Below are 144,179 nucleotides of genomic sequence, written 5' to 3'. Positions count from 1 at the left end.
TCATGTAGTAGTCAATATAGATTGGAAACCTTGGAATATAACCATACTTTTGTGCCATGCACGTACCTAACTACCAAAGCCGTTGATGACTAGTGCCATGCATCTCCCTCATTAACTGCTACCCTAGGAAGCCTGACAGAAAAGTTGAATGAGATAACAGGGGCAACCACAAATTTCTCTTAATTCTTCCCCAAAGATCCTGAAGTCACCTTCTGGCTAATTATTTTGAAATAGAAATCTGAGGTTTTGTTACTGAAAGTTTTTTGAAAGAAGCTTGCTGCAAAATAAGAGAAAGAAATAGCCTTCTCTCCACCTCAGGATGGAAAACAGAAATAATGAACTTCAAAGAGGATAATGGAAGGAAGCAATTGCTTCCCCTTATGCATTCTTTCCTTCTTCACTGTGTCCTTCACAACATTTCACCCAGCTACCTAATTCATCATCTGACTCTATCACTCCAGAATTTCACCCTTTTATCTCAAATTTAATCTGCCTTATCCATTAGAAATGTTACCTTGCTAACACTCCTTTTTCAGTACAGAAAAAATTTTTGTGTTTATCCCATCAGAGATCACATTCAACCTACTAAAAATCTGCATCTCTTCTGGCTTAGAGAGAGAGAGAATTAAAACCAAAGATCCTTATTTTTAGGATTCTGTTTTTCTCCATATCTTTAAAGAAATGCTTTCCTCCTACTCAACCCTGTAAAGTATTCCTCTACACTTGTTTGGAATTGTGGGCTTATGCAATTGTGCAAATGGCATTTTATTACTACCATGATGCATTTCTCATTAACCTTTCACCTTTGAGAAAAGGTCTTTTTTCCACCTCAAAAACAGTTTAAGTGTTTCAGGTCATAGATTCATAGGTACAATAAAAGGAGTGCCAATAAAAGGAAGTGTCTTTGGAGGTGTTTCAGTGTTGTCATTAATCATCACCTAAGGATTTGATACACCTGCTGGGGGGACAGGAATGTTTCAGGCTGAAAGTCTTGAACACTTCAGTCTGTACATTTAAATATTTAGTGGGAGAGGATTGGCTCATTACAACTCGGTGTTGAACCTGGACTAGATTCACCAGTGGGGTTATGAGCACATCAACTACCCCTATCAACTCCAACCATATCACCCTTTATCCTATACTAATTAGAGTTTTCTTTTGAAAGCATTATACAAAGACAAAGAAATTAAAATCCATGCGTGACACAGGCTAAAGTGCTGATTTGCTGAACAAAAGTGAGCTGGCACATCCATCCCCTCTACTGTTCATATTTATCATGCTATTTAAATTAGCTTACAATCCTACACAAACGCTGCCAAATCAGGTTCCCTGACAGCGGACACACAACTGACACTAAAAATGGTAGCAGGAATGAGCCCTTTATTAATGCCAGGTACAACCTTCTAGACCTTTGTTCTCACATGCATAACACCTGCGTGCCCTTTTACTCTTTTGTGGTTGGTCAATACACATCAGCACTCCTGCTTCTTCTCCTTCAATGCTCCTCACCTGTCTCATACAGCTGCACCCTATTAGGGATGAGGGCCACAGCCCCATTCCTCTTCTCCCACAATCTGTTGTCTCACAGTTCCCCCCCCCTGGAAAAACAGGGAGGGAGAAATCTTCTGCAGGTAATGTGGTTCTGGTCAGTGGGAGACAGCTAAATCCAAAGCTGTCAAAACTAAGGCAAGTTTTATGTCCATCCTCTATAGGCAGCCATTTGTGTGGAGTGTTTGAAGATTGCAATTTTAAGGTCTGGTATTTTAAATTATAATTTGCTTGAGTTTGAACATCTAATGTTTCTGTGTCTCTACTTCATCTCAACCAAACTGTCAGGCTGTTCTAGCCTCCTCAGTGCGTTAATGTTGCCAACATTCTTTAGTGCTTCTTCATAATCCTCTTACCTGTCTGTAAAAAATTGAGGTTTAGGGTATTAATTTAATTTTTAAAATCATCCTTATTTCTCTGAGAATAGGAGGTTACTCCACAAGCCAGCAGTGAAGATGAAAAAGGAAGTAGCGTGTCTGGTTAGAAACAAGTAGTTTGCAGAGTTGCAATACTGTGCCTTGCCAAACTCTGTTCCTAACACCAGAGGGAGCTGAACAAAGGCATAAATTCTGGAAAACCCCTTCCTTGAGAAGCCCTGACTTTGCTGGCCAAATGGGTACCTGAGGATAATACTATCTATACAGATTCAGAACAGAAGAATGTTATTAAAAATATTGCCATAAGGAGACCATCCATTTCCTCTTTTCCTACATCTATTGTTGGGTGGTATTGATTGTCTGTAAATTATATTTATTTCATATACAGTTATATTGTGCCTGATCTTAATTACTGCTTTTACAAAAAGCCATAAGTGTTTCCTTTTGCTTCTTCAACCTTTCATAGTTTTGCTATATGGATATCTTCATAGGTTTAATATCAAAATCTCAACAGAGATCCTGCTGGATGGAGGACTTTCCATTTTTGGCTTCACTTGTGATTACTGGGCTGTAATAACTTTCCTTAAACATTTACCTTTTATTTTCCACTCTGACATTTATGTACATCACACCTCATTTGCTGCCCAGGAGTCCAATTAATTTTAAAAATTACATTTTTTCTGCATTCATCTGTTGCTGATCATTTCTGTGCATATAACAGTGTATGAAACACCACCTCCTTGATTTTAAGCAAGCTAAACCTGCAGTTTTAATAACTGATGTGTATGTTGTGTTTCTGAATGTGAAAATGGTCATCATCTATTTGCATGTGCAATTATCCATTTCGCATATACCATCTGCAGGTGAAGGTTTCAGAGGCCACAGTGGTCATTTCATATGCAAATTAGATGTTGATTACACTTGCACATTTTACACGCAATTGCTCACTTAAGACACCTAAAAATCAAGAGCTAAAATTGCTTTTTACAATAGAAGCAATGCTAAATTTATCAGCCTGATGAAGTTCTAATAGAGATGAAGCAGTGTGAAATCTTGTGTCATAATATCATTATGTTTAACAGTTATACCAAAACTGCTGCTGGACAAGTGAATAATGCAAAACTTCATACCAAATCTGTGGATGGATTAGGGCATTTGAAGATGTAGTAGCTGATAAATGGAAAGCTTTGATGCAAAGTTTGGCTTTGTGAAAGAAGTTGAGCTTCCATTATGAAAAATTCAAAATGAGAACATAAGTCAGTTTTAGGGGAGGGAGATGTAACCTGGTGTCTAGTTGTAGAAGAGCAAATCTCGTGGTGTTAAATCCCTTGCAGAAGGTGTTGATCAACTAGTCTTGAACGTGTGGCTATTAGGCCACTGACATTTCACTGTTCAAACTGCCTATATCTCGAATTTGTCTCTATACCAATGACATTGATGCTAAAATCCATCAGAAATAAAGGTTTTTATCCTCACTCAGAAGAATTACTTAAATTTCTATTCAGAGAAGAATGTCTTCATCAGAACCTGAAAAAGTAGCAACTGTGAAAAGAAAGGCTTAACAGAGATGCCCTTGTGCTTTGCTGAAGGAATGGGTGTTCCTCCTGAATGAACCCAGTGAAAAACTAAAATTCTTTCATAAAAATCCAAGGTGAATTTGGAATTTGTTTGGTTCCATTCATTTGAAACACCCTGATCAAACTGTTATCCCATTTGTGTGAGAATTCTAGTCTTACAGATAAGTCTCTTGTAAAACATTTCATATTGAGCATTTTTATTTCAGTCAATTTATAATACACATTTCAACATCCCCTTTTCCATAATGATAGACACTGACTTTCCAGAACTTCATGACGCTTCTTTTGTTAAAGGACAATATGGTGCACGTTTTTGCTGACACCAAATTTATCCTTGTCAGTGTGTTTTAATTTGTTCTGTGGCAAAAGAAGTGAAATTCTTTCTGTGGTCACAGATAGCCTCTCGGCTACCCAGCAAGCTTCACTAGCACATACATAACCTAAGCAGATGGGTCTCCTGAAAATTGAATTATGTTCCTAAGTTATTGAGTAGTAGTGCTTTTATAGCAGTCTAAGGTCACAAGAGAGACAAGGTTTATAAGGAGAAGCAGTATTTTCTATCAAAATAATTAATGCAATGTTGTAAAAAAGTGATATATTTGGGATTCAGAATGCCTTAAAATAAGCGCTTTTGAATGACTAGGTTTTTTTTAAAAAGAGAAATAAAAAGAAAACTGTAAAAATAATAATAATAATTAAGAAGATTTTTTTTTAAAGAAAACTAAAATAGCTTGTTTATAGTCTGTCCTTCTATATTCTCCCTTACACAGTACTCATTTTTGTGATATATTGGAACTGGGGTTTAGTTTGTCAAGAAATATTACTACAATATAGAGGCATGGAACTAGATTAGTCCAGGTCACCAGGTCCAGTCATCTTTTTGTCAGGAAAACCCTTTTTAAATGTATTCTGCTTAAAACTGATTATGCTCCTTGTTTCCCTTTTCCAGACACAATAGTGTGGTTTAAAAATTGCCCCAAATCTTGGAAATTTGCTCCTTAATTCTACCTCAAACTGATTGATTGGTTATTTGTCTTGTGGCAGCACATCTGAAAAGCTTTTAGCTGTCTCAAGTTTGTGGTGGACCTTCTTATGTACTTGCCCAGAGCAATTATATCTGGTAAGATTTTGCTTACGTGAATAATCCAGATCTTCATATTTGTCTTCTTGGAAAAAATAAATTAATTTCCCTGATTGTCTCACAGCCTGTGTTGACTGTACTTTAACATAACCTTTGTTAAACAAGGGGACCAGAACTAGGTATGCTACTGCTGCCTCTATTGGCATATTACCCATCTGCCCTGAATTGCTGCATCTTTCAACTTTGGTTGTCTTTTTTTTTCCTGACCACACTACATCAATGACTCACAGTCATCTTGTGATTACTAATGCACTCAATATATTATACACTTGTCATGTGTTGTTTGTTCATTCTGTTAATTCTCTGAGTCTTTTCCCAGGAGAAGAAGCATGTCCAGAGATGTGTCAGTCTTTAGTAGCACTTTTTTTTCCCCCCCTTAGCTCTGTGGTGTGTGTCCCTGCGTATTTTTTAATTGCTGTCTTAATTTTTCCATTTGAATGAAAAGGTGAGGACATTGGTGATTGTGGATAGTCCCTGAGCAGCTAAATCCAACATCTCAGACCAACCATACAGATTTTTGTCCTTCACATAGAGAAATTTTGTCCCTAGAGCAAAGTGTTGAAGAAACGGGCTTATAGACCATGGTCTTATCCTGATATTCTGTGATGGCCATTTAGGTAATTTGGCGACAAAATAACTTGTCACCAAAATCTTCAAGATTAGACAGACATCTAGCATGAAATAAATGCTGTTACAGTCCACATGACAGCTATAAGCTGCTCACAGAAATCTTTAATAGTACAGAAAATAATCTGCAGTATTTCATACCACTCATGATGACTTCATACCTTTTACCCCAATGCAACTATACTGCCTTGATACTGTCAAGAGGAGTGAATAACAAAGGAGTGCATACAGTTAAAGGCTTCTGAAACATTCTGACACCATCTGCAGCCTCTTCAGTGAGAGCTGATATATTGGTCATACTTAGAGAGGTAGATCATTGATTTTAGCATGAGTGAGGGATACAGAAAGAGGACTGCGTTATCCAAAGAGAAAAATGGTAGACAGAAGATCCAAATGTCTGAGCTCCTGGAAATTTAGCTAAGAAGGGGGGAAAAAAAGATTAGTTTTACATTTTTTAAAAATCTAAACCTCTCTTTTCAAGGAACATAAAAGCAAGTAAGATTTTCAGGTTACTGTCAATTTTGAGAACATGAACTGTGATATTGGTAAGGAGGATATTTATGCATAGAATTCTTAATATATTTTTATCCAAGGATTTTTAATTTGTTTCTTGGCAGAAAGAAGGGATTCACTCAAAACCTCAAAATAAAATATGCAAAAGAGTAAAAAAATATAATGATATGCAAACCTGAGATGTCATTATTTTAAAAATAGTGAGTGAGAAGAAAAAAAGAGAGCACTTTAAAATGTCTTCATGGGTCTCTTTTAAGTATTGGGTGAATTATGCAGCCTGTTTTCTTGTTTTGTTAATGAAGCATCAGGACTTAAAATATATTTAGTGTTTCATGAATATGCAACTAATTGCTAAATATTTGCAAAGAGATTTGGCAGTGTGAACTTTCCTGAAAACTCACCAACCTGAACACTTAAAAATACTCTGAAACAGCAAGAAGTCAAACACAAGAGCAAATCATCTGCTCTCTTTCCTCCAGGAAATTTCTAGTAGCTTTTGGTTTTTGGTCAGGGAATGCAGAAGAGCAGCCACTGTGGATGAAATCTTGACCTCATTCAAATAATGTCTTGATCAAACTACAGCTGGAGCTGTCCAAAGGTTCCCTAAGTAGGCTGATAGGCTGATAGAACCAAATTGGAGTAATTATAATTATAAGACACAGTTGCTTCTTTTGCAACTATCACCAAAACAGGACCTTTAGTGCACTTGGAGAGTTTGTAAATATTTTTCAGCTCTGTTACACACCAATTTATTTATAAAAGACCAGTCATAAGTAGAACTATACTAACTGCAAAACACTGTAAAATTGAAGCAGTTTTGCAAGACTGAAAATAGAAAAAGAAATCACCTTGGAGCTCTCCCTTTACTTGGAATTATGACTGTAGAATCAAAGAGTAGCTTGAGTTGGATGAAACCTTAAAGATCACCTAGATCCAATTCTACAACCATGGGCAGGGAACCTTCTACTAGAACAGGTTGCTCAGAGCCCCATCCAGCCTGGTTTTCAACATTTCATGGGGCAGAAGCTGGTTCCAAGGAGGGAGCCATGTTGTGGTAGTCCTGTGACCCCCTTGGCATGCTGTTTGCAACCTCAGAGTCACTGGATCTCTACACTTGGTGGTTTACTGACCCCTAACACTAGGTGTAACCCTAACACTAAGGAAAACAATAATCCTAGGTGGAGCAATAAACTAGCCTAGGGCTGAGTCTAGTGCCAAGCAGAAAGGAGTGGAGAGAGCCATGTTGTGGAAGTCCTGTGTTCCCCTTCACATGACTTTTGTACCCACCAATGTGCCTGATGACCTGGGCTTTTTGTCTTCCTGAGCCATTTCCCTGGGCAAAATCCTAAACATGGCGCTTAAAGCCACATGAGATGAAGATGTAGCCAAACAGAAAGGCCTGGAAAGACACGTTTGGGCTGTTCTGCTTTCCCCTTGGCATGCCTTTTTTCACTGTAGAGTCCTTAGATATTTCACCTTTGCTGTTTTCTGAAACCCTACAAACCCTAGGTGTCACCGTAACCCTAGGCAGAACAGTTAAAGCTGCAATGGGTTGAAGCAGGAACCAAGCAGAAGGGTACAGAGGAACCAAGTTGTGGAAGTCTTATGTTCCCCTTGGCATGCCTTTTGTAGCTGCAGATTCAATGCATCTCTGAGGTTCTGGTTTTCTGAACCCTAACCCTAGGGGTAACACTAGCCCTAGTCAGAACATGAAAAGTCTCGGGGGGTAGGCATGGTGCATGCAAAAACTTGTGAAGGGAGCTATGTCCTCTCACTTGTGTGCACCACTTGGAATGACTCTTGTAGCTGCACAGTCATTGGATCCCTGGGCTTTGTGGTTTTCAGAACCCTAACCCTAACCCTAGGCTTAACCGTTACCCTAGGCGTAAGCCTAACACCAGACAGAGAAGATAAAGCTGCATGGGGTTAACTCAGGTGCCAGGAAGAAATGTTGGGAGGGAGCCATGTTGTGGCACTCCTGTACTCTCCTTGGCAATCCTTTTTTCACTATAGTCATTGGATCTCTGGGCTTTGTTGTTTGCTGAACCCTGCCTGACCGTAGGCATAACTCTAAACCTTGGTGTAACCCTAACCTGGGCAGAGCAGTTGAAGCTGTATTGGGCTGAATGTAGTGACAAGAAAAATAGAGGGGAGGGAGCCATGTTGTGGCAGTCCCGTGTGCACCTTACTATGCCTTCTGTAGCAGCAAAGTCATTGGGTCCCTGGGCTTCATGGTATTCTGAACCCTAAACTTAGGCACAACATTAGTTCTAGTTGTAACCTTACTTGTAGGTGGAGCATTAAAAGTTGCATGGGGATAGCAGTGGTGCCAAGCATAACTTGTGGAAGAAGTCATGTTGTGGCACTCCTGTGCTCTCCTTGGCATTCCTTTTTTGTTGCAGAGTCATTGGATCTCTGGGCTTTGTAGTTTGCTGAGTCCTCAGCACAGGTGTGACCCTAACCCTAGGTGTAACCCCAACCCTAGTCAGAGCATTAAAAGTCGCATGGGGGTAGCTGTGATGCAGGGCAAAAAGTTGTTGAGGGAGTGATGTTATCACACTCCTGTGCTCCCCTTAGCATTCCTTTTTTCACTGCAGAGTCATTGGATCTCTGGGATTTGTGGTTTTCTGAACCCTGACTATCTTAGGCATAAACCAAACCCTAGACAGAGCAGTTGCATCTGCATGGGATTGAAGCTGGAGCCAAGAAAACAAGGTATGGAGGGAGCCGTGTTATTGCAGTCCTGTGTTCCGCTTGGAATGCCTTTTCTAGCCACAGAATCATTAGATCTCTGGGCTCTGTGGTTTTCTGAACCCTAACTCTAGGTGTAATCTTAACCAAAGGCAGAGCAGTTAAAGCTGCATTGGTCTGAGTCTAGTGCCAAGCAAATAGTTGTGGAGGGAACCATGTTGTGGCAGCCCTGTGTTCCCCTTGGCATTCCTTTTGTAGCTGCAGTGTGCCTGGTGCTCTGGGCATTGTAGTTTTCCAAACCCTTACCATATTTTTAACCCTACCCCTAGGCCAAGGATTAGAAGCAGCCTTGGGTTGAGGCTGATGCCAAGCAGAAATTTATTTTCTCATTTTCTTTCAGAAATGCTTATATAATTATCTGGTTTAACCAGATAGTTAAACTGCAATCAAATACTTTCTTTAGTTTTTATTTTTAAATCATGACAACTCTATTTCAGTTGTGCTGCTGGTAGCAGAGTTTTAAATAGCGGTCTGAGTCAAATCAGGGTTCAGTGTGACTGCTCTCCTGGAAAGAATCAAGCATAGCTGCATTAGGTGCGCTTCTGCTTCTGAAGTGTTCAGGCTGCCTTTTTATTCCACACTCCTGACTGTAGCTGCTCATGCTGAAATCATAGGCTGAAAATTGCAAGAGCTAAAAGACAGACATTCCTCCCACTTAGTTATGCTGTCTTAAGGGTGGCACCACTGTTTAAGGACAGCTGGAGTGGAGAGCAGTAATCCTATCATCTGTCTCAACCAAATTGCTCTGTGCAGTGCAGCAGGGCTGGAGATGTGATTCCACATAGGTCAGTGGTATTGTTTAAATTATTTGGTTACAATCAGAAAACTGCAAAAATAAACTGCTCAAATGGCTTCAGACTGTGCACTACATATCCAAGACTGGCGTCCACCATTAGAGAAGAGGTAGCATATGAGCCTTCTTTATCTTGTGCTGATGTCAAGTGCTTCATCTTACTTGGGAGATATCAGGGGTTTTCCTCTTGTGGCCAAGGGAAAAAGAAAAAATTGCATGGTTTACTGCAAATCTCTAATTTAATTTCTCTTTTCAGATTTTAAGATTTTCTGGGTTGGCAGGCGTGAAGATATTAGAAGTAAACAAAAATGTTGGAGGCAGCATGTCTAGGCCCAAACCTGTTAAAACATATACCTGTCATTTCCATTGTTCAAAGTAAAAAGGACACACAATTTAAGAAACCAGGCTGAAGTCCCACTCTATCACAGGTACCCGCTCTAGCACAAACCTAACTAACGTTTTCAAGTACATATTAATTAGAGATGAATTCCTAGCAAGTCCAAGGGACTAATGCAAAACCTGCTGAGTGTCACTGTTCACACTTGAACCTGATCTTTGGTAGCCCACTGAGGTTTGCACTGCTAAATTAGAGCAGTTTTTATAGAAAATAGCAAACATATGGTGAAAAATTCAGCATACAGTAATTAATTAAAACTTTGTTTATTCTCAAGTGTACTGTGCTGACTCTACAACTGTCAGTCAGGCTTTTAGTGTGCCTACATTCAAGCAACTACACAATCTATAGTCAAAGAATATTCTTTGATGTATAGAGAAAGCACGTAGAACAAGCTGACTGGAAAAGTTAGAAAATTATGAGGATGGTGTTGTAAGCTGTGGCAGCAGCCTTTTGCAGGTTGTATTTCATCTTATCAGACAAGCATAATTTCTCACAGGAAAAAAATGTATTGCATGCAAATCCTCTTAGAAAATGATAGATGAAAGATAGGTGGTTTCTCTTGCATTCAAAGAGGATTTCAGGTTGTTCCTGTTTCAGTTACTAAAAGTTAGGTTTCTCGACACACAGGAAATCCTGACAGAAGCCAATATTAAAGGCATTCAAGTGAAACTTCTAGTGCTTTCTTCTTCTGAACAGCCAGGGCATATGATTCTTTCTGCATTTTCTGAGACCATTTTAATTGTATTTAGAGCCAGCTCAGGTCTCCTGAATTCAGAAGATCCAGTGGAGGAGAAAATACCAACACTTTTAGACTGAATGAATTATCAGCATAGACCCTGATCCCTTAAAATGTTCAGTGACATTGATTCCTGTTTTAAATCACAGTAAGCTGTGATTGTTCAGTGTAATTGGCCCCAGGTGTCTGACGCACAAGACTGCCCTTTAGTATGAAGTATTTCCATCTTGTTAGCACTGGAGCAATGCTAGAAAGCTGTGTAATTCTGTAACAGCTTGATTCTATGTACAATGGGACAAAGAGAATGCTAAATCTTAGAAACTTGTGGACATTCAGAAGTTCTGGTAGTGCTTTGGAAAAGAATACATTTCAGATTGATAATATTTGCAAGAAGTATCTATTTTCAATCTTCCTTAGGGCAGTCTATCAGCATAAATTCCTGTGACACTAGATTCGTCCAGTTTATCTGCTCATCATCTAGAGGAATCCAGGAAATATTGTGCCTACTGTCCCCAAAACTGTGAATGAGAATGAAATATTAAACCTCTGTTTTTAATGGTGTGATACAAAATGTTTTTCAGATTCTGAAATGTGTAATGTAACTTTAAAATATTCTCATGTATGGATCCATAAGCACTGTAAATATTTCAAGTACAACAAACCACCATAATTTCCTCAGGTTAAGTAAGGTTTATTTGCAATTCTGAGGGCCAGTGGTTGAAGGACAGAGTATCAAAGGATTTACAGTAATTTCACAAATACAAGCTGCCCCGTTTTGACCAAAATTTTGGTGGAAACCTGGAAGTGCGGCTAATACTCCAGGGCGGCTAATTTATTAACAGAATTGTGATATCTGCCCTTACCTGTCCCGAGCCAAAACGGTTTGAGATCCATGGTTTCCTGGTGTTCCAATGATGAACAAATCAGAGAACAGCTTCTTGCCTGCCTGTGGATGACGACTTTACTGAGGGGTGGGGAGTGTTATCAGGGTGAGTTACCTCGGCAGTTTGATAAAAGTGTGTGATATTTCTCTGTACTTTTTAAAGTGTTTTCAGTCTTGTGCGGCTGCGTGGCTGGCTGGCCTCGCACGGAGAGAGAGGGGTGGAGGAGGTACTCAGCTTGCACGGAGAGGGGTGGGGGAGGCGCTCGCCTGCGCGGCTGAGCCGGGTGGCTGTACCAGCACGGAGATGTGGCTCCACTCGGAACTCGGCCGCTTGCCCACACGGCTGAACTGCTGTTTAAAGGCAACGCGGATCCATTGGGAATGCTCGCAAAATGACCACACTATTGTTCGTGTCTTTTTCAGCTTGTAAATAAAGGGTGCTGCCGCAGCTATGGTCTGTGTCTTTTTTCACTTGGAAATAATGTTTCCGAGGTCGGCAATAAGCCAGTAAGCCCCGGCGATCCACGATTGTGTTACTAAATGATGACTTTGTGAAAGTTCACCGCAAACGAAAGTGAGGCTAGTATTTCGGTGCGGCTTTTTTATTGACAAAGACATCAACGTTGCCAACACACCGGAAATGCGGCTTATACTCCATGCGGCTTGTATTCGTGAAATTACTGTACTTGAAAAATAGCATTTGAATGTCTGCAGATTTCCCCAAATAACAGGAATAAGTACAGTCACTTTACCACAGGAATACTCCCTTCTTGTTTTCAGCTATGTCATAAATCTTTCTATGGTACTGGAGCTCATTAATCAGACAAAAACCCCAATAACCTCTATGAGCATAGCCACTCCCCCTTGAATAGCTTAGTTCAGATGTGATCAACAGCAAAAGGAATGGTCTTCCCCTAGAAATGGTGGTGCACTGAAATAATCAATAGAACATCAGGGTGGTATGATGATGGCATGCTTGTAAGATGTTGTTTGTACCAATCACACCTGAGATTTAATTGCATCAATTTAAAGACATGAGGAGTCTCACTGTCACTAAGAATGAAAAATGTGGTAATCACTAGCTGACAGCAGATCCACACCAGATGTCTGCTGTCATAGCACTGCAGCACTCATTGAGGCACGTATTCAGTTGGAAAACCTTCCATTTTTTGTTCTAGTTCACTGTTTCTGATTATGCTCTGCCTTAAAATGTGTTTTGGGGTAAAACAGGTATTACAACAATACATTACAGCTAGACTGTGTTCTCCTTGGGCCAATCTGACCTGTATCTTTAGTATTGCTGCCAGGGTCGTGTGATCTGTTCTCTGAGATTGCTTGGTTTGTGATCCACTGCCCAATGCGCTGTGCTCCACTATGCCATACTGGCAGAGCTCCCACCTGGGATGTGATGCAATGCCTAGGAGTAGTAGTTTTGGAAACTCCTTCTACACCAAAGTCAGGTGTGGCTTCAGACTCTGAACAGTATGATGTATTGCTGCAAGATTTTTTCCAGGTTCCAAGTGTCTCCTGGTGCCTTTCATCAACTTCCTCTTGTCCTTTGACAACAGAGTCTGTATGTTTCACTATAAGGTAAAGCAGCACTTCCATAGGGCACCATCTACACAAAAATTTATTCCTCCTTGCAGTGTGGTATATTTTAGTAGTCAATTACATTGTAGCATTCAGGGACCATTAGGAAAGATGTATGTCCCTCTGATATCTAATTCAATGCTTTGATTTCAGAAAGGTGCCAAAACCCTGCTTCACATGGGGAAATTAAAAGAACTATGACTTACAGGGAAAAACAAAACAAAACCAAAACAACAACAAAAAAGAGTCGATAAAAGAAATTTAGGGGAAACAGAAAACTCAAAAAACAAGCTAAACATGAAAAGGAAATTGTACATTAGGTTTATACACACAGTTTAAGCAGGGAAAACATACATAATGAATTATTTTCTTTCATTAGAGGCATCTTATAAGAATGGCATGTATCAAACAAAGTAAGAAAAATACCAGCAAACATGGCTAAAAGTTAGTGCTAGACAGAGTGAATCAGTGAGGAACAAGAATCCAGAATCATGGGCAAACATTACACTTGGGTCTGAAGTGGAGACCTGAGTCTGCCCTGAAAAATGCAGAGCATTTTGTCAAGCATAAAAAATACATCTTAAAAACGTGCAGATTAATAAGATTTCTGTCTAAGCAGGAATAATTATCTGGCAAGAGCAGGACTCACCTGAGTGAAACACTTAAAACTATTTAATATTATCAATCAAAAAAACCCATAAAAATGACTGCTTCCCAGCAGGTGGCACTGAAGCTAATGAGTTCTAATTCACCTCAGCATCCTTTTCCAATCTTCATAAGAATTGTTAGATTTTCATACTGGAAGGTTTCCTCATACTCTATTTAAAGGTTCCTATTGTAGATCTTAAGGAGACAGAGAACAAAATAGGGACCAACAGAAAAATTTCAAGTATCACAAAATGCTGCCATTAAAAACTGTCTGGCTAAAAAGAAGGAGCCTTTTTCTCTCATAAATACTGGGGAAGAAAATTGTACAACACTACAGAAACTTGGTGCATCATCTTTGCTTCAGAAGTCATAGATCATATTTTACTGCCTAAACCTCTAGTTAGTGCCTTCAATCTGCTTCTCTTGAAAAACTTTGCAATTCAGACTAATATTCACCCGTTATATTTTAAAAATTATAGGCAAAATACTAGCATTGCAGCTGACAAAGCCCCACGAATGTGGTTAGTGTGAGATATATGGTGCAGCACCGTGGAAGCACAGTGTGATAGATGGATGCTGTGCAGGCTTACCAGCCATCCTGATTTGTATTCAGTGATTCTGCCCTCATTCTGAGACTCCCACATTATGCCAGGGATTATGATTGTTCTGAGACTCCTGATCCCTAGGAGAGACATGCAGAAAAATATCTAAAAGTGCTACAGTGAGGCAAAGTTGTAAAGCAACAGCTGGAGGGACCAGACATTGACAACAAAACAGGGAAAAGACAATCCCATAGGCCTTAGAGAGATAATTGAATGACATCATCTGTCCCTAGCATTCCTGATATTCTACCATTCTTTTTTCCTTGTCTATTATTATGTCACTGCAATAATAACTCTGTCTTTAATAATACAGAAAAGATATGTGCTATGACTATTTAAAGTTTTATAAATCATTTTGCCTTCATCATTTGTCTGCTGCATCCTTGAAAGTCTACTAAAGAGTGAAAAATCCTCTTTGCTGACATGATCTGTTGTAAAGAAATCATTTTTTTCCTTTTTGATTGTTTAAATTTTAAAGTATTTGTTTTAAAAAGTAATCTGTATGGCTGTCTCATTATATGAAAATATTTAAATTTTAAAATCAATTTACAAATTACTCTTCTGTACGCTATGCATTAGTTCATTAATAATGGATTTCCATGTGATGCTTCCTTATTGCTTTTTTAATGGAAGAAATTTAGCAAGTTGCTCTCCTAATTGTGTCCTGATTATGTTCCAGTTTTTGCAATAGACTTTCCTAGGATGAACTTAAACACAATTAGCTGTCTTCAATGTCAGTTTCCCTGAAAAATGTATATCTAACTGGTACAGCAGGACTGCTGCTTGTGCATTCACACAAGAAGCTGAAAGCAGCCCAGCAGAAAAATTGTGAATTTGGGAAGCTATGTTTATTAGAAGTGAATGCAGTAGCGTAGCCAAGCATACCTGCAAAGAATAATATTTCAATCACAAAATAGGTCGATGAAAAGCATATTTTTTCAAGGCACTTTGACAGAAACTCAAAGGAGTACAGAATTAATTAAATTAACAGAGAAGCCTAGAATTCATATCTTTGCAAAAATTAGCTAAGGCTTACTTCAAGGAGAATACAGTTGCACAGATATACATATATTCTCACCAAAATTGTTGCTAAAAGTATTAAAATTGTGAATCAGAATTTCTCAAACGCCAGGAAGTGATGTAAATAAGGTTTCCTGTGGAAACCTGTGTCTATATTATTCAGTGTTTTCCTGAAGGAACCTGGCTCATGAGCCTTCTCTCCTCCTTGTAGGATCAAGGAGGGATTCAGATATACAGCACAGTGCAACCTAATGCTTAAAAGGAAAGATTAGGCCATCCCTACAGGAAGTTGTTCTCTTCTGGATGGGTCACATGCAGAGAGGGACAGAGCCATGTAGCTGGCAGCTTGGCAGCAGTTTGTTATATGGAAAGGGAATTCTAGCAGTATGATCAAAGAATTGCTCAGGTTCTGAAGGAGAGTGGTTTTGAACTATACTCAACTCATCTTCTCTTTAACTTATCTTTATTCCCCTCTTGTGTTTCTTCTGTGTCTCCCTTTCCTGCTGCTTGTCTAATCGCCTCCTTTCACTTTTTATTACAGTAATTTCACGAATACAAGCCGCACCAATTTGACCAAAATTTTGGTGGAAACCCGGAAGTGCGGCTAATATTCCGGGGCGGCTAATCTATTAACAAAATTCTAAACGCTGCCAACACGGAAGTGAGAGCCCGCGGCAGCCCCAAGCCAAGCTGGAGCCCAGCCGGCCCCGGCAGAGGTGGGAAAGCCTGGCAGAGGCAGGGCCAGCAGTGTGGGGGGCGGGCGGCAGAGCCTGAGCCAGCAGGGCGGGGCAGGGAGGGCGGCAGAGCCTGAGCCAGCATGGCGGGGGAGCCCGGGAGAACTGGGGCTAGCAGTGCAGGGGAGCATGGCAGAAGCAGGAAGGCCGGCGGGTGGGGCTGCCTGGCAGCGGGGGAAGCCCAGCAGAATCGGGGCCAGCAGCGTGGGGGAGCCCGGCGGTGCGGGGGCCTGCAGTGCCGGCCAGGGCGAGGAAACGTGGCGGCAGTGCAGACGGGAGGGGGCGGCCGGCAAGCCTGGTGGCGGCGGCGGCAGCCCTGCCGGCGGGGCGAGCGAAAGCGGCGCTCGCGAAAGCGGCGCTCGGCGAGTGAAAGCGGCGCTCGCGAAAGCGCCGCTCGGCGAGCGAAAGCGCCGCTCGCGAAAGCGCCGCTCGGCGAGCGAAAGCGCCGCTCGGCGAGCGAAAGCGCCGCTCGCGAAAGCGGCGCTCGCGAAAGCGGCGCGGGGCGGGCGCGGCGCTCGCGAGGTGCGGCGCAGGGCGAGCGAAAGCGGCAGCGGGGCGGTGCTGACGGGAGAGGGGGGCCAGCGAGCCCGGCGGCGGCGGCAGCACCACCCGGCCAGCCCCGCCGAGCCGTGGCGCTGAGCTGGGCCACCCGGCCCCGTCGGCAACCATGAGCGGGCCGAGCCTTCCTGGCCCCGCCCCGAGCCAGTAAACCCCGCTATGCCACGAGCCTGTTACTAATTGGCCAATTTGTGAAAGCTGCGCACGGATTCTCGCGACGAATGAAAGTGCGGCTAATATTCGGGGTGCGGCTTATCTATTGACAAAGACAGCAACATTGTCAAGGCACCGGGGGTGCGGCTTATAATCCGTGCGGCTTGTATTCGTGAAACTACTGTAATCTATCCCATCCCTTCCTACCTTCCTTGTGTCTTGTCAGTTAAACTTCTTTTCTAGAATTTTTCCTCATTAGTCAGAGCTGACTGTAAACATGGGAACTCAGTTGCAGAGTCTGGAGCCACAAAACCCCTGAAAAGGCAGGAGCATCAATAGACACATGAATATTCTTGTAGTCAGGAATAACCTCCTAAATATCTGAATCCCCAGGCTGGAACATGCCTGGACATTTGGGGACACAGGGGCAGGGCTAGAGCTCTGAAGGCAACAAAGAAGCAGAAACAACAGCATCTTCACAGGAGCAAAAAAATGAGCTTTATCACATAATACATAATCAAGTTAATAACACTTCATAAGTTTTACAGTTTATTCAAATTTGGAGAAGTTTTCATAAAATCAGAAACAAAACAAAACAGAAACAAACAAGCAACTCTCATTCTTTTTACCTCAGAAATCAACTTAAAAAAGTCAAGCTCTTGCTCCATAGAACAGAGACCTAATGAGATACCTTTAAGAAGACTTTCAAAATGCGTAAAATAATATTAGTCCTGTCCTCTGAAAATTTCTGGATTATTTCAGCTAAAACTCTCCCAAAGATAGAAACATAAAAACCACCTGACATATAACATGAACACAAATATTTTAAAATTTTGGTTATATTTTCAGCAACTAGAAGGACTCATAGGCTAGAAATTACTGAGAAACTTTTATCATTAGCAGGTGTATTACCTTGTCAATGCTATTGAAGAGGGAAATGACCCATTGCTAAAATATGCAAAAATTGCAAAAAAATCTATCTGTAATATCTACCTGACCTGCAGGTCCTGCAGGAAATTGCCTAATCTGTACCTGCACAAGTAGAAAATAGCATTTTTTGTTAGCTAAGCGGTTTTTAAATATTGATGGATAAAGACCTTTCTGCTGTTGATGGTAAATTGTCTATTACTCTGTTGATTCTCAAGCTCTAGCACAAAAAAAAAAAGTTTTCAATAGGGCTTTGTATGGTCCAAATTACAAAAAATCGCAAATAATAAAATATCAATGTATCTTTAAATAGTGTACAACATTTGCCAACAATTCTTCATTCTTTAATAGGTGTCAGAAGGATGATAATTTTTTTCCGCAGATTTTCTTCATAACAACAAAGCTATTAATATTACTCACTACAAGAAAAATATGCTTTGTTACAACCAAACCACTGGAAGAGCCCAGCATGCAGCAGAGGTTGGTAACACATATTTTATGGGTTTGATGGGCTGTGGTTTCACAGCCCTGATCAATAAACTAATTGAGCTGTGTCAAATTGGTCTTCTGGGCTTTTACTCCTATTAGAAGTAATTCATACTCAATTTTGGAATAAACACATAGAGGAGACAGGCACAGTGATGACTCCTCTGTGAACAGCCTAGATGTACTGCACATCCTCTCTCCATTTTCCCCTCACAGCTCATTCTGTTAGGATAAATACAATTTCTATGACCCTGAAGTTTCTTAAACTTTTACTTGATTGGAAACCCTTTTTAACCCCACAACAGCTTTAAACATGCTGTCCTGCTCTACCAATCTTCATCACATACTTTTCTCATCTGAGTCCTTCACTGCCTTGCTGAGGCAGTGCCACGTTTTTAACTTTCATTTATCAGGCCTTGCAATATCTTAGTCCTGTGTTGTTTTCACTGTATGTTATTTTTGCAATACTATGCATGTGAAATCCAAATATGAGGATCAATAATCTTTGCATTTTGATTAAAAGCTGGGAGGGGAGATAATCAGGTACATGACTTTTATTTATTTATTTACTTATACATTTTTCTGGGGATTTTCAATTGCATTGAGATATCTCTGAACTACATTTCAAAGATTTTACAGGAGTCTCTGCTCCAGGACTACTGAGACCTTTCAGCTTCACTATTGATTTAATAATGTCTCCAGAGCTTTATTTCAAAACAAATTCCAGTAGGCATGTACAGATTGACAACTTCCAGAAGTATTAAAAGTAAATGCAACAATGTCAGGGAAGGAATTCCTTCGTACAGTGCTGTACCTACAGTTAGTTCAGCATCTGTGTGGTCTAACAGATCCTTTTTTATCCCACCTACAGATCCTTCTCATATTGCCACTTAAAAATGCACAGGTAAGTTTCTCTGGAGATTTGCAGTCCTGAGCATAGTAATGATGAGTTTCCTTGAAAATCATGTTTGCCAGAGGGGTCAGGATCTGGGTTTGTACTTCTCTTTCCTCTGGTCTTCTGCTATTTTGCATTAGATGTACACAGAGATATTGTCACACTAAAGAACCTTGTGCAGTAGTGCATCAAAGAGGTATGGGAACATCCTCCTTAAGTAATTACTACTTAAGTAATCAAAATAACATCAAGATGAAACTAAACTTCAAGAAGTGTTCCACTAGCATTTATTCTATTAACAGGAAAAGGTTCTGTTCTTCTGATCACCTAATGTCTTAAAATATGTTAATTTTAATAACAACACTAACCTTTTTATGCTGTCATAATTACAGTAATTTCAGAACTATAAGGCGCACCCTTTTGACTAAAATTTTGGTCTGAACCCGGAAGTGTGCCTTATAATCCGGATGCGCCTTATATATGGACAAAGTTAGGAAATTTGCCAACCTGGAAGTGCGAGCCGCAAGCCAAACCAGGACCCCTGGGAGCTGCAGCCATGCGGGGGGAGCCGGGAACCGCGGGAGCCATGGCTGCCGGGCGGGGGAAGCCAGGACCCAGCGCGGCCACTGGCCGGGGGGATGCCAGGAGCCGCCACAGCTGCCAGGCAGGGGGAGGCAGTGCAGCCGCCGGCCGGGGGGACAGCAGGACGCGGCGCAGCCATACAGTGGGAGCCGGAAGCCGTGAGCCGTGCCAGCCGGCGCCGGGGGCAGGTGGGAGTGCTGGGGCCCATGGCATGGGGAGGGCACCTGGAGCTGTGTTTAAAGGCTACACTGATCTGTGAAAAATGTTTATAAATTAGCACTGCCGGTAATGCATTACTTTGTTGCCCGCGGCGCAGCTCTTCACTGCAAAAAAAAGTGCACCTTATAGTCCGGTGCGCCTTATATAATGTACAAAATTGCGAAATTTGCCAACTCCCCGAGGTACGCCTTATAATCCGGTGCACCTTATAGTCATGAAATTAATGTAACTAATCTGTATGTTCTACTGCCGCAAGTTGTGCAAACCTTGAGTACAATATTGTGATTCTTTTATAGAGATACAGGTATTAAGGAAAGAAATTTTATTTGTGTTTGTGAAAAGTATGAAATGTTGTGACTTTCCTGACAGCAAGAACTGTTCTTCGAATTATTTTCTTTGGGTTTTGTGAGTTTTTTTGAGAAGGAAGATCATCTTTTGCACTTTTCACACTTAAGATATCAACTTTTTAGAAGTTCCTTTTAATGTCAGATGTGGCAGGTAAAACTAATTTCATGACTTCTTTTTTTTATTTCTCAACTGCACATTTTTGGAGAGAGAAATGTAACATTTAGCAAATTCACCCTGACAGTTTTACTGTTCTGCCCACACTTAGTGATTCCTCCACTAAAGAGTTAACTGGAGCTTTTGCCTGACAGTACTACTACCTTTCCTTTCAACAAATAATAACCCTTAATGTGCTTTTAGAAGTGATTTAAACCTGTACTAACTGAAACACTGACTACCTAGGAAGCCTGTCATGGGAAGACCCCTGTGTTATGCTCTGGTAGATGCAAATTTACCATGAACAGAGGATGTTGAGTAAATCAATCAGCTGTCATTACTTCTCTAGAAACATCCCATAATTCTTGCAAAGAACAGATATGTTATCCTGCAATTGACCCAACTGATGGGAAAGAGTTCATAGCACATTTAACACAAAAAAACCTTACACTTGACCATCAAGGCATGTAAGCAGAAGCAAAGAGGATATGGAAACAATTTCCTGAGGAAAAGTTTAAAAGAATAAACTAAACCCTGTGGGTGCCACTCACCCAGATTACTCTGCACGGAGATGATCATGTGGATGGGCTGGCTGTGCTACACTTACTGGGGTGTCAGCATCTTAGTAAGTATTTGCCAACACTTACCAGACTTTTCTCTGAGAACCTGACAGCAGCTGATTAAAATGACAAAAGACCAGCATCTTAAAGTCAAAGTTGCATATAATTGCGAAAGAGGGCATAAGATTTAGAAGTATATTAGCAAAACAAAGAGACCAAATGCATCTTTTTGTGTATGAGCTCAGAGGGCCTATCTGTTCCTCTAGTATGGTGTAGCCTGTTTTTTGACCCTGGACTGGGAGAGCTAGGATGCTTGATGGGGATAGCTAAGATTCAGTTGTGAATGCTTTTTTATCTATTAAAGACTCAATTCATTCAATAGCTAATGCATCAAAGAATTTTAAAATAGTAAAATGCATATAGAATAATTCTTGGAAGAATAAAATAAAATGATGAGGCAAAAAATAGATTGTTACATATTTTGTGTCTAAAAAAAACATGTTTTGTTTTCCTGAAAAACATGGTATTGCAACATTAATTTACATGGCAATGTCTCTCATAAGTTTAGGATTAGGACCAGGCTCCACTCTACAGCTCAATAAATCTATAATGAAAACCATGCAATGCCCAAAGTATTAGTAAAGCCATATTTCTATCCCTTCTACATGCCTTCATTCTTTATTAATGCACAAAAACTTTTCCCCTACCAATTGGTAGAAGACCAATCATGAATAAATCATTCAAATAAGCCTTTTAGCAGAGCTGTATGTTAATGATAATCATCAATATCTGACATTCCCTCAGGAAGAAAGGTAGTATTTAAAGTTATTTGCTTTGGGAAATGTTTGGGCAACAGGCATTCTTGTTGCTTCAAAACGACAGCAGGGAGTCTGAAGCATACTGTTAACACCCTCTTGAGTAGATGTGACTACATTTTCAACCTATTGGAATTCCTGCTGCGTTGCTTTGTATTTAATCACAGCCTTTATTGGCATTTATTCATTGTAACTGTACTTTATTCATTTATTCACTTAGATGTTTATACAAAATTGAATATCTAAAACTGTGGCAACATCTTTTATGATCAACAAATAAAAATTAATCCTGCTTGCATTGCATGTGCACGTCTATTCAACAGATGCCCTGTTATTGTTTGATAGATGCCTGTGCCAGAAAAAGAGCTAGAAGCATATTCTGTTTAGTTTAGAAGTAATTGGTTCTTAAAGGATTTTCAGTTTTCTGTTTATCAGATGCATGAACGTATGTTTATGCATACACTCATTTTATAGTAAGACTGTCATTTGTACTTTCTACAGTAAGAATTCTGATTATTTGCCACAGTCAGAATTCTGATTAAAAGGAAGCATGACAGATCAGAGTCTTCACTGCTAAAGTCACTCCATTTTCATTTTTCATAGATAAAGACTGGGGCCAGTACAGTCTTACTGAGAGTATGGCCAGTGTTTCTCATAATTACATTTTAAAAAGAGTAAGTTCTTAATATTAAATTACTTTTTTTTTTGCGTATTTTTTTTTTTATTTTTTGCTGGGAAATAAAACCAGAAAGGTTTCCAACCTTTGACCACCACCATGCAACTAAATCATAGCACTAAGTGTCACATTCAGTTGTTTCTTGAACACCTGCAAGTACAGTAACTCTGTGCTGCCCATTCCAATGCTTAATCACTCCTTCAGGGAAAAGATTCTTCCTGATGTCCAGCCTGAATCTCCCTTGGTACATCTTGAGGCCATTTCCTCTTCTCCTGTTGCTCTTTGTCGTTGAGAAGAGCTCCACCCCCCTAAGCAGTCAAAATTATATTTGTTCTCAGATGAGGGAGATTTGGTCCACTACTAGCAGGACTAAATATTCCCAAAAGGCATGTCTCACACCAGAAAGCCTTTTGTTCTACAAGCTACTGTCGCAAACTGGGCATTGTAAAGAGAGAACACATTACATCTTCAATAACGAGACCTGTGAATAATTTATCTGCATGTAACTCCAGAGTTTTTTCTCTAACTTCTTTCATCTGGAAAGATGTGTCTGGGAATTGTTTCTAGCACAATTATTTCCTTTTTGTACCTGCAGCACTCTGGGCCCTAATCAGAACTGAGCTGCTACAGGCAGTGTTCATCTGACGTTTTAAATGCTGATCCTAAAAGAGAATTTCTGTGGTGAAAAAAAAAAATTTGAGAATCAAGAACAGGCATATTGGTCAGGCAACTGCTTCTTCAGGCGTTTAATTTTGAAATTGCCTCATGATAATCCCAAAAAGACCCTCCTTTTTGTCAACAAAACCCCTATGGCGCTTAAATGCTTGATTCTTGGCCACAGTGAATAATTCAGTGTCTCTTTTGTGCCTAAAACACAGTGTGACTCACAAGTATCTTTTCCTCAGCTGTGGCATTCTGCTCTAGAGCATATGCTCTAACCACATGGCATAAACCTACAGGAGAAGACACCCCGTCCACTCACAAGTTAACATCCTCACTTTGCACTGACCTTGAGCCAGAAAGACTACACTTGAATTAGTAGACCATGAATTTGAGCATTGGCTTGGAGTAAATATTTAAAGTACTTACAGAAATAATGACACAATCACCAGAGATTAATATTAGTATTTCACATCATGTCCTGCAGATTCATAGCAAAGATGGGATGACAAATGGGGTTTGAAACATCCACCTGCTCTGTGGGTGGTTTAGCCCTTTACACAAACTTCAGGATGTAAACCTGGGAAAGAATTAATGAGTGCACAAAGGTGTGTCTATCCAGATTGGATTTAGGCATCTTTGTATCACAAAGTGGGCTTGAAGCCAAGTTCTTCACTTCAGTAACTCCTCCTAATTACCTCAGAAGTCTTGTGCACTGTGTTTTGTGAATCCTGTTTTGAACTACCCTTCTGGTTGTTAAAGTATTTCTCTAATCATTGTGTGGAAATTGAACTTACCTAACTTGTGGCTGGGGATGCTGATAAGTAGAACTAAAGAGGCAGTTTGCCTCTCTGCTGCATTGAACCAAAATTCCCTGTGTGAGTCCAGGCACAAGAGATTATCATTAAGCAGGGAAAAAATCCTCTTTAAAACAGTATTACTATGCAATAGTTTCAGGCTGATGGAACTATTTCTCATAATTATAAACTACTCAAAGTAATGGTGATAACAAATTAGATGGCAACTAGAAGCGAGATATGGACTCAGGTTTTAGGGCCACTAGAAACCACTGAGGACATCCAGTCAGACCTGCTGCCCAGTGCAGGCCAAATTATTTTATCCAATAGCTCCTGCAATGAACAAACATATTCTTTCCTATGGTGCAAGTTATTGTTCCTACAGTTAGCTGAGCAAGAATGTAGCCCTTAAGAAAACATCCAACACTTAAACATTTCCAGCTTGAATAACCCCCATATTTTGCAATTAAAATATATAGATTTTTTAAGTGTTCATATTGATACTAATTAGAAATTAAAGAAACAAGAAAGGTAGTTTTTAATAATTTTCAATTATTGTTTTATTAATTTTCAATTAATAAAAATTGTGAGTTGCACAGGAGGCTGAGTCCACTATCAGCCAAGGACATATTTCTTTTTTTATTTCCTTTATTCCTCTATGCATCACTGAGACTTTAAAGTAGGTTAATTCTGGGGGTTGAAAGGGTTTTCCTAGTGATTCACAACAATATAACTTTGGACATATTCCAAAACCATGGCAACTAATAGCTATCTTTCCCTATTTTAGTCACACTTTTAGCTAACTCAATGTTTAAAACATGCTCTAAAATACTGACCCAAACAATACACTATAAGGTGAGCCTTTTATGACCAATATTATACTTGCCAATAACTAAGTATTAAAGGTAAGTGACATCTTGAAATTCAATTTATATCCTATAAAAAATAAAGGAAAAAATCTTCACCTCAGTATATGATACATCACTTTGCCAAAAGAAGACACTTATGCTAAAATAAATAAGTAAAGAAAAGAAAATGTTAAGATAATCAGAGTGACCATAAAATGGATCAAAATCATATTGCATATATATATATGCAATACATACAGTAGCTGAATATGAAATAATAATGGAGGGAATTTTATCTTAGCACTTTGCCTCTCAGAAGCTCCAGCACATAGGACTCTATCACGAAGAGAGTCCAGAGACTGTTTCACAGGGGAGTTTGGTCTAGCACACCAATGTGATATGAGGTTACATGTCCAAAGGAGCAAAAATAAGGAAATTGCCAAGGTCATTTGACTCCCTCCTGAAATTTGTTTCAATAAATTGAGAATGAATGGAGTATCAAAAACTTGGAGACGACTTAAGAAAATCTAATTGTACCCAAGAAACTGTTCAGCCCTTTGTTATCAAAGCTCAAGGATAAAATCCCTTATCAATATTCTGAGGTAGGAAGAAGGAAGCTTCTATTGAGTACCTCCTCTGTCACTCCTTCTTCATTCCAGCACAAATAATTTAATACAGAAGAAAAAATAACTGATGCTAGCCACAGAGCCACTTATCTTTGATTACTCCATCCATGGAGAGGTTTAGGGTTTGAACTGCAACAGTTGGAGTCTTGACAAGCAAAACTGCCACCCTCCTCCATCACCATCTTTGGCTTCTGACATGTCATTATTAACAATGGTAGCTCAAAAGCTGTCACTGAGTATGTTTCTGCTAATTTCAAACCAAGCAAAAAGTCCTTTGTATGGCTGTATCCTAAGTAGAGGGATATCCAATCACCTAGTAGAAAATGCAAAGGAAGGAATGTCAAACTTTGGACAAGCTTGAAAAAATTTAAACCAGATGATATTTTCATATAAAAATACCTCCTGATTTGGCTGTCAAACAGAGTAAAGCAGAGCTTAATTGTTCCAGTGTGAAGTAATGCAGTTCTAAGGTGAACCTTCATTTAGTGCATCATTGTTCTGTGGTAAAATGATAATCTTCTGTCAAGTAAAGGGATTTGATTGGTAACAGAAAACAGTACAATGAGCAGAAGATCCAGAGGAGAGCTCACAAAGAACAGTTAATGTTCAATGAATGTGGATAACAGCCTTCTTTCTTTGACCTAAACACCAATTTGCATTTCTGAAAAGTGCCAAAAAGCATTCTTCAACTATCAACAACCAGGAACCCAAGCTATTTTCATTAAGGCTTCATTTGTGATGTGAATGTTTTTTGTTAAAATATGAGGAGAAGCAAGTGTTATTTTCAATCCTCAAAAAACCCCAAGAAATTGCAAAGCTATGCCTCCAGTCCCTCCTGTGAACAGATTTAAGAGATGCCTGCTGAATAGTTGTCCTCAGACTTCCCAGTCTCTACTGAGAGATTGACAACCTCTTCATAAGGACTTGCAATATGTTTATTTCTCAATAATCACTGCCTTCTTCAAATCATGTTTTATTATTCATGCATACCAAAAGATTGCTTTACAGAAGACAACCTTCTACTATTCCTATGAAATACGTAAAATGTACTTCTTAATGTTCCTGTGTGCCTTCTGCAACACCCATTCATTACACAAGAGCAGCAAATGTTGCATATGCTGTATATTGCTACAGTATAAGATGGTTTACAGTCAGTGCCATCAGCTGCAAAGTGTTTGGTCCCCGCTCAAAGGTTTGCTAGGGATTGTGCAATCCTCAGGGATTTTACAGGCTCACCAGATTTGAAATACAGAGACATTTCTCACAGTGCTTTGTGGTGCCTGAGTGGTTTTCTACAGGTTGCATCAATTCACCACACTAATCAACTGATGACAGTAAACAAGACTCATTTAATTACTATTAAAGACCACTTTCTTCTTCTGGATATGAATGAGCAACTGCCAGTGACTTTAAAAAGAGTTACAAATCTGAGCCTAGGATCTAATTCTATGTAGTTTGGTTTTACTCTATTGCTTAGTGGTTTCGCTGCTAGTCCAAGGACCAAGACAATGTTTCCAGGTACCTGTTTATGGCTCCAGGAAAACTACTTTATCAAAACTCTCTACCAGCATCATCACAGCCTTATCCCCTAAAGGCAGATGTTTTCACATACTGGAATAACATCAGCATACTGGAAGGTTGACATCCAAAAAGAAAACTATTACATTCCACATTCAGCTTGGACAAGGCTGAAGAGGGAAGACTGCTGCTGCTGCTCCTCCAAATCAAGGTCTTCACAAGGGCAACACACCAGAACACTGCACATGTTGCTCAGTTTTCCTCTTCTAAAATGTTGCAATGCTGGTGGAGGTCACTATAAACTCTTAAACACTATGGTTGACATGAAAATGTGCAGTCAGAGTCTGTCCACTCTGTGACAAACAGGAAGCCACACAGATGTGCCAGTATGGCTTACACTTTTCCCTGCCAATGGCCCAGCAAAGATATTCCTTCTCTTGGTCTCATGGTCCAGCCTCCATCTGATAATTTATAGCAAAGCTTGGGCCAACATTATCCAATTAACCAAATAGTTCTTTAGAGTCATGAATTTAGGAAAAAAAAAAAAGAAAAAAGGCAATCTAGTTGGTGTGATGTAAATTCCACCTTGTAACTACTGCAGTAGGATTTTCTTTCTTGGAAATTCATAGGAAATCATGCAACATTAGAAACTAAAATGTTGGAGAGCTCATTATAATTTTAAGGTTACCAGCTGTATTTGATTTCATGACTGGTACAACACAAAGAGCTCTGATACTGTATCTTTATCATGATTAGTGTGTCAGGCTCAGGAACACGCATTTTGCTCCTCACCACTGGTAGTAGCCTAATCCTAGCCTAATTGTAGCCTCGCCTCCAAAAGCTAGATTTACCTAATCTAATTTTCAAATTTTATATTCTCAAATGTGATAAATAGTGGTAAAGTACATGCAATATCCCCATGGCTAGTGACAAGTTACAGGTTTTTAATAACTGCAAGGACTCAGGATGAGGTTTTCCTGACTTCCTGTCTGCTCTTGCCTTTGCTGGTGAAAAGGTTTATTCTGGTTTACACACTTGAAACTGCAATTGCCAGGGGACACCACCTAATTTATTTTAGCCTTTCTCAGCTTTGCATAATTTTGTGCTACAGCACCCATTGCTATTATAATGTTGATATATGTCCTGTAAATAACAGATATTAGTCAGAGGTAGCTATTCAAGCAGTTAGTCTGAGTAGAATAAAGCATCTATGGTTCCAGAAAAACAATGTGATATAGGGCAGGAGTGGCCACAGAAAGGTGGCTTCAGGGCTCTGCACAGCTTGCCTGTTCACCCCTTCTGAGCACTGAGGGAATGAAGCTCCTGAAGCTCAGTGAAACTGGTTTCCAGAGCCAAGAGCACAAGTGGTGTCTGGCATATGCAATATACACCATATAGAATGAAATTCAGATGTAATTTGAAATTGCAAGCTGAAGAATAAAGACCTAAGTGTAGATTTCTTGGAAAGCTGTAGTAAGCCTGAATTTATACTTGGTTGAGGAGGAAGAAACTATCAACATTCCTTTTGTCATGGCAAAAGACTTGAGATTCAGAATGTTAAGTAAACTGGCAGTTGACATACAGTGACAGGGGATGGGGGGGGTAGGGGAGAAGAGTTAATGAGTAAAAGAAAACTTAAAAGAATGAATTTTTGTACATTTTCAACCCAAGACATATGGAGACTGATTTATAACAGTGTTGAGTACTCACATCCAAAAGCAAAATATACTTGACCAATGTTGTATACATACAAAGTTCTCTAGCAAACCTAAGTATTGTGACCCTAAGGCTACAAGGGTGATCTTTTAAAATATATTTGGGCACCAAAAATCATGCCTGTAAGGATTTTCTCAGAAGACATGGGAAATTAGATCGTTAACACCCATGAGTCAGGGTTAGCATATCCTTAGGCTAACGATATCCTCAAACTAATTTGCTTACCTACTTATAAGGTTTAAAAAAAAATCTGTGTCCAAGTATGTGAAAATTGGCAACTTGAATTTATATTTTTGACAGGGCTGTCAGAAAAAGAGTGGGAAAGCCACTGAAACATCCTAGCACCTGATCATGGGCAAGTTTACCCCACAGTAGAATGGACAATGCAGAAAAAACACAGCTCAAGCTATAGCTAGTGAGAAAAATCAAGCCTGTGTTGCAGGACAGGATTTGTGTTTTTCTTCTTTTATTTTCTTAAGAACCTGTTAAGTACAACTAAAAACAAATAATGAACAAATGTACTGATATCCTTAAGAAATTCTTCCAAATGTCACACAGTTTTCTCAGCCAGAGTGAGTTCAACACCTTTAGAAACTTATTGCCAGGTTTTCTATCCTGATTCACAACCTACTTTGGTGTATCAAAAGAAGTTTAAAAGACATCTTGATCACAATTCATAAGAACCCAGAGGAAAAGACTGGGCATCCGAGACACTTTAATCTGACAGACAACATCATAAAAAGATTCAGTTTCTGGGTAAGTTGAAGATAGAAAGGTAAAAACTAGGAAGAAGAGACAGATTTTAGGAAGAGTAGCAATTAATCATTGTTGCAGCTTGCCAAGGTAAGTGGCAAATTTGTCATAACTGAGTCTTTAATTCAAAATTGAATAACTTTCCAAAGGATAGGAGGCAAACAATAAATTTTGGTGCTAGATACCAGAAAGGAAAAAAACTTTCTGAGGGAGAATATTTTCTGTCCTGTGATGTGCACACAAGCAGGCTAAGTCCATGGCATCCCTAGGATGCCTTTCATGATAAACAAGAGATGGACACATACCACAGGCTGTACAGCATGCATTCACTGAATTCAGCATGGAGCACTTCTGGCCATGTGGTGTGTCTTTGTTTTTTGTTTTGTTTTGTTTTTTGTCTCCAATAAATTAATTACAGGTAAATATTATGAATCCTTTTTTTAACATTATATTTCTGCACTGTTTCTTAGTATGTATAAACTCAAACACTATCCTAGACTTCTGTTCTATAATAAATTCAATATAAAACTGATCAAAGATGAAGGAAAACTACTGTAGTGTGAAAATTGTTTATATTCAAGAATAAACAATGACATTTCTGGTTTTTGCTTCTGCTGACATTTGCTTGCATTTAGTTTCAATGTCATTATTTCCAAATATATGAAGGTTTTAGATGTTCCAGAGACAATATTCCTTATCGACTGTAATATAAATAAAAATAATATATATTAAAATGGACCTTTTCCCCCCAGCATTAAACATATATTTATATACACATATAGAAGTAAAAGAATGTGAGCCACTAGTTTTGGAAGACTTGTATTATTTTGTATCAACCATGAATTTACATCTGAATTGTATGTTCCTAAAATTCATTGAAGCCTAAAAGATAGTTAGGAAACCTTGACAGAGAACAAGTCACTCTATATGGGACACTCCCTCGGGGATATTTTAGTCAATTAAGAGTGGTGTTAATCGAGATGGTAGCAACTGAAAAAAGGGGAAGAGGAAGTGAGATGGGACTACTGCTTCTTTTACAAGTCTATCACTTCGGTTTGCAAGAGACATTTCCTTTCTCACAGACCTTGCTTCCCTTACATTCCTAGATTATCACAATTGCAGCAGTAATTCTACAAATTAATACTTTTTTTTAATACTCTGACTCATCTTGTGGTTTGAGGTTTAGTAATACCTCCTAGATTTTTGGAACATGTTTCCTCAGGAGAGTGAATTAAGCTGGAATATTGGCATTCAGTGTAACTGATCATGTTTTGAATGCACAAATGGAGTTCTGGAGTTTGTCAATGATCAAAACACATAAAATTACTTTATGGACTTTATTGAAGTGGATCTTTATTGAAGTGGTGAAAAAAATTTAATCACTGTTCTTCAATCTTACAAACTCAAAAAAAGTGGAAGCTTTCTTATAAGTTTCAATTGTTATATGCAAGTAGATTTTGTCCCTATTCTTTCTCTAATGATTCCTAAAGTATACAAGTGATTTATGTACTTAACTGCAACCAATATAAACAATTCAATTTATTGTCCTACTTTCTCTGCAAGTTTCCAAATAATATTTAAACAATAATTCACCATTATCTGTCATGAAAACCTTTGCCCTTCTATATACTTGAAGTGGAGTTTTCCTAAGCTCCAAGTGCTCTTTTTCACTACATCTCCTGCATCTCCTGTGGTCAGCACAAAGGCAGCCTTTCAAACCCTTCTGTGGGTTACTAACTTTGGCTTGTCTACATACTCAAACTTTTCACAGCTGCTTCCCACTCCATTGCATATTCTGTCAACATCAAAGGAATTTGAGGCTTTCCATCTGTCCCAGCCATCTAGCCCAAGTGATTCTAGGATTTGGAACTGATGCATTGTTGTTATTACTAGCTACTAGCTGGAACCATATTGGTGAACCGTGATCCTATTGTCCTACATACTGCAAAATATGAAAACAAATGATGGTTTGTGACCACCATTGTGACCTTACAGTCCTTCCAGACAAATGAGAGAAGCCAGGAATCTAAGAGAACAGTGTAAAAAAAAAAAAAAAGAGTCAGGTCTATAATTAATCTTTAACAGTTGTAACTGATACTGAAGAAAAACACTCTGAGAGAATAGAGGATTAACCCTCACGTGGGCAGGAAGACTTTTAAAGTTTAATATGTCCCTTCAAGGGCACTGTAAAATGAGTTACTGTGGAGTTAAGTGTTTGTACTTCTCTCTGTTAGTTTGGTCACACAGATACAGATCAGCCTGTTCTTATGGAAAATGTCCCTGTCCACCACAGGGAGGGCTGCAACTGATCTGTAAGGTCCCTCCCAGCTCAAACCATTTTCTAATTGACTTTATGTTCCACATAGAAAACATGTCCATTTTTCTAACGGTAGGCTCTGCCCAGCCAGACTGGGCTCTCACATGAAAAGGCTGCATTTCTATTTCCCTCAGTGTTAGTAGCAAAAATTGCCAGACCAGCTGGGTCCTTATTTTCTTCTAATAGTGCACTCAATAACAGTTTCTATATTCTGCTGCCAGTTCCAACTTGAAATTCAGCTATGCCTACATTGCAGACTTCGGTGGGCATAGCCCTGTGATCCACTGATATGAAAATGTCTTACAGAAGCTCCTGCTATAAGCATGCTTGCATTTAAAATAGAAAAGTGAAACAAAACAACCCACAAAAACCCAGAGCTTTTTTTTAGCTGCTTAGATTGTTTAATTCAAAGGTAATCAAGTAAAGTATGCAACACATAACTTTCACAAGAGAAGCTGCATCCTTTTTATAAAGATTTACTGCTATGGCACACCACTGTAGGAATAATTTCAAATCATTCCTAGCAAAGACATGGCCCTGAGCGCACAATTCTGTTGATGATACACAGAACAGACAGAGCATGCAGCCCAGTTGTATTGACTTGGTAGCACTGGATAATTTTCAAAGAAAGTGGTAGATTCTTTGTTTCCAAAACCACCAGTTTTAAGGCTGAACTAATACAGAAACAAATCTGTTGAAGTTTTTGTGCTCTCTTTTTCCTGTATTAAGCTTCCTTTTAGTGTACCACTACTGAAATATATATATATATGAAGCATCAACAATATAATACTGGTGCACAAGATAAGAGTCAAGGCAGGAAAGAGGCAGGAGAAATCTATAATTAGATTTTTCTCAGTGCATCCATCTTCATTTATCCAAGAGGCCAAAGTCATTATTATTTACTCAAGAATCTCCTTGGAGAGCAGAACTGTAAAGATTTACTGCATTTTATGAGAATCTGTAAGTATATCGAAGTTCCTTATTTCAATTATTTGTCCCTTTTACACTTGATTAAAATGGGAAGAAAGTTGTACCAGTGTCTATATGTTTGGTTACAGATTATATCTTCCCTCTCCTAAGTTGCTCCTGTAATAGAAAAGGAGTAACTGTATTTCATTCCTTCTCTCACACTTCTTTCACCAGGTGATATAAGCTTGCTTGTAAAGTTCTTTGTGTTTGGTAAGAGAAGACGACCCACTTTGTTAAGAAATTCGTGACAGAAAGTCTTAACTAGAATAACTGTAGTTTTCACAGGCATCCTTTGAGCTCAGTGGAGTTTGAGGTTTAGTTGCAGCATGGTTCCTTTAAAGATAGTGGTACCCCAGACCAGTCTGGATTCAAGAATTAAGTCCTTGATTTGTCTTGGCCTGTTAGAGCAAAACACTTTTTCAGGATCAGTCCTATGAGTCATAGTGAAAAAACATTTAATTTTAAATTTTAAATCTGATTATCCTGTATAATGTGAAATTGCTGCTTAGCAAACAGCTTTACTTCACAAAAGTGGAACTATGCACATACACATGAAAAAACCTAACCCAAACCCAAACCCCAAAGCTTCACAACAGATTACTTATTCTTACTTAATCTTTGTGTATCCTTGATAAAACATAGGGAAACAAATTTTCTGTGAATTACAGAAAGCTTTAATATACCTTTTTATCTACATTTCCATATAGAAAATATTTTAATAAGTGATTTATTTTATTTTCTCTAAAATAAAGACTGACAGTATAAAAGTGCCTAAAAAGAGAGACTTAAACCACTCAGATATCATGGTGTGTTGCAAGAGCATACAGTTCTTTCTCAGATTCAAATATTAACAATTTTTTTGTGTTATTTGTTTAACTTAATCAAACCCAAGGCCTCAGCCTAGGTTCATTTCTCACTGTTCAACACAGTTCTTGTCCCAGTCTAGAATCCTATGCCTTGTCCACAACTTTGCAAACTGCATCAAGTCCTGTGCTTATCAAGGTCATTAAGGCTGATTGCACAGCTCCAGGTACTGGTGTTAGACAATCCAGCTGCAGAAACAGGGCCAAGTCTAAGGCTAGCCATAACTAATGAATGTCAAGAACAGCAAGCCAAAGGATGATAGATTTTTAAATGATTCACTGAGCCCCCAAGCCAACAATCAATTACAAATAGTTAAATGCACACGGGACTCCCACAAGCATTGGTTTCTGGGTCCTTTAAAATGTGTGGACAAAAAGAGGAGTCCTATCCTTGCAAACACTGGTGGGACTAACTTTATGGAATCAACACCAGTGGAAGAGCACACATTTATGTATAGTATGTAAGAACTTAAGTAAGCTCTTAAATATAAATATTCAAATCATGTTAGATAAAAGATAAATCTTTTTGATTTTTACATGATTTTGATAAATATCTACTTTTGGAATTGGGGAACTGATTGAGAATGGAATTGTTTCATTTTTTTTATTTTTGTAATATTGTTCTGTTTCTTTTGACCCTGACAGTACTGTGCTTTTTTACTTTTAAAATATCCATTAATATCCACATTTTCCATTATGTGGATAAAACCTATTACTGTGCTCTCAGAAAATATTTTGGAACCTTCAGAGAGACGACAGCATAAGCGTATTTCCAATGTAAGGTGGCAAGCTCAGCAGCCAGTGTTTGCAAAGGCAATTTATGTAGCAACAGTATAATCACAAAGGGCTCACATTTTATCTACAATGAGAAAAAAAAAATTTATTGCAATTTCAAAGGTTTTATAGAAGAGATGAAACCTTGTATCTATGAATAAACCAGTTCACTACAATGACTTTGAAATGTAAAGGTTAATATTTGTATTCTTCACAAGCAAAATTCTGCTATAATTTAAAAAACAGCTAAATCCTTGTACATAAATATTAATCCTTGCACAAATACAAAAGGAGCATGCAAGAATCTCAAACAAAACCTGTTATTTCCTGAAGAACTGACCAATTTTCAACAAAATAATTTTGGTGAAAAAAAAATACGAGCTTGCTTTAATGCAAACCAAATTTGTAGTCAAAGATAGGAGAGCTAAAGCCATTCATCTGAGGAAAGGCAGGACCTCAACGGTTCATTTCCTATACTGAATCTCAGTGAAAAAATGTTTACACTCAGTCTCTCATTTCTCAGTAATTACTCTAACTACCAGGCTACTATTACATTGTCCCTACTGAAGTAATTCATCAGCAACTAGAGAATAAGTGAGAGACAAAAAAAAAATTAACTATATTAAAAACTACATGAAATATACTAAACTCCTATATTAACTCTGTTAAAAAATATAAGCCAATTTGTTGCTTATGCTAGATAAGATGATGTCATTCTCAGTACAGAGCTCAAATCTTTCCCACTGCCCAATTTCCTTTTTCTGAATACCTTCATTTCTCTTGATAGGCTAGATCCTGTGCTGGAGAAGTCAAAGGGGCGGGGGGAGGGACAAACACAGGCAAAATAGAAAAAAATCTGCAAGTTAAAGGGGTGCCTAGACCTAATCCCGGGACTGAGACCAGAGAAGAAAAAAACACTGAAGAATTAATTTGTTCAGTTTCTTCGCAGGCAGCAATGGTTCAAAATGAAACATTAAGTTCTTCTCCTACCGACTTTAGTGATGCCCCAAACTGGACCTGTAATTTCCCTCCCCCTTCTTTTTGTACTTGGTAGCTTGGTTGAGCCTACAGCGACACAAGACATCCTCTAGCCAGGGTCTGTAACCTGCGTTCTGGTACATATTTTTTGCCAACAGCTGCAGGGAAACAGAGAGAGGTCCCTGACCTTCTCTGAATAATCTTACGAAAAAGACACATATTTTACTACCTTTTCCTGTTCCCTGGGAGTAATTTTTCTTGCTCCGAAGGAGTTCTCACTGGAGAGCTGCACTCCAAAATACCTTCATGCCAACAGCAAGCTTACAGTGGTTTGAACCAATTCCCATCATGGTTATAGAAATATTAATATTGTCTGCAGTGAATTTTGGGTCAGGCCTCTCTTTCTGAATAAACCTGCTAGAAGACCAGACCTACACTCTGAGTGACTCTAGCCCTTACAGCAAATCAGCAGTTTGTGGAGCTACGTGGAAATCCACCCAATCTCTCTCTTTCCTGGCTTCACAAGTGGGAGCTGTTGATACCTGCACGGCTCCTGGTGCAAGGCAGAGCAGAAGAGCACAGTAAGTTAATCCGCAAGCCATTCAGAAACGTCTAGGACAGAGACAGTGACACCAGGGAATCATATGTCTGCACTGAACATCTAGTAAATTGTTTACTTGGAGGGTTGATGAGAAACGTGCAAATGAACCTCTGAAGGAACTACTTGTCAGGTAAGGATACTGATGTGCTCTGATAAAAAGCAGTATGTTCTCATCATTGCAGTATCTTTTCCCCAAACGCACTTGCAGCAGTTTATCAACATTATATAATGCAGGGAGAGTTCAGGGTAAGGATAAAGTGTTGATAGCCAGCTTTTGGTGTGCTTGTTTATTTGACTCACTTGATTCATAGGTCTCCTCTTTACACAATGTACTTTGAGCTGTTTTTTCCTTTATTTTTAATGATCAGTATTACTCCTGATCCTAAATAAACATCCAAGAAATCCTTTAGGTTTCGGGACCAGGCTTGAAAGACTGCTTTTTAAGAACTAATCCAGTGTGTGGTTTGTTTCTCATACAGTCAATGCTTAATGTATTCTGTGTTTTCCTCTTGTTTACCCCCTTTTTTCCCTGCCACATATCTGGTTTTTTTCCTCCTGCCGTGTAAGGGGGGAAAAGAAAAAACCAAACAAAAAAAACCAAAAAGAAAAAAAAAAGAAAATAAAAGAAAGGGGAAAAAAAAGGCAGAAGAAAGGAAGAGCAGAATAGGAAAGCTCTAGCAGTGCTTTTTCTTTAGGGGCTGTGGGGGAAGTGAGGGAGTGGGGCTGGGAACCTCCTGCCCTTCAGAGGGGCAGGTCGCCCTTCTCGGGAGCAGGGATGGGGGATAGAGGGAAAGAGGAATCGTGTGAATGCCCCGCGGGGTTAGCCGGGGGAGAGCTGCCGTGGCCCCGGGGAGCTCCGGGGACACCCTGCGGTGGAGAGCGCGGGGAGGGACCACGGGGGGACGGAGGGGCTGAGGAATGGCGGGATGGATGGATGGATGGATGGATGAGAGATGAAGGATAACGGGTGGAGGGATGGAGGGGTGAGGGACGGATGGATGGGAGGATGCAGGATGCAGGGATGAGGAGGGAGAAGGGGTAGAAGAATGAGAAAATAAAGGCTGAGGGACGGAGGGATGGAAGCGCCGAAGGACAGAGGGTTGCCAGAGAGAGCGCCCGAGCTTCCCAGCTGCTCCCCCCGCGCTGCGCGCCCCCGCGCCGCTCCCGGTCCCCCCCTCCCCGCTCCGCCGCTGCGCGTGCCCGCGCCCGGGGCTGACTCTCCCTCGCATCCTCCTCCGGCGGCGGCGACGGCGGCAGCGCCGGGGATGGGCAGCGAGAGCGCGCCCAGGAGCAGCCCGGGCCCCGCCGCTCGCCCCTGCTCCCGCGCCCGCTGCTGCTCCTGCCCCGCAGCCCCCCTCGCTCCGGGCAGCGCCGCCGCCGCGCCATCCGCAGCCCCCTCCTCGGACGGGTGAGTCACCGGGCCCTGCGCCTTCGCCCCGAAAGGCACCTGCCCTGCATCGCCCCCGCTCCCGCTCCCGCGCCTCCCATCCCGGAGCGGCCCCGGGGATGAGCGCTGGGGACCGGGGGGGCCCCGGGGAGGCTCCGCACTCCGTCTCTGCCCCCGCCCCGGGGGGACCGAGGGTCCCGGCCCGCACTCGCAGCCCCGCCCGGGCGGGAGGTCCAGGGGCAGCAGGGATGTCCCCGGGCTCCTCCGGGATGCGAGCAGAGGGGCTCCCGCCCTGCTGCCCTCCCCGGGCAGCGCTGCCCTTTCCCACGGGGATCTCGCAGCACCGTGCACGGACACCCCGACAGCGCCGCTCCCAGCCGGGGCCAGCACACCCCTGAGCCCCTTCTGCCGCACCCCCGGGCGCACGGGCAGGGGGCAGCGCCCTAACTTTTGCAAGGGACCATTTGGAGGCTGGGAGACAGGACCCAGCCCAGCAGAATTGGTGGCACCCCCGGAGGGTCCCGGTCCTCTCCCGGAGCCGCCAAGCGCGGCCCTTTCCCGCGGGGTCGGGGGCGGCTTCGGGCGCGCTCAGCGCTCAGATGGACTTTCCTAACACTCCCTCCACCAACATCATGAAATAAATAAAGTGCCGGGAGGGAAGGGTGGGCTAGAAGTCTGTGCTTGCTCTGCTCTCGCCGCCCAGAGCCGCGAGTGCAAACGACGGGATGCTGTCTCTGAAAAGGGTTTTCTGGTTTTTATGTGTCATGATGCACACGGCTGGTGGTAGCTAGTATAGTAACTATCTGTATCCCAATAGTTCCCTGTCGAAGGGTTGTTATGGCAGCCGCGCTCCCCGCTTCTTTTCTTTTTCTTTTTTTTTTTTTTTTTTGTCTCTGGCACAGGGTAATGTTAACGACCTGGAAATTGCCTTAATTAAAAAGCGGGGGGCGGGAAGCAGCCTCTTGCCTCTTTGCCAAATAGACAACAAGTAGAAAAATAAGATTCGCACTCAGTCTTCACTCCCTTCCCCAGAAGCTGGTGCTGTGATAATGCTAATGACTGGAGGAGATCGGGGGAAATGTCTTTTCCTCCACACCTAATTCCTGCTTTTTGCTAAATTTTGTTGAATTTTTTCCTTGGTTGTGGCTTGTGCTTCTTATGTGTTTCACTGATACTTTTTCCTAGTGTTGTTTCTTGCTTCCAGAGGATTCCTCAGTCCTGTGTTGCACTGGGTAAAAGGGTTCAAGTGGTCTTGCATGCAAGTAAAGCACATAATTTGCAAAATCTTGTAATTCCGTAGATTTTGCTTTTCTGTCACAGGATGATAGTTTTCTCCATGTAATGTAGAGAGGAATCTCTATGAGACTCATCTGAATGGTTTCAGCACATCTTACCTGCCACAGCTGGTGGCAGTCTGAAACAATATAATTTAAAGGTTATTGTGGAAGTTATTTTCTTTATCACCTTTAATGGTCAGTCTATTCTCAGTCAAAACACATATATAGTTCTAAGGGAATCACTCTGATTCTGATTTCAGTTTAGTCAGTTTTTGGAACACAGTGTTCAAAGCCTGAAACCATTGAAGGGGATGAATGTTAAAAACACGTGAAATTGGTAGCAGGCTATACTACTTGGACATTTTTACTCTGCACTTTTGTAGACACCGTTTTTTGCCTTTGACCAGAGTTTGCTTGGGTAGAGACTGAGCAGTAAATGATAAGGACAGAGGATTTTGTCCTGGTAGCTCCTTCATTTTTATTTCCACCAGAATATTTGAAGACTGATATTGATATTGCAGAATGAAATGTTATTGAATTGTGATATCTTGTTTCCAACTGTACATTTTGAAATGTTTGACTTCTCAGTAGGGAAGCAACACAAACATGTCAACGTTTATTTAAGGATGAAAAAATGTTGTCCCAGGGTGATTCATGTGTAGAAACAGGCTAGATTCAGGTTAAATAAGTGAACTAAAATAATATAGTGTAAGTGATCCGTAACTAATTTTCACTGCTTATAACAAAAACAGGCACTCTTAGCTTTGAGTTGGAATTTAGAGATGCAGGAGGAGAGATGAAGAACAGCAAAATGAATATCTTTAATGACAGATGAAACTCATGAATAAAGATCAGATATTTCTGAGGGAATGCAAGCACATTTCTCAGTATAACTTTGGTCATGATTCTGATCCCAGCTAAATCAGTATGAGATTCTCCCCAGGCACTGCTGTGAGCAGAATCAAAGACAGCCCTGCTAGCCATTTTTGAGGAATGGGGACATGAAAAGATAATTAGTATTTTTCCCCATTATCATAGCTGGAAGGGTTTATTTTGTATCTCATACAGAATATTCCACACTTTACCCTCCTAAGCAGTAGTCAGGCCTACAATTCTTACCTGTCCAGACAGCTAAGCTGAGATAATTCTTGTGAGAAAGAATAATACATGTTTCACTAGGGGCAGCTTTATGGTGACCAAATAATAGTCATGCTTACTGGAAAAAGGTTTGATTTTGAATGATATTTTGATATCTGATACCGCTAAAATTTCATATTAGGGAGTGCAAATAACATATTTCTTAAAATGGCATTATTTACTGTAAGGTTCTGGTGCGAAAGGACTAGATTAATCAAGATGGAGGGTAGATGTTTCTATCTTTGGTGATTAAAAATATCCTTAGTGATTTAAAAATAACTTTAAGTCGTAATGAAGAAAAGACAAATTTGGACACTCTGAAGAGGGTTACAAATAAAGTTATTTGATATAAATGAACCAACAAACTGCACTCATTTAACACCAGACAGAGTTAAAATGGAACAATAGAGAAAGCTGGCAAAAACTAGTCATCATGGGAAAAAGCACAGTATAAATCCTGAAAGACTTGCAAAAATTGCCCAAGAGATTTCAGTGTTAACTGTTTAACTCCCTTATGGGAGTCAAATGGAAAAAACCCCATTGACTTCAGTAAACATTAACAGTGTGAGTGTATGCTAACAGAAGAGATGGAAATTCAACCAAGTACCATAAGAATTCAGAGTGATAGTTTCTGAAATCAGATTAGAAATGTATAGGCTTTCTTCAGTTAGAAGGAAGTCCTGATTTCACTGAAAATTAATTGAAAGGTTGCTATCTATTTTTTAGGGCCAAAATGTCAACCTGAGAATAATGTTTCAAGTGACTTTTGAAAGCGTGGCACTTTATAGTTAATCTGGTTTTAATTTGTGTGATATTCTATTAAAATGATGTTATGTTTGCCAAGCTCAAGTTATTAACTATTATTAGTAACCATTTTCCCTTTCTTTGTATATTTTTTAAGTGTCAGTTTTTCAGAGACGGCAAGAAATACCAAACAGTCTTCTTGCAAGACTGCACTCATAAGCTGAATAATTCAAAGCGTGTACTGTCATAGTGCAATCAAATTTTTAATATGATGCTGTCAAAGTCATAAAAAAAGAAAATCAAATGTGACATCATAGAAGACAACGTATACAGCTGACATGACATGCGAACGTTTTAATTTCCCCACGTTATATTTAGTGGTTAATGAAGATAGACTTTTCTTTCTTTCCTTTGAGGAAACTCTTAATACAACATATTAAATGTTCAGAAAAAAAACTATTTTCATAAAAACATATGCAAGTTTTGTGAAGATAAGTCCTGAATATGAAGGCGATGCAATCATTTAAGAGATAATGTAAAGCCTTCACTGGGAAACAGAACTGAAATAATTTGTGGTTGATGAGAAAAAATTACTGTCAGACAAATTTTCTAGAATATGGTAGGTAATATCTCAGCAAAGGACATTTTATTAACTGTTCCTAACTGGAGAAAAACCTCTGTCTAAATAAAGAGACGAAGTCACCCTTGCCCTCAAAAAATACAGTAATTTCTTTCTGCAGAAAGAAGCATTTTTATGCTGTTTTTCTTCCTAAATTAAGTATATTTAATGTCAATGAAAAGTGCAAAGTACCAGATTAGCAGAAGTGAAAAATGAAAATGTTTTCACCCAGCCTTAGAGGAGCACAGGAAGCAACAGTGTGGTGAGGTGACCCCAGAATGATCATCCGTTTCAGCCTGGTTTGACTTTAGCTTCTTGACATGGAGAAAATGTTTGCTCACTGAGGTCTTCCAGGTGGCTAAGGACCAATTTGCTCCAAGTATCAGTGTACTGAGGAAATTTGTCAGGAATGAGATTTTAGTTAATAACCTCAGCCCCTGTCTTCCTTAAAGAAACCAGCCCTGGTTGTGACTCCTGGGGACCTGACTGGATCCTGCAAGGAGCTCAGCACCAGTGCTTTCAGAAGTGCCAAGTGCCTGCTCAGGATCCTCCAAGAAATGCAGTGAAATACCAGTTCATTTCACACAGGCCACAAACCAGCTTTCAAATCTCAATGATTTTCCGTCACTACTACATGTTGGCTGTATTTGAATCAGTGAACTAGAGGTGAAAGGCTCCAAAAATGTGATTACCAGTCCCCTGAGACATTTAGCTTTTCAAGGATAGCTCACTGAAAATACTTACTTGTATTTCAGAAACTGGGGTAGAGAGAAATGAATTTAAAACACACAAATATTTTTATTTTGTTCTAAAAAAGGCTTTCACCAATTGTTTTGTTTCATTTTGTAGAGACATTGTAAATGTTAGATATTTGATTCTAGAATACATTTATAATCTGTGAGCAAACAGCCTCATAGATTTGTATTTCTTTGCCACATAATGCTACATTTTTGATCTGACAGTAGAAAATTATTTAGCCATACACTCCCATATCTGACACAATTGAAACAATCTTATACTAATGTTTGGAGTGTTGGGTTTTCCCCCCATATCTGCTGCTAAATGATCAAATAAATACATAAACTTAAAAACAAATGTAGACTAAACAGCTGCTATTTAGCATGGATTTTTATGGAAAATGCCTTATTTTGTCTGATTTAAACCTAGTATTCTTTTGGGGAAAAAAATCAGCTTATAACTATTGTAATAATTTTATGCTACAGTCCAATGCTACTATGTAAATAATGCTACTGAATTAAGGAAAGCCACCAACACTGAAAATGAATATTTAATTAATAATCCATCTGTTCAAAGGTCTCTTATCTTTTCTGCAGATGTCTTCTTCCTCTTAGTTTATCCAGGACAGCTACTACAGGAATTTCAAACTGACAAAGTGTGTTAGAGTGAAATTGCATGAAAGCCTGTTTTCCCATTCTAGTGTTAGAATAGAGGTGAGAGGCAGGGATCCATAAGGTCTAAATTTTGAAGGTCATGATGATATACAACATATGCTTCCTTCAAAATTATTTTTCTCATTGAGGCAATGAGTATGAGCTTTTTAAAATATGGAATATTGGGGGGTGGGGGGGTGCACAATTTGTATTTGTCAAGAGTCTTTGTTTTTAAAATTGAGCAGCATTAACTCCCTGTGTGTTCAAAGACTTTCTTCAAATGAGTCACCACATCTTGTGAAGTCAGGTACCAGCAGCAGTACCCAGAGCAGATTACTAACCAAGGACAGATGGACGCAGGTGGCAAGGAGATCGTGCCAGACACCACAGGGTGAAGCAGGCTCACAAAGCAATAAAACCAGTTTTCTCTGTTTATCAGCACAACATTTCAAATGTCTCCTTTTGAAATAAAAGACACAGATTTAGAAGTCCTCCAAAAACAGATTCTTCACTAAAACGTTTTGGATAGAACAAAAGTTATTGTATATGTATTGTAATAAACATACGAGCATATCAGAAACAATTTAAATATTTCTTTTTTGAGGGTTTTCTTTCAAACTAAAACCAGCAAAATTATTTCAAATTTGGGAAGCAAAATGACTGGAACTCTTATTCTGACAGGATAGGATTTCAGTAAAGATTCTTCCATGGCTTAAACTAGAGAAGGAACACCTTCTTTAAAATTTATGTTGTGGTGAATGAAGGCATCAATCCTAAAATTATTTGTGTAGATGCAGAGCACAGGGAGTATATGCATTCCAATAAATTAACTGATCATGTATATCAAGTTACTCATGTGACAAGTGCTTTGTATTTATCAGGATTGAGTCCTTGCTGTTTGGCAAAGCGGTGAAAGTCTTGTCTTAGAGGGAGAGGGTAGAACTTTTGGTTGAAATTGATCTGGAATTCTCCATCAAGATTATTTTTCAATGGAAATAGTTCATGCTTTGAAATTAGAATTGGCATTGGTGTGGGTCAGTATTAGAAGACCACTAATTTAACTTGAAAAACAGAAAAACTTGAAGTTTTGCAGTTTAGAATTTGTAATGGGAATTTTTTTACAGCCACTACTAAGTATTGCATTTAAATGGAATGAGAGGACACCCAGCTACACTTAGAAAGCAATCAAATAACTGCTTATTTGTTATGTTTGGAATAAAATGTATCAGCCAAGGCTACCAACCTAGGCTATACTGATTTTATGATTTATTTAAGATGACAATAGAAGATTTTCACAAACTAGCTGCTTAAGACTGTTATTCAGCAGTTCTAAATATCCGCAGTTTAAAGGCCAATGTTTAAGCATAATGAAGTAAGATTGCTCTGACACAAATGCTAATTAGTTTCTTGCAACTACCCGACTTAAAAAAGAGTTCTTAAGCAACCTCATTTAGATGAATGGAGAAAGAAAATGCAGTAGTATCCAACAAATGGCTTTGGGGAACATAACAAGCTTGCTAATTCTAGAACTTGCAATAATTAGGAGATTTTTCCAGTGAGAATATTTGCCACAAACAGCATTCACCTCAACCAGCTCCACTGACACAACTGATGTCCTACATTCAGTATTAGGACTGGTATTAGAGGTGGAAGGTAGGAGCTCAGGGAAGGGATTGAACTTCACTGCTTGGATGGTATCCATGGCTTCCCTACAGATGCTTACCAGCCACCCTTTCTGGGCAGCATGCCTGGTGAGCAAAGGACCAGCTGCATCCCCAGCAGAGCTTCCTGGGAAGCACAGACACAATTTCCAATTATTTGACCTCATGAGCCCCAATAGTGTGCATAGAATCCTGACCTACTGGACCTCCAGCACTGGCCTGCATGCCCACCTGCAGCAAGCTGACAATATTTGAGATTCAAACTAAAGAATATTTAGGGAGAAAGCGACGAGAAATTTTAAAATGACGTTTAAAATATTTTGGCAGTTAAAATGTATATAGCTAAAAGTGTGTTTCCTTAAGGTCCCATTGAGATGAAAAGTCTTCTTTCCACAGACATCCTAGGAAAGGCAATTGCAAATAGATGAATCTGTATGTTAAAAGCTATCATAACAACAAAAAAAAACTCCAACAAAAAACCCAAATGAAACAAAACAAAACCCCAATAGCTTAATCTGGTTTACAGATATTTCCAGACAATAGACGTTTAAGACTTGCAAGGCAAGTGGTACCAATATTCAATGAGAAGAAACTCCAATCTTCTTGTACGGGAGTGAAACACAGCAGCACTGCTATGAAACTCAATGCTGAGAATTTTTATACAATAGATAAAATTTCATGAGCTTGAAAATAATTTAATTTCATTCAATCAATGAAGTAAGTAGGAAGATGGCTGCTATGTGTGTGTACATGCAAACTACAGTATGAATGAATCAACTCAATTCAATAAAATGACAGAAGTAGAGTCTGTTATGCTATCAACGAAGCGCTCAGCCATTTGAAAACATGATTTCATTTATGGAAATTTTATAGTTTAACCAGTTCTCCAAAAGAACAAAAACATAAATTGAGTGTTTTAGAAGTGGACCTTTTTTCAGTCACTAATTCTGCTTTAGGACAACTCAGTGGTAGATAAATTTAAAAGATTGATTATTTTAAAATCAAACAAATTTGTTACTTCTTTGTAATGCAAAAGACACAGAAGTGGAAAGGTATTTCAGATGAGAAACCTTACAAATATACGTCTTTCAAAACAATTTTTCCTTGAAATTTGCAAAATTTCAAGATTTGTTTTGTTTGTTTGTTTTTGTTTAAAAATACAATTATTCCTAGAATAAAAAAATTATGCAGCTGTGTATCTACAGGAATTATATCATATCCTACTAGTTATTACTGGAAAAACCTGCAGCTTTCTATGTTAAAGTGTATAACAACAGTAGTTTAATCTGATGAACAGAATCACTCTGTCTTAAGCATATTATTAGCTTGTGTACATATAATTATATATGTGTGTGTATACACATATATATGTGCAGTAATTTCACGATTATAAGCCGCACCTGATTATAAGCCACACTGCTGTTCGCAGCGAGGACCCGCGTGCAACAAAGTTGCCAATTAGTAATAGAATTGCAGGATCGCGGGGTTCACTGGCTCGGCTCGGGGCCGGGCAGGCTCGGCCTGCTCAGGGCTGCCAATGGGGCCAGGTGGCCCAGCTCAGTGCTGCCACTCGGCAGGGCCGCTCAGGGCGGTGGTGACTGGCAGGGGTGGAGTACGCCCACTCCCGCACCTGCGGCGGGAGGGAGGCACGGAGCTCCCCGCCTCCCCATCCCGCCCTGCCAGCATGGAGCCCCTGCCTCACCCCCACACTGCTGGCATAGAGTCCACCTCCACCCGCCGCACAACAGAGTAATCAATTTGTAACAATCACGCAATCCCGGGTTTTACTGGTAGGTGCTCGGCTCGACACCTCGGCTTGCACTTCCAGGTTGGGAAATTTCAGAACTTTTTTCATATATTGGCTGCTCCTGAGTGTAAGCCGCATTTCCGGTTGGGATCAAAATTTTAGTCAAAATGGTGTGGCTTATAATCGTGAAATTACTGTACGTATATATAATATACTGTACATACACTTATAAAGGAATGTGCATATATACAAAAGTATATATATGTATATACACACAAATATATACTTCTGTTCTCCCTGGTCTGTAATAGCAGCTGATCTCCTCAGGCACCCTATCTGGTTAAAATCCTCCTCCCTGAAACTCAGCAATTTTGGGTTTTTTTTCCCAATAGAGCAATGCGCTGGGGTGGATTTATGAAGTGATTTTTTTTCCTTGAGCTGTTTTGAATTGGCTTCATTTGTAATTCTTTTTGCTCACATTACTATGCAGATATTTATTCCTTTCACTGAGTTGTTATAGAACAAGCAATTTTGATGCTTCTGCCCTGTTTTTGTAAATACATAATGCTGTGTAATGATTATGGATTATCTATGGTTTTCAGGTAAGTAGAAAAAAATAACTCCAGAATTATCCCTCCCTGGAAGTCAGAGAAGCACAGCTACAAATGGAAGCCAAGGCTCTAAATTCCCAATCCTCAACTCCAGCCATGCCTCCTCGTACAGGACAAAATTAGTTTAGCACAGATTTTCCCCAAAACAATTTTGATGCTATGAAGGGGAAGTAATATGCAATAATCATAGGCTATTTGACCAGCAATGAGTAAAGGCTGGTGTAGACTTGAGAAGATAGTCTCTGATCAGTCTAGATAGCTACCTACTGGTATGTATATATTTGAATGTATACAAAATGATCTATATATGTACATATGGTAGGTATATTTTCTAAGCTTTCTACAAATCATTGCTTCAAAAGAATGTTTTCCTCCTGATTCATTACCACCTGTTTTCCTTTCTAGTTTGTTCCCTCTTAGTCATTACTTAACATTTCCTTCACTTCTGTGAAACTTTTTTCCTGCATTTTGTTCATCATGTTTGTTCTATTGCAGTTCCTAGTTTCCAGCTTGTCCTTTGTATCATTTCTCCAATTATTTCTCCTTACTTAATTATGGAAAACTTTTTTATTTGCCCTATGGAGAAAAAAAAATGGGGGAAATTTGAAGCTTTCACTAACAATTATCTGTGATGAACGAGTGCAAAATCCACACAAAGACTTACAGCTCTGTAAAGGTTTCTAGGCAGCAGAAAATGTGACTTGGATGTTTTTGTCAGTATTAGCAACCAATTCAGCAGAATAGGAGCAGAGCAGTAGATCAAAACATCTGATGTGGAGGTCCTTATATTTAAGTATGATCAATATGCTTTACCACAGACTAGATCCAGTTTGTTGTCTCAGATAAAATGCTACTACCCTGAAACTAGTTTGAGGCTATTTGGAGGACTAATCAGTTCATTAGTTCCTTCTGTCCCCACTGCAGGTTACAGTACATTTGGTACAGACTATCAGCAGAGCTTCCAGCTTACTTTGCTTCAAGAGAAATGTAGTCCAAGGCTGCTTCCAAAGCTAAGCAAAGTGTGGCAATTGGGATTCAGTGCAAACACCGCGTGTCCCAGTCAAGTGGCACTCTCCTAGGTTCCCAACAGCAAACTCCACCACCTTTTTCTGAAATTGCACATTCCTAAGTCAGTTCTTAGCCTTAAAATTTTTATTTGCTTCTGTCCCCAGAAGAACCCTGAGTCTTCTGAAGAGTGAACAAGTCTGAGAATTGTAAATATTTCATTGTTCTGGCTCATGGACCAAGTACTGCAATCAGTTACTTATTCCTTGGGCAGCTGTGTCAGGCACTAGGCTAAAGAGGCATTCATCACTACTGTGTGGACAAATAAATACTTATTTCCTTCATTCTGATCATGATTCCTGCAGGTGTGGCCAACATTTTATCTCAGTACAGAATCTGGGAGTTGTAGGTTGCTGTACCTCAACTACAGAAGGGAATCACCTGAACTGAGCTCAGACTGTCAATATTTTGGGTAAAAAATCTAATCACAATATCATTAGAAGAACACCAACACAGCTCTTATCCTTTTATTTTAAAAAAGCTTGATTCCATTTCTTTTCCCCCTCCCTTCAGTTTCTAGAATTAAGTTTACTTTGCTAACAAAATCTGAACCTGAACAGATAGATGTATCTCTTTTTAATTTTATACAGGGTGCTTAACTTCTGTCTGGGTAAAATTTTAAGCAGACTTTATGATTAACACTCTTCTCTGTGCCGAAGTTCCTTTTCAGTGCCATGACATTACATAGCTCTCTGGGTTTCCCACTACCCAGTCTATACTGCTTACCTTCCTGAGGGGTGCCTAGACACCTCATAAACACTAAAATATGGATGTTTCAGCCAACATGGGGACAAGACACCAGAAGTGATGTAGTGAATTGCTCTGCTCTTAGCACCCTAGCACTTTTTTGGATGCAGCCATCAAGCATTGCAATGTCTAGCTGACAGGTGCTTGGTTCATAAGGACTTTCTCTAGCCTGAGTTAGGCTTCCTGCACAAAGCACAGGAGATAGATGGCTAAGAGGGGCAATGAGAAAAATCATCAAGCAGAAGGAAGAATAGCTTCAAGAAAATATGGTGGGACAGTAATACACATACAACCTACAATTTTAAGGTATTTCCTTTCAGCAATGGGGAAGTCTCTACTGTCCCTTGAAAATAAACATGTAAGATCAATCTGCCTTTTCTCCAAAATTATTAGAACATGCTGCTAATTAATGCCGAAATATCCAGTAATTAGAGCACTTACCACTGAGGTGGATGACCTTTTAAACACATAAACACACTCTTGAGCTGAGAAAAAAATTCACTCATAGGCACTTTCAGGTCAGAAATGTGCCCTAGCTACTCACTGAATGGTTATTTTGGGATGAAGTTAGTGACTTTCTCCCCTTGAAACCTTGCCAATTTAGATAATTGATTAAATAGCGAATGGAGCAGGAACTTAAACCTGACCTCCTTTCTTCACAAAGAGCAGACTAACACTGGTCTGTGGAGTGAATTGCTTGCTATTTGGCTGAATAAATATTTAAAAACAAACTGAATAGTTCCAAGAGGGGAAAATTAAAAAGTTGTCTTGTCAAATAACAAATACTTTCTGGTTAATGGGAACCTCCTGGGAGGCAGGCAATCTTAAATTTTATACTCTCTGTAGATCAGATTAAGTGGGTTTGTCTGTTTCCCGAGAGGGAATTTAATTTTCTGCAGTTTCACAAAGTCTTAAGTCTTGCTTCTCTCTTTGTTGTTGTTGTTTTTGGGTTTTTTTGAATTTTGTTTTGGGGGGTTTTTTTCTGTTTTCCTACCGTGCATGTGGCATCTGCTCTGGCAAGCATTTTCTCAGAAAACATAGTGGTTCTGTCTGTGGGGTGAGACTCTGAGACCGCTACCCCTTGAAAACAAGTCTGAGGTCCAAGAACCTTGGCAGGGGCTTGAGGGAGATCATGAATGAGCACCATGAGCTTGGACTGTGCTGCAGTTGTCTGGAGGCTGGAAAGTCTTGGTGGTGTCTGAATGCTCAACTTGATATTGTGCAAAATGGCAACTGAATCCCTTGATAGAGTTGGTAGTCCATTTTAGGGCATTAAAAAGCAACACTTGGAAAAACAGGAAAGTAAAAATAATGGAAATATTTCATAAATGTAACATTTTAGAGCAAGATCTTGGTATCCAGTTTGGGGAACTAAAAATCTCCTTTCACATAGGAGATGCAGTGTAGTGAGCTTTCCCTCATTACCTCATCACTTTCTCTCCATGTATTGTCAGGATGTATCTAAGTGGCAAAAGCATAAAATAAGTTAATATTCAAAGGAGGAGAAAAATGTTTTAGTTCAGGGAGTTAGGCTTCAGGTAAAAGTTAATATCACTTTCATAAATAGTCAGTTTTGACAGGCAATTTACTCAAAAAAATATTTACCAGTTCTTTACTAGTTGCTCTTCCTATGGAAGACTTTTAAGTCTTCATGGGTCCTGTGTCCTTGAAAGCATCTCTGGATTAACTCATTAGTTCAACTTAATCTAGCATAGCTTTTCCATTTCATTTTACATAGATTTTGGTAGCACTAAAACTAGCACTAAAAATTTTTTTAATGTCCTTAAAAATATAGTTTATTCGAGTTCTACTAGGAATTCATACTTCCTAATACTCCTTGAATAATTTTCAAGTCATAGCTATAAACACATAAATATAACAGAGACAGAGTTTTCCAGAGAAAACTCTAATGTTTGTGGTAGGTCTTAGCTGATATGGAAAATGGAAGAAAACAAACCCTTGACATTTATTAGTCTCTATTTAGAGTGAAAACTTTATGAAGCAGGATTAAGCTGAAAAGAGCATTAGAATTTCCCAAATATTTATTTTGTCAATATCTTCAAGAATATCTGCAATCTGTTGGTGGTAAGCAGGCTGGTGGTAAGCTGCCTTCACCTGTTAACCTTTTACAATTTCCTCTAACCCAAAGCAATGTGTTTTCACACAAAGAAAAAAAAAAGAAAGTTCTAACAGATTGGGAAATGTTATTTTTCTGATTATAATGTTCAGCTTCCTTGTTACATATGTAATTCCTTTTGGATGAGCACCCTGCTATTCTTGAATAGATCAATTTTTACTTGCTTTGTTCCTGGACTTACAGTCCAGTGACCAGGATATATCTATTCCACATTATAGTAATCTTTCAAATTGTTCTTGGGTTTATGTCTCTCTGTGAGTTCTGCAAAGTCTATCTTTTCTTTCTGAAGAACAGATATGCCAGAATGATCATTGTTTCCCGCTAGAGTCAAATCCTCAGCTATGGATTGGGTGTACAATAATAAGTGTGGGAAAGCCAACTTTAAATATTTGCATTTCGAAATCCCTCCATTTTTATTACAGTCAATGAGTGAAGATAGAGGTGTACCTCTAACAGTTAAGTACTTAATTAGTTTGAAAGACAGTCTAACCTTCCATGTGAAGCCACCTAAATTTTAGTTTTAAATATTTTAATCCCCATATTTTTTCTCCTTTTTCTCACTAGTCGTCTGCACCTTTCTCTCTCATCTTCTGTACCTTCCCATCTTTTCTAGCAGTTTTTTTTATCACTCAGGGTCATGATCTTATTTGTAATATTGTATATAATTGACCTAAAGTTGTGAGCTTGGAGAGGTTCAAAATGCACTCATGAGTGGTTTTCCCTCAGGTAACTTTAGCCATCAAGAAGTCAGCTAACCTTCAAGAGTTGTTCTGTAGTAAGGAGAGGGAAAGCCATCCCAAGAGGGCAATTCACTGCACTTTCTGGACCTGTCTCTTAGAATCTCTCCCTCTATAAAGGAGAGAGTCTATATAGCACTACAGAGGGGCTTCAGTGAGTACCACAGAGAATATGTACCATGGAGACTTCTTTTTAAAATATGATGGCATTATTTAAGACCATACATCATATTTCTATGAGACTCTAGGTTGCCATTGTGATGGATGTGGGGTTTTTGTAGAGAGCAGGAAAAGAGCCACATGAGCTTGCTGTGCTACCCCTGCAGTTGGGAAAGCAGAGGACTGTAACACACAGATATTTGAGCTGCCAGCACAGAAGCCATTGTGGAGCAGCACAGCTGTGTTCATGCAGCACTACGCACTGTGTAAAGAAACACTGCTGAAACCAGCCTAATTCAGTGGCAGAACACAAAAATTCATATGAAATTTTTTAACAGCAGACTAGAAAAGCCCACATATTTAGCAAGTTTCTTCCAGATTACCACATTCTTTCTGTTTCTAACTTGATTTTGGACAGACCACCACAACCTTCAGAAGCATCTTAGAGACATCTCATACAAGCCATTTGCTGCTACAGAGTACATGTTCTCTTGAGAAGCAATGCAATCATTCCTTCACACTCCAGGTTCTACGTGTATGCACATCTCTATTAAAGAACATGTTAAGCAGGAAAAAAGTGAGAACATCATGCTATTCAGTTCCAGAGGAGTAATTCAACTTAACTAAATGATAGAAAAGTCCTTTTGTTATTTTTTGTTAATGAATTCAAGCTGAATGCTAGTAGACAAGTGCATGTCATTAATTACTCCTAATTAATCCACAACTTAAATCTTGTAATAAATACTCACAGTGCCCTTCCAAATAAGATTTTCTGAAGCTTTTCATTACAAAAAAAAGTACTAAAATACTTCTTTTAGTACTGCAAGACTGTGGAGGATAAAACTGCAATTTTTCTGAAAGCCTGAGAAGCAAGTCTGGCTTTCTGTACAGTTATTATCATTTTACCAGCTGATAGATGTCATTGAAGTTAGACCCTGTAGTATTAGTGCTACATAGGGTTTTGCAGGAGCAGGTATTTTGACTGGATAGAATCAAATTTGTGTTTGCTGAGAAAAATGTCTTTACATTGGAATAGAGACTGGTTTCCATTTCAGCTTACTACTCTTTGTCACAAGTATAACTGTGCTGTTTCACCTAAAAGTGCTTCTAGGTTGGGAGATAGCAATCTGTGTGTAAGGAAATCCTAAACCAATAAACACAGGGCTCAGCTAATTTTATGACTGTCATTCTCAGCAGACATGAGCTGGGAGCTGACCTGCTCTGAGGGAATTGCTGAGAACTCTCAGGGCAGCATGAGCACTTGAACTTGCTCTACTTCCCTAAGCTGCCTTTGCACCATGAGAAAAGCAGGGAGACAGCAGGTTTGAGATCCAGCTCTGAGCAGAAAGTTGACTTCAATTCTTTCACATACACATTTTGTTTCTTATCGGACTTCTGATTTAAAAGTAACAAGGCACACAAAATAAGGGAACTAAAACTGGTTTTATAGCAGCAATATCTTTACATTAACTCTATTCCTAAAAATTCACTGTGTTGTTTTCCTGCCACTCATGGGCACATGAGAGGGCTGGTGATACCTAATCTCATTAGTCTGTGAAATATGCTATGATTTTTTTTTCCTCTTAATGCTCCAACTTAGAAAATTATAGCATTGCATGAAACTCTCAAATACCATTAGAGAGGAGAAAAAAGAAAAAGAGAAAAAGCTAGAAGTATACACACACCAATAGTATACTTTTTATGCAAAATCTTTTCCAGCTGCTAAGCATATTATTGTTCTGAGTTCTGTTAGCAAACAGATAACTATTTAAAGTATTTAGGTTACACTTGATATTTTAGACTGAAACAAATTATGAGCATGTATTAATGTGAGAAATGGAACTTCTCAGAGAAGTTGTAACTTTCTGGCGACAGGATGAGGGTAGGTAGAAGTTAATCAAGGTAATCATATCTGTAACCAGAAGATGATAAAGCATGATGTATTTTCAAATCCTTACTTTCTAGATATCATGAACGTAGATAATATCTTCAAAAGGCATCCCATAAAAAAAAAAACAAAAAACAAAAAACAAAAAACCCCAACAAATGGAACAAAAAAAAAAGTAGAGTGTATTTTAAAAGCATTCATGTGTCTTTTTTATTTACATAAATTTAGGGCACATCTCACAGCCTCATATAGTATAAGCTAACATTTTTGAGGTCTTTTTTCAGTTCTACAAAAAAATGCTGAGGTAATTCAGGTGGACCCTGGACAGTGATAATGAATTTGAGTGAGTCCACTGAAGTTCGAGAAAACTACTTCAATAATGAGATGGAATTTTTGTCTTCTTTGCACGTACTCTTTATGCAATTTAACAAATTTTTTAGTTATTTTATTTTTCTTGACCCTTTTCAGAACTATGAAATTGTGCAGAAATAAAGGCAATTTTTTGGCTTATAGAAGTTTTACTTGTAATAAAAAAAGACAGCAGGAATAAAATCAGTCCACTTCTACACAGAATAGTTTTCATAGGCAACCTGTTAAGAAATTATCTTTTTGATATATAATTTGAACTATCTGAACCTTAGTGAATCCTGATTCAAATCTATCTCCCATGCTTGGATGATCACATACTTAAGCAGGTAGTACTATTGACATCAGTGTGCCTACTCACCAGTAGGAATTTAAATCAGGGTGAGCAATCAGCGTGGAAATATCTAGTACCATGATTGTAATCTTTCACAAAGTAGCAGTCCCCTGGACTGTTTATGTTGCTTCATAACTGAAGATAAACCTTATACTTGAACCTTTGGTTAGTCTGTGTGGGTTTTCGGTTATGAGGTAGGACGTGGGGAATTGGTGATGATGACTCATTATGATTTGATGCCATGAGCTGCAGCTTTCCCAGAGCAGCTGCTTTTTTTGATAAACGTAGTGCTCTGCACTAGGCCTTTGATTTTCTGCGTATTTTGCTTGCTCATTAGGTCTTGCTCTTTATGTATTACTGCTTCATTCATCTCACCTATTCTACTGTATGTTCCAATATGGTCAAGTGTTTTCATCTGGGTTTTCTATTTCTCTCTAGAAGAAATTACTGAAGGTTTTATAAGCGTGAGTGAATGCAGGTTTAAACTATACCTCAAAAAAACAGTGGGAGAAAGGTGTGACTGTAACAGAAATAGCTGGGTGGGGGGCAGAATACTAGGGATGCAGACTTTCCTACTGCAGTTTTGAGAGCTAAATCAGTTTGACGAAGAGCTAAAGGTCTGCTGCACCAGGGGCACCTGCCACTTCTTGGAAACTGTTCCTCTGACTATCACTTTCCCTTGGAAAATACTCAGGTTCTTGGCTGTGTGCTGGCAACATTCATGCTGAACCCCGCATATGAACAGAGAAGGCATTGTTTAATATCTTCTGTATCTGATGCTTATCCACTTTCATGGGAGAGGTTCTTGTTTGAGTTTTGCCAGAGAAAAAAGGTAGTAGTAATTCTATCACTCACACTTCATGTTTACTAAGTAATTTATTTTATCATTAACCACAAAAGATCGTATCTGAATTTAGCTTTACCTATTTTTAATGTTTCAGGAACTGGTAACTCCATAAACACTTGGATTTTTTTCATGTAGTATCAACATTGTTCTGTAACAGATTAAATATATTATCTACTTTATAATTTTAGAAATTAATGCATTTTCCTATTTTCCTTGGTAAAACTCACAAACAATTATAATTTTCATTTTGAATTTTAATCCCAGACTAGATTCTACACCATGGCATTCTAGAGAATTATAACATCAATGATTTAATGGCCATATGAAATACATAGCATTTTGTTTCTAAAATTTTCAGGTTTTGGTTTGCTTTATTTTATCAAATTTTAGGTCACAGTGTGTTTGATTTTGGTTTGTTTTGGTTTTTTTTTCTTACAGTCTTATTAAAATGGGGTCAAAATTAACAGACTTTGTTCTTCTTTTTCTTCATGGCAAATGAACTTTGGAAATGGAAACCCTCCTTTCAGTTCATTTAATGTGATATTGTAACTGCTTTGTAGATCAACAGTGTATCCTCTACATGACTTAGGGATCACAGGCCTCTTGTCCTATGCAGATAAATACTGCTTTCTACATAGATTTCACTCTTTTACTTTTGGCAAAAGACTGGGAAAGTCCTTGGAGAATTCTGAGCTTTGGGTTAGCACCCTCAAGAGCCAGTTCTTATGTCATTGGATAAATTTGAGAAGATTAATACTGAAGCACAGACTTCAGAGATTACTCAGTTTGGATATTTTGGAAAGTTTTATCCTCTGGGTTGTTAGTTGAGGTTTGCAATTAAAGTAATTTTGCTAAAATACTGACCTGTAGTATTAAAGGAAATGTTATTTTACTTCATGTTCTTCCTGTTGTTTCAGATTAGTAGTTTTCCATTCAGGGAGCATCACAAATACCTAGGACAAGTATCAGGCCTCCAGGAGCACCTTCACAGCATCACTGCCACTGCTCTGTATGCCCCAGTTGTCCTGTGCAAGGTCAGAACATCACAGATGCGAAGGAGCATCCAGAGAAAACACCAGTCCATGGTACTCTGAGGGTTTGCTCCTCCCTGCTGGAAATGCTGGAGTGCAGCAGCCAGCACAGCTCCCTGGGTACCCTCCAGGCTTGTCTACAAACTCTCATCAGCTGGGGAACTGTCACAGGGAACTTACTGCAGGGATAAAGGGAAACATTTTAACCTCACAGTCCTTCACTAACGCCGTGGAAAGGCTTCCAAAATAGTCTTGTAAGATCTGGAAAAACAGATCTTCACAGAGACCACAGAACAAACACTGTTTTCAAAGGAAATTAAAGGAGCTCTGTAACACCTGTCCTCCGAGAAATCCTGAACACACACACTTTTCACACCTGCTGAATAAAATTGTTTTCAAAACACTTTTCTATTTAAGGAAGTGTATTTTTTCCCCAAATAAAAGAAACCTATCCCAAAATATTCCACCATTGACATTTTTCATACTTGTTTAAAAGGGTGTTTAAAAGACCTCAGGTGTTGCATTCAATATAATTTGATTTCTGTCTATTGTGGCGACTGTAGTGCTATCAGTCCATTCTCCAGAACTTGCCAGTTCTTCAAAAAAGCAATAAATTTCAGTCATCAGAAATGAAATTTATTTTTATTACTGTGTCAAGATGAGTAAACTGGATTTAAAAAATAGGTTTTCTTTAAATAGACTCGTAGTGATGCTAAATGAAATTGAATTATGCTGATTATACATATATTTATTTTAAATAATGTGAAACTGCATGCATATCATTAGATCTTTAATGTTAATTTTAGAAAATTGCTTTAGTATGGTCAGCATAATCTATTTTTTTATCAGCACTTCAAATTTATTTTGGTTTTGATTCTTACTATCTTTTTACAGCAACAATCTCTTTTTTATTTAAGAAAGTCATTAAATGCAGTTCAGCATATATTTTTGGAGGCAGTATGAAAAGCTCTTGCTGTGATATGAAATGGGAGACAACTTTCTGGATGAAATTATTGCACTAATGATTAAGAATCTATTTTTTATTCCACATTTAGAACTTTATAATCTATACAAATAGCATCACTAAAAAAAAAAAAACCAAAATAGTTTCTTAACAAGTTCCTTTGGAGTGGAGAAAACTTATTCTGCTGTTCACACAGGCTGTTTTCCCAAAAACATTTAGACTCCATTGATTGATGCAGAAGAAGAGTAAATAGAGTTTCAAAGTTTAAAAGAATTAACATTTTCTAACTCTTTATCTGGGATTTTGGGGAGCAAATATGTGTTAGCTTGGCTTTTTTTCAAGACACAGAATTTGTAGTGAATATAAACAGGTTTAGGATGTGACTTTTCAGATCTCTGTAGTTAACCCTGGACTCCTCAAATTTTGTTCTAGTTGAATGATTATGAACATGCCTGCATTGCCATTTCCTCAAGGAGAGAGCATTTCCTTGTGAACTCAGCCTCATGAAGTTTTGGGTTGGTTTATGTGTTTTTTAACCAAAGTGAGAGATACTTTGCTAATGAATGATAACTTTATGTCCAAGAGGATTTGTCTCTTTATGATTAAAGATTTTTATCTTTATAAAGAAATTACAGTGAACCTATCACTCAGAGCGTGTGATTTAATGATCTTCCCATTGTAGGTGTAGGGAATAAAGTTTTTTTAAAGGCTAGAAATAATGGCAGCATGTAGCAAAGGGAAAATGTTCATCCAGAGAGGGTCTTATACGAAATAGTTAAAGAACATAAAAATTAAATTAAACCATTTTATGCTGAGCAAAGACAGAGAAGAAAAAAGAAATGTTGAAGATTGCAACAACCACTGCAGATAAATTGTTGGAAACACAATAGCTGCATTACAAAATTATTTCTCGATGTGTTTCCAGTTAAAGAAATAGAAATTACCTTTAAAATTAGCATCAAAGGGAAGCATATCTGTAAAAATTAAAGATTTTAATATAAATTCCAGGGGACCAGTGATTTACTGAGACAAGTGCAAAATGCATGGTTCATGCAGCCTGATTTTTGAATTATTAAGACACAAATTTTCCCCAAATTCCATCCAAAGCCTCCTTATGAGGGTAGTCACATATTAAGTACTTGAAGAGACTAAGCTGGACTTTGCTAAAAATTAAAAAAAAATACTAGTGTGACTGGCAACCAAAGAGGTCATGTCCAAATCTGTGACGTTTATGGCATACCACCCAGGCTGCCTCATTCTACAAGGAAAATCACATTCCCTTTGCCCTTCCCACTTCTGGAAATGGGATCATAGCCTGCATGATAATCCTATTTCCCCCTGCCCCAAGACATGAATGAGATGACACTTATTTCAAATATTACAAAATGAACACTTGCTAGCTGCCTTGCTTTGTATGTACAGTAATTTCACGATTATAAGCCCCACCATTTTGACTAAAATTTTGGTCTGAGCCCAAAGTGCGGCTTATAATCAGGTGCGGCTTATATATGGACAAAGAATGAAAAGTTGCTTTTTTAGTTTGGAGGACAGGTGTCTGCTGAGAAAGGCAGGAACTTCTCTTTGAAATGGAGAATGTAAACCCCCTCCCTCCAAATTATTATCATTTTGAAATCAAGGGGCTTTCAGGCAAAAATATGGGAATTAGGAATAACAGTTCTTTACTAGGGAAATTAAAATAGAAATACAGTACTACAAAGAAACAAACTCCAAACCCTGACAAAGTCAGAGTACAACCTGACACCCCGTCAGGCAGGGTGTTGGTAGCAGTCCCATTAAATGGTGGCTGCATCCTCCTGCAGTGACAGATGTGATTCAGTTGAAGTAGTGCTCCTGTACAAGGTGCAGTTTCCCTCCGGAGGTCCAGTGGTGATGTGGAGAAATCCGGTTTTCCTCTGGAGTCCAGTGGAGAAAGGTGCTCCCTTAGTGTCCCAAACCCTCTGTTTTTATCTTGGTAAGAAATGTTGGGCTCTTCCCCCTGGCTGGAGCAACTTCCAATGGGATGCAGTAATTTTATCAGTCCCACAGTGGGACTCAATGGGCCATTAGCAGAAAATGACTCGCTGGAGGAAGGATGGGTTATGAAAAGATAAAGAACAATGCCCCGCCTGGTTTCAATGGATGGCCCATTAGCAGAATATCTGCCGTTGAGATAAGGATCACTGCCCCCACCCTCAACAGATGGTGATAGAATAGATACCTTTTATCACACTCTGTATTGTAACGTGGGGCTTATAATCAGGTGTGGCTTATGTATGGACAAAGAATGAAAAGTTGCTGGCACCCGAAAGTGCAGTTTATACTCAGTACGGCTTATAATCGTGAAATTACTGTACTCCTTATTTCAAAGGAAAATTTTTAGTTTTATGCTAAAAAATGGTTTGTTCATCTTTAAGAAAACATGGAAGTTGGCACTATCAGGAGATAGGACTACATATAATTTCCGCTTAGATACCCCCTTTTTCATGTCTGTAGGTATGGACTACTGCCAGTTTAAAATGAAGTCTGTTCTCCTGCCATGCAGAGTTTGATTGGGGACCTGCAGTGTATGGGGGCCAGTCATGGGCCTCAAAAGGCCTTTCAAATTCAAAATTTTGGAATCCCAACAATTTTCATTGCTCCAGAAAATTTAATAAATATTTTCTCTTCAAATATATTTAAAGAAATCTGCTTATGCTCTGGTTTAGGGATTATCATCTTCAGGCAGCAGGTATAGTGAAAGCTGTAATTCTTGTGTCCTGCTCATGAGCATGAAGAAAATATTACAGTGGCTGTAAGAAAAAAGCAGAACCAGAGGGAAATGTCCAAACAATGGATTATATTTGACCCTGTGAGTTTTTATCCTTGAGCTCCTTGCAACAGCACATAACTCTATATGACTAAAGGTGTCCAAAATTAATGAATAATAAAAACAATTTCCACTAGCTCTATTTAAAGCCAGATATGACAGGTGGAGAATTGTTTCTTTTAAATCCTAAATGAGCAGCCAAATTAGCTCGAGGTTGGAGCCGTATTTGGGTACTGAATTAAGCAAAATAGTGATTTCTAACTTTTAAATTATTAGCAAAGACACAGATTTCCATCCTCGTTTGAGTCTTGCTGGCCTTCTTACTATCAGAACAGTCCACATAATGTCTCTTCTGCAGTTATGATATTTTCAGTCTTCCTTGTTCTGTATGTTTTGTTGATGACATAATCTTAAAAACGGGAAATATCACATCATCTCTCTGGAAGCACCTTTTTTATTGTTTGATATTCAGCTTCATTGTCTCCTACCTTTAAAGGATCAATGCTGCAGCCTGTAACTGCTCTTTCAGCTTGGGGAATGCTGCTGTTACAGAATTCAGTTCTGTTCTGTTTTGCTGCCCTTAGCTGTCGCTAGGTAAAGCTTTTCCCATTCCTGAGAAGCGCAGAGCCTCCTGTGAATAGTTCCCTTATAAAAGCGCCCTTTGTCTAAGGTCTTCTCACTCAGCAGAATCAGCAGTATAATAAAAAAATCAGTTTAAGTTTTAGCAGGAAATGCTTGACTTTTTTAACAAGAGAGGAGCACTCAATGTTGAAGCAGTTGCGAAAGAAAATGTCTTTTCATGACCACTGGAATTAGAGGGCAAGGACAGTGAGGGAGAGAGCAAAGGGTGGGAAGCTGGCTTCCTTCCAAAAGGAGAAAAAAGCTACATTTAAGGACATAATTGAATGATTTGGCATTACTTTCAAGAAGTAATGCAGTATAGCCTTTTTAAATGAATAAAACCTAAGTGTATAATAATCCTATGTGAAAAATGCATAAATGTTTGAAGCATCAGTGGATGAAGAATGCATGTAAAATATTTACAAATATTTTAGATGAAGAAAACAAGCAACACAATTGCCATCTGAGTTTAAAACTACATGGCCAATTATCTTCAATGAAGTAGCATTAGGAAAAAGAAATGAGGAAACTTTTAAAAAATTAACATCTTGTCAGCACACTGACTTTACTGCTTGCTTAATAGAAAAGTCTGTTATCAGTTTTATTTCCTTTGAGGATAGCGAAGAAGCTATTACAGTGTAAAATCCCTCATGCCTGTGAGAAAAGAGCTGAAAATAGATTGAAAAATATGGGGGGGAAAGCAGGCATAATCAAAACTGGTTACTCTGCAGGAACATTTCATTTTTTTATATCCTAGCTAATGATACATGTTGCACATTTTTCTGTTTACCTAAAGAAGATTCTTATGGTATTTTATGTAAGAAAGGAAAGAAACTGAATTATAGGTGGTTTGAAGAGAACACCAATAATTGCTGCATAAGGCATACTTAAACAAAGATATTCGGACCCAATAAAAAGGGACATTCTGATAAATGCTAATAATGTCTAATTAACCCAGAATCATACTTGAATCTGTGACATCCCACAAAGGCTAAATATTGTTTTGTGTGCCTAGAAACATGTGTGGGAGGCAAGAAAAATAAGAGCTGTTCATCTCAGAGGCACAGTGAAACTTGTCAATAGCAACCTTGCAAAGGGCACAACTTTCATCGTCTTTGTATCCAATGGCTGCATAATGTAGGATGATTAATTTAAGGCATGTCTCCTGGGGACAGGGGTTTGTGCTTACAATAGGTAGAAGTGACTGTCAAGTGACTGGCAATATTTATCTTGTTCTAAGACATGGTTTTTCTTTCCTTTTTCATGAGCAGACCTGGCATAGCTGTGTGCTCCCAAATACTGGAAGCCTGTGTGATGGCCAGATTTGAAAACAAGATCAAAACACATTTCAAGGGGTGGTCAGCACCAAAATGGGAATTTGTGTCTATGTTGCCCAGGAGGCAGAGATGTCTCTGCTACTGATTAGGGCTTTTTGCGGCAAGAATAAGACTGGAGAGTTGAAGGGTTATTTAGCAGGGGAATGATAAGGGGAAGGATTTGGGATGTCAAGGCACATATACCAAGAACACCAAACTCATTGTTCCCAGTTAAGCCTTCTCACTTCATCCTCCAGGGCTTTCTATGTGAGGAAGTCAAACATAACAGCTGGCTTAATATCGATTTTTGTATTATTGTCTTGGCTACCTCCTTTGGCTGCTGTCTCCATCTCTTGTATTATAATGTGTTTTCACTGCAAAGTTCACAATACAGCAGGAAATAAAGCACAGAGGAATGTATGGCATAAAAATTGATTGAAGAGATATTGGCAATGAAAAATTCAACTAGTCAAACTAGCATAAATACAAGAATAAGCAGGGAAAATTAGCCAGAGAGTTGATATCTATCTTATCCACTGCTAATTGAATAAAAACCTTATGTTGATTGAAGTGGCCCAGAAGCCACCACAATCCCTCACGGAAGTTCCACTTTGGTTGCTCTTTTCCAAAGAATAAAGTATGAAAATACCACAAATTATTTCCACATTTTAACTTTTAATATTGCTTCGCAAGTGCTCATGAGTTTCAAGCTAACACATGGTGGCGTTCTGCTTGAGTCTCTTATAGCACTATGGCAGCGCACTCTTTTGGTTACCAAGTGCAGGATGAGCTGAATGCATCATCTTTGACCCAAACTACAATAGCACTGTTTCTCTGAGAAAATGGAAACATTGCTGTATGTAATAGAATTACGGAATTGTGTAGGTTGGGAAACCTGTAGGATCATCAGGTCCTAAATCATGTCCCTAAATTCCACATTTGCATGTCTTTCAAATACCTCCGGAGGCTGACTCTGCCATTTCCCCAGGAAACCTGTTCTAATGCATAACAACCCTCTCCATTAGTAAACTTTTCATGATACCCTAAGTTTCTCCTGGCACAACATGCTGGCTGGACCTGATCCCCTGGTCACCCCCAAATGCCACGTGATGGCACTGAAAATCATCTTTTTGTGAAGAGAAGCTCCTCAAATAAACCAACAAAAATACATAGTCAGCCTAAAACATTCAAACAGACCAGAGAAACCTTTTTAACAAGCAAATATCTACTCCAAAATGCCTTAAAATTTTCTTTTTCATACTTTATATAAGTCATCCCCAATTCACTTGAAATGGAAGCAATCACATCTTGTACAGAATATTACAAAATATATTTCCATCCGTAAAGATGTCTGTACTACATTGCCAAACTTTTGGTGAGCACATATTTTTAGGTTAATAAATTACAGTCTTGTTTTATTAGAGCATAAAGATAAACAAAAACTAACACAAAAATGGCATCTTCATTACTTAGTTTTCAGCATCTTCTCCAGCAGAATGTTCCCAAAGATCCTGTTTTGCTACTGCAAGGACAGTGAGCAAGCATGGTAGCTTCCATGTATTTGAATCACTTAAGACTTCACTTTTAGAAGAGCCTGAATTCCATGTTAGATATGTGACAAAAGGAAAGGTATGTACTCTTCAAAACCTAGAGCAGCTATTGTTTCAGATAGAATAAAAAAACCTAACACTTCCCAACAATCTTATTCTCATTCCTTTTGCAAGATGAATTTTATAACAGATTCATCCGCACTGCTTGCCTAATAATAGCAATTGTCTGTGTAATTGGGAGCATAAAAAGAGGTGGGTAAGCCTTTGAGGAAAGCCAGCTAAGCATGCAAATACTGCTTGTAATTGGTACATAAATTTAGATGGTCTAGTTGCATATGCATTTCCTACTTAATGGCAATATTTAGAAACTTGATACTTGTTCTGGTCCCCAGCTTCCCAGGCTCTAATCAATGATCCTTCAATGCATTTGATTTTGCATAGCTTTGACATGACCCTACACCCAGAACTGGTTGTTAGAAATGATACACATTTCAGCCATCTGCCTTTTGCACAAAAATAATAACGAAAAAGCAGGAACAATATGTATGTATGGAATGATACTTGGCAGATAAGTCACTGAATTCTCTTGTGTTGTTTCAAATTTAGATTTGAGCTGCTCAGATTGAGTTTTGTCTGAGCTGTCTTCTGCACAAAGTGGCTTTGAGAATATACTTGACCACTTACCATTATTCTTTTTCAAAATACAAGTTCAAGGTTATTTCCTTCCATATTTTCCTTCACCCTTAGCGGAAAACAAGCCTAAGTGGTTCACATATTCAAGTTTATTCAGTATTCTATTTTCATCAATAAAATATATTTCATTAGTCTCCATTAAACTCATCACCATCTTCCAAAACCAGCTAATTTTTATTCTGATGCTAACTTCACTTTGCTCTCACTTTCTAGAATCCCATATCCTTCCATTCCATCCTTCCATTTACTAAATTGATTAATTATTCTCTGTCCTTTCTATCTGTCTCTTCCCTGCTCTTTCATATTTCTTCTGATTTCTCAGAGCATCTTCATACTGACTTCCTATTTCTGTCAACACTATTTCCATTTTATCCAGGTCATTGAACTCTGGTAAGTCCCAAACCAGAAATTATAGTGAATCCTAGAACACTGATGTCTAGTAACATCCTCACAAGGTGAAAGATGGTGGCAGTGACTGCAGTGGGTGCATGGGTAAAGCACTTTCTGTAGAATTTTCCAAGGAAAAGCAATAATTTGGTGAAGTTGAACCCAAATAAAGATACATCTGTCTGTTAGCTAGCAATCGAAAATTGTGTTCACAACTTTTTTTATTGAAACCAAAGCCCATACATATGATAGGAGTTTTGTAGGAAAAAAAACTAAATTGGGATGCAATAAATATGTGTGGTCACAGTGCTGATGACCACCCTTATAAGTAGCAGCAGTTACATATTTAGTCCCCATTGTTATAATTCTTGACAGTGATTGTCCCATTCAGTTTGTGTGCGGGCTTTAAATTGAGACAATATCAGGTGATGAGTAGATGTTCCACTAATATCCCAATTAGGTACATTGTCTTCACATGCCATCATGAGTATAATTGTATGCATGAATACTGGCATTGACATTAAATTGTGTGAAAACTAGATAGCTTAGAAAAATAAGAGACTGCCTGTTGTTTAATTTTACTACTTTTCACAACTATTGTCATTCTAGGAGTTTGGACTCTCCCTGGGTTCACAAGAGTTTGTTTATGGGGTTTTTTTGTAGCATACTGTGGCTTATACATTCTATGTGGTTTCCACTTGATTAAAAAAATACTTACATGTTACTCAATTGTGGCATAGATTTTAATTTTCTGAATAAAAAAGTACAGTAATTTCACGACTATAAGGCGCACCCTTTTGACTAAAATTTTCCCTGGAACCCAGAAGTGCGCCTTATAGTCCGGTGCGCCTTATCTGATGGACAAAGTTCAAAAAAATTGCCTACCCGGAAGTGTGAGCTGCGAGCCGCGGGGGGAGCCGGCAGGGCCATGGCTGCCAGGTGGAGGTGGGGCGGAGCAGGGGCGGGCACGCCCCGGCCCTGTGGAGGCGGAGCCGCCCCTCCAGAGGCACGCCCCAGCCCCGTGCAGGCGGAGCCGCCCCTCCAGAGGCACCCCCCGGCCCCGTGCAGGCGGAGCCGCCCCTCCAGAGGCACCCCCCGGCCCCGTGCAGGCGGAGCCACCCCTACACAGGCACGCTCCGGCCCCGTGGAGTCGGAGCCGTCCCTCCAGAGGCACCCCCCAGCCCCGTGCAAGCGGGACGGCCCCTCTAGAGGCACCCCCCGGCCCCGTGCAAGCGGGACGGCCCGTCCAGAGGCACCCCCCGGGCCCCATGCAGGCAGAGCCGCCCCTCCACAGGCACCCCCCGGCCCCGTGCAGGCGGGACGGCCCCTCTAGAAGCACCCCCCGGCCCCGTGGAGTCGGAGCCGTCCCTCCAGAGGCACGCCCGGGCCCTGTGCAGGCGGAGCCGCCCCTCCAGAGGCACGCCCCGGCCCCGTGCAGGCGGAGCCGCCCCTACACAGGCACGCCCCGGCCCCGTGCAGGCGGAGCCGTCCCTCCAGAGGCACGCCCGGGCCCCGTGCAGGCGGAGCCGTCCCTCCAGAGGCACGCCCCGGCCCCGTGCAAGCGGGACGGCCCGTCCAGAGGCACCCCCCGGGCCCCGTGCAGGCGGAGCCGCCCCTCCACAGGCACCCACCGGCCCCGTGCAGGCAGCACGGAGGGGCGGCGGCCATAGCCCGGCCCCGGAGAGGCAGCACGGAGGGGCGGCGGCCATAGCCCGGCCCCAGAGAGGCAGCACGGAGGGGTGGCGGCCATGCCCCGGCCCCGCCGGATGCAGGCGGGCCTGGGGCCCCGCGGCACCGCCCCTGCCAGGTACAGGCGGGCCCGGGGGCCAATGACTGCCGGATTGAGGCGGGGCCTCGGCCAGCAACCGCGCGGAGGGAGCTGGGGGCGGAGCCTCGCTGCAAAAAAAAAGTGCGCCCTATAGTCCGGTGCGCCTTATCTGATCTACAAAGTTGCGAATTTTGCCAACTCCCGGCGGGTGCGCCTTATAGTCCGGTGCGCCTTATGGTCGTGAAATTACTGTAAATCTATAATGGCTTTTAGAAAGACAGAATCTCATTTTAATATTGAGAAATGTGTACGAGAAAGGAAGAAGGCACATATACAGAACTAGTAAGACAACTCTTTATTCATAAATTTAATAACAAAACACAAAATATATTATCATTAACAATATTTGACTGAGTTCTTGCAGGGGCTTTTATGTAACAAGAGGTCATGAGTCAGGTCCAAGGTTACAACCCAGTTCTCAGCTGTACTGAGAAGAAACATGGAATTTCAATTAACAGAGAAGTTTTTTAATGATTGAATTACAGTAATTTCACAACTATAAAGCGCACTTTTTTTTTGCAGTGAGGCTCCACGTGCAGCAAAGTAACTAATTAGTAACAGAATCGCACGATGGCGGGTTTACTGGCAAGTGCTCAATTTGAAAACATTTTTCACAGATTGGTGTAGCCTTTAAACGCAGCCCCAGGCGCCCTCCCCTGCTCGTGGCTTGCACGTCCAGGTTGGCTTGGGGCAGCACAGGGCTCCCATGGCACTGGGGCTGCTGTGGCTCGGGGCGGCCGTGGCTCCCACTTCTGGGTTGGCTCGGGGTGGCCACGGCTCCTGTGGCACGGGGCTCCGGCAGCATGGGGCTTCTGCGGCACTGGGGCAGCCCCGTGCCGTGGCACCCCTGGTGCCGCAGAAGCCCCGTGCCACCCTGGTGCTGCAGGAGCCCCATGCCATCCCAAACCACGGCAGCCCCATGCCACGGCACCCCTGGCACCGCGGGAGCCCCGTGCCACAGGAGCCACTCCCACTTTCGGATTGGCAAATTTCTGAATTTTGTCCGTATATAAGGTGCACCGGATTATAAGGTGCACTTCCAGGTTTGGACCAAAATTTTAGTCAAAAGGGTGCGCCTTATAGTCATGAAATTACTGCAAGTATATGATAGCTTCTTAGAGGAATTTAAATTACCAGTGGCCGTCAACTTTCAGTTTAAGCAATTTTTTATTTCCCATTTTTACTGTGATATATTTGTAAAACTTCACCACATGCCCTCTTATTCTCATCTTTATTAGGACTCTTAACTTTTGCTAAAAACTTAATAACCTCCTTCAGATCATCATAGTAGGGTTTTTTACATAATTTTTCTGAATTAATAAATTTGACCTAAATGGGAGGAATGAAAACTTCTGTTTATGAAAACTTAAAAGGGGAAATTTTACTTCCTGAGACAGAATTATTTTGTGATAGAAATGGGGAAAAAATTATTAATTGATTTTTAAACTGGGACAAATATGATAGCAAATTTCCTGATGAAAGAATCTAACCCAAAGATAATAGACAAACGTGTGAGATTTAGATGGTGTCAGATGTCATATAGACATTACAGAAGATGCAAGCACAGGAAGATATTGAAGGTGCGTGTTATAAAACACCCCCCAGTGCAGATAGATTTTTCTGGGATTATTCCTCTGAGACTCATGTTCTTACAACTCGTATAAATCAGTTGAGAAACAGGAGAAAACTGAAACAAACTTGTTTTCATTCCTTCAGCTGAGAATGCAGTTAAGTATAGATGAAAATCAGAGAAGAGGATAACCAGATAAGGAGAACAGCAGTATAATTCCAAATTTTTTTTTTTTTTGGAAGGTAGAACAGTTTTGACTTTTCCTCTTACATATTTTCCCATGTAGCCACTTTTTCATTTGCTCTTTGGCAGCGAATTCTGTAGCACTGAAGTTTTCAACACCTCTATTCAATCATAGTGCCCACAGCAACATTATTTAATTAAACCATGGGACCCATCTGCTATACTCTAGGAAATTATAGGTCCTTCACTGTCATCATTTGATTAACTTGTAACTTACTGATGAGATGAGAAAAACTTCAGCCTTAGAGAAAAACATTTGCCAACATAAAAATGTATTTCACAGTATAAGAAGGCATGCAAAGAAATCTTAATTTGCCTTTATATATCTCATTGATTATATTTTTTTTTCTGTAGCATAGTATAACACGCAAAGCTTTATTTTTATGTCCTTTCAGAAGAGCAGGTGTTTCAAATATAGTTTTGACAAATTATAATAAATATCTATTAAAATATAAAGGGAGAGCAGAGAAGAAAAAAATTTTAATCTCTTTGAGTAGTCATAATTTTTTTCTGAAAAATAGTTGTAAAAACCTGATTGATCCATTGCCTTCTCCTTTGTGTTTTAAAGATAATTGCAAGTTACAAAAAGAAAAATTTTCAAAAAACAAAACTAAAACCATGAGAAGCTATTTACCATCTGAAAAAGAAGAAAAATAAGAGCAGTATGTATTGACAAACACCAATCCACACATTGCTGCATGTAGGTAGTCTTTTCGCTGAATTTGCTACCATCTGCTGAAACCTTTTGTTTTCAGTTTCACTAATATGCAAATATTGAGCCTTATGGCCATTCCAGATGTTTTAGCCTGGGCGCATGGTCCTGATTGCTGTAAAGCTCATCTCCAGAAGTTATGCCATAGCTTCAGGACTCTTTATGATACTGACTGTTAGCAGGAAAGACATTGTTATTGCTGGGAGAAACATGATATGCTCTGAAGTATAAAATACACAATAATGGCAGTAATACAGCTTAAGTATAAAAATACCATAAAGCATGAAGTAAGAATTTTATGATGAATTTTTACAATTTATATAGTACAAATAAAATAAAGATAAAGCTGAAATCAATATCTCTTTTATATTTCCTTTTTACAAATTTGCTTGCAGCTCACTATAGATATCATTAATTATTAAAAAATTTTACATTGTATTGAAAGCTTAGCAAAGTTACTCTTTCAACAATTTTATGCAATATATCAAAATGAGCCAGACAACAAACCTCTTCTTTTCTTTTCTACCTATTTTTTGTTTCACCAGCAATCTGATTTTCCTGTTGGGGCTGGTATGCAGCTAATCCTTGTCTTTTCCCTATTCTGAAGCTTCCTGTACAAGCAAGCATTACTCCCAAAACACAGAAACCCCTTTTGCTAAAAGTCAGTCCTGGTCACCCTTGCAGGTCACAGCAATAGTATGTGGCAGCAGAAACCATCTTAGCAGTAGTAGCCTAGCGAGCTGCGGGGAATTTCAAACTCTTCCAGCAGACAAACAACTGCTGTAGTTTAGAGAGGATCATTTCCAGTCTCACCAGCTACTGAATTGGATTCTAAGTTGCAGTGGTTTTTTGTGACCAGGACCCAGGGTATCTAAACTGAAGGCCCAGAATGAAAAGAGTGATTGACGATTTTCTTCTACTGGCAAAGAGAAACCTTTCCAAGGACAGTAAATCTTATTAAACAGAAAACAGTGTTTTTGCTGGAGCCAGTCTGAGATTGAGAAATCGACTCGTCCAGGAGGCAAGGTCCAGAACAAGTTGAGTGCCATCCTCCTTTCCAAGTGGAAATTAGGTTTTCTTAACCTTTCCTTCTGCAACATAAACATTTAGACAAACAGTCAGACGAGCATTATATGTTGTAAAACAAAACATTACACAGTAGACACGTCTTCCCCTGGGGAGAGGAATGAAAGAATAAACATGTAACAAGCATTAGTCACATTGCTTAATGCACTACTAGAAAGCACTCAAATATTCATTGTGAGTATGCTATAAAGAGATATATGAAGTATAATAAGTGTGCTATACAACTTGTCAGATAATTTACTGCACTCTGGATCAGCCTGAGTTAGAATAAATTTTGAGAGTTTTTCCATATACGGTTGAGAAAAGCATCAAAATCATGTTAAAAAAATAATTTTTCATTTGTCTTCATAAGTGCAGGTATGAAAAGCATTCTTGATTTTTTTTAAATGTAGTTCTTTAGCAGCACCCATAGTCGATAAATTGTCAAAGGCCATCTAGATTGATAAACTGTGGAGAAATATCCTGAATAAGAGAATACTGTCCTTCTCATCACCATCATCTGACTGTTTCCTAGCAACCTTTCAGTATCATCTCAGTTTATTTCCATTTCCATAGGGACTGAGACAGCAGCAGTTAACTCCAGCATGTAGATACAGCCTAGGAACAGAGAGCAGCCTGTGAAAGTTGAACAGAAAGAAATTGAAGTTACTGCTGTGCTCAGCAGAAAGTTTTTGGAAATACTTGAGGGTCCCTTCTAACTTAGAATATTCTGTGGTTCTGTTATTCTATACATAGGTGAAACTTCCATCTCTGGTTGAAAGTTCGTATTTACAGTCAGTCATTTGCAGTCTATAGTTTATAAGCACTATTTTTTAGAAGAAAATAGATATTTCAGTTGGAAACACAAATTAGTTCTTCACACATATGAACTGGAGAGGGTAAAAAAAAAAAATCCCACTATCCTGAGTTGTCCACACCAAGACAATTGATGGTCTCAGGTATGCAATATTCAAGACAAGTATATTGAAAATTCATCAGCAGTCAGAGGTACACTAACTGTTCTCTGCTGCCAGAATTAAATTTTCAGACGTAACGATAACATTTGTGTTGAAAATAGGAGGTTTGCAACAGATTTGAAATAGAAACTGTTTTCTAAATGTTTTGATTTTGGTGAGGGGGAATTGTTATACATTTTTTTGTCGGCTTATTTTGCTTACATGGAATATTTCTCTGTTTCTCATCATGTCTTACCCCCTGGCATGGGATTTTCAAACTGCATTAGATGGAAGTCAGCTCTGTCACAATTTTTCCTTCATACCAGTCAGTGGTGAAAGGTGAAGCATATCACATCTTAGAAGAGTGAATCCAAACTGTCCTAGTTTTCTACTTTTCCTGTCACTTGCTCATATGTTGTCATCTTGAATAGAATTTAATTTCTAATATGGGTTCCACAGCAGTCATTGCAAGTTGTTCAGTATTTTATTGTCATATTGTGCAGGAACAACTGAGACCATGAGCTGCAGCCAGAACTGGACAGCAGTTGTGGACAGGTCCAAAGTGTGCAGCTAAGTGTGCTTCTCTGAGCATTTCTGCACAATCTGCAGCATGCTGGGAATACAGACCTAGTCTTGACTGCAGAGTTTAGGGATCCACCTCTGTTTCCCAGGTCAGAATTGCAGAATTTTACATGGGATCTCCAACGCCCATTTGATACAGTTCATTTGGCTTTACTGAGTGGTTGAGGAGACCTGGCAGAGTTGCCATTGATGAGAAAGAATCTGGATGTATCATTTAGCTGATACTTTTCACTTCTGAGTGAAAGCTTCTTTTCGCCTCTGAGTTCTATAAGCTGTGTGTTCAGTTGATTACTCAATATTGTAGTGCTAATGGTGCTATAGAGGTGACACAGGAGTTTCTACAGGCTAGGTCTGAACTTTTCTGAAGCTATGGAAAAGAAAGAATAGATCAGTAAGCACACTATCAGCCAGGTAAGATGCACACTTTAATAAGACAATTTGAAAGTGGAGGAGAATGGGAGGAATCAATTCATTATAACATTTGCAGATGCACTATAGGAATTTCAACAGCTATGTGTAATGACTCCTACAGAGTAAATTATTTACTCACTTACAGAGAGTAAATTATGCAAAACCCTGCCAGACAGTATCTAACCTTAGACAGACTTCAGTGGTTCCAGGATTTAATCAAGTCATCTCAAGCACCGCAAAATTAATGCTTCTCTTTGAAAAGCAGCAAATCAAGCTTTAAGTAGGTAAAATGTTATACCTCTCACTTGTGATGCATGGATTGAGGCACAGATTTTAGACTTAAGTTTGCCTTTCCATTAGTTAAATCACTCTTTATCTGTATATGTTATTTATATCAAAGGTGCACTTCTCAGAGCAAGGTTTTGCACAAAACTGTAGGCTAAAGCAAAAAAACTTCGACTTCTCTTGCAACTTGGTCAATTCTGGTTTTATTTCTCTCTTTGGCTTTGCAGTGAACTTTGAACAGCTTCTTGTACTGAATCACCAAATCCTTTAGATGGGAAGGGACCTCTTGAGAACACAGAGTCCAATTCCCTTGCTCAACTTCACTTTCCTTTACCATGGCTGTTATCACTTTTTACCCTCAGCTTCAAGCACTGCATCCATAGCCATCTCTTCTGAGCATTCTTCCATTGTAAAGGTTTATGACTCAGTCACAGGCAGCCATTGACTGCATATAGGATTTAATCCCATTTGGCGCTTTTCCAGAGAGTTAGGAAGGAATGGTGCTGCAACAGGCTGATACCTGCTGTGCTCTGGGCAAAGGCAAGGCAATGTGAACTGCATGGGATGGACAAACCACTGCACTATGGCTTGGTGGGTGTGGAAGGGTTGGAGAGGGTGTGAGGCAAAGGAAGCTCTGGATGCAGAGCTGAAGTCTGGGGGCCAGCAGGAGCTATGGGAATTGCTGTCTTCTGGGTGCCCATCTCGGGGCACAAAAGGTCTGAACTCACTGATAGGGTGATGTGCAGGTCAGCAGCTTCCTCAGGACCAGGGTGCTGGGGGCCAAGGGCAACCATGGAGCTCAGTGCCCACACAGATGAGTGCAGCCCCACAGCACCCCAGGCAGTTGAGACAAGCAGGGTGGTGATGGCAATAGGCCCTCATGACAGATTGATGAGCACCAGACAAAAACTGTGTAACAGTTCAGGGCCAAGGACAAGCCAGGAAATCCAAACAAATTGCTCGGGAACAATGCTGGAAACCCTGCAGCATCTCTGGAGGATGCTTAACTGGGATCCTGGGCTGTGGGTAGGTTTAGGGTCGCTAGGCAAGGACAGTCAGGTCCACAACTCTTTCACAGCCCTGAGAGGTCTCTTTTTACTACTCAGTCTACTTTAGGGTGTGTTGTGAATAAAAAATTATAAGTGACTATTGAAGAGTAAAAAAGTGCTCACTCAAGCTGAAAAAAATTGAGCAATACCATTTCATTTTTGTTAACCAAAATAAATAGCTGAGAAAATGCAAATTATAAGAAAATGGTTTGTACTGGTAAAGTAAGTGATGTCAATGAAACTGCAAGGTGATCTCATTAGCACCAATATTTTTTAGAAAGTTCAAACATATCTCTCTTAAAGTTCACTGGACTTTGCTCTGATACTTTATTCCCTAGGAAACTAAATTATTTGTTGATTTGTTAAGGAGATCATTTGTTAATGATCTAAATGCAAGAACTGAAGTATATGTAACTGAGGTTCAAATGAAGGGACATTAACCCACTCACTACATTTTAGTGCAGAGACTTGAATAGTTCCAAAGATAAAAATAAACTCTTTTTCAGTTGGAGGCTTTCCTTGCCAGAAAGCACATTTTAAGAATGAAAAAAAACTTTCTTGCAATTTTTTAGTGTTAATATCTCATTCCAAAAGAGTAATAAAAATTACTTTTAGAATGACCCAATACTTGCTTACTTAAGATTATAATCTGAGACTGTATTTTAAGTGGTGCTATAGGTATTATGATTCATTATTGTAGCTTTTCCAGCATGTCACATAAGTGCATAAGCACCAAAGGAGTAAAGTGATGGGGAAATTTCAAGGCCAGGGAAAAAAGTGTGAATCAGTATATTTTTTTAGTCTGAGCACTGGGAGAGTTCAGCACATTCTGTCTTTGAGTTACAGTCAAAAAAAGAAATTTATTGTAAATGATATGCCATTAACCTTTGAAAGTAACTTTTCCTTTACAGGAGTTGTATTCTACCAGCTGCTTATTATACTATCAGTTCCTCTGAGTAATTACGATTGTTAAACTGTCTCTTAAAAATTAATTTCTATTGCTAATAATGGGAGCATCCCTGGTCTCCAAAAGAATACAGTAGTTTCACGAATACAAGCCGCACGGATTATAAGCCGCACCCCCGGTGCCTCGACAATGTTGCTGTCTTTGTCAATAGATAAGCCGCACCCCGAATATTAGCCGCACTTTCGTTCGTCGCGAGAATCCGTGCGCAGCTTTCACAAATTGGCCAATTAGTAACAGGATCGCGGCATAGAGGGCTTTACTGGCTCGGGGCGGGGCCAGGAAGGCTCGGCCCGCTCATGGTTGCCGATGGGGCCGGGTGGCCCAGCTCAGCGCCACGGCTCGGCGGGGCTGGCCGGGTGGTGCTGCCGCCGCTGCCGCCGGGCTCGCTGGCCCCCCTCTCCCGTCAGCACCGCCCCGCTGCCGCGTTCGCTCGCCCGGCTGGCAGGGCTGCCGCCGCCGGGCTCGCCGCCTGCCCCGCTGCCGCTTTCGCTCGCCCTGCGCCGCGCCTCGCGAGCGCCGCGCCCGCCCCGCCCCGCTTTCGCGAGCGGCGGCGCTTTCGCGAGCGGCGGCGGCTCGCGGCGGCGCTTTCGCGAGCGGCGGCGAGCGGCGGCGCTTTCGCGAGCGCCGCTTTCACTCGCCCCGCCGGCAGGGCTGCCGCCGCTGCCACCAGGCTCGCCGGCCGCCCCCTCCCGTCTGCACCGCCGCCGCGTTTCCTCGCCCTGGCCGGCACTGCAGGCCCCCGCACCGCCGGGCTCCCCCACGCTGCTGGCCCCGATTATGCTGGGCTTCCCCCGCTGCCAGGCAGCCCCACCCGCCGGCCTTCCTGCTTCTGCCATGCTCCCCTGCACTGCTAGCCCCAGTTCTCCCGGGCTCCCCCGCCATGCTGGCTCAGGCTCTGCCGCCCTCCCTGCCCCGCCCTGCTGGCTCAGGCTCTGCCGCCCGCCCCCACACTGCTGGCCCCGCCTCTGCCAGGCTTTCCCACCTCTGCCGGGGCCGGCCGGGCTCCAGCTTGGCTTGGGGCTGCCGCGGGCTCTCACTTCCGTGTTGGCAGCTTTTAGAATTTTGTTAATAGATTAGCCGCCCCGGAATATTAGCCGCACTTCCGGGTTTCCACCAAAATTTTGGTCAAATTGGTGCGGCTTGTATTCGTGAAATTACTGTAAATTATAAAATATCTATTTGAGCTTTTAAAAATAAAAGTGTTCTCATCTGTTTGACTTCTGCAAGATATAATTAACTGAATTCCTAGTTTGAGCAATTTCCTTTTTTCGTTTCTGCACTGTTTGCAGGTTGGTATCCCTCTAAATTGCTTGTGAGCCCCATAATGATGTCATTCCACAATAATCATTAATTGTGGGCTTAAGTATGCTGTTCTGCATGTATCGTTTGTCTCTGCATTTTCATCTGCAATTCCATAGGTCATACTTTTAAACATCCTATGAGGAAAAAGAAAGAACAAATGTAAGCTCATGGTATGGTGCTATCAAAAGCTTTGCTGTTTCTAACGTGTATTCATGATCCTTCCATCCCCCTCTCTTTTCTGTTTCCCTTTTCAAATCTACCTTTTACTTTGTGTTCTTATGTGTCCTCTTTTTTTCTTTTCTCTTCATATGTGGTTTTCTCTGTTCTTTGTTCATTTTCTTTGTCTGTCTCCAGGGTATCTAGCGGGAATATTTATTAACAATAGAATTAGAATTAGGACTTCCTCAGCTAATTTTGCTATAAGCTTGACAAACATACATGGAAATTCTCTTGTCCATGATCACACAAGTGGTTGTATTTCATTGTATCAGCTCTAGTTGGGGTTTTTAAAGTATCAAGCTCCTGCTTATTTGAGGAAAACCAAATGACAGTTAAATGGAAACTTGGGATTCTGGCAGTTCAGACCCAATTTGAAGAACTTGTGTGTTAAGACAGATTTATTTTTTTCTTCCATTTATGGTGGATTGATTGCATCTTGTAGGTCCTTCCCTTATTTTTAGTAAAGGATAAAACAACTGTGTATTCTGCAGGTTAAAATTGTGTTTGACTGGTCAAAAAATCCTGAGGTCTCAAATCTGGCTATAAGACTCCCATTAGAAGATTTCTTGTGGGTGTCGAGACAGGCACTAAACCAAGATGTTATGCAGAACTTTAAGAAATGTATTTTTTAAAATTAAATAGGATAAACATTCTAAACCATTCAGAATAAGTCAATGATTTAATTTGTAGATATCTAGATATGGAATATTTCCTTTATTTTACTTGTCTTTAACAGACTACTCCCAACATAAATTTTAAACACATGGATTACAAAGCCAGTGTTGGATAATAACATTCTTAATTTTAAAAAACAGTGGTTACACGGTAATTGAAGCAAAAGTGTTGTGATCTTGATGTCCGGGATACACTACAGTATTTTCAGTTTTGAGTGAGCATGGAATTCACAGGAACTGTCCTTAAATAGCTTGTTATCTGCAATACTTTGACCTTAGAAATATTTAAGCCTATCTTAAAGATTATATGAGAGCCTAGAACCTGAACTGCAATCACCCTTCCTTTAAACACTAAATTGTGTTAGTTGATGTGATCACCTTTCAGAAAGTGACCTCACTTCTACTCTCCTCGGTTCTCTACTCAGCTTCTGCAGTTTCAGTACAGTAACAAAGATGATAAAAGCCCAAGTCAGAAGTGACACTTGTACAGAGTAGCCCACTAACACCATCATTTACATTTTAGTGTGTGTAACAGGAGACATTGGGATTGCCGCCCTAAAGAAAAATATTTTGAAGATAAGAATACAAAACTGCAAACCATGTAAACAAACTGAGAATTTTTTGTCATTTTTGCTCAACTTTTTTTCCCTTATCAAGATTATAAATTCCAATGTCCAAAGCAGGGAAACAGGATTCAACAATAAGTATTATAATTTATTTGGAATACATAAAAAACCGTTATTTTCTGCAAAGATATGAAGTGTTTTCCCCAAACTAAAGACCAGTTATAAGGAAAATACATCGTACTTTTTTCCAGCTTAGTTTGCAAGTTGCTAGAAATTCCTTGACATTTCTCCATTTTAGAAGAACCACCCCTAAAAAATTACTTCTTCTGGCCAAACTGACGGGAAATGGAATAGTATCAGAAGGAAAAATTCAAACGGGAGTGATTAGTGAGGTCTTCTGATTTCTGGTGTCATATTTTAAGAAATGGCCATCCTTCTTTATTTGCTCCAGAATGTTTCTGCCTTAGTAGCAGAAGCGAATGTATATTATCTTCTTGGTCATTGTACCCTGTGGCTCAGCACATAATTTACAACTGAAATGCGTGGCTTCTATGTGAGTGTCATTGGTTGTGCACCGTGGCAGCTCAAAGGGCAGTGCCCCGTCACTTTTGTTATCAGCTAGCAGTCAGTCAATATCTGTAGGAAGGCAGTAACATCTTAAAAAGCCACTGTTGACCAGTTAGAGCCTGGACTCCATAGTGGTAAAATGAAATTAAAATAAAGCTCACCCACCTGTTGCATTATTAATGAGAAGTCAGCATGAGCAGAGAAGCATTAAAAGACCCTTAAATGATAAGCAGAAGGTATTGAGAATCTAAGACCAAAATTCCCCAGAAAAGGAGAAGTGGTGTGTGTCTCACTTGCACAAAACCATTAAACAGACAACTCAAGTAGTAAGACTAACAGAGAAATGTGGAGAAAGAAGCAGATTTCAGACAGACACCCTTTGTCACCGTGGGTTTCCTGTATCCTTGAGCATCTCAGCTATTTTAGAGAGTACTGTTACCAACTGCTTCCATGAGCTATCATAACACATATGTATATTAATTGCCAAAGGTGTTAAATAAATCTTTCTGCATCTTGGCTTTCTTACACATGACAGCCTACACAGAATGCATTTTTGCTTTGTTATAGCCTGCTATACTTCAAGTGAAATAATATACTGGATTTGTGCCATTGACTTACACCCCGTGCATCCTACTTATGCCAGTAGATTTATGTGTTGCTGTCAGTAGGGACAGACCATAATCATATATTTCCCCCTTCTATTTTAGTGGAGAAAAATTAATGTATCTGATTAAAATATCTTCACAGACTGCCAGGGACAGCAGTATCAGTACGAGAGAGATTCTCATTGTGTTTGAAAATTACCTGAGGGGTTTCAGATGGTCTTTTAATTAATTTATAATAACTTCTGAGTATAAATGACAATACAAAATCAAATCATCGAAACAAAATGCCTGAATGACATTTGAATTTTATTCAGTAATTCAACAGGCCTACTGAATTGGGATTGCCTCATCATATGGCAAAGATTCAAGAAATTTCCAACATAGAATAAATGACCAGGATGGCACTTTGCACATTAAACTACTCAAGACATTTATCTATTAGAACATATGTATTACTACAGGTCTAATTCTAAAGAATGTGTTCTTGGACTTGTTTCATCATCACCTGTACATTTGAATGATGCTCAAATTACCGTCTTAATACATTTGCTGGTAGGTCTTTACATCCATTTTGGATATTCTGAAGGTGTCTTCACAGTGATACCAATATAATTATACACTTAAAGCAAATAGCGAAAATGTTACATGTGCAAATTTATTTTAAAATTAGATTTCTGGCAAGTACATGAGAATGGATTCAGAGTATGTTAAAATATCTGAAAATAATTGCCACTAAGTTTAATCAGTTATGCAAAATGTGAAGTCAATCCAAGGTCACCTTAAAAAGGAAAAGAACTATTTCTGCAGCCATTACACAGAAGCAGATGGCATGACTGGGAGGTTAAAAACAAGAAAGGACAGAGTTGTGTAAATTTGTTAATGTATGCAACTAGAATAATATAAATGAAAGATTCACTGATTATTTACACATTCACTAATTTTATAACTGATGAAGAATTGAATGGAAATAAAAAGCTTAAGACACATACAATATTTTCTATTCGTATGAATTAAAGGTCCAGATATTTTCTTTAAAAAATTTTATATTGTTAACAGACTTCTCCTGCTCTTCAGGTTCCCCTACTCATTTCAGAGTGTAAAGAAGATCAGGCAGGCTACATGTCTGCTCCTGCCAGCTCCTGCCAGCCTCTCTACAGAGATCTTCCAGGTTATCTCTATTTTATGTCCCTTTATCCTACATTTTAATAGAGATAGGAAAATAGCAATCTAATTATTAGGCATGTATAATTTATTCTAGTCTACCCAGATTACCCTTCAGACTATCAGTCCCCCTTGTGTTCTTCCCATCATCTCACATCTGTACTCCAGATGATAACTTTACATATCTTTAAACTATTATTGACTGCTGCTGCTTAAGACACTTGTCTTTCATGGTACCAAAGGCTGTTGCATTTGTAATTTAGCTTCTATTGTACTAGTTACTGACTAGGGGATAGTTGTAAGCAACTAAAAGCCAAATGCTCGTCAGAGATATCTAACAGAGTACTGGACCTGAAGTCAAGTACTTCTTTGGAAGCAAGCATAGCCATACTAGACAAACAGGCACTGCTTGAATAAAGCATGACCAGCAGAACCATGGTTCTTAACTATTTCTTCCCACTATAATCAGATGTAGGAGGACAATTTCCAAGGAAGACTCTATAATAAACATGAAGTCCAGTGTTTATGGAAAGCAGGACAACATTCTCCTTCTGGATCTCACATCCCCAAGCATAAACAGGGACTTAGAGTAACCTTCTGCTCTTTGAGATAAGTAGAATTGGCATAAATACAGCTCAGTAACTAGTTGGAATGTCTCTGCATGGTTAGTGTGTGTGTGTGTGAATGTGTGTGTGAAGTACAAAAATATCTATATACCATAGGCAGGAATTTACAGAGAATGGCTTCTTCAGGGGAAAAGACTTGGTCACTACTAGAGGGGCGAGATTAAAGAAGTAGCTTGTCATTTAAGAGTCCTGTGCTATAATTAGCATTATGACTCCATTTATTAGCACCATTTACATTCCCTGATAGGATAATACTCCTGTTTAACACTGGCACCTTAAAAACCGGGCAAGAAAGGCTCCTTCCATAGCAGTTTAGGCACCCTGTGGGGCACTTAGCTATTATGAAGAGTTAAAATCATAGGATCAAGGATGGAAGAGTCCTCAGAACATTTCTCGTCCAACTCACTCTTTCCCAGGGCTTTACCCAGCTGGACCTGGGAAACCTGCAAGGATGGAGACAGCACAACCTCTCCACACAACCTATTCCACTCTTTCCATTTCTATCTAGCCTGAACATTTTGTGTTTCAGGCTATGCCCGCTGTCTCTCACCTTTCCATTGTTCACAACTGTGAGGGCCAGCTCCATTTTCTCAATGACCATGAGTAGCTAACAGTGGGTTGCTGTTCAGTCTCCCCAAAGCTGCCTCTTCTCCTGCTGAGCTCCCTCAACCTCTCCTCAGAGGACAAGTGCTCCAGCTCACTGAGCATCTTAGTTACCCTTGCTGTGCTGTCTCCAAGTTACTGCTGCCTTTCCTGGACTTCAGGGGTTGAGGGATGAGAACTGCCTCCTCCAGGTCACAAACAGAAGTGTTGAGGAGAAGAGGTCCCCATTTTGAACCTGTGATAATCACTTGCTGCTAGCATTCCTGTAGAGTATGACCAGCTAAATGCCAGCCCCTCAGTCTAACCCTCCAGTCATCTTTCTATCCTTAAATTTCTCACTCAGTCATATAATGTTCTTACTTGCATACAATAACATTGTGACAGCCAGTCAAAAGCCTTGCTAAAACCCGTGCTAATGGCATCCACTGCTCTATCCTTGCCCACAGATCCTTTCACTTTATCGTAGAAGGCAGTAAGGTCAGCCACATGGTTTACCACCTGCTTCCAAGGACTAGAAGTGTAAACTGCCCGCATTAGATGCTTCAATATAGCAAAAATAACATTAAAAACACCCTAAAATTAGTCTTTCACAGTTCTAGGAATTTTTTATTTATGATGTCCGTTGTAAACACAGAACTGTTTCCAGCACCAACAGTTTGATCACTGCCTGTGAGTTCTTACAGCAAATTAAAGAGGTTTCCAGTGGCAAAATCATGGCATTGCTGTCAAAAAAGAAGGGTTTCTGACAGACAGGATGGTAATTGCAATATCAGGTATCCTGCTGTTTTAGACTGGCTACTCATTGCAGCTGAACTTGGCAGATTTAACTTTGGCACAAAAGCTGATTAGTCATGGTCAGATGTTTTTGTCAAGTTTGCCATTTAATCTCCCATTAAAACAATTGATAAATCTTCCACTGCCTTTTGTGGATCCAGTTTGTCTCATTTGGTTTTGAGATGCTGGAGAAGAGCTGCTTATACTGGGAATTGGGCTGTTCTGAAAGAAGAGAGAAAAATTTGCTTAGAAAAAGAATGTTCAGAATCTAGAAACTAATTTCCAAACCTAGAATACTTCATTGGTCCTAGTGAAATAGGACCTCTACAATACATTTGAGGAACATGAAAGAACAGAAAATTAGCCAGTGCATTTATCTGAAGAGTTCCTAAGAATATTTCAAGCTCAGACCTAATTTGTAGCGCTTAATAATAAAAAAACCCAACAACAACCCCAAAAACAGACAAACCTCACTGTTAAATTTAAAGTGTCTCCGAAATAAAAAATATATATTTTGCGTTTCTAGCAATGTTTCATACAGATATTACCAGTGCAGTAGGTACTATGGTCAAGAAAATATTATGTATTTTGGCACTTCTTTTTTCTCAGATTGGCAAGGAAGCCCCTTCAGACTATATGACTTTAATATAGTTTATTTTCTTTGTATCCAGCCACCTCTAAGTGCTGCCCCATTTACCAGTCTGCAGGGGCTGTTTCCTATTAAGGCATCTAATTGCAAGATCCACCATCACCTTCATAAGATTGTTTGATATTCTTTTAAATCATTTGTTCATATACAGCTAAGTGGTTAGTAAGACTCAAAAGCTTGTATTGTCTCTATGTATGAACAGTTTCTAGTTCCCAGTTTCAAGTAGTAGTCTGTAAATCCAGCTTCCAGCTGTTACTCAGAATGAATCATGGGACTCAAAGCCCTCCTCAGAGGCAAATACTCAAGAAGGCAATCTATTCACGGGGAGGATGTAAAGAGACTGACCTATAGCATAATAATAACCTAGGAGTTAGCAGTAGGAGAGGGCTAATGGATGGCATGTTATTTATAGCTACAACAAAACTCACTGCCTACAGTTTATAGATAGGCACATTCAGAGCAGAAATATGAGACATGTTTCTACCAGTGAGAGAAAATAGCCATTGGGTTACTTTATGAAGGAAAGTAGTAGATTTTCTGTCCATCATACAACATTTTAAAATCAATAATGGGTTTCTTTCCAGACATGTACTGTATTAAAACATAAATTATTGGATTTCATGTGGATGCCATTGGGTGGGGTGTTACTGCCTATGTCACATTATGGGTCAGACTAAATGAAGGCAGTGTTCTATTCTGGCCTTAAAAGCTATGAAGTGATCAATGGCTGTTTCAGGGCTACATCCATGGCAAAAAGCAATTATTGCATATGGCTGAAAGGAAAAGGAGACACCATGTGACCTGATAGGCCTAGTCAGTCAATATCAACCTATGGAGACTCCTGATACTCCCAAGGCAAAAGTAATCAAATATATCTGAGCTGTGCTTTCTGCTTTTAAAAAACTCAGTAATTTATCATTTTTGCTCTCCTGCTTAGAATGTCATGGGTTCTGTTAAGAAGTCATTTCATTTCATGGAAAGATGCAAGTATTCAAATGAGAGTGGCATTCTAATATATATAAACAATGAAATTCTCATCACTCGTCTATTTTACCCTTTTCTGACCTGAATGCCTGCTTTTCATTTGAATACTATTTCGCATGTTTTCTCCCTGCTTCCCCTGCCCAGCTTTGGACTAATGAATCATTTACACTTTTGCATTTATTTATGATTAAGTAAAAGATGGCTGAAAAAAATAGAAAAAAAAAAAGACTGATGATTGAATGACATAACTAAGCTGGAATGAAAGAGCATTAGAAATTCATTATTCTTTGCTTTCCTAAAAATTTTGTATATATTATGACCCAGATAAGTATTTCTTTTTTTAAAAGAACAAAATTAAGAATTCTCTAGAGAAGGAGACTTTACAACTTCTTTCAGCAACTCTGTCAACCTCAAAATAAAGAAGTTTTTTGTCATGTTCAGATGGAAGATCCTGTGTCTCAATTTTTGCCCATTGTCCCTTGTCTTGTCACTGTCCTGAAAATGTGCTGTCTTAATTCTTTTGTGCTATTAATTATGTGCTATCTTAATTAATTTAGCTCTAAATTAACCTTCAGGATTCCTGTGCAGTCTGCCTAGCAGGTTACCAGAATACTGATGAATTCTCATGTCTTCTTTAGCAATTCTATGTACAGTAGGCTATGTAGTGAGAAATGATTGAACTTTCTTTGAGACATTTACTACAAAACAATTGTTATTGTCAGAAATATGTATTACATGGGGTTCAAGGAAAGTATGCATTTTAAAGATATTAATAAATTCTGGATACTACTTATGAGGAACCTTCATTTTGTTTTCATGATGAAAATCAATTTCTCCTATTGAGTGCAGAGCACTGTGACAAGATGCTAGTGGAAGATGGATTATGTATAGATAGATACAGATATATAGATATGGATATATAAATAGTTCCATGATCCTGAGATAAAAGGAGACAGGAGGATGGAAGGGATATCTCGTAACTGTCTGTGACATAATGTTGTTGGGTGGGGAAGACTCTTCCTGTCCCAATCTCATTCAAATATTTTGTTTCAAAAATTGAATATCAGGGCTACACATCTAAGTTGATGCCTTTCCATATTTTGTACCTTACAAAAAAGTTTCTCAAACAACTGCATAAAAGGACCTTGTACATGCTTGGAGATGATGTGAAAGGGATTCATTTCTTATCATAATGTACAAGTATAGCAATCCTACCAAAATCCTATCCATCTCAAAAGAACTGACAATTCAGCCACAATTTATAGAAGTGCATATGAAGTGCTACAGCCTTATTCTGTGTCATTGTAGCAACAATGTGTAAATTAAATGACTCTTAATAATATACTTTGCTATCGTACAGGATGACAGCTTTTCTTCTAAGGATCACAAAGCATTGTATCACTCTGTGCTGTTACTGTCTATGTAGAGTGATATGCCTTTAAACTGCCAGAGTAAGATGTAGCTCATCTTTTCATGAAAAGTTGAACAGCATCCTTTTGTCTTCATTTAATTGTAAATTCCACAATATGTACTGAAAAAAAAAGAAAAAAAATTTTTTTTTCTTTGTTCTGGTTGATTATGAACCCGTATAGTTCAATTCTGAAGGACTAAGTTAAAAAAAATAAGCTTGAGAATATTATCTGATTAATTATTCTGAATTTCCTCTAAATTTCTTTGGCAATTGTAATGCTACTTAGCCTCTGTAATAATGATTTGGGAAGGAAAAAGTTAAATCAAAGAGTTATCTTCTGAGAGCTGTTGCTATCAAGTGCATCGAGAAATTTAAAACCTAAAATTTGCACAGCTTGCTGAATGTGTAAAAAAGATCAAAACAAATACCTCTTGGAAAAATAAAAAATTAAGAAAGCATCTTCACAGATAAGAACACTAAGTAGTAAGGAAATATTTAACAAGTTTTACATGCAAAATGCACACATGGTTCAAAAATTTGAATATATTTTGATACCCAGTTTTAAGAAGCAACTTCAGATGTGGTCATATCTCTAGAAGTAGTACCTAAAGCCTAATTAGAAAATGTCATCTCACGATGAGCAAGAGCACTAAAATCAGCAGTAGCATCAGCTTAACCCTTATAATTTATTATATTGAAAAAGTTTATTATATATAAAATCTTAATAAAATATAATTATAGCATTTTATATATAGATATAAAAGCTTAAAATTTATAACTCAAGCATCACTTTAAACCTTAAAAGCCTTATAAGCTTAAAGTGCTTTCAGTTCCGAGTGCTTTTGAAGACCCTGGTACTCAAAGAAGAAAAGAGCATATGCATCCTAGTGCTGTAGGGTAACCATCTGCAGGTTCCCTGGTCCAACAAGCAGGCTCTGGAATGGGAAGCCTCAGAGAGGCAGCATCCATGTTAGTCAAGTGCCTGAATACCCATCACTGCAAATCAGGAAAGGAAAAACACCTTGGGGTATTCTCTGCTATTTAAAGAATCATAGCAAGACCACTAAATAAAGGAGAGAGGTGAGTCACATAGATGTTTGATGACTTGCCACAGATTTCTCTATAACTTCTGTCAAAACAAAGCTGAGGCCTTTCTCAGTACTGACCTTACTTTGGTCAAAATGAACATAACAATTCCTCTCACCTGCTTCAGATGCTTTGTTGCCAGTGCCTTTGTATTCAGGGATTCAAAGTGATTGTGCTGAAAGGTTGAGCTGATCTTCTCATGCACTTTTCTATTGAGCAGAAATATTTACATTTTGCTGAACTTCTGAAAATTATAACCCTGAAAATGAAGAGAAGACTGGAAAGTAGGACACTAAGGCTACATCAGCATTAGCAAAACAAGCAAGTCATTATCATCATCTTACACTGGTTAGTTTTCAGCATGTTTCCTGCCTTAATTTCCTCTGGAGCTAAGAAATGTTGAAACATGGTTTGGAGTCTGGCAAAATACACAGAGTCAATTCAGCCAGCAGTATTGATAAATCTGCCCTTACTTCAGGGGATATAGGTTTGTCCAGGGCCATGTGGCATAAGTCATTCTCAGGCTCAGACTTGGGTTTTGATCTGTAAGTATGACATTAAATTCATTGCCATCAGACACCTTTCTTTAATTAAATACTTGAACAGGGCCTTCAATATCTAACCTTAGCTCTCTCCAATCCTGGATTAAAGGTCATTTACATAGGAATCTGGTCATGCCCATGCCTCTGACCAGAAGTTTCATTGCAGGTTGCAGAGCACTTCTTGAAAAAATCCCCACAACATCCAATGTGTTGTTTCATCAATTTTTCTTCTGAAAATTCATTATTTTCTTATATAAAAATATTGAATCCAAATCTGCTATGACGAGCTTCCTCTTTTGTTTCAAGAGCAAAACGTTTTTACCTTGGAATTACAGGCTTTTTTTTTTCTTCTCTCTGTACATATTTACACTAGTTTTATTGTGAACAGGAAGTAAAAATTTGGTTTGTACTGTTTTGATTTTTCACTCATGGATTACAAAATTCTAAGTATTACTGATCATGACTCATAATTTTGAAAAATGAGACAAAATATATAAAGTCTTGACTAATATTATTTTAAAACTTAGCATTTATACATGCCCAACAGTCAGAAGCTGGCTTTCAAAGTTGTTGCAGCACTACTATATCCTAACATAAGACTTTGGTGAAGCCATAGATGTATGTTTACAGGTGCACTGCCAAATATTATTCTAACATAAGAAATACTAATCCAGTCCTTCAGCTGTGCTCATTAATCTCCTATACTAGAGCTCATTCCCATAGACATCCGTGGTGCTGAGATAGTGTGTAAGGACAGCATCTTTATCTACCAGTACTAGCAACAGACAGCACCCAAAACAAAGTAGTGCATTCAGCATAGCACAGCATGGCAGAACACAGCATAGCAACAGAACCTTATGAGTTTCCATATTTCATGACCTTTAGCTCTGATACTTCCCAATCCAAATACTGTGGAAACTACACAGGGCTGAAGGACTCAGAAAAATACCCAAAAATGGAGAATTATGGTAGTACCTAGTATCTCTCATTCAAACTCAAATCCCATCTTCTATTAAAATGGTACTTTGGTTTCATAATCATGTCTTTTATCAATACACACGTTTAGAAAGATTGTATCTCAAGCATAAAAGAGATCAGTTCAGAAATTGAAGTTCTTAAACAAATTTATTATTTTAGCACTGCTAGAAGTTTACCATGTCTACTGAAGCATAAGAAGATTTGCCTTAGAGTATCCTAAAAGCATTTCTGTAGGCTGCGTCAGTTAGCAATCGGGGGGAAATGAGAATTCATCTTAAACAGCAGAACAAGCCAAAGATTTCAACAAGACTGAGATGAAATAATAAATAATGCATCAGTCATGGCAGTAACTTAATTCACATCATATCCATACAACTAGAGCATTCCACAGCCTCAGAAATATTGTTCTCTAAGTTTTACAGATGTAGAGCTTATATTATACTTATTTAGAACTTAAATTCTATTTATTTCTCATGCAACTAGTTTATTTGAAATTTGATGATAGTATTGCAGGAGACCGTTATAGCTGATAATTACATGTTGAAATGGATCATTTTAATAAAAATTTATTTGTCAAAATAAATGTTACAAAATGCAGTGTAAATTAATCCAGATCAGTTACACTTATAGCTGTTGGCTCTGAACTGAAAAAGAACTTCAATAACAGTAAAAAGAACAGCACTGAATATAGAATACGCAGCACACACACACACAGTGGTTTAATTTTAAAGGATGAGTGGTTTCTCTCTCTGTTGGTTAGCCTTTGGCATGTTCAACTAATGCACTTCCCTCTCTGCCTGACCCTTTCATTGTTCAAGCTTTTTCTCCTGATGCAGAATGAAAACTGCAAGGCTTTTTGAATAGTTAAGTGAGCCTCTTTGACAACAAATATAAAATAATTCCCAATAATACACATTATAAAGAAACTCTGTTTCTTTTAAATTAGAAATGCATATTTTACATTCTAAGCCAAATGGAATTAATTTCTGATATTTCAGCCAGCGCACAGAATTCAGCAGGCATTTAGCTTAGTGGGTATTAGGCAACAAACCTAAAGAACTTCAGTATTGATACAAAATTAAACTGTCTAAAAGGAAGGTCTTCTTCACCCTTCATCTTTATTACCAAAAAAAAGGAAAAAATGTAGCAAAAAAAAAAAAAAAAAAAAAAAAAAAGAATGGACATAAACCAGCACGGCTCTGATGTTTTTATACCAACTTAGCAGACTTGGGAATCGTTACATGAGATATAATGAGAACAATCCTGAGATTACCAGACTGGCAATATATCCTGTGTTATACAACAAAAAGGGAATAAGAACCACCATAATTATTACCATTTCTACTTAGAAACATTATTAAAAGTCTTGAGGCTTCATGTTTTCATGTTTTGAGGCTCAAACAAGTCTCTGTGGGACTTGTGAGATGTGGAGAAAGCACCTGAGAAAATCACATATATTATTTAAATAAATAAATAAATAAATAAATAAAAGGGCAGATCCTAGAATCTTTCTCTTAGCCCTATAACACTGCTTAAAAAGAGGCAAGAGGTTGCCTAGCAGAGTTCCTAGAAATCTGCTATAGAACATTAATTCCTGCTTCACCTGAAAGTACTTTAAATTGCAAAGGTTATTTTTGCAACTTCACTCTTATGAATGAATAGCCTGAATAAGTAAAGAACATAAATGTGAATAAAATGAAAGTACAGATTTGAATTGAAGATGAAGGATTGGCCCCTTATTTAATGAGCACTGAGTTAAATGAAGTCACAAAAAATAAAAGAAGTTCATTTTGGAGTAAAAATGCAGCAACAGATCAATGACACGCGGCAGCAAAATAGAGATGTTAAAAGGTGAAAAAGGAAACCTATCTTTTCCAGTTGGATTGCAAAAGCAATATAGACAGGAATTACCCACATGCAAATTGGCCAAGAGACCATATAAAATGCGTAAAACTCAGCTTAAATTGAACGTCTTTCTAGATATACCTTTACAAGTTTTTACTAAACTCATTATCGAGGCACTTGAGAAAATTTAGACTCGATAATTAAGAGCTCAGTAAATTGCTCAGTCCCCGTGACATGTTATGGTCCAGAATTTGACTTAAGGACGAAATAGAATTCTGGAGCTTTTATAAAAAAATGAAAATTTGCTCTTGAATTATTTAACAGTGTTATTTCAATTAATAGGTCTTACCTGCTGGTACCAAAGTTTTGGGGCAGGTGCACAAAAGGGCTGCAACAAAGACCAGGCATTCACTTCGCACCTGGGATTCATTCACTGAGCAGGTGAATAAATTCATCCTCCTTATAGCAGCAAAGTGGAGTTCATTGCAGAATCTGGATGGGTATGAAAATGCTTGTTTACCTTCACAAGCTCAGGTTTTTGACCTTAAAGAACACAGACCTTTATTCTTTTAGGATATAGGACTAGCCTAGGTAAAGTCTTTTCTTTGTGTACTTTTTTAGTTACTGTCCTCCTGTTAAAAAAAAAAAAAAGAAAAAAGAAAAGAAAAGAAAATGAAAATGAAAAAAGAAAAAAGAAATTAAATTATATTAAATTAAATATTACAGTTGTAAAGATTCTATACACTGAAAACTACTCATACATGTCAGAATAACTACATTGCAAGATTTGTGTATTCTTGTAATGCTTTGCTTTTGAATAAGAATGCTCAAATCACACATTATTTCACATATACAGTAATTTCACGAATACAAGCCGCACCAATTTGACCAAAATTTTGGTGGAAACCCGGAAGTGCGGCCAATATTCCGGGGCGGCTAATACATTAACAAAATTCTAAAAGCTGCCAACATGGAAGTGAGAGCCCGCGGCAGCCCCAAGCCAAGCTGGAGCCCAGCCGGCCCCGGCAGAGGTGGGAAAGCCTGGCAGAGGCGGGGCCAGCAGTGCGGGGGGCGGGCGGCAGAGCCTGAGCCAGCAGGGCGGGGGAGCCCGGGAGAACTGGGGCTAGCAGTGCAGGGGAGCATGGCAGAAGCAGGAAGGCCGGCGGGTGGGGCTGCCTGGCAGCGGGGGAAGCCCAGCAGAATCGGGGCCAGCAGCGTGGGGGAGCCCAGCGGTGCGGGGGCCTGCAGTGCCGGCCAGGGCGAGCAAACGCGGCGGCGGTGCAGACGGGAGGGGGCGGCCGGCGAGCCTGGCGGCGGCGGCAACCCTGCCGGCAGGGCGAGCAAACACGGCAGCGGGGCGGTGCTGACGGGAGAGGGGGGCCAACGAGCCCGGCGGCGGCGGCAGCCCTGCCGGCAGGGCTAGCAAACGCGGCGCGGGGCAGCCGGCGAGCCCGGCAGCGGCAGCCCCGCCAGCCGGGCGAGCGAACGCGGCGTGGGGCGGTGCTGACGGGAGAGGGGGGCCAGCGAGCCCGGCGGCGGTGGCAGCACCACCCGGCCGGCCCCGCCGAACCGTGGCGCTGAGCTGGGCCACCCGGCCCCGTCGGCAACCATGAGCGGGCCGAGCCTGCCTGGCCCCGCCCCGAGCCAGTAAAGCCCGCTATGCCGCGATCCTGTTACTAATTGGCCAATTTGTGAAAGCTGCGCACGGATTCTCGCGACGAACAAAAGTGTGGCTAATATTCAGGGTGCGGCTTATCTATTGACAAAGACAGCAACATTGTCGAGGCACCAGAAGTGCGACTTATAATCCGTGCGGCTTGTATTCATGAAACTACTGTAATTTTGTCCTCATCCTATAGGTAGTCACTTGTTCCTGTTAATAGAGGACAATTTTATTATATTCCTAGTAAACCATTTCTGTGAAAAACCTCAATAATCAGTCTGAAAGTGAAGCACAGCTCCAAGTCACTACATAGAGCTGTACAGGGTATCTATATGACAGCACACTTTAACTACAGAGAGCAATATGTTTGGAAATAAACTGTATCTTCCCCAGGAGCTATTTTCCTTGACACAGCTTTCTTCTTAAAACATGAAAATTAAATAATGCTGTGTCTTTGCACCATTTCTTTGTTTCTGTTTTTGTCTAACAGATTAAAAATCTACAAATGCTTGTCACTGTATTTATTGTTATTCCTTCAGTTGTAATTCCTCTTTGCCATTCCCAAGGTTTGTGTTCTTTTTCACTGCCCTTAGGACTATGCACATGTACACTCTGTCCATTATACTAGCCAGTCCTTCAGGTGCAGACTGTAGTGATATTTCTGTTGGCACACCCTGCAGGCACCTCGGCTGCTTCAAGGTGGGTGCTTTGCCCTCAAGTTCTCATTTGTCCCATAACCCTTTCTTTCCCTTATGGTCTCCTTTTACATCATTCTACAGGGCTTTACTCTATCCTTTAAATCCCTTCTGAACAGTCTGTTCTTCTGTGATGTCTGCAAGAATATCATCACTCATTTATCTACTTAGATATGTTGTATCTATTTATCTAGATAGCATAATAAATAAACCTGACTTGGATCTGTCCTTCCAAACATTAACATAGTTGTGATAAAATATGATCCTATTATGCAGGGAACTCCTCTACTTTTACTGTACTGTCCTTCTGCCTTCATTCCTCAGTCTTACATTCATTATGTTACATGTAACATAATTTGGTATATTTTCTTTGGGTGAGGATTTTTGTAGTTCAGGACAAATATTTGGTCATTATTTAGAACCAAATTACAATACTAATTAAGTTTTTGCAGTTGGAAACACAAACATATTTTAGCTTGCAAAGGCAAAAATGTATTTTCACTTATTTGAATTCCTCTAATTATAAACCTCATTCTACGGATGTATTTCAAAATACTTTTCACTCACTGAATAGTTTAATATTACTTATTGAGTACTTGCAGAAAGTAGCATCTAGTATTTTCAGTCTAGAGAATAGACAGTAAAGAAAAAAAAGCCACTATATTCAGCATTTGAACTATACAAAACAAAACAAAAAAAAAAAAAAAAAGAGCAATCAAATACTATCTTAATAGGTTAAAAATCAGACAGGGATTTACTCCTAAAGAAAAATATTTTCTGCTAATGGTGTAATGTACGCACCAACAATCACTGAAACAGATTCATGAGAACAAAGGGATGATTGCATAAAAGCATAATCAATATAAATCACAAAGAATGTGGTTCAATATCAAATTTACTTTGAATAATGAAAGATAGCATCATCCTAAAAAGTGAGAGAAAATGAACTAAGAAAAATAAATTATATAATTAGAAGATCATCTATCAGAGTTGCAGGTATCATAGCATTTTGTCTGGGAAATGGCATGTGCTCTTACAAATGAAGACACAAATTATGGCACTTCAGAGGCCACAGTAAGAATATTTGCATCTAACTCCAAGAAAAAAATTCAAAATCTAAAAGCGCTTTTGAAGTACTGCTTCATCTCATGGAGAATTTTCCCTTTTGGGATCAGAAAATGCTAATTAAAATGTCTGTGCCAGCACATATTCCAAAATGTGGTGGGAACACAGTTTCAAGGAGTTATTTTCATTTTAGTAAAGTTTGTGTTGGGTCACACAGCAACATGTTTTTCCTTACTCTTTGCCTGCTTTTTATTGCATGGATCTTCACTGGAGTGTTTTTACCAAAATCGCTTATTCAGAAGGACAGGAGCTGCCCCCTCCTCCCCTGCATTGCCAAAAGTCCCTGTTATCACTAGTGACTTTGAGGGAAGAAACATATGGAACGAAGGGGAAACAGATATTTTGGACCATCACATCAGCAGTAGCCGCCCCTGTCAGAATATCAGAACCCCAATCTGAAAGTAAAGAAGCTATTGGGAGTCTGGGATGATTTGTGTATGACATACACACTGATGTCTCATCTTCCTCTTCTTTGAAGATGTTCTTAGAATATTAATGAAAGAAGAAAGGAAAATGTTACTATTAGAGATCTCAAACACAAGAGCTGAACAGCATGTATGATTAAGGTCTTCTGTGCAGGGCAGTTGTTTGCAAATGTCTCTGTGGAGTTGTATTGTATTCCTCCGCTCTAGCTATAACTTTCTCATTATTCTGAGAATTTGATGCTTTCTTTCTGTGAAAAGCTTTCTATTCACAGTACGTTATCCCACGCCCTATCATGTTGTCTTTTTTTAAAATCAGATTATATTCCTGTTGTGAAATTTCAGTATTATATGGCCTCAACAGTGTACCTGTACTGGGCAGTAATTCTTTCTTTTAGATATGTGCCTGTCACTTTATTTTTGTTCCAGCATGATCTCAAATTCTCCTGGGGAGCTGGACCATCAGACATAATACAAGACCATCAGACATAAGGGTTTGTATCACACCCATGGCAGTAGGGCATGACCACCTACTCTAGTAAACTGGCACAAAGATTCAAATTTTTTTACTTGAACATCAAACTTGGAAGAACACACATCATGTTTTAAAATTACAGCAGGTCACTATTTTGGAGACCACCAGTCTGAGACAAATCACACAGGGTGACTAAGCACACCAATAAAATCTGTGTTTCTCTAACTTGGTTTATTTATATGCTTTCAACAGAAAGCACAGAGTATTTCTGCAACATTTTATATGTGATATATAAGCACTTCAAGTCCTCATAAGAAGTATCTTTTTCTATACCTTCCCTAGAAAAAAACCCCAGTTCTTCCTATACTGACTAAATCTTAGTAAATTTTTATATTTTCTGTCAAAATATCTTCATTAATTGTGACATTTATGCACATTATCCTTAACTGTTTGATGGATTTTTTTTTAAATCCCAAATTATATAGTTGGGAAACTTTTCAACTTTAAAAATATTGATGAAATCCACCATTTGAATTCTTTAATGTGATACAAAATTCATTTCAGTCTCAGAGAAGTGATGTCTTTTGTCATTTTAGAATCCAGGTGATTACTCTTCTGTTGTAATTTTATATATATATATATATATATATATGTATATGTATATAAAAATCTTCGGATAAAATGTATATACTCTTGTATTTGAACATAATTCCAGAATCACAGTTTTAGTGTTTCTTCTGAAGATAGTTCCAAATCTGGCTTTTTGTGTAACTTGCAAAGAATTACACTCTTGTTCTTAGAATGATACTAAGCAGTGCTCTGATTTGTTTACTTTTATGATTTCATATTCCAAGGGGATGCATTCCCCCATTAGAAATTTTTAACATCTTCCACAGCCAATTTAATTTGCACGTTTCTCATTACTTTATGATAATCACAGTAGTTTCTTACTTATGCAGACTATGGTGAAAGCATGCAGTTGTTAATGGAGACAGTGTTTAAAAAGAGATCAATTCTAATATCAAAATACATTGAAAGAAATAATAAAAATTCTCCAGCTCTGAAATAAGGCACACAAAGAAGGGAACTACAATAGCAATGATAGAACATGTATATGTGTATATATATATATATGTAACCTTTTCTGTTATGATATGCCATTGCCTTTCTCCTCCTAGTTTTGAACATGGCCACCACAACAGCTTCTCTTTGCTGATGATGTTTAATTGCACAGCTCTTTCATCTACCACTCTTAGACTCTTGAAATCTAAAGGACAGTGAGGACTGCCACCCTCCCATACTGGCTTTTTTCTATTCCCCTTTCAATATGTTGTGTGCTTCTGCCCCATGCTGTTAATGTCTCATGAGCTGTTACAGATTCCATGAGATTGTCTTTTAAGAGTAACAAAATGTCAAGTCATCAACTGGAATAAAAAGGGAGACAAATGTGTAACAAGGAAGGGGAAGGAAGCAGGGAGTTAGAGAATAATTAAAGAAGAAATATGCACTTCAAACATAGAGATAACCTGGAGAACTTCCAAAAGGTAGAAGGAGAAAGGAAGACAGAAGGAAAGTATTCACAAGATAAAAGGAAAATAATTAGAAAAAAAAAATAATTTTAAACTATGTTTATTAGTGATATGGAGACTCACGACCCAGCACAACAAACATAAATGGAAGCATGCATCCACTCCAAGTTAATACAGTTCATAAAAACTTTATAAGCTTTGTTATAATAACAATGTATATTAATATAGATAGTGTGTATAGATTTTAAAAGTCAATTTCCCAGGTATACCATAAGTGCCTTTCATTTCACATATAATATTTTTTCAGCAGACAATATAACCAGGAAAAAAAATCAGTCAGCTAGGTACAGAATTGGTAACCTTGACAAAGATAATTATAGGACAAAATTGATGTCTTTCTATTTAAAATAATTTTTGAATGGCAAACCAAGCAAAAAAAAAGTTAAGATTTGTAGTTTCTGTAGTATGCAGTTTATTTACCTCCAAATCTTTATTTAAACTGGAAAAGACCACCTTGCATGCTGCATGGCTGGGCTTATTGGATTAAATAAATTAGACTCAAAATGAAGCCTAAAGATAGTGCTGCTGTGTTGTCAGTCACTTGAGCATTATTAACTTTCTTTTAAAAATGTTTTGGTAGCATATTCAGAATTTTGTATTCCTTGATTAAATAATAAGTTTAATAACGGAATTCATCTTGTTCTGGGGTTCAATCCATTAAAAAGTTTTTGTGGGTTTTTTTTTTTTTTTCTGCTAAGACTTTTTCTTTGGGGAATTTTATAGATTTTATAAATTATACAGGTAAAGAAGAGAGCTATATGAATTGCATGTGCAGTTCATTTTCTCTTGGTTGAGGACTGAATCATTATATTTTATTTGTTAGTGTTATGGGACATCAGTAAATGTACTCATCCTTTCACATGAAAAAATGTGAAAAAGCAAACACTTAAGTCACTATAACTGTGAGCAGAAATTGACTTACTCTTTTTTTTTTCCTTTAAGTAGAAAGATACTGAAGTATTTACAAAGTGACACATTTAAACAGATTTGGGTGTTAAACCTAGTGGTCCAGTAAGTTTGTTATCTACAGTCCTCTCTGATTTCAGTCCAATGTAGTACTCATTTAAAGCCTTCAGTAGCTTACAGTAGACCATGCAAGATCACCCAAATGAACTGGCAGTGTCATTCAGTAAGAACCAGAGAATAATTGGGGTAGGAATGGACCTTGTGACTTTTCTAGTCCAATGTCCTGCTCAAAGAAGTCTCAGATCTGAGGTCAGATCAGGTGCTCAGGTTTGTGTCCACCTGAGCCCTGTAACCCTCCAGGGACAGAGACTGCTTGACATCCCTGAGCAGCTTGGCTGTCTTCAGAATGAAAAATTTTCTCTATTTTTTCAAGTTTATGTCAATCATGTCTTGTTCTCTCTCCATGTATCACTAGAGAGAATCATGGCTTAGTTTTCTCAGGGACCACCTTGTAGATTTGAAGGGCTGATAAGTATCCCCAAAGTCACCTCTACTCCAGGCACAAAAGCACCAGTCCCTCAGCTCCTCCTGACAGGGCATGCCCCAGCCCCCTGAGCATCTTGGTGGTCCTTCACTGAATAGACTCCAGTTTATCACTCTTGTACTGGGGGACTGGTACCTTGCCACAGGGTCTAGGTGTCATCTGAGCTCTGAATAATGGGGGTTAATAATTTCCCTTGACCTACAGGCTGGATCCCCAGATGCTGCTGGCCTTTCCTGCCAGGGCACAGGGATGGCTCACATTCAGCTTCCTGTCCTTTACAGCAGCCATGTTCCCCAGTCATCACAAGGGGTCTTCTTCACAGTTTCAGGACTTGGCATTTGTGGTTCAAATTTGCCACCTTTCTTCTGACCCATTCCTCCAGCCTGCTTACATCACTCTGCATCATAGCCCTGGCCACTAGCCCTTACTTACATGGTCGCCAAAGCAAAAAAATTTCTTACCAAAAACACTAATTACCAAGAAACATCTCAGTTTTCTAAAGACAAAAGCTTATGTGAGATGGTCATTCACAAGTCAACCTAGGAGTGAGAACTGGAGAGTTCATGAAAGCTAAGCCATTCTTAGTCCAAACTAACATACATTTTTATTGAAATGCTCATTTTTGGTGCCCTCATGTGACCTTCACTTCTCATTTAGTGCAACTTTGGCATTTTCTTTGCTTCTGAATAGGACTTCTTTAGAAGAACACGTGGTCTAAACCACCTTTGTTGTAAGCAGTACCAAGCTTGTTCAAATCTTCAAAGAATACCTTTTTCACTCTTTCCTGATATGCTAAATCCCACTCAATGGTTTTTAAATGCCAGAAATCCTGGGACTAGGATTATCTTTAGCAGACAGGCCCATTCATGGATATGCTGTGCTTTTTTTCTTCATTAGAGTATTTAGGGATTTTCATCTCATCAAAAAGATCCCTCCTGGCTTTCTTCTCCTCCAGATGTACCAATCAAACTCTGTAATTCATATGGTAAACTCAGGAGAGCCCTTTTGGAGGCTAGTATTAAAAACTTTCCATCAATTCACACACCAGAAAATTTCTTCAGTATTTAATTTGTGTATTCATATATAAAGATGAATATCTTTCATTTCAGGTCAACAAAAGGGTTTCTTCCCAACTGGATGGCAGTGTGTCTGTGGTCTGTAGGGTGAAAGGTCAGTCATCTACCCTCATACAATGGCAGATGAGTCAGTCACAACTCAGAGTAAACAGGGTTCAATACTTTCCACAGCCCCATGCATTGAATTTAGGCTGAATGAATATCCTGTATATATCCTGCCCCATAAGCTACTTAGCACCACTGACATACATGATCCTTACATTTTCCTTGCCCACTGTGATAGAGATAACCATGGAAAAGGAGAAAAGGATATAGGCTGAGGACAGTCCCTATAGCAGTCAGCACAGCCAATTCTTTCTCCCAGCTCCCCTTTAAAGCTAATATGCTACTGAATTTGAAATTAAAAATCTAGTTGTGTTGTCTCTAGCACCTGTATTCAATTCCTGCCTTTTCTATTACCATTGCTTTCAAATGTTAGCCTACTGTTAGCCTATCTTTTACCAGATCATCTTGGAAAGAGATCACTGGGCTACCAACCCCCAAAACCCCCTATTATTCCAGTAACATTTCCCTGCATGACTATAAACCATGCTCACATCCATTGCTGCCTTTCATCCTCAGTCACTGATTAGCCACAGATTTCTTTTAGCTTTTTGATCTTTCTCATAAATCAATGCCTCCAGGACTCTTTATCACTTTGTTTCCATTTATTTCATGGTCTTGCTCTGTTTTCATGAATATCTTCTGAAGCCTTTGTGTCCAGGACTGTGTCCTCCCACAACTTCTACAAAGAGGCATTGTAAATTTGTAATTTTTTTTTTTTTTTCTATCTGATGATGCTTTTACAAAGACACTTCATGTTATTTTACTTTAGTTTATTTATGACTACCTTAGTCTGAAAAGAGAAAACTCTAAACAAATACCAAACTGGAACATATTTCCTTAGTCCTCTGGTAACCCTGGTAGCTTGTATTCTCTTCACTATGGATTGCAGCCCTGTTATTGTCTTTTCAAAGTAAACACTTTATTTGCTTTATTTGCTTGTTGACTGGTCAAACATGTTAATAGCAACTCAGGAGAACATTGCAACAGTAAGCAAAGTTATACAGATGGAGAGCTGAGATAGCAGAGTTGATTTTGCCTTGAACATTCTAACCTGAATTTTGCAATAGCTCTATGCCAGATTCTAGAGACCCTAGACAAACCGCTAACACTAAGCCACAAAACTCAAACAGACAGAAAAAGAAACCTGTAAATTTTTTTCATTCAGGCTTGGAGGAGGGATTGGAATTTTCCTTTTTTTTTCCTTTCATTTAATAGATTTACAATTAATTTTTTATAAAATCAAACTTAAAAAAAAAATAAAAGTTCAAGTAAAAAATTTCAAGAGTGTCTATCATCTTGATCCAGCTTCATTTAAGTTTTCTCTGTGATCAAAAAGGTCAAGGTTCTAAATAGAAATCAGAACAGCTAGTTTTCTATTTTGTTCAAAACACCATTCTTCTTAATAGGAATCTCCTGGTCACAGCAATGTTTTTTCTAAACCTACTTGCGCTTTGTTCATATTTCTTTTTATGTCTAGAGGACATTGTATAGGAAAGTCAGAGACTGTTCCTGTTGCAACTTGAGCAAATGACAGAAAGTCTACCTCATTAGTTCATAGTGACAACAGGACATTCTCAGGTACTCGAATACAGTAAAGACAAATTTTATGCAGTGCCTCACAAAAGGAAATATAAATGCCATGTGTTAACTTGTCAATTCTTCTACCAAACATAATGATTTTACAGTAATTTCTTCCTAGTTTAAAGTGTCATCCTTGTGCTCCTCCTTTAGAGCTGTTCCTCTCAGCCAGGACAGTTTCTCATAAAGCCACAAGGGACCTCTATGCAGTTGACGAGGAGTTCAACAGTATATTTACTTCTTTTAAGTGTTTGAAATCACAGCCTTAATATTGCTCTTTTTTTTAATGTACCAAATTGTTAAATTTTAATGATTTTTTTTTAATCAGTTCTCCTTTATATGCATTAACATGTTTCCTTATGTTTGGTGCTCTATTTTTATCTTTTCCTTTGTGTCTCCACACTGCTTCATGTTTTATAGCACATCAGACACAATAATGGTCATATGCCTCTTACCTGACTATTTCAGTGCTCAAATTTGCTGGAATATTTACTGGAAACTTTCCAAAATCACAAGGGCAACAAATAATCTTCATAAAACAGAGCAGATGGCAGGCACCTTTGTCTTCATTATGGCATTGTTGCTTTAGAAATTTACAGGTCCAGATGCTAAGAAAAAGATGGAGCTTTGTTCACTGAGACCGATATCTGCTGCTTGTTTCATACTGTGTTAAAATTATGGTAAATATGTCATCTTTTTATGACCCAGAAGCTTGGGTTTATATGTGCAATTGCCTGTGGGACTTTGTTTTCCTATTTCATTTTAATAAGAAAATTACAGGCTCAAATGTACAGTAATTTCATGACTATAAGGCACACTGGATTACAAGGCGCACCTCTGGGAGTTGGCAAATTTCGCAACTTTGTACATTATATAAGGCACACTAGACTATAAGGCGCACTTTTTTTTTGCAGCTAGGATCCGTGCCGTGCGCAACAAAGTAACAAAGTAGTAATGCCTCCCTGCCCACGCTGCTCCCGGCGCCTGGGGCCTCCTGGGGCTGCCCCCCCATCGCTACTCAGCGCTGCTCCCGGCACTTGGAGCCACCCGAGGCCACCCCCCATCGCTACTCAGCGCTTCCGTGGCGCCGCCCCCACCTCGCAGTTCGCACTTCTGGGTTGGCAAATTTTGCAACATTGTACATTATATAAGGCACACCAGACTATAAGGCGCACTTCTGGCTTTGGGCCAAAATTTTAGTCAAAAGGATGCGCCTTATAGTCGTGAAATTACTGTAATCTCAGAATCGTAGCAGTCAAAAAAGTCCCATCCTGTTCATTCTGTTCTTTATATCCATCAAGCTGGGGCAAAGTTGTGAGAACTGAGCAAGAGTTCTCACCACTCAGACCTTGAGGTCTGAGCTTCCTCAAGGCAGGACAGATACAATGGCAGAAATGAAAAAGAAATGGAAGATTATATGATTCCTAGGATCCAGTTTCCACAGAAAACACAGTACTTTTTTTACTTCAGAAAAGTTTAAACAAACAGTTTCTTTTCTATGAAAAACTGGTGTAGCTGAGTAAAAGCATATAAGAATCCTTTCAAAGTTGCTATTGCCCTGTTTTTAAACTACAATGCTAATTTGGAAATCCAATTAAGTCTCTTTCCTTTACCTGAAGACTGAAGATATAGATGGCTGTAGATAAACTTACCTGAGAGAAAGATAAATAATTACATGCTATGATAAAGAGCAGAGGAGTTGCCTCAGAGGCATGAAAAAATATAGAATAACATGATGATGTCAAATCAGTGATGTACAATGAATTCATATTCTTTGGAAAGTTGTGCAACACTTGAATTGAGTTCAGACTATTCCTTTCTTTATTTGAACCACACTTCCTACAAATGTTATTTCACATAAACCAATTATTCACCCATAGAGAATGGATGAAGAATGTTACTTGGCTTGGAAAGCCAAAACACAGAGCTGGGAAATGTCAGAGTCAAAGTTTGTCACTATCAGTCTACCCTCATGCGAATGTGTGTGTTCTATCTTTAACTACACGATCCCATACTAGTTTTCCCAATGATCACTAAAGTTTGAAAATTCCCAGTGAATGGCAAAAATAAAGGCTCAGTTGTTTAAAAGACACTGCTATAATAAAGGAAAGATGAAGACTTTTTGGCCAATAGAACAAACCTGATAAAAAAGGAAGTTATTTTCACTTTATAGAGGTGAATCAGGTGAACATATAGGGTTGGCATCAAAGTGTCTAAATACTGGTAAGTTTTTGACATGGAAGTCAAGTGGAAATATCCTGTTGTCTTACAAAATTTTGAGAATATTTAAGTATCTAAATGCTAAGAAACTTTAAAATGATCAAGCTGTTCGACTTCTACTTGCATTAATAGTAGCTGCCCAGACGAATTCTTCAGCAACATCACAAGTTTTCCTCCATATTGCATTTTATAAAACAGATTATAATGCACAGTATGAAACAAATTATAAGACAACCCAGTTGCACAGATAAATTTTTAAGTCAGCAAATGTATTTAGAGGTATTTTATTGCTAGTCAGTTGAGCTACTGGAGAAAAAAAGTTATGTTCATTTCAGTGCCAGGAAGACAGCAACAGAAGGATAAGAATATTGTGGATGATCAGATAGTTCCAGCATGTGGACCATAGCTGGAAGATCTTTAGAGACATGAAACCACACTGCTCCCACTCAGCCTCAGTCTGAAGTTTTTTCTCTGATTATAATTTATTGTCTTTCCTTATGATTATCTGCCGTCTGGAAGAGTCTTTAGCTGACCAAAACCAGGAGACAACAGGCAAGATCTGAGGAAGGATATAAAGTACTTAGCTCACATACGCCAGAAGAAAAGTTAGATAAATCAAAAGTCATCAGTACCATCACTCAGGATTTTTGACCATGTTCTGAAGACAGAAATAAGAAGTAAAGCAGTGGCCTAAAAGTCAACTTCCAGTTGCTCAAGCCCATGTTATTTATGATAGCCAGAGCAAAAAACACAAAGACTATCTGTCTTGTGCATGATGTTTTCTAAGTAAATAATCAAGTTGAAGGCAGATGAGAATAAACAAAGACAAGATTAATTCACCTTCTATTGTTATGGCCATTCCATAATCTGGTGATTTCTAAGATATTAGATGCTATGTCATCCAATAAAGCTCACTTCTATCTGTAGCTAATCAGCAGCTTAACCTCCACCATAGACAAGCCTGCTCAAATTGATTCATGAGTGCCTGACGTACAATCTGCCTATTTTGCCTTCTATCTACAAAGCAAAAGTCACAAGTCCGAAAGTTAAAGACATTCACATTACTTTTCCACCTAGCAAACCAGTATGGTATGAATGCATAACATAGATCTAAATGAAAGGAAGAAAAATCTTCAGAGGTAAGACAGTCATGTGGTAAGATTCATGCAAATAATTTGAAATATAAAGCACATAGGTCTCATTGGGTTGCCTGCACTTTTAAACCCTGTCAGAGAAACACAGAGACTTTTTCCCTGTGTGTCACTCCATTACTTATTTTAAGTCCGGTTATGGAGCTATTTCAGGCTTTGAGAAATAGTTATTTTATGCTTTAAATTGAAATATCTGGGTAATCTTTTTTTGCAATTCATGGGCATAATCTGCAAGAAAACAATTTTATTTCTGTCTTTCCAGTCTCATTCTAAGATTTCTAATGTGTGTGTGTTTAAATAAGTCTCAGTTTTTATTAATTTCTACCTGACCTGTTGGTTTGACTTTCTTTTTCCTGAAAAAAGTTTTACCTGCTCTATTTATTCTGTGGGAGGTTTTTTGTCAAAAGCTTAGATAGCTTCAGTTTTATTTTGATAAATGGCTAAATAAGTATAGATTTAAACTAGAAATTGAATTACAGAAGGTAGGATGAAGAACAGACCACTTAACAAAAACCATTACAGAAACATATTATTAAAACAGAAAATAAATTTGACCTAGGTATGCCATGTTTTTACTGAAGCTTGACGTTTGAAGCAGCTAAGCTTTGATCCTACAAATGCTCAGAGGCTTGGTTTAACTCACTAAAATCAAGGGGGCTCTTTGCAATTCAAAAGAGTGCATCCATCTTTCTAGTACCAAGCATAAATGTGCCAATAATCAAATGTATGCATGAAAGCCCAGAGTCTCATTGTTTAACAGGTTTTAGAGAAAGCAATGGAAATTATGTTAATCTGAACTCCATATTGTTCTTGACTTATATTGTATTTGCTAAAGATAAAAAAAAGACTCAGTCTGAAGAAAAAAAAGAATATGGTACTAAAGAGAAGGAATATGGTACTAAAGAGACAATCACCTTCATGATGTGCTTCCACAAAAGAATTGCTCACCATAATATGGCTTTTGATTTTTTTTTTCAACCATTATCATTACAAAGAAATTCATGCAAAACTAATTTAAGTCAGGCAAATAATTTTCTCTTACAAGCTTTGGATCACTGAGAAAAAATTAACAGATCCACTTCCAAGAAAAGAAGCCTTTTATATTGTTAAGAACTTTGGTGAAAATAAGGCAATGGTTGTCACAGGGTTGATTCTGACCATGCTTAGTCTCGGCAGTGATTTTCCATCTGATCGATTCTCAGTAGCCTAATGGCAGCAGATGGTTTAGTAGATAAGACAAAATATTTTCTCACTCAAGTCTGTGGGAGAATACACACTGATACTAGTGAATTTTGTCTTTGTTTTGGTTTTTAATTTTCTGTTAACTTCTGGCCCAAGTGTAAAGGGATAGTCTTGGTTTATGAAGATAATGAGACTGATAATGTGAATACAAAGAGGTCCAAACCAGCATTTCATGCATCTGCCAAACGTTGTAGATGGTCAATTTGCAGCTTAACAGTATACCATGAATACTGGTGAGTTTAAAGCTATGAAGAGATAATCTTTAAACCAACAGATTATCTGTAAACTACCTAGCTATAAACTAACAGATTAACTATAAACAACAGAAGAGATTATCTATAACAAACTAACTACATTTTTTAAAAATATATTTCATTATTTTATTTAAGACCAGGCATTCAGTCTCAGAAAGAGTTGGTAGACACAGAGAAGTGCTGTTCATTGGTGGAATTGCAAACCTGAATCAGATGTTTACTGCTGTTTCTTGTAGCTGATGTCTTCATTATTTTCCATTATTTAAAAGTGAGTCAGTGATTTTCTAAAAAACATTTTAACTTAAATGTAAAGTGGTTCCTTCTATAAGGCAATAGTGCTTTCTTTGGCAGTGCAGTAGTGTCAGTAGGAAACTGCACAGATTCTTTTCCAGTTTTCACAGTGGCTGGATATTCTAATTCCTGTGCAGAGAAAAAAAAAACATTTTTGCAATGCAACTATTTTGATTAGATAAATGTTAAATTCTGCACTAGCTGTAACACTCTTTTGGTGGCATAAATCATTCCTATGTGAAGGACATACCAACAAAAGGACAAAAATAAGCTGTTTAGAACTGCCCATTCATAACATTAAGGACATTTCACTTCAGAGAAAAATTCTATACAAATGGATTAAAATATTTTATAATTCTCTGGAAAAGAAGTCTTCTGCACATAAAATCTATGCTACATCACCTAATCTTCTTAAGTGGATGATGGGGAAATGCAGCAAAAAGTCACTCATCTTGTGCTAGTTTTAATATTGCCAACTCATGTGTGTCAGTTTTAGGAATAATAACTGGAAAAAGTGAGCATGGAATAGCTCTAAGGTATCTAGTTTGCCCTAATACATACAGATGGAAATTCTAGGGCCAACATAGGTCAGGCTTGTACTATCTAGCAATGCAGAAGTACAGTAAAAATATAAAGTTGCTATATATTCCCAAAACAAGAGTTCTCAAATTGTAAATTATTTTTACCCTAAATCTCAGTTTGTCTTCACTCTTTGTGTATTCTTTCCCTCTAAGGACCTATAACCTTGGATACTTGCCAGTCTGCTAGTAAAAAAACTGATCATGCAATCCTTATTCAAACAAATCTGTTGATTTTTATTAAGCCTGTTCTGCTCTCTCATATTTACCTACACATAGCTACTCTGTCTCAAATGGACACAGGATACAGACACATATGCTGGGGAAAATATAAGTCTTGATTTGGGAATTGATCCTGAACTTTTCAATCAAGCAGAACTTCCTGGAGAATATTTTTTTTTAATTGACCAAGCTACTGTATTATTGTCCCACATTACAGCTGTCAAAAGTAGTATTCACATTTTTTTAGATTGAGGTACCAAAAATTTTGTACTCATATGTAGGTATGAGGAACCATGTGGGTGCATCTTAGTTTTGCCTTTTTCAAACCAAAAATGAGGCACTTGAATCCAAATTGCTTCAGTACAATACTCTAAATAACTACCCAAAGATGATCATTATCTTAAAATTATTCCTGTGAAATGCTTTTGCATGTGCTTAACTCTTTACAAATGAGTAACAGCTCAGTAGAATTATCAACACACATTAATGTAAATGACTTTTTATAGCTGCTTTAGAAAGTTAGGACAATTAGAAATACCAGCATCCTTAGAATATTTTGAATTTTGGAGGAACACAGAGTAATTCTAGTTTAATACAAAATGATTTGCTTTTATTGCGAATTATATTAAAATCTGTTTTTTGTCTTGAAGTCAGTCAATTAATAAGGAATAAACTGTCATTTTTGTGAGTGGAATAGATTTATATCATAGCTAGTTAGATAAGGGGATGAGAAATAGTCAATGAAGAGAAATAGCAAAAAATCACTTCTAGGACAAAAAAAGCATCACCAGGATCAGATTAAATTGGGACAGTGAAAAAGAGGCAGAAAACTGATGAAAAAATCAAATTAAGATAACCCATGGATAACAAACAACAAAAAAAAACCAAACCCTGAGATACAGTGAATGCCATTTCATCTCGAAAGATAAAGGAAGTTATCTGATGTTTTAAAAGTAACAGAGAAGAACTTGTGGTGGAAAGAGCTTTCTCAACTCTTTCGACGAACAAAGTGGATGAGCTGTCAATCAACTTAACGATGCAGGAAGAGAAACTACTTGAGGCTGAAGCAGCAGATTCTTATTATAAAAAGACAAGACATTCGTTTTAATAATTTTTTAATTACTTAATTTTACATATGACCTGAATTTACAGTCAACAAAAGGAGATAAAATGTTAGATAGTTGTGAAACATTTTAGTTCTTAGTAAAGACAATTATGTATTTTTTTTATAATAGAACACCAGTAAATCTTAATCTGTTTTCCAATTCTATTTAGATACTTACTGGTATTTTTGTGCATATACAAACCAAGAAAGAAATTATCAACAAGTAGTACTTTAATGTAGGAAGGCTTTGAATTCTCAAGAGACTACAGTAATTTCACGAATACAAGCCGCACCAATTTGACCAAAATTTTGGTGGAAACCCGGAAGTGCGGCTAATATTCCGGGGCGGCTAATCTATTAACAAAATTCTAAAAGCTGCCAACACGGAAGTGAGAGCCCGCGGCAGCCCCAAGCCAAGCTGGAGCCCGGCCGGCCCCGGCAGAGGTGGGAAAGCCTGGCAGAGGCGGGGCCAGCAGTGTGAGGGGCGGGCGGCAGAGCCTGAGCCAGCAGGGCGGGGCAGGGAGGGCGGCAGAGCCTGAGCCAGCATGGCGGGGGAGCCCGGGAGAACTGGGGTTAGCAGTGCAGGGGAGCATGGCAGAAGCAGGAAGGCCGGCGGGTGGGGCTGCCTGGCAGCGGGGGAAGCCCAGCAGAATCGGGGCCAGCAGCATGGGGGAGCCCGGCGGTGCGGGGGCCTGCAGTGCCGGCCAGGGCGAGGAAACGCGGCGGCGGTGCAGACGGGAGGGGGCGGCCGGCGAGCCTGGTGGCGGCGGCGGCAGCCCTGCCGGCGGGGCGAGCGAAAGCGGCGCTCGCGAAAGCGCCGCTCGGCGAGCGAAAGCGGCGCTCGCGAAAGCGCCGCTCGGCGAGCGAAAGCGCCGCTCGCGAAAGCGGCGCGGGGCGGGCGCGGCGCGGGGCGGGCGCGGCGCTCGCGAGGCGCGGCGCTCGCGAGGCGCGGCGCAGGGCGAGCAAAAGCGGCAGCGGGGCGAGCGAAAGCGGCAGCGGGGCGGTGCTGACGGGAGAGGGGGGCCAGCGAGCCCGGCGGCGGCGGCAGCACCACCCGGCCAGCCCCGCCGAGCCGTGGCGCTGAGCTGGGCCACCCGGCCCCGTCGGCAACCATGAGCGGGCCGAGCCTTCCTGGCCCCGCCCCGAGCCAGTAAAGCCCGCTATGCCGCGATCCTGTTACTAATTGGCCAATTTGTGAAAGCTGCGCACGGATTCTCGCGACGAACGAAAGTGCGGCTAATATTCGGGGTGCGGCTTATCTATTGACAAAGACAGCAACATTGTCGAGGCACCGGGGGTGCGGCTTATAATCCGTGCGGCTTGTATTCGTGAAACTACTGTAGTTCCGTTCTAGAAAGCATCATGCTGCCTGATTCCCATGAGAACAACTTACCTACTGCAAGCATCAATAACAAATAGGCTTTCTTGGATGAAACTGGAGAAAGTTTAAAAAGGTTTGCAAGATTTGCAAAGCTCTTTCCCAATGAGAAGAGGGCTTTCCCATCAGCTCTGAAGCAGCTAGAGACCTTGTAACTTGGAACCAAAGTAGCCATGCTGGTTGTGTATCTGCATTGGCAGATGAGGGAGACAAGTTTGTACTAACCCAGACAGGAACTCTGGATATATCTTACTTCGTGTCCATGACCATCCAAATACTTTGCCTGTGTTCAATGTTAAGGTCATGAGTAATCTTGCTTAGTTTAAGTGTGAACTTCAGGAGGTTCAAATGGAAAAAACAATAATTTCTGAATCTAAATTCAAGGTAGCATCCAAGTTTCACAGGTGAAGATTCTGTTTTGAAGATGAGTGTTTTAAGGCAACTGTAACTATTCTGGCTTTATGCCTCCTCAACTCAGGAAGAATTTACTTCTATCTTTTCAATGAACTCCAGGTCAAACGTTATATTTACTGAGTACCTACAACTGAGCATGTTGGCAGGATACCTCTAGAACATTCTTTCTTTAGTGAGTGTTATAACAACAAAGCTCTGCCCTGGCGAGACGTGGAAAAAACACAAGTCTTTCAGCTTCCATTTCCTTCATATTCTACACTGACAAAATGCAACAGGGGATAAAATAGAAATTGTTTCACCCACAACTTTCCTCAATTAGTTTGTTGGTTTATTGGCTAGGTCACTCTTCTGAAAATAATTGCTCCTACTTGGATTTGATGCTCTCAAAGGTCTTTTCCAACCTTAACAATTCTACAGTCATGTATTTTTCACATCCTAGGATGAAAAGGTCACTTAACACCTTATTTGGTAGCCAGATTTAGGGGCTGTGCTTCAGGACCCATATTCCAGTGTAAGAGACATGACACCTACCATATGAAGTTGCCAACTTATAAGCAAAATGGGGTTGTAGATTGACCATGCTCTGGACTGGCTTAAGCACCAAATAGTTTCAGGTGCTGATAAGTGCTAATCCGTCTTGTACACATCTAGATGTCCCATTCATTCAAGGGAACAGGGGCACTTGATTTCATATTGCAAATCCAACTCCAAGTTCTCCCCTTCTCAGTAGCACAGTGCACTCCTCAGCCAAGCATTACACTTGGCTCCAAGTGGGGAAGTTTTAGGCATTGCAGCATTAAACTGTATGTGCCTGAACCCTTTTCTAGTTCTTAAGAAAAGTGACTGAGCACTATATTCTCCCATGCTCCAATTTCCTTTCACTAGAAAAAAAGTTACAAAAATTGCAACAAGATTTGGATTATAAGGCAGAAAAGCCAGAAAAAAGTCGCGACTCGGCTGCCTGCATAAATGAATACAAGATACATGTGGGTTCAGAGCAGAGGAAATTACTCCTAACACCTGTGCAAGATGTATTTCAAAGAGTGTTTAAGAAGATTTTACCTTGGAGATTAATGTTAAAAGTGAAGTGAGTGGGTGTAGGATGGAAAGACAATTTGTGAGTGTTATCCAAGATGGAATCTTTCAGTTGGGGAAAGAATTGTGGTATGCCAGGGCAATCTTAGGGCTATTTTGCACTCATATATCATACTTGTAATTTGATGGAGAAAAGATGATGGAAAAATGAGTAAGGAAATTATTTAACTTGGGAGCAATGCAATTATTGAGACATAATTCATACAAACACCATCCCTGTTATTGCCTATACGTGCCTTTTGGCTTCTATTTGTGGAGTATAACCACATTTTATAAACCTCCCTCCTCCCCTGTGTTTCAAGGGAACATATCCTGCAGAAAAGGTCTCTTCTTTAAAGGGATTAAGGGGTCCTTCATTGTGGTAGTCACACTGCAAAAGGAGAAAGGGAAGACGATGTTGGCATCTGTGGCAGCCAAGACAGCATTCATTTGAGTTCTAAGATCTCAGAGGCTAAGTGGAGAGTTAGTTGTCTACTCAAAAAGATAATAAATAATGCAATTAGATGTAAAGATTTCAGATTATTCATTCAGAGTATCCAGCAAGCACTGAGTAAGCAGAAATCAGCCTGGAGACACTGAAGACTGTGCTGGAAAACATTTGCTACATAGAAAAATTGTAAAGTAGGCTAGAAATAAAGGGAATAAAACGAGGATCAGCAATAAGAGCATTGACTTAGTGTGTGGACAGAGGAATACTCTGTATTTCTCTTACTCAGATGTTCCATCCCTTCCCACCATTAGACTGGATTGCCATGACGCAGTGTTTGCACTGTTCAGATAATCAAAAAAAATAAAACCAGTGATGCCTTAACTTGCAAGTGAAAATTTTCAGTTCCTCCTTTTCCATTTCCTTTATTGCCATGATAAGGCTATGTGGTTCCTTCAGATGAGCTTACATCATGTTTCCTTTTATTGCTGCTGAAGTCCTCACTTGCTCTCTTAGGTTTTTAACCAGGCTCCTTGCCATCACTTACCATATCTTGGATCACGTTAAATATTTCTTGTGGTGAGTTTTTTCCGCCTGGAAGGGAATGTTCTTAATGCAAATACAATGAAATTTTTGTTTTGATTAAGCCCTCCACAAACTTGACAAAAGATATGTTATTACTATAATATTTTAGAAACTACCAGTGTTACATTAACCAGTTAAACTACATCTTTATAAAGAAGCAGGTTCTGTGGTCATATAGTTTGCAAAATATTTTAAAAGTTTGAGCTACCTGATGGCCCAATTCAACTCAGTTTGAGATAGGCTCCATCCATCATCTATTAAGCAGGACATCACTCCTAACACAAAAGTGTAAGTCAAATTCCACTGAATAAGTAATTTCACGATTATAACCGCACCTGATTATAAGACGCACTTCCAGGTGCCAGCAACTTTTCATTCTTTGTCCATACATAAGCCGCACCTGATTATAAGCCGCATCTTACAATACAGAGTGTGATAAAAACTATCTATTCTATCACCATCTGTTGAGGGTGGGGGCAGTGATCCTTATCTCAACGGCAGATATTCTGCTAATGGGCCATCCATTGAAACCAGGCGAGGCATTGTTCTTTATCTTTTCACAATCCATCCTTCCTCCAGTGAGTCATTTTCTGCTAATGGCCATTGAGTCCCACTGTGGGACTGATAAAATTACTGCATCCCATTGGAAGTCAAAATGGTGCGGCTTATAATCGTGAAATTACTGTATATTACAAGGAAAATTGTCACTTTTGCGCAAACTGAAAATCTGAAGTACAGTAATTTCATGATTATAAGCCGCACCATTTTGACTAAAATTTTGGTCCGAACCCAAAGTACGGCTTATAATCAGGTGCGGCTTATATATGGACAAAGAACAAAAAGTTGCTGTTTTAGTTTGGAGGACAGGTGTCTGCTGAGAAAGGCAGGAACTTCTCTTTGAAATGGAGAATGTAAACCCCCTCTCTCCAAATTATTATAATTTGGAAATCAAGGGGCTTTCAGGCAAAAATATGGAAATTAGGAATAACAGTTCTTTTCTAGGGAAATCAAAATAGAAATACAGTACTACAAAGAAACAAACTCCAAACCCTGACAAAGTCAGAGTACAACCTGACACCCCGTCAGGCAGGGTGTTGGTAGCAGTCCCATTCAATGGTGGCTGCATCCTCCTGCAGTGACAGATGTGATTCAGTTGGAGCAGTGCTCCTGTACAAGGTGCAGTTTCCCTCTGGAGGTCCAGTGGTGATGTGGAGAAATCCGGTTTTCCTCTGGAGTCCAGTGGAGAAAGGGGCTCCCTTAGTGTTCCCAAAACCTCTGTTTTTATCTTGGTAAGAAATGTTGGGCTCTTCCCCCTGGCTGGAGCAACTTCCAATGGGATGCAGTAATTTTATCAGTCCCACAGTGGGACTCAATGGGCCATTAGCAGAAAATGACTCCCTGGAGGAAGGATGGGGTGTGAAAAGATAAAGAACAATGCCCTGCCTGGTTTCAATGGATGGCCCATTAGCAGATTATCTGCCATGGAGATAAGGATCACTGTCTCCACCCTCAACAGATGGTGATAGAACAGATACCTTTTATCACACTCTGTATTGTAAGATGCGGCTTATAATCAAGTGTGGCTTATATATGGAATAAAAACCAAAAAGTTGCTGAAACCCAGAAGTGCGGCTTATACTCAGTGCGGCTTATAATTGTGAAATTACTGTATATCATAGTTTAGAGCCTTCAAGGAATAACAACTTTCATTTGCAGTCTTTATTATTTTCCATGTTTTATAGTACAGCTACCATTTACATGTATTTAAGTATTTTTCAGATTATGTAATACATTCTATTTTTTTTTTATTTGTAGTAGCTCACATTTAAAAAAAAAGTCTTTAAAACAACAGCAAAAAATATCCTAAACCTGAAAACCCTATTTTGCAGGTGCTAGAACCTTACATCTAATTATTCTGTTTATGATCTCTAAGAGCATTGAGCTTGCTTACTCAGACCCCAAGCTCACATTTGCAGGAGGAAATTCAAAAACAGTTGAACAAATGTGTATGTTAAGCAACCTGACCTTGACTCTGTACTCTGTACATTATGCTAGTGATGTCTTTGTAAACGGAAGTTTCAGCTCAGCTAATGAGTACAATTCCTAGACAAGATCAGACTGAGAACTCAGGACAATGCAGGTGACTCAGAGCTAATGTGATATCAGATGGAACAAAAAAAACCAAACAAAGACACACATTCACATTTGATTTCCCTGAGGGGGTAAACAGAAACACCAAAAAAAAAAAAAGGCTATTGGAAGAGAGGGAATGGGAAAAAATGCATTTGGTAGGTATAGGGAGTTATGAGGTTTTGTGCTGCAATTCATTTCCAAAATTCTATGTAAAAAAACTGCTCATACCATCCAGAAGAGCCACTCACTGGGAAATCTCACTGTAGCGAGTAGCTGCCAATTCCATTTTAAATTAGTATGTGTTCCTGAAGTACAACTTTGGCCTTTTAAGAGCACATTTAACAAATGCTTTAAGCCAATTGTTCTTCAGCTGCTTGAAGGCAAGGCTGTGCAGCATGGTGGTGATCCCCTGGAGCTGTGCTCCAAGGCCTGCAGTGTGTTTGGCACAGCCCCAGTTGTATCCCTAGCACACCAGACATTTTTAATGCAAGCTGCAACACTCAGCTGAAATCTTCACCCTACACACCAGGAAGCTGGGAATATTCAAAAGGCTTTGACCCGGCTTTGAAGGAGAATTTGGCATACTTCAGAGAAAACCAGAGGCTAATCTAGAGGCATTTTACTGAGAAAGTCAATGAAAGCGATTTAAGAGAAATATTTCAGTAGATGAACCAGATAAAAATCAATCTTTTTTTCACATTTTTTCCTTTAAAAAGCAGGAAATTCTTCTATTTAGGTCTGAAAATACCCAAACTACAACTGAAATATTTTAATGGATTTGAAATGGAAGGGATAGGGGGGAAAGGCTATGAGTACAAAATAAGAAACCTCATGCTTTGCATGTTTGGTTGTTTACCCTGAAGGTCAGACTGGATAAGTGTGGAAAACACATGGGAAAGTTGGACAAAAGGAATTCAAACAAGAATAAACATATTGTGCCTTTTTGAGATTCTAATTGCATTTCTTACTTCTACTTCTTCAAATCACATCTAACACATACACTTAGAGTAATCTGATAGATTGCAAATGTATTCCAGGGTCGTAAATGTATTTGACACATTAAAAATATAATCATATTGGTCAAGAATATCTGCATCTTGTCTTTCTAAGGGCATTGAATTTTTTTTACCAGTGAGCCATAAATAGGGAGGGTGTTTGGTTTGCACTCTTACTTTGCTCAAAACATTATTTACCATACTTGCTGCCAGTTTAGATCTGTCATTTTCTCTTGTCATTCCCAGTGGTTGTGTTGTCCATAGCATTCAACAATTTGAAATTGTACTTTTTGCATCCTTGTATTATTTTCTATGAATTTAAGACCAGTCATAGGGGCAAATGTTTAATTCTCTTCAAGTCTGACAGAAGCGATAATGATTTTGTCCTGAAAAGGCAGTTTTTCTTCATCACAGTAAAACTTATTTATATTTTTGCATGTTATTAATACAATTTTAAATTTAAAAGACTATAATTTCAAATAATAAGTAAATAACTAAACAGCAATCTTTAGTCCATATTTTCTAATTATTTTCTTGTGCTATTTTCTTGTGCTATTTTCTTTATCTTTTTCTTTATTTTCTTTATCACAACACTTTCATAAGCCATTTTTGGATCTGTGTTTATTGTGGGCAGATTTTATTTTCTCTTTAGTTTATTTTGTTTGTTTAATTAATTTCATGTTTGTAATGGTATGGTGGAATTTATATACTGAGCTGGTGCTTGCAGTTTTCAAAAAAAAGCTCTTCACAGCCTGCAACATCCTAGGTAGTGACACTGCCCTTTAGATTTTTATTTTGAAAGAAGGTAGAAAAGACATGTACAGACAAGAGTTGTCTATACACTGTTTTTTACCCTGTTCATAACAGTTCGGGATCTATATTTCAACTTAGTCTATAGTCAAGGTATAGAATGTTTCTGATGTCATTGCATTTTATACTGCTGTTCATGAGAATACATCCATGCACACTCCACAGAGCAGGATTAGATGTAGATAGGAAAGTGTACTAAACCTCTGGTTTTGTAGTTTTGTTACATATTTTGTGTGAAAGCATTAGAATTTTCTACATGCAAAATCAAATGATTTTTTATAACCAGAAAGGATACATACACCCTCTCCTAGTTTATGCTGACAAATAAATCAGGTGGAAAATTTCACTTGCTTAGCTGCAACAGATATTTAAAGAAGTTGAAGACCTTTGTCAGCACAACCCAACCCAAGGTAACAATACGCAAAGTAAGGCCAATAAGAAAAGAAAGATATGAAAATGTTTTCATTAGAAAGACCATTAACCTCTCTCTGTTGACTATGAAGGAAATTTTGGAAGATATTTGTTGCCAATTACTTGTTTATTAAAATACTTGTTCATCACAAGTATTGCCCTGTAATTTCTCTGAACAATTCATCAGTATGAATTAGAGTGCATTTGGTACCTATATAGCCTTTTTCTTGTAAGTACTGCTTGAGAGGTTTGCTAAATATTCTGTCAGAGGTACCCAGACCCAGAAGCTGTGTGGGCCAGACCTGTGCTTCAGGTGCTTATCACTTGCAAAATAAATCTTGTCTGTTGCCCATGAGTGCATGCACCAGCTCAATCAGAAGCAGAAAGCTGTGGGGCTTTTCTGTTCTCCAGGACCTGCATGCTAAGCCTGAGGACAATGAGTTCTGTGCTGACTTGGGGGATTTTAAACCATTAACTTGGCATAAATTAACTTGGTAAATATATTTTACCTGGAACACACTCTTTACTCATCTTTCTGTGGAACTGGCAGGTACAAGCAATGGAGGTAGACTTGAACATCATTGTTGTCTACTGCTTTTGAGAGTAATTTGGGCATTAAATACATTTAAGAGAACTGCTTTTGAGAGTAATTTGGGCATTAAATACATTTAAGAGACATGAGAAGGGCTTTACATTTGTTGCTCAATACATTACAGTCAGGGTAGTTGTTGGATGCAGGGCTATGAAAAGTAAAGATTTTTGTATGATAAAATAGCTGGGCAAAAATATCAGAGCTTGGTAATGGCAAAAGAATGTTAATCATTCATCACACTCTGCAATCCTATCCCTATTCTCTTGAAAAATATAAATACTAAAAAATTAAAGGCCCACAACCTCTCAGCAAGTTGACTGTCATTATTTCTGTTTTATAGGAATACTGCAGGGCACAAAAATTAAATACTTTGATTAAGGTCACAGAGTATGTCTGCTGAAGATAGATTCAAACTCTGCTGATTCCCATTTTGGTTTTTTAACCTAAGAACAGTTTTTTTCCACAACATTTCTCTCACTCATTAAACATCTCTTGCATAGTTTAAATTAGGAGCACCATTAAGAAGCGAAGTTAATTACATTCTCTCCTTTTGAAAACTATTTGCTGATTTATATATTAAATATTAGATTTAAGCAGGTTTTCTCATGCATTAATTGTAAAATATCTCAACACAAATATGAAAATAATCATGCTGCTTCTCCATATTTTCATGGTATAAACAGCCGATAACACCCACAGCAACTTTATTAAGACAAAGATTAGCAAATATAGAAGTTTAATTGGATTCTGTTTTCAAATATATCAAAGCCCTAAAAGACTAGTATTTACACTCTCCTTTATTTCTTCTTTATAGGCAAACCTGATGTTATGAACATTAAGTCAGTGTTTGAACCAACAAAACTTCTGCGTTTTTTTAGTGAAATGGGAGGGTAGTTTTTCACAGTACATCATAAAAGAATTTCTAAAATCTCATTTTCAAAAGCAAGTAAAAGGCATGGAGAGGGCAGAATCTGAAAGTAGGAATGTTAATTGCTCAATATAATATCCAAAATCTTTAGTAAATTTACTGCGGTGTATTATTTGAATTTTAGGTAATGACATAAAAGTAAAACATTTGACCTGCAGGCACTTATGGAAATATTTCATGCAGAGCCTAGAGAGTCAAAGTCTCATTGAAGAGGACTTAGGCAACAGCTTCATGTTATTAAGTTCAAATGTTTAGGCACCTGTGGGACATTGTACCCTCTTAGCTGCCCGTGTAGGCTTTCTGACTCTGGAGACTTCCTCATTCAAATTGTCAGTGAAGTCTCCAGCATAAAAATCCACACATTGGCTCCCTGCCTCTGAGGAAACCACAGACTTTTCCACTGTGACTGAGCTACCAAAAGTCTGGGGACATCTCATTTCCCTCTAGGATTCTCAAATCCAAACATGTTCTCCCTCTAGTATGTCTCGCCCCTTCATGATTTTTGGAGCATGACTGAACTTCACATAAGTCAGCACGGAGAGAGAGAGAGAGAGAGAGGAAGGATATCTAACTGACATGTAGCTGAAAGCACTGACTTATGATGTCACAAGATGTCCTTAAAATGTGTTTTGTTTCATTTTAAAACAGATATTTACCCATTCTGCAATCTGTCACATGAAGCTGCTGTATTCTAGGATGCATCACAGATGGAAGATTTTGTCTCCACAGCCACAATGTTCTGGTGAGAATCACATTCTGTTACAGTAGTCAAGTATGTAAGTCTCACCTGTGATGCACAAAGACCTTAATTTCTGAATTCCTCCTTACAGCTTAGTTGTTAGGTTTCTTTCCTGGAAGATAAGAACCCAAACCAAACGCAGAAGATATTTAGATTTGATTCTCCTATTTTCTAGAATGGCATTTAAGACACGCTTCTTACACTCCCCATCTGCTAATCCAGAAAGAACTGACCCTACTTCATCCACTTGACTCCAAAAGAGAATTAATAACTCTACATCCCTAGAGGAAATAAGAAATAACCATCTATTCTCCCTAAAAGTCAGCTATTTTGTGGATAACTTACTGAGTAGTCTCTCTCTTTTAATATGAAAATAGATTATACAACCAATTTAGAAAATACGGCTAACTGTTAGAAGATTGAAGTCCCAGTTGAAATGTCTTGGTTAGTTTTGAAAACAGTGATGGATTTCTAAAGCATAAAGATGTCAGGTGATTATAAAAAGTGTGACCTTTTTCCTTTCATGAATAGGGCACAAGTGCATTTCACCAAGCTTACTGTTTTGACTTGGGACTTTGTAAAATTCTGCAACATATAGCTCAAGTTTAAATGACACTTGTTCTCGAAACCATTAGTATGTACTAAATAATGAATTTAATGTTGCCATCATTTTTGGACTCACGTGGTAAGAGTTAACATTTTTTTTCTGTGTAAAAGAATTCATTTCATTAGGATTCTTTATTAGAATGCTAGTCCAAAATTAAGTGATTTATTTATACTCCATGAAAAACAGTTATAAAATACTCTGTAAGAAGTTTTAAAAAGCTAATTTTATATATAGGTCTTTGCAGGGAAATGGAAACTCTTGCTGATGCTTAACATTTAATCTTCTCATCACACCACCTTTTTCTAGCTCCCACAGAGAAAACTTTCTGAAAGAAAATAGAAATAAGAGTCTTCATTCATCCTTATTATCCTTATAACTAAGTTTATAGAACAATACTGTGAGCTTACTAAGAGGATATTAAAGTTATAATACAGAAAAAAATTATCTGTGATCAGTGCTGTATGTCATACGTCATGAAAAAGATAGCTTTTAATTAGAAATTGTGTTTTGGGGAAATAATCTGAAGTAGCTGAGAGAAGAAAACTGAAGAAGGAATTTGGTGTAACTTTTACCTCACAGACAAAAACTTTTAAACCTTTAAACCTTCTCAAAAATAACCTTTGTTAATGAATTTTAATAGCAACGTGCTACAATGGCATAATGACATTGATAATGCAGTAAGAAAGAAGTTAACACAGGACAGAACTCCACAAATACTTTTTTTTCTTTTTTCTAATGTGCAACTGCTGTAGTCCACTTCTTCTTATTGATTTCTTTGGGTTTAGATCCATGCCAGCTAAAAAAGCATTTGAAATATCTTTGAAAGTAAGGAATAGATGAACAGAGACTGTTAATTCTACTCTACTACCAAGTCTTTACACATACAGTATAGAAAGGAAGAGAAAATGTAATAATAATAATAGCTGTACTGCATATCAGCTTGGGGTATATTTGCCTAGTCTGCTTCTCCTCTGTCCCCATCAGTTTTATGTCTTCACATCCCCTTGAGACTAAAAGATGCTTTTTCTTGCTTTCAAGTTACACTAGAATAGAAATTTTATTTTCTCAAAGCTTGGTGTCAATAAAAGAAAGTGCATGACAATCTTTCAAACAGGAAATCCTTTACACACAAGACCCATGCCGTGTATTATTATCACCTGTACGTGCCTTCTGTGAACAAAGTTCTGACCCCATTGCCCTTTTGTGTAAAGTAGTAGAAGTGCTAACAAACTGTGATTCATAAGAAGTGCCACAATGTCCATGCTGTGTAAGATCTCTGCTGCATAGTGGATCTGGCCATACTCAAGCAGTGAGCCAGCTCTGCTCTGTGTTGTTTCTCAGGACATCAGTGCAGTCAGCTCCCCTCAAGGCCATGCTGAAATGTTGGTTACTTCAGCTCAGGTAAATTACAGCTGGTGCTCCCATGATATCTAAACTGAAACTATTCATTTTGATCTTATTTGAAAAGCAAATACCTTGAGGCTATGATCTGGTGATCCGGACCTACCAGAGATGCAAATCAGACTTCCGTCTGCAATCACTACAACCTACTTTGTGCACTTGACATGACACTGAAATTAGGAAGTAATCTGATAGACCACTTTTTGATTTTTGCTTTTCCAGTCTGCTGAATCTCACCTGCACTAATTTGCAAGCCCAAAGCTGTCACAGATCCCACTCACTCACAACAGAGGATTCAGTCAGTACAAGAGAAATAGTTACTTGATATTAGTTATAAGATAATTTCTGTACCTACTTTCAGAATGCTGTATAAAGAAGGTGAGTCTCTTTAACTCCATTTTTTGTTTGAGGAAGCTAAATCAAGGCACAAAATATGACTTGCCAGTGTCCCCATCAGCTCTTTTAACATTCAAGCAACCAGGTAAAACATTATCAAAACTCAAACTTATAATAGGTTGCTCTCATTTCTAATTTCTGTCAGAAGTGCCATCACAGTTTCTCTTTTATGGTAGTCTTAATTACAGTTGTATATGTAAAAGAATTAAATTATATTTTTAAAATGTAAAGTTTACAGTGAAATAAACCTAGTCCTTTTGGTGTAGAGTGAGATTTTATTAATATAATATAGATCTTTCATTTAACACCAGTCATTATGCTTTCCACAGTCTCTTAAAATAATAGGTGTGTTTACAAACCCAGGCAATTGCTGTGTCAGCAATCCTTTGGGAGCAATGCTGAAAACTAATACTTTCATTAAGTGGTAAGATTGACAATCTGAGGAAAAAACTGTGGAAGAGACTCAGATGTGAATGGGAACTCCACGTGCATATGGGAAGAATTGCTGCAGATCAATGTCCTATTCAGAACAGTCAGCTTTGATGTTTCAGGATGAAGTTTTTGCCCAAGAACAGATTCTAGATCTGAGAGCTCTGAAAGGATCCTGACTTTTTTTTTTTTTTATAACAGAAAAAAAAAGAGGCACTTTTAACTTTTTATAGCATAAGAAGCTCTGAAAGCTTTTTTTAGATTTCAGTATTTCTTTCCCCAGAAGAATAAAAGTTTCATGTCTTTTTTGCACAAAATAAATGTATTCTTCATATTTCTTCACGTTTTAGGAGTGAGGACAGTGCTGGTTTCAGTCATTGCTTTCTTCACCAATTGTGCAGACAGCAGTGTGTATAACCATTCTCAGGGAAGAGGGAGAAGTTTTTTGTTTTCACTAGTGTTCTCACTGGTAGAGAATTCCACAGAGTATAGGAGTGTAAATTTATGCATCATTTTAGGAGGAAAAAAAGAAAATAAAAACCACAATGTGCAGAAAATACTCCACCTCAAATGCTAACTAACATCACCCTAAAATGCAGTAAAACAGGACAGGAAATCTAATCAGTGGCAAATTTCTCTGAATTAGAGAAGTTACTCTGTAACAGTAATAGAGCTAGATCTGCTCAGACCATATTCATTCCACACCTCTGATGACCAGATGACAGAAAGTATCACTCAAATATTTTTCTGCTCTGGGTCTACTCAATAGCTAAACCAGCTCCTAATGAAGCATTGCAGCCAAGTGTATCCAGCACAGCTTTTGCTCCCGACACGAAATAGTCTGCAGTCAGGGTTCAGACCCATGTGGCATCAAAAGAAGAAAAAAAATTAGAAAAGGTAAAAAAGAGCATTTGTTCAAGACTGTTTCAAATCTTCCATGTTAAGAGCTCTCTACCTTGAGAGAACAAGCAGTGAGTTCTTTATACTCTGTTGGAAATAGCAGTGAAACTCAGGAGCTGCTTTCGGAGCTGCTTTCTTACAGTCTCCTAATAGGATTTTTTTCAATCTATTTTTTCATCTTAGTTTTTGGGGTAGAGCACATTACTTTTTCAAGCTCTGCAATACAGCTGTGATTCCCAGAAATGTATCTCCTTGGGAAAATGGAAGCTCTGTGTACTCACAGTGCTGCAGAACCCAAGAACCTCAGGCCTCCTGGATTTAGGTTTACCATGAAATTGAATCAAAAACAATGGTGAAAACATTTTTAATAATTTTATGGTGTGGGATTTTTTTGTGTGTGTGAATTCACATGCATACAGGAAAGATACTAAAAGGCACAAATTATATTGGTTATGCTCTTTTTTACCATTCTTCAATGTTATGGGATCCCAGGAGTAAGGTGCACTGAAGTCTGGCAATTCCCATCCATGTTTAGCTGCTCCTCAGCAGCTGTCTAAGCTAGAGCAGTTCACAGCATAGGTGTACTTTCCTGCCATGTCTAGCTGTTCATATCCATGTTCCATAGTATGTCTGGGAAGTTGAACAAGCTAGGATTATTTAGAGATGTTGTTCAGCTGTTTGATTGCAATAACACTGCTTCCCTAGTCACAGACATTTTGATTGGAAATCTGCAGCAAGAGTCACAAAGGACAATGTTGATGTAATTAGGATGCTAAAATGCTAACTGAGCTGTGGGAGTGACATTCAAGTAGTGGGTTTCATGCTCTGTATTTACCACCGAAATACACCGTCAGACTTATGATGCACGATAGCAAACATCTGCCACCCTTATTACAGAGAAAGCAGGGCTTATTATTCAGGGAGTAACAACAGCTTTCAAAGCAAAAGGCAACGTGCTGATCAGTGAAGACCAGGAAAGTCCGTATTTGTGCTTCCCCTATCCTTATGCCCCTAGAAAAACACTTACCTGTTACCCTATCCCAAATAGCTGTTTGGAATTATTCTCCTTAAGAGACTTTTCCATTAAAGTTAAAAGGGAGGGGGCTAAGAATTGCCTTCACTCTATCATTTATTTATTAAGTTTCCCTTGTTCTGCTATATCTAAGTGATTTTCTCACTGGCAGATACAGAAGGAATTACTTCAGTGTGTTGCACTCAGTTTGATAATAGTTATACTCTATATCATTCTGTGATTTTGTTTATTATGCTGCTTTTTGTGGAATCATAACTTGACGAGTTTGGAGTATAGACATCTTGATAGCTTAGTGGTCATACTTATACTGGGACCAGTCAAAAGGGAAAGTTTGAGAACAGTGATTCCCAATTACATACACAATCGAAAGTTTATATATAAAAGCACATTAAAAGTGAGGTCTAGTATGGAATGTCCCTAAAGATCAGTATAGGACCAGGCAGACGTTAAGCCAGATGCAGGCTCTGGATCAGGCATGTTAAGGAAGATGGGAAAGAGCAGCTTGGTTCAGAGTATCATCACCGGTCACAGTGCTGTCACCTGCAGCCAGAGTCTTCCAGAAGATCTGAGAAGCAGGACAGTGAGGAAACTGGGTTTGGGAGCAGACAGAGCTGAACACAGACAGAACATAATGCCTCTTATTTCAAATTAGGTATTTGCATGGCAATCTAAAGAAAGCCTGCAATTACAGGTCCAGAAAGTGTGTGCAAAATAAATTGTTATAACCAAATTCATGGGATTTTTAATTTATGCTCATTAACTGGGTAACGCTTACACGTAAAAGTGTCAGGGATTAGATCCCACAGTCATTTTTAATTTGGAGCGTCTGCTGCTGGAGTAACGAGGTCTAGTAATGAATGAGTAGAGTGAGGCTGGTATTAAATGCATGTGAGATAAAGAGCCTAAATGAAATGTCAGGGATGTACTGCTCCCTGCACCTTGTCTCCCTGAAAGTAACCATAGCACTCCTAGTGTAAACACTCATAAATTAATTCTGCATAATAAATAACGGAGCAAAGCCACGATTCTTCCATTCTGACTCAATAATACAGAATAAATAGCAGAGAAAGACATATATATATATATATTATGTCTTTAACAAAAAATAACTATCAAGAAACTGCCTCTGTTCTGCCACTTTTGCCTGCCTCTGTTTATCTGCCTCTGTTTCTGTCACCTGGATGACTCTGGACATCCAGTCACTCCTGCATACTCTTGGAGCCTTGAGGGTTCCAGTTCTTTAATATTCCTTGTCTGACCACTGTTAATCTTTCCCTTTTCTCAGAAGAACAGTACACAAAGAAAAAAAAATGCAATGCTTCCAAGTCCCTTTCTCCCAGTCTTCTCGTAGATCTTTATTCCACCAATTTCCATGTATGAAGTAATTGTTGTTGGATTAACATGATGGGTCCTATCAAGAACACTCAAAGTTCTACGAATGTGTCTTAAAATATGTAAATGCACAGTGAATTAACAAAACTCTAAATTATGACAAAGGATAGGAAAAGAGGCATTGGCAGAGTTATTTGGATACTTCAGTGAAGAGGTTTGTATGTTGCTGGAGGTGACAGATTTCCTTAGTTGTTTCTAATTCTGAGAAATTGAAAGGTTCTGACATTGCCCCAAAAAGAAAAGGAGTAAAAGATGAAAACAGGGTCAGAAAAATTATGAAAAGGGAACAGTAGAAGGGAAAAAAATAATAGAGAGGCAGTCAAGAGAGGAGGTCAATCTATTAGTAGGACCATGATATGTGAGGTTACAGCCATAAGGAGACTCAGAAGCACTGTACAAGTGCATGCTCAGGTACAAGCTCTTTAAGGCAGGTCCTCTGAGGTGCCCTTATGTGAAATCTTAGGGAATACTGGGAAGCTTAGGACACACTGGTACTCCCATGGGTACTTGCTGCTAGAGCAATCATTGTTGGATTGCCTCCTGATAGAAACTACTAATTACTCAGGCTATGTCTGTACCAAGGTGAGATACATTTCTTCCCCTCTTTCTTTCAGAAGGTAATTCAGTCTTACAGCTCATGAGCAGGATGTGACGCTCTTGTCATATCCCATCCTGACAGCATGTGGCCATGTGTATCTCTCCACCAAGTTTGACAGCAGAAGAAATCTTCCAGCCATTAAGGGAACCTTAATGATAGCTGGGATGATTTTTTGTGCCCTGAAAATTTTTTGTGATATTGAAAGGTTGCCTTTTTTTCAGAGCAAACTAATCTCTCCCTAATGTGGTACGCTGACATTAAAGCATCTTTGAACTTCCCTGAAAATTTGTTTCAAATATAACTGAAAAACATCCCTGAGAAAATGTCAGCAAACTCAGCTTTCCCAAGGTAGATTTTTGTGTGATAATGGAAAAAGAAATAAACATTTTGTGATCAAGTATCGTTGAACTTTCATAGACCAAAATATAGTTTTATGCACAATGCATCAAAAAATCAGAACAGTTTATGAAGAGAGAATATGGAACAAAGGACACAATTCATCTTGTCCAATGAAAATAAGAAAGCCATTTCCACCATAGTTTATAGCCTCTCTCCGGTAAATCTGAGTTTGTCCTCCACTGCCAGAGAACAGGTTTTGGAAAATAAATTTTAAAAGTTTACTCTTCACTTCAAATAATTATAGCAGTGGAAAGTTTCTATTGTTCTTAAATTTTGTAAATCAATCTATTCCAAAGCTAAATTCTGATCCACCTTTTCCTGCATGCTGTTATTTTTACCTAATTTTCCTTATATGAGACAGGTAAATAAAACAGTGATGTAAAATCAGAAAGGGAAAATAAATCTAGCTAGAGTAATCATATCATCAAAACATTGGCTCTGCAAAACTCTGCCGTGCTTCCTTGCATAAAATGACAATTTAAAGTATCTTTCCAGAAGTGTCATGGAGGTTAAGGTAATTTATTCTCTATTTAGGATTTCAAAAAATCCTAGACAACCTATTTGAAGTCTTCTAGTGAAATACTTGCAGTTCAGTTCAGCATTATATGCCAGTTTCACAGAGCCTAAAGTGTAATTTATTTCATTTCACTTTCATCAGCAAGTCAAGTTCATCCATCCAAAACCAGCTTTTCTGGATGCACACATTTCATTTGTTATCATTTCAGGCAGCACAGAGTGCACTCAAATTCCAATATCTGTCAATCGCACACGAGTACTATTAAATAATCGTTTACTTTCTTTTAAATGCTTACACCATAAACATTGAATAAATGCTTGCTTGGCATTCAAACAACCAGCTTAAAGCAGAAAAACTGCCTTTAAACTGTACAGAATTTTCTAAGTATTTGATGGGTATCTGAAAACTTTATTTTCCAGTTAATATTAAATTACTTGGAATCTATAAAAAAGTATACTGTACATGTAGTTACACCTCTAGAAATCCAAAGTAACTCTATTTTTAAAAATACTGCTCTTATCTTCAGAGTCTTTCTCTTCATTTGTTGCACCAAATTCTACTTACATTTTAATCTTCCCTTTTGGCATTGCAGAGCACAATTTCAGAACAACAAAGAACAAAATCAGATGCTAAGATGTTAAACATGACATAGGAGCCTGAATAACTCAAAAAAAAATAAACAGAAGATATGTCGAAAAAGCCCTTTAAATTCTTTGTTCTAACATGTTCTTAGAAAATTTTTTATTACTTTTTAAACATGCTTATAAATCCTAGGCATCTGTTTTGGCGACTAAAATTAATCCACTAGAAATAGCTGCTTGAAAACAATTATGTTTGTCTTATTCACAACTCAAAACCTTAAAGAACAGAAGACTTGAAAGAAACTTGCTGGTAATAAGAAAGAAGTTGATAATAATTGCTGATGCTGAAAATGCAAAAAAGCAACAGAATACAAATGAAACTTAAATTGGAATTTAAGAATCGTTTATCTTTAAAGCTTTCTGTTCATATCAGCTGTATCAATAAATACGCTTGTTTGCTTAATGGGGAGTAAATTCACCCAATTCCCCCATAACATATTTCATCAGAATTCTAGTCTGAGCAGCTGCCTTCTGTTCCATGCTAGACTATTCCCAGAAATCTAAAGGCAGATTTCCCATCTCTAGTCATTTATACAGAGGTTTCATGCGTCTCATGCTGTAAATAATCTTCAGAATTGCAGGATCATCCTGCTGCTGTGTTTCCTGCTGAGATAATTGTTTCAGAGCAATACATTCTTTCATGTCCTCTCTGACAAAAGAGTTAAGGTTCAGAAGAAATAAATATATTTTATTTCTCCTATAATGATATTACCTGTCTCCACTTTCTGCCTCCTTTTCACTGGGGCTCAGTGTCCCAGTGAATTCAATGCTCTGTTCCCCTCCTTCCTATTTGCCAGGATGGCAGTAGTAGTGACTCCAGTGCCTTCTGCACCCACTGACTGTCACATTGCAGCACATCTCAAAAGGACAACACAGCAGTGGCACTTCTCATTGGGGCAGCATCCATCCATCCAGGGCCAGCAGCTTGGGGCCTGAACATTCTAAGTTCATTTTCTGTGTGTATGTGTGTGCGTGTGTGTGTGTGTGTGTGTTTGCATACTACATATGTAGAGAGGTAAGGGTATGGATACAAACAAATATAAAGCATAATTGATAAATTACATTTCAGGGAATCTAAGGAATTAAGTGTGCTACAAATACCACATAAATAGTGTGTGTATATGTGTGTATACATATATATATATATATATAAGTATACATAGAAGTATGTATTCATAAAATGTGGCAGGTGTGAAGACTGAGAAACACTTCAAAAAGGTGATTAAATCTTTTCTTAAGTTACAGATTGTGTGCAGCACTGCATGTGTGTGTGTAAGGAAGGGTGTTTATTATTTGCACCTTGTTCCAACTTTTAGATTCCTTGTGCTCTGACTTGCATCTCTCTTGCTGTCCCCTGAGATGCCCTAGGATTTTATTTCTAAGTTAACTTTAAGGAACACAAAGGAATAGCTTTTGAAGTCTGTTTTTTTCTCTTCTTACATGTTGCTGCAATCCACTGAAAGAACAAAACCCTAACCATACTGAAATTGATAGGTTTTCCAGGTTTCTGTGAGCAAGATTTCATCTCTGATACTTCTTGTCTTTCAGCAAATCCAGCTTTGCTGGTAGAATTGCAACTATAGCTCTGCAAAAGGGTTGTGGTTTTTCTTATTTTAAAGATCAAGGAGTCATTGACTTTATTCAGATTAAATCCTCCATTTACCTCCACTAATTTACTTCAATTAAGAAGATTTGGATGTGTTTTCAGAGATTTGAAACAAAGATAGATAAAAAAGATATCCGATCTGAATAAATGTAATATGACTCCCTTCTAGTGAAGTTTTTTTTGCAATAAAATATTCTATCCCACAAATTCAACTGTTTTGATGCAAATTAAAGTCATAGTTCAAATGTTCAAATTTTCATGATATTGTGAAAATTGCTTGTCTTTCCTGGGCTTGATTTCCACCCCTCTTTTACTCCACAGAAAGCTGTTTTAGTGATAATTTTATGACTGTGCTGTGATTAAAACTTTATGCTTGCAAAAGTCCAAGAGATTCTTTAAGGAAAGGCATTTCAAAAGTAAATGTATTGCTATTACTAGATCAGCATTTATTTTGCTTCTATGGTACTCTGATTTGGTAAATTTGAAAGTATTTTATTAAGAAATGTAGTTTCACACTATAGGTATCTATGAGACAGAAAGGGATTAGTGTCTAACTCAAATTCTACTCCACTAAACTCAGGTTAAACTGATAAAAGAGCCAGGAAGTTCTCTGCCGCTTTGTTCTATGTCCTGTGTATGAGACTTGTCAGGGCATTAGTAGCCTCTAATTGCCCTGGTAAAACTGCTGTCCAGCAGACCAATGTGCTTGTCAGTGAAATAAAGATTTCCTAACATTATTATTATTGCTTTTGATTAATCTTCCTTTAGGAGGACTTACAATAGATACATATTCTAGCAGAAATTTCATTTAATTTAGCTGGGAAGAAGTCTTTGTGGTACTTTAACATTTGTTTTGTGTGACATTTGACCACAAGTGACCACAAAGATCAAAGGCTGCCCTCAACAACCTGCTGGTCATGAGCAGGTCTGGTTTCAGCCCAAAAACATTATTAGTGTTCCTGCAGCACCCACCTAATGCAGACAATCTGTTTGGCACCTACAAGTGCCACGCATCACAAACAGTGCAAGAGGCTGCCCAGCACAGAACTGGGATGTGCCTTCCTCCATCCTTCACCAACATGCATCCAGCGATCTAAATGACTGGGTCCTTCTTGGGATTCAGAGCTGGGAATTTTCCCTCAACAGCAGGGATCTTGTCCGTTCCTTTTATGAAGAAGTTAGGAAATTACAGCTTTGGAAAAACAGCCAGAAAATTATTCACCCAAAATAAAGACCAACTTTGTTAGTCTTTCCAACAATGGAGATTCAAACCTCCTCTTTCACCCGTTCTACAGGACTGTAAACTGCATGGGAAAGGAAGCTGACTCTACTTCTACTGCTGCAGATGTGCCCTGGGCATAAATCATTAGAGAGTCAACAGCCACGCGACAGAAAGAGGTCAAAAGAAAATAGTATTGTCTTGATTAGCAACTAGGCCTCCAATGAGGAGAAAAGGATTGCTCACCTCCATTCCTAAAGCTCTTACACATTGTCAAAGCTACAGACATCATTGTCTAGGAGCTAGAAAACCTTCAAGGAAATTGGAATATTGAGATCTGAATCACTTCAGGCTGAAGAAGGATTCATATCTAATAGGTCAGAGTTTCAATTTCTGCATAAAGGGACTTCATCCTATGTGTTTCCTTTAAATTCAACCAAACAAAAAGCAGCTGTTAAAGTGCATTTAGGATGAAGTCTGCTCTTGTAGGCACATCTATTTCCTTAGGGCTGAGAGCTGGGGTAATAGCTGGTTTATTGATTTTGAGTGGCCATTCCTCATGAAGAATGAGCCTCTTCTGAGGATGTGCTGGCACCAGGCAGCTAAGAGCACAGGAGTCTGAAAAGCAGAGGGTCAGAGAGAGTTTAAGCATGACCAGCACTAAAAGACAAATGAACAGAGAGGTTTTCATGGTTTGAGGGTTACAGCATGTCCCCAGATCCCTACTAGCAGACCCTGTTTCTGGTTTGGGGCTTCTTAGGACTTGGAATAGCCTAATTAATCAGGGATTTAGGTTCCTCTTAACATTTTTGTCATCAGTTTAGTCCTATCCACATTTGCTAAATTGAATTAACTGCATGGATTCTCAGTCTGTTTGAAAATGCAACTGCTTGTCATCATGTTTTTTTACACCAGTGTCCTTAAAGCAAAGAAATACTGAACTAAGTGCTGCTGACCTCATATCTAGATCCCTTTTTTAATCTTTTATGGTTTAGTTCCCTTGCTCTTTTTCTTTCTTCTTGTGTTTCCTCCTACCTATCTCTGCAGACTTTCTTTAGAAAGTTACTTTCTGAGTAAGATTGCTGTATAAAGTCTTCCTTGCATTGTAGGAACAAAGGAAACCTCTTTCTTTCCACTTTTTAAATGCCTTGTTTTAATAGGCAGTAAAGTTTTACCAGAGAAAGATTAGGGCTGCAAACCTTGAGATGGGAAAAAAGACTACTGGGCAAATTGTATTTCTAAGATACAGTAAATAATTGTACATTGAATTGTTACTGTAGTGGCAAAACATTCATTAATTCATTATGGAATTTTTTTGTCTATTAAGAGTAGAACAATGTATGACACTAAAAGCCAGTAATTGAACATTAAAATCAAGTGCAAATTGAATATTAGAAATAAACTTAAGACTCCAAACTTTTAACTTCTCTTTTTAGGATGCTTAAAAGGAATACAGTAGGCTAAGAAATAGCAAATAGCTTGAGCCTATTCAAAAGAAATAAGATCTCTGGACTAACTGCTGGTCTGCTTTGTACAATGTTTTGTCAGCAGTCTGTACAGAGTATTCTTCATAGGCCATGTCCTAACCTTGAGTTGCTCTCAGAGGCATCAGTGTCTATGTGAACCTGGACAGTGAGCAGTAAAAAGAAAACATCACCTTAGAACATGTCGGTATCTGTAGCTACTGGAAGTTTTTTCAGATAATTGTTCCTTCAACCCATTCCTCTGGTGTATTTGCTATTTCTCCACTGAGGGACTTCAGGTTTTTTTTCTTTTCTACAGAAAAAGTCTCTTCTGCGACTTTGTTAAGCTTTGTGTTTGTTAGCTTATTATACTTGTTGTTCCAGCTGTCTCTTTTTCTTTTTTTTTATGCACACAAAGAGACACTCCAAGAAATTAACAACTGCTGTCACTCCACTGCAATTCTGTTTTCTCAGAAGAGTGTGCAGTTTGAGAGGCTGAAGGATGGATAGCTTTGTTGGTTTTATAGTATACATTATCTAAAATATATCTTGTTTTTAAAATATGCTTTCATTCTTGTTTTATCACGCATTAGGTTTTGGGTGACTATGTTTTGTTTCAGTAGGTGTGTATGCATATGTTTAAACTTCTTGTTAGGAAAGTTTCTGAATTTTCTTTTTGTGGATCTTCTCTTTCTTCCTGTGCTTGAGTAAAAAGGCACTTCTATATGATCTTAAAAGTCTCCTACTCTTGTTTTCAGGGTCCAAATTTTACAGTGTAGTATAATCTTTATAGCGAATTACTAATCTTGCTCCAGCAAGACAAGTATTTCATTCAGGAGTCTTTTTTTATAATCACCTTCCATCTTACACTTAAGAGCTTATTCTTTTGAAATATTTGGTACTACCAACACAAGTAATCTTGAAAACATAGCTGTTGGTGCACGATGAAAATGATTGGTGCTGGTTTTCCATTCTTCCTATTAGTGCTGGTGTCCCTACACACACAAGTGCCCTACAACCTATCACCTATCTGAATTGCACTTTTCCTGGATGAAAAATAAGCACCCATTGTTTTTGGCATTCAGTATATTACAATATGAAGGATTTGCATTCTCTACGCACATTATCTAACCTCAAGCTTTGAGTCCCTGATGGGCTTTTCAGAAAGCTGGATCATGCTCAAGTTCTGCATTTAGACAACTAGCAGAACCTAGGTGAAGACTCTTGGTTACCCTGAATCCTCTTGACCAACATTTAGTTGCTTCTTAGCTCAGAATAGTCAATAAACCAAATTCTCTTGGTTGTATTTGTAAAAAAAGGCCTATTCTTCCATTCTGTGAGGGCAAAAAAGTCTCATTTGCAAATAACATGGGCATATTTTTAAAAAGTACACCTGTAAATGGTCACCTCTCTTCTCTGTTAATGTAGTACGTAAATGGCATTCTCCAACTCAGCCACTGAGCAGATTGCAACTGATGTGAGCACTTCAGCAGCTTTCTTTTCTCTCTAGGGCAGTTGTTGTTTCACTTTCAACCAGTATCCATAGCACAGAAGATTTTTCAAATTAAAGCAAGGACATTGACCTGCATCTCAAAAAACCAATTATATCAGTACAGATCCCAAACCTAAAGGTATAACAAGTCTCTTAAGGAAAAGGTGCTAGGCAAGCAGAGAAGTGAAATGTTAAGCAGAGATCATATTATGGGGGATTTATGGTATTTTTTAAAGGCCTCTCAGGCTTTCTTTCCTGGCTACAGAGCTATCTCACAAGTTGTGTTGCCACCGGCAAAATCCTCAGATCTATGAAGTTGTATCTGCAAAAAAGGCAGCATTAAATCTCAATTAAAATTTTTGAGCTTGCTTATGCAGCAAGATACAGCAGTGTAACTAGTGCACCTAGCCTCTAATCCTATCTACACAAACAGCTGGTGCTCAGAGCTCCACAAGCCTTGCTTTGCCACAGAACTAATATACCCTTGAGTAAGTGTTCAATATTATAAGTAGGTATCCTCTGCTTTTTCCTGATTCTGAAAATTTATCTTCTTCAAAGGAGGAAGTGGGTTTTTTTGCTATACAAGGGAACTACATATTAGGAAAAAAGTCAGAAGCAACTGTGATTTTTTGATGGGGAGTTAAACTTACATGCACAGGAATGCCTATGTTTTTTCTCTTCCTGCTTCATGCTCCTTCTCTGTTTGGCTTTGCTCACATCATTTTCCCAGCACTGTGACTTAGTCAGGGCTTTCTGGTGGGCAGGTGGCCATCACAAATACATAGCTTGTGCAGGTATGTTATTCATATTTCAGCCGGCCGGCTACAGTTTTACAAGCCAGTCACAAAGCTGCTGAAGAGCTCTTTCTGCAATTCTGGCAGAATCAGAGAGAGCAGCAGTTTGCTGTTCCCAAACCACATGGAAAGAAGAGAGGAAGAGACCACTTGCTTTAGGAGCACTTTTCTTTGATCAGCTTCATTTTGTGCAGAGCCTTTTCAGGGCTTTTGAAAGAGGCATGGACTGGCTTGTGCTGCATAACTAGGATGAGCTTTATATTCAGGAAGATAAAAAGCGCTTTCCTGACAAGGCAGATACAATTTGCTACTGAGCTACAGTAGTGAAGAACTCCAGGTTCTGTAGCTAGCACAGTATGGAAAGCCACCACCCCTTTCACAGATTGCTGTCGGTCATAAACTAGCTGTGATGTGGACAAGCAAACGTGGAAGTTAAGGTAAAAAAGGTTCTGTCTGCATGCTACCAAGGCTGGCCATGCTGCTGAGGTTCTGATCACTTTGCATGGCATTTATTTTCCAGCTGTGCCAAGGGAAGGAAAGGGTACCTCCTGTACCCTCTGAGACAAACTTAAAAGCTTATTATTAGAAAGCAACGCTGCTGACATGTGGAGTGTCCTGACAATAACTCTGGATTGTCTGGAAAATTTTCTTGCTGACAGGACTGTATTTTTATTTTTATATGTGGCGGTGCTGGTGGATATAGAGTCAGTCCAGAACGGCCAGCAGGGCTTTAGCCATTTTCCCCTGCTGTTCTGAGAGACTCTGTCCCTGGCTAATGTCTTTTGCTGTACAGTTGGATCACAGTAAGAAACCACTGAGCTGTTGCATAAGCAGCTGGGGAGTGACAGAGTGTGGAGAGGAGGAGAGGATAGATGACAGTCAGGGGGAATGCCGGGGGCTGCTGAGCCATAGCAGGATGCTGTGCATTGCACAGAAATTTGTAGATGGAAGCTGAGAACAGTTTTCTTCAGGAGGGGTCAAGATTCAGATATTCACAAAATAAGCAGCAGTACCCCATCTAGCAATTGACAGGAAGGTTTAGGGTTAGCCTTTGAAAATAGCGACTTTGTAGTTGCTGTTGTCCTCATAATTTTTATACTTCACATTTTCACTCCATAATGTGTAGCTGTTTCATAGTTTGCAAAACAACTTTGAAAATCAGGGATGTTTTTACTTATTTATTCTGCAATTCTGTGCAGATTTGGACTGATAGTTTTGCTCTTATTAGGTGCATTTTATAAGAATCTGTGTTTAATGCTATGAGCACAAGGCTGGAAGGAATCAAGTGAGGTCATTCTAGCCCAGCCCTAGGACCTGGGGGCACAATCTGATCTCTCATTGCTTAGTGGTGCTTGTCTAACCTTGCTCTTACCAGTCTCCAGTGATTGATTGCTTAGGGATGGTGCAGAACCTATCTTAATGGCCACCTGTCCTCGGGGTGCTTTTAGGTAATTTTTCTAAAAGTGGTCAAAGTAAAATTTACCACCAGTGAATGAAATGGTTCTATACTGTTCTCAGAGTGCAAATACACACAACTGGAATCTACGGAATTAACAAATAACTCAAAAACAAAGGAGGTGGAGAGGGGAAGAAAAAGAATGTTGTAAACAGTAGAATAAAAATATGCAGTCTGAGATCAGCAGCTCATTCAGTTTTCAGCCTTTTAACTCTGTGCAGCTCTGTTGAGCCTTTTCATGCTGGGCTGTTTTCAGAAATCTGTGGACAGGCATGGAAATGTGTGGAAGCAAGCCTGTGTTTGGTTGTTGGGGGGGAAAAATCCACTGTTCTGGTTGCAACAGAGGAAGCTTAACCGGGAGAAGTGAGAGTTAATTCCAATGAAAAGGAGCAGTCTTCAGTTTCAGAGAGCTAAAGTAAAAGCACCGGGGGGCATATCCATACAGCAGTGACTTGGAGATAAGAAGTTGCACACTGGCTATCCTGAGGCAATCAGGTTTTCTTTAATACTGCGGGTGAGAAAGCTCCAGCTAATTGAAAGTGTGCTTTAAGAAAATCTAGCTGTTAGCATAAATGCAGATATACCATGGCCAAGACTGGTAAAACATGTCAGAGAACAGGGAAAGCAATCACAAATCAGCCTGCTTTCTAACAAACAATAGTTTGCTTGTGATCCCTATCAGTTCCCACTTTTATAGTCCTGAAGTATCTACCTAGATTGTCTGCTTCTAGAGGTACCTACCTCTGACACCTCTGTTAACCTCAAAGACTCTGCTCTTCACCCACTCTGATCCCAGGAGGGATCCTCAGAGACTATATTGAGGTCAAGTGTTTCTACCTGAGGAAATCCTGAGACCAGCTGGTGGTGAAGACAAGAGTTAGCCCTGAATTCTTAAGAATTCTAAAGTGTGAAAAGTAAGGTGATTTTTTTTTTTTATTCAGTGTCCATGGTTTTAAGAATCTTTGCTTCATTTTTGTTTTAAAATATTGTCCTTTTCCTTTGGAAAATATCAGTACTAGACTAGTAATGAAAGTTATACCTCTGCAAGTAGTGATGTATTTTGGACTACTGGCAAAACCTTGAGAAACTGGAGAAATTAGTGCAAAAAATACCAGAGAAATAGGCATCAATATTCTTGATGAGAAAGGTTATATTTTCTGCACTATTGCATAATCAGAAAAAAAACACAAAACATATCTGTCTTTTCTGGAATGACTGCGAAGTCCCAATTGCAATGAAAATATGATAAAACAGTTTCCATAAAATTCAATTTTCATTCAATAATGCATTCAAGAAACAGACATATTTTTTGCAAGCCTTGCCTGGTAAACTTGGAGTTAACAAAGCTGATACCCCATTACTGTCTCTCTCTGTGTGTTGCTGCTAAATGCAGTTGCTTGCTGATGGAATGCCAAGACTTGCACTTAAAAAGAAGCCTTGCTCAGTTTTGTACCAAGAAAAACAGTCTTGTACTGATGAAATACTACACTTTTAACTTGGGGAAAAAAGCACCTAGAAAATACTTGCTACGCCACAACACTCTGAAATGTACTTTATAACAGAACTATCAAAAGTACAGAATTCTTCCAGCTGGCAAAAACTCAGTAAACTTTCTCAGTAATCTCTTTGACAAAGTTTTCCTTTCAGACTCCGACATGTATGGGGGAGGGAATCCACAGAAAGGAAATTTGTGATTCTGTGGTGGAAGGAAAGCCATGAAAGAGGAAGGGTGAATTAAGGTGACTTGCCTGGATGGCTTGTAACAAATGTCTCCTTAGTGTCACCTTTGTAGTGAGAATTACAGTGGGATATTAATGGACACACAAAAAAAAAGAAAGACATAAATAAATATGGAAAAGACTCTCCATTTTGGAGATTATTATAGAAAAAATAATCTATGAATTCTAGTGCAGCACAACCTTTATGTCCTAGTGCTATGCACAAGCTAGTTCTCAAAAAAATCCTTTCCAACCAAAACCATTTATGATGCTATCCAAATAATATTTGTCAACAAGTGCTTAACAGATGCCTTCGCTGTACTTACTGCTGCCTGACTGTGCACAGGACTCAGTCCCAGAAGCCATTTGCTGGTCCACTCCATAGGTTCCTCAGTCTGCCTTGTGAAGCAGAGAAATTATTGATTCTGTTAACACTCCATCATGAAAAATCGTTGCTATTCCCAGTATACATCTTAAAAGTTATTACTATATTACACAAAAAGGAATACAAAAATAGAACTCCGTGAAAAAATCCTGTCCAGCTCCTCAGTGTATAGATACTTTTAGGAGTCTGCTCAGCTCCTCTGCTTCCTTGCAAGACTCTCATTCAATTTTTAAATGGGTCTTGCTATTAGAACGCTTTTCCACTATCCCATTAGCAGTAGTTTCAGAACAAAGCATGCCAGCGATGCCAATACATCTAATGGATCTGTAAGTTTGCATAAGGAATGGTTAGTTCTCTTAATCCGAAGGATGCAGGACTATAAAGGACTATACAGCCTGGATGTAGGTTAGTGTTTTGGTAAAAAGCGAAAACTAAGAACCATGATCCCAGATCAGGAAGGGGGACATGCATTCACAAGGCAGCAAAGCCAGGAGAGGAAATTAACCCAGAAAAGACAAAAATTGGTAAACTCATCTGTTTAACATGGTCAGATGTTAATATTGGTACTTGAGATAGGACAAACAAGTGATTACCCTCACATTGGCTCTACAGTTCAAAAGCTTCCTGCACAAATGCAACAGTCTGGACAAACTGGAATTTCAAGCAAAGAATATAATACACAATATCTGGTCATTTCCTCTGTAGTAAGAATTGTCATGTGGTGATGCAGGGGTTTGTTATTAGTTAGCAGAAGAGCTTAGTGTAAAATAATCCCTGTCAGAGACTTGAGGCTTTTAACTGGAGGGTGACTATGTTACAAGGCACAATGTTAAATTCCTTTTCTGGTTTTTCATCATGCTTTTCAATCCCTAGAAAATTATCAGCTCATGTGAATAAACACATTTCCCTATCTATTGTCCAAACTCAGCTCACACTATCTGTTCAGTGATAAGTTATACCTATCCATGTATTGCTTTCAATAGCACAGAAACAAAGAACAACTTTACATGAATATCAGCTCAGCCTCTTGCTTTTACCTTTTCCTGCATCTCCTAGAGCTGTTCAGCCTAAATTCCTTATTCCTTAGAGGTCCCATTCTCACTTTCCCTGTAGTAATGGAAGGAAGCAGTCTTAGGCTCTCATGGGTCATAATCTTCCTTCTAGACATATTTTCCAGCAACAATCAACATAGGCTAAAAAAAAGCCAATGTAATGTTGCTGTAAAGCCTCATTTTTCTCTGAGGGATTTAAACTGATGAGGATAAGTGGAAAAGCCACAGATGCACAGTTCCCCTCCTTTACTCCTCTCAGGATCATTTTGCTGAAAGCAGAGAGGGTGTGCTAAACCATGTTCTCCAGAAAAAGGGCACCAGACTCAGCATAACATATATTGTATATAATTGTAGAAGGTGTTTTTGCCCAGGCACTGACAGTGGGGACTGCCAGAGAGCCTCTCCGAAGAGTGGCCGGGGCCACCCTATGTCAATTCCATCATATTCCAACACACCCACTGCAGGGCATGGCTAAGTTCTGCAGCCAAGGTGGTGGCACCTCTGGGAAAGTGTATTTAAGAAAGGCACAAGCAGTGGAGAGTGGGGGTGAAAACATGAGGAACAACCTTGTGAGCACCAAGGTCAGAGAAGGATACCTTCTGAAGAGGTATCCTGAAGAGTACCTCCTCCAGGCACTAGAGCAAAGATTCCCCTGCAGCCCATGGTGGCCTCGGGAGGATCCTGTGTCAGAGCAGCAGGATGTGTTCTGTAGAAACAGGATGCCATGGACAGCCCACTCAGCAGACAAGTTGTTGGGGTTTTTTTCCTCAAGGAACTGTATCCCATTAGAAGAACTCATTTTGGAGGAAGGGAAATGGAGGAGGAGGAAGTAGCAGCCAAGAGGAATCGTTGTGGTCTGATTACAAACCTCCATTCCCTATCCCCCTGCACTGCCCAGGAGTGGGTAGGAGGTATAGGAGTTGGGAATGAAGGAGAAGATGAGCCTGGAAAGGTGACAGGGAAAATTTATTTTAATATTTGTCTTTGTTTCTCACTGTATAAATCTATTCTAAATGGCAATAAATTACATTATTTTGCCCCAAGATGAATCTGCTTAGCCTATGACAGTAACTTTCATCTTATTTTTAGCCCACATTTTGTTGAGGAAAGATAGTAAGAGAGTGGTTGGCCAGACAAGGTTAACCCACTCCTATAACTAAAACAAGAATTAAGACCATCCATCTTCCCAAAACCAGAAAAGATACTGTGGCAAATTCCTTTTTCTTCAAAATACAGTGTTAGAGTAAAGCTAAGCATGATGTTCCCTCCTTTTTCCTTTCCTCATCAATGGACGTGAAAACATTTCTGTTGTAACTGTAGTGCTGCACTCACACATCAGTTTTTACACTCACAAAGGCAGCAAAGTTATGTGTTATTAGTGGACTTCTGAAACACATTCTACCATATCTTCACTCTGAATTTAATTACTTATTTCATAGGTAGGAAGACATGAGCTATGAAAGTAGTGTAAAATGCTTGAAATTCACTTTCTGCTTTCTTTGGTTTTGATTATATATATAAAAATATATACATATACATACATCTACATAATACTGTATATTTTTCTATTTATAGAAGTGGAGGTTTTATAATTTGTTTTTTGTGGGGCTCCTTAGCCAAGATAAGAAAACACAAAAAATTGAAAAATGTGCAGAAAAAAGAAAGACAAATTTTACTGTAATTGCACTGCCTTGTAGAATCTGCAGTGTGCCAGTATATTCAGAACAATTTTCTGCTAACTGACTTCCCCTCCTTTCCCCTTGTATGCCATGAGTGCTGCATGGTTACTTTTTTTTTTAGTTTTACAACATCTGTGAGTTCTAGGGCTACATTCAGGATCAAAGGTTAGCAATTAACTACCCCTAACTTTGTTAGGTTTTGCAAGAACCATATAGAAGAGTAGTTCTGGAAAGAGATTGATCACTTCTCTCAGAAAGAAACAACTAGAGCCAGGACAAAGAAAGCTGTATGAACTCCTCAGCCCTATCTCCCCATGTAAAAAAAAAGAATACGTCACGACAATGCTGCATATCTCTACTTTTCCTAATTTTTAATACATAAAAACGTCATGAAATATGCAAGGACCTCTTTTATAGTAATTTTTCTTTATTTTTTCTTTATGTGGGAAATATATATGTGACTGCATAGGGAAACAATCTATTGGTGCTTCCTCCCCTAGGTATTTTAGGAGTCCCCTGGAGAAGGCATGAATGTCAATCCCTATGGACATCCCACTGGACATGAACTAAGTTTTCTAATATGAGTCTTATTGATTACACAATTAAAGTTTTAGTCACTTCTTTTTTCAGTCCTCTGATACTATGTCCTCCACATTCACACAAATACAAATGCAACCAATCTGCAGCATGTTATCCTTTATGCAGACACAAGGATAGAATTCAAGGGTAATTTTGTCTGTCTTCTGTGTTCCAAATGCTTAGCCTAGGTTTTAAGCAAAAAAACTTCTCAATATATACTGATTCACCAAGTATGAGACATATTAAAATCCTGCTTTTAATTTGTCAGTGAGTTTTCAATGTGAAGAAGAGAAATATCACCACTTTGTCATAGTGTGCAAGAACTCACACCCTCTCCCTTCAAAGGAAATTTCTGAGGTTGCACTTCAGTGTTACTGAAGTTCTATCTATTGTGATTGTTTTAACAGGACATATATATGTAATTTAATACCTGATACTATTTTCTCTCTTTCTCTTCCTCTTTTTTTTCTCAGAACAAATTATGACATCGACATCTAAAGGAATTTTCCGGCCATTTTTTATTATCTTCATTATCCTTGGTTGTTTCATGGCATTTATATTAATTTATATAAAACCAACAAATAGCTGGATTTCTGGTCCTATAGAATCAGCCAGCTCAGTGTTGAAAATGAAGAACTTCTTTTCTTCCAAAACTGATAATCTCAATGAAACTACTGTTTTGATCTGGGTTTGGCCATTTGGCCAGACGTTCGATCTAACATCCTGCCAAACGATGTTCAACATCCCTGGGTGCCATCTGACCATTGACCGCTCGCTCTATAACAGATCCCACGCTGTTCTCATTCATCACAGAGACATTAGCTGGGATCTGGCTAACTTACCTCAGCAAGCCAGGCCACCATTCCAGAAGTGGATTTGGATGAACTTGGAGTCTCCAACTCATACTCCACAAAAGAGTGGCATTGAACACCTTTTTAACCTGACCCTGACTTACCGGCGTGATTCAGATATCCAGGTGCCTTATGGCTTCATGATGGTCGGTACGAGTTCCTTCACATTTGAAGTACCAAGTAAGGAAAACTTGGTCTGTTGGGTTGTAAGTAACTGGAACCCCGAGCACGCCCGAGTCAAGTATTACAACGAGCTTAGCAAGTACATTGAAATCCACACCTACGGACAAGCCTTCGGAGACTACGTCAACGATAAAAACTTGATTCCAACTATCTCCACTTGCAAATTCTACCTTTCCTTTGAAAATTCAATCCACAAAGATTACATTACTGAGAAACTTTACAACGCTCTTCTGGCTGGATCAGTACCAGTTGTACTGGGCCCTTCCAGAGAAAATTATGAGAATTACATTCCAGCAGACTCTTTCATACATGTGGAAGATTTTCTCTCCCCCAGAGAGCTGGCAGAATATCTTCTGATGCTTGACAAAAATAACAAGATGTATCTTAGTTATTTCAACTGGAAGAAAGATTTTTCAGTGCATCTTCCTAGGTTCTGGGAATCACATGCATGTCTTGCTTGTGATCATGTGAAAAGACACCAGGAATACAAGTCCATTGGAAATTTAGAAAAATGGTTTTGGAATTAATTTGTGTTGGGGGAGGGGGTGTGCAGGTGTGTGTGGGTTTGGGTGTGTGCTTCTGTGTGCACTTTTTTGAAGAAACCAGTAAAGACTTCAGTCCAAGTGGAGAGGAAAGGAATAGAGAAAAAAAAGAAGGAAAAAAGACTCACATTTCATGGTTTATCAGTTATTCTCTCTTGGCTATCCTATTTATATTTTGTAAGAGATTTTAAAAGATCAACAGCAGCAGTCATCAATACTCAGTTTCAAATTATAATAGAGATACTAATTATGTGCACTGAAGAGTGATTACTTATTATAAATTTAAAACATGATTTTCCACATTTTCTGTGAAATATGTCCTGGTCTTACACTTGAAGTAGTAATTTTTAACAATTGAGAGGTTTTTGGTTCTAACATTATCTTTGCTGTTTAACCTATTTGGAAAATGAGGAAAGAATTTTTAAATGCCAGAGAAAATTTTAAGAACATAATTTGTTGTTCCAGGTAGAAATGTGTGTAGTACTTCAAAAGACAGTAAATTTTCATATGTACATCTTTCATTTAAGACCACAGTAGAGTACAATACCTAACATTATGGAAACATGATTAATTGTCCCCTTTTTAAAGGTAATGAACCTAGAATTATTTTTTTTTAAATGTATTAGAATATTGGATAGTCTTTGTTTCTAAAAATGTTTCCTAAAAAATTATGTTAGGTCTCATTATGTTGCTTCAGGAATGTATCTCTTCTCACCCTCTGTAGAAAAAGAAAAGAGATTTAGATAAAATTACCAATCCTGGTGACCAAAGCCCAGATTAATCCAATTTTTGAGTATATTCAAATGCAGCACACCCTTGGCCCTCGATATGTCTCAAGTATTTTTAACCTGAACTAGGGATTTAAGTAGTGTTACACTGAGATAAACAGATTTTAACAAAGGTGTTCGACTACATCAGCCTCATGCACTGAATTCAGCTGGTAATCATGGATTTTTAGAAGCAGTTTGCTGACAAATTTTAGAAAGCTTTTTCATATAATTTCTTGAATAACAGTGAATTTCCCCAGTGAATTTCTTCATGCAAAGATCTGTTGAATTTTAACTGTAGCTGGACAACATGATGTGGGGAAAAAATTCACTAAGCAGTCAATTTTCTGAGAGAAATATGCTGAATTCACTAAATAAGCTATCAGGCTGACATATAACCTTTCAATTTATTAAGCTAATGAATTTGGGGGTTTGAAAATATTTTATATGAGAGGTATTAAAAATGCACTCTTCAGAGCAAAAATTGCTATCAATATTTGATAAGTAGATTTTTAAGTATTAAATTTGCTCTATTAGCAAACAAAATTGTGATGGTTTTCATAACTGTTTAAAATGTCTGCTTTAAACGTGTGTCATTTGATTTTACTACTTCTTTCTTGCAGCTAAGACAAATTCCTGATTGCCATATATATTCATATATACAAGGTTGGTTTAATGACATGGGTATGTTTCAGTATCAAATGAAAGTAAATCAGCTTGAATTTTCAGGTTAAAGTGCTACAAATCACCCCCGCTAATGGAAAAAAATAAAAAAGTCAAACTGGAAAGATTTCTGCTTATGAGATGTGTAAGACCCTGATCAAGCAAAGTAGTCAATCAAGTAACTAAGATTAAATTTGTAGACAAGATTTTTTAATTTGCTGAAGTAAGAAAATGAGAGATAAATGATAAATATTTAGCAAAAGACAATGTGACTTGTCAGACTTTTATTTTCTTTTTATTCCAACCTGGAATAGAAACACAGAAGGCTATAAGAGTAACCAGTTAAATTTCTAGAACTCAAAACCCCATGGAAAAGTTATAGAATCACTTCTGTTCTCCCTATGTTTTCAAAAGCTGTATTCTGATCCAGCTGTCTATCAATATACTGTGAATCGCCTCAACTCACCAGCATTCTAGAATGCAGCAAGATGAGCTTACCTTGGAAATTAATGCAATACAAAAAACTGAGTCTTCTAAAAACAAACTTCTGACATGCATGTAATATGAGTAGTATTTTATCATTTTGAAGGCGAGTGGCTATAGCTTATAGTCTGTCCTACAGGACATCATAACATTTTGTTCTCAGGAGGACTGTGAAATTCCCAGTGACTGAACATACCACTAGTTTGGCTCAATAACATGATTCCCTCAGTGCTGGAATTTGGAAGTCCTTTGCATTGACCTCAGTGAAAGGTGAATGTGCACAGTCCTTTATTTCATTCCTCACTTCAGATCATGAGACCTGTTCAGTGTGTTAGAAGGCCTTAGGTCAAATCAGACTGGTTTCTTGGCAGCAAGTTCAGCTAAGTCCTCATAGTAATAACAAGCAAGCATGTATAAGATATATGTACTGTTACTACAAATATTGGTCAGTGTATACATAGGAAAGCTTTGTAATATAAACTGAATTTTAATCCTGTAAGTAACGTTTTCACCTCTGTAAGCACAGGACCAGTCAGCTTGGTTAATCTTAGGCTGAATTTCAAGAAATGTGAAATTATTTTGATGGAACTGGAAAGAGCGTGGTTCTCTTCATAAGAAGAACATCTCCACACAAGGCTTGTATACATTTCATTCAGGAAACATTGGTAAAATTGCTTCAAAGACTAATAAAACAGGAGATAGATCTAATCCAGAACTATGCATAAGAATCTTTACCAAATCCTAAAAAATATACATGACCCTAATGCCTCATTGGCATCCTTGAAGAGTAAGGGCTGGAACAAAATTGAGCCAGTATTTATGAAGCTTTTAAGGTGATTTGCAGGTTTCAGGCCTTAAGCAGTTCTGGATATAAGGATCTTTGCTGACAGAAGATGAAGCATTTTTGGGCATGTTCAGCCTATGTAGTAAATGATGTGAAGCAATGGATATAAAACATCCATGCATGTATAAAGACTCCCTACCTAGACCTAACTCGTCTAAGGCTGCTTCCAGTCTGTATCTGACATTCAGCTTTGTGAGGTCTGTGCTTCTTTTGTGATCTACTCTACATGAACAGTAAGCACAAACAGACTCAAATAACAAATCACTGTGAAAGAGAATGAGCAAACTCAACCAACGGTGGAAGGGTAAATTACATGGGACTAGACAAAACAGGTGCTGTGCTTTGGTACCACTGGCAAAAGAAGATAATTGTACCAGAAAAGAGAACTAGAAGTTGGAAAATCACATCAGTTCTAACAATTTTCTCAAAAAATTTCTTTCAGACATTCAGTTTATTTTGTTTGCCAGCCCACAACAGTCTTGAGGTGCACTCATCGCAAGTTAACTTAGCAGTCAGTGAAGACAGAGAGTAACCGTCATTCTGTCTTTTACAGTGGTTTGCTTTGGATGTTTTTAAGCTGTCTGTCTTGCAATGAGCTATCAACATAACTGCTTTTCTCAGTGTAGAAAATAAGACCCAAACCAGATAAAATAGTAACTGCACATGTATTGCTACCCCACTGAATGTGAACAGGTATAAGACAAAACTGGCAGCAGGCCCTTCTAAAGCAGTTTTCCTTTCATTTCATAGACAATGTCCACAGCAAATCTTGCTTAGTATGAGCTCCCCATTCCTTAATGAATCCTGTTGTCAGTTTCTTTGAATGTCTCTTTCCATATGTCTATACTCACAGTGAGCAAGCAGTCTGAGTGAGGCTCACAGAAAGTTTGAGACATCCAGCAACATATTTGTCTTTTAAGAAACAGATCAAATAAAATGGAAGTTGGACTGAGAGTGCATGAATGTGGGGATCTCTAGAGTTCATGCAGGCTGAGGAAAATATGGGAAACTGACACCACTGAACACAATAGAAAAATACTTGCTCTGTCTAGATACTCATGCTTATTTCTCAAAGTAGGCTTAAAAAAACCACATAATTTTCTCCCATCTCTAAACAAGCAGTTAAAATAACCAATAACTGTTCCTATTTATTCAATAATGGGACACCTGTTGGCCTTGCATTATCTTTTTTATTAGATGTAGAATAACATTCAAGAGAAGAGAGGAGTCTGTCAGTATGATAATTATATTTCTTATCTAGATTCAAAGATCTTTATTCTTATTTTCTTTTTTGATTTGTAAGTCCTCATACAGCAACACTTTCTGGACACGATTCAAAAAGACCCAAAGAGTATACAGATGACATGAAACTTAAGCAAGTGCTTAATTTTAAGGGCATCTTAAATGCTTTATTGCACTGGGGCTCCAGAGATAATGTTTTCATGGCTTTTAGGAATTGTGCCAAAGAGTGCAATCTATAGACATCAGAGACCAATTTGTGCGGCCTCTTTTGCATCATGTATATAGTGAGTAAAGACTGGCTGAATAGGAAGTGAGAAGTCCACACTGAAAACTTTGGATTCGTTCCGATCTGGTGTCTAACCACTAACTCTTGGCCCAGCTCTTCTGGTCCAGTATACCAAATATGCCCCCACCACCTCAGGCCATCCCTTCAGCACAGCACCCCAGCTTACAGCCTGCCCATGGTATGCAGGGTCATTGAACTTCCATGCGACATAAAAAATCCAGAGTGGCTGAGGATGCTGAGATAGAATTTCGACGACAGTCTGAGGATGAAAGCATAAAACCTGGTCACGTCCCAAAATCTGGACTCAGTGTGTCCTACAGAGAGTCAGTCTCAGCCATACCTGGTTTTCCTATGAGGAAAGTATTTGGTTCATTCTAGGTGAGACTGTGAGTAATCACTGTGTGTGCAAAGTGGGAACAAGAGGTGTCTCTGTGTAGGCTGACAAGGAACCTTCTGACCTATTTAAATCTAGCAGTGAAAATTAAACAAATACTCAAGTGTTTCCTTGGTCAAACTAGTATGTTATTGAGAAGAGAGTCCAGGGGAAGTATTTGTATGCCTACCTACCAGCTGGTGGGCTTTTTCATTAATTTTGGCTGACAG

General features: G+C 38.8%; 1 protein-coding gene across 4 annotated transcripts; it reads left to right on the top strand.

Moving 5' to 3' along the window:
- Positions 1 to 35,572: 35,572 nt before the first annotated feature.
- On the top strand, positions 35,573 to 140,091 carry FUT9 (fucosyltransferase 9). 4 transcript variants are annotated; one of them, XM_033054984.2, is made up of 3 exons: positions 35,574 to 35,859; positions 115,869 to 115,962; positions 138,189 to 140,091. In XM_033054984.2, exons 2-3 carry the CDS (start codon positions 115,896 to 115,898, stop codon positions 139,274 to 139,276), a joined length of 1,155 nt encoding a protein of 384 aa, XP_032910875.1. In that variant the 5' UTR covers positions 35,574 to 35,859; positions 115,869 to 115,895; the 3' UTR covers positions 139,277 to 140,091. The 4 variants fall into 4 exon arrangements, with proteins under 4 accessions (XP_032910877.1, XP_032910875.1, XP_032910879.1 ...); XM_033054985.1 differs by lacking the exon at positions 35,574 to 35,859 and adding an exon at positions 37,080 to 37,137; XM_033054986.2 differs by lacking the exon at positions 115,869 to 115,962 and having other exon boundaries at positions 35,573 to 35,859.
- Positions 140,092 to 144,179: the final 4,088 nt, after the last annotated feature.

Source organism: Catharus ustulatus, chromosome 3 (genome assembly GCF_009819885.2).
Source record: "Catharus ustulatus isolate bCatUst1 chromosome 3, bCatUst1.pri.v2, whole genome shotgun sequence".
In the NCBI taxonomy this organism is placed as follows: domain Eukaryota; kingdom Metazoa; phylum Chordata; class Aves; order Passeriformes; family Turdidae; genus Catharus; species Catharus ustulatus.
The sequence above is the reverse complement of the archived record's forward strand: the minus strand, read 5'-3'. Positions and strand labels throughout refer to the sequence as shown.

Bases quoted from the DNA above. Each gene is read 5' to 3' on its own strand.
- FUT9 (XM_033054984.2), top strand. From the start codon at position 115,896: ATGAAGCTGCTGTATTCTAGGATGCATCACAGATGGAAGATTTTGTCT. The intron at 115,963-138,188 runs GTGAGAATCACA...TTTTTTTCTCAG, and splicing joins TCCACAGCCACAATGTTCTG to AACAAATTATGACATCGACA.